Source organism: Pelodiscus sinensis, chromosome 27 (assembly GCF_049634645.1).
Source record: "Pelodiscus sinensis isolate JC-2024 chromosome 27, ASM4963464v1, whole genome shotgun sequence".
Lineage (NCBI taxonomy): Eukaryota > Metazoa > Chordata > Testudines > Trionychidae > Pelodiscus > Pelodiscus sinensis.
In genome coordinates this window covers 6,498,651-6,617,952 of record NC_134737.1, presented here as the reverse complement: position 1 = coordinate 6,617,952, position 119,302 = coordinate 6,498,651, and the positions used below count along the sequence as shown (strand labels likewise).

Below are 119,302 nucleotides of genomic sequence, written 5' to 3'. Positions count from 1 at the left end.
AGAGGGGGGTTGGGAGCCTGGACTCCTGGGTTCCCTTCCTGACCCTTGTAGAGGGGGGTTGGGAGCCTGGACTCCTGGGTTCCCTTCCTGACCCTTGTAGAGGGGGGTTGGGAGCCTGGACTCCTGGGTTCCCTTCCTGACCCTTGTAGAGGGGGTTTGGGAGCCTGGACTCCTGGGTTCCCTTCCTGACCCTTGTAGAGGGGGTTTGGGAGCCTGGACTCCTGGGTTCTCTTCCTGGCCCTTGTAGAGGGGGGTTGGAAGCCTGGAATTCCGGGTTCTCTTCTTATTTCTAGGAAATGGGGGTTGGGAGCCTGGATTCCTGAGTCCTAACCTAGACCCAACAGGGGAGAGAATTGTGGTGATTGGCCCAAGCCAGACCCTTGAGTTGCTGGGAAGAGCATAAGGGATGGTGGTAAAAGAGGGAGACCTGGGTGGCAAGTCTCTTAATTCTAGTCTGCATTTGGAGAGTGGGATGTAGTCTGGTGATCAGTGCAGTAGGACTGGGAGTTGGGATTCCTGGGTTCAAGTTTGGCTCTGCCACTGATAGAAAAATACTTACGTTTAAATTTTTAAGCCCCAAAGGTTGAGGTGATGTTTTGAAGTTGAGAATTTTATTGTGGGGTCAGTTAGTGGTTGGTATGTCATGTGGGCCCTGTGCAGAACAAAGATTGACAGTAAACAGGGGTCATGACTACACAGTTACATCCCAGAAAACAGTCATACAATCATAGGCGTGCATAGCACATTTCGTTAGGGTGTGCACCCAGGGAATTTTATTTTTTATTGGCGAACATTTATTGAATACTCAATCATAAAGGACATGCTGCGAGTGAACGCGGGCTTTCTACATTCAGTGCTTATTGCATAATACGCAATCCATACTTTAAAACTAAAAGAGCTTATCCTGCAATTAAATTAAAACGCAAAGCCACTTTTTTTTGAGATATTAGGGTGTGCCTGGGCACACCTGGCACACCCCCTGCACACGCGTATGCATACAATCATAGAATCATAGAATACTAGGACTGGAAGGGACCTCGAGAGGTCATCAAGTCCAATCCCCTGCCCTCATGGCAGGACCAAATACTGTCTAGACTATCCCGATAGACATTTATCTAACCTCCTCTTAAATATCTCCACAGATGGAGATTCCACAACCTCCCTGGGCAATTTATTCCAGTGTTTGACTACCCTGACCGTTAGGAACTTTTTCCTAATGTCCAACCTAAACCTCCCTTGCTGCAGTTTAAGCCCATTTCTTCTTGTTCTGTCCCCAGAGGCCAAGATTAACAAGTTTTCTCCCTCCTCCTTATGACACCCTTTTAGATATCTGAAAACTGCTATCATGTCCCCCCTCAATCTTCTCTTTTCTAAACTAAACAAACCCAATTCCTTCAGCCTTCCCTCATAGGTCATGTTCTCTAGACCTTTAATCATTCTTGTTGCTCTTCTCAGGACCCTCTCCAATTTCTCCACATCTTTCTTGAAATGCGGTGCCTGGAACTGAACACAATACTCCAACTGAGGCCTAACCAGCACAGAGTAGAGCGGAAGAATGACTTCTTGTGTCTTGCTCACAATACACCTGTTAATGCATCCCAGAATCATGTTTTCTTTCTTTGCAACAGCATCACACTGCAGACTCATATTCAGCTTGTGGTCCACTATGACCCCTAGATCCCTTTCTGCCGTATTCCTTCCCAGACAGTCACTTCCCATTCTGTATGTGTGAAACTGATTGTTCCTTCCTAAGTGGAGCACTTTGCATTTGTCTTTATTAAACTTCATCCTATTTACCTCAGACCATTTCTCCAATTTGTCCAGGTCATTTTGAATTATGACCCTATCCTCCAGATTAGTCGCAACCCCTCCCAGCTTGGTATCATCTACAAACTTAATGAGAGCACTTTCTATACCAATATCTAAATCGTTGATAAAGATATTGATCCCAAAACAGACCCCTGCGGAACCCTACTTGTTATGCCTTATCATAGCATATCATACATTATCCCTACATAGCATTTTTCTCTTGCATAGATCAGTGCACTTTTCAAACCTGAATGAATGAAGTCTCAGCCGTGTTAGTCTGTAACTTTAAAAATGAGTAGCCTGTGGTGCCTTAGGGTACGTCTACACTACCACCCAGTTTCGAACTAGGGTGGTAATGTAGACAACTGGAGTTGCAAATGAAGCCCGGGATTTGAATTTCCCGGGCTTCATTTGCATCTTGCCAGGCGCCGCCATTTTTAAATGTCCTCTAGTGCGGACTCCGTGCCGTGCGGCTACACATGGCACGGACTAGGTAGTTCGGACTAGGCTTCCTATTCCGAACTACCGTTACTCCTCGTGAAACGGTAGGAAGCCTAGTCCGAACTACCTAGTCCGTGCCGCGTGTAGCCGCGCAGCACGGAGTCTGCACTAGCGGACATTTAAAAATGGCAGCGCCCGGCAAGATGCAAATGAAGCCTGGGAAATTCAAATCCCGGGCTTCATTTGCAACTCCGGTTGCCTACATTACCACCCTAGCTTGAACTAGGGTGGTAGTATAGACATACCCTTAGAGACTAACAAAAATATATAGTATCATGAGTTTTTGTGGGCAAAACCCAGTTCTTCAGATGACCTTGAGCAGAGAAAAAAAAAGGGGGTGGGGAACCCTCACAATTTATGTCCACTGGAGACCAGAAAGCTGTACTGGTAGAATGGCTCTTGCAATAATTGTGGATGGAAGATTTGCCACAGTATACCAATAAGAAGATACATGTTCTCATTCCGAATCCTGTTTATGGCAAATTCACTCTTCCCTCCTGATAAAAATGCATCAAATTCAATAATTCCTGCTGCTGAAAACTCATTGCTCACTGCTCTGTAGGATTCTGTCTCAGAATGAAACCCGCTTCTCTGATTCAGATAATTGTTGTTTTTTAAACTCATCGGTGGAACTTTTGACTAGTTTTTCCTTCCTGCCTTTCCTTTCCTCCTAGGAAATGATCTGTTGCAAGTTACTAACCAGAATTGATTACGTGATCCCAGGCTTGGTGCCTTAGAGACAGATTCTGAACCAACTGCTTCTGTAGCACAATTGGTGGGCAGAAGGGGCTATGGAGGGGAGAGGAGAGCAGGGATTTTAACACAGGAACTGCATCTGTTCTGCCACCTCCTCCCCAACCGAGTCAGATAGTGACCTCATCTCTTAAAGAAAGCAAGGTTGTGGCGCACCAGACGCATTCTGGTGGAGACCTCATAAGAGTTAAGTTTTGTGTTATTTAATCCTTTTCTACTCATGGACTTACAAGCTAGTTTTGCATTGAGACTTATTTTTCTTTTAGTGTGTGGGATGGTTGTTTTGGAAGGGCATCTTAAATTGGATGCTCTTGAAAGTCAGATTGGCATTGAGAGCTAGAATTAAGCACCGTGCTGTCAGATATCAGCTTTTCTCAGAGCACCCCGCTGGTGAAGGTCAATCTTAATAAAGGTACCCATGCACAGCTCTGCCAATGCACCTCTATCCCAATTTTAGCACCTACTATTATTCCAACTGAAGTTCCTGCACACAGCTCTGCTGATGCACCCATGGTCTGAGTAGAGAACAATGGGATTTCTGATCCGGCCACAAAACATACACAGAATCTTCTTCTTAAATCCTTGTACTCCGAATGAAGCTTAAGTCATCTACAAGTCTCCTCCGCTTCACTCTGTCTTGAGACAAAACTTCTAGCTGACTCCAGGAGTACCCTAGTTGCTGTCCTTCAGTCTCAGTAGATCTTCTCTACATTGTCCGAGGTGCTCCTTTTTGAGTTTTCCTTGCGGGTTCCATGTGAAAGCTTGATGGACTATGCTGGATGATGGTTTTCTGAGAGTGTGGCCTAGCCATTCCCACTTTCCTCTCTTGATTTGAACTTCAAGTTCTTGTCCTGCTCTGTTTCAAAGCTCCTCAAATGCCCTCCCTATAATCTTTTTTTGTGGGGTGTGACAGGGTGCAATCACAGAAGACCTGCTGGATGTTCCCCGGTACGTTGATCATGCCACTGATACTTGCCTTGTTGCTCTCAGGAGCTCCCCATCACTCTGTTCTGCTGGGCCAGATTCCCTGGTCTCTCCCAGACAAGGCACAGAGTTGGGGTAACCGCCCTCCTAAAGAGCCATGCAGACATTGAACCATTTCAGTTCTGGGAGGATGCAGTTCTAGGGCACAGCACCCAAGAAACCAATCCTCAAAAGGGATCAAAACTGCAAATAAATCCCTTTCTCTGAGTAGAAATTTTACACAAAGAAAGCTCATGAAGATGTTCACCCTCTTTATCAATGAAAGAGAGATATGCACACTGCTTGCTCCCCACCCCTGGTTCCTCCACCCCAGTAACAATGAACTACACTGGGCCTGATAGTAAACAAAAGTGTTTTTATTAAGTACAAATAGTAGGATTTACGTGGTTACAAGTGAAAACAGATAGATAAAAGTAAGTTATTAAGTTAAAATGAAAAGAAAATGCATGGCTAGTTCTAATTCACTGAAAAACTTATTGTAAGCAGATTCTTACCCTAAAGAATAGGTCTCGTTCTAGACATAATCTTCAGGTCAAAGATGATCTTTTGCTCTGACCTGGGTCGCCAGCTCCAAAGATCTGATGGCTTTCGCTTGCTTAAATAGTCTTCTCCCTGGTCAGGAATCTTTTATTCTACATTCCCCCTTCCATGGGAAGGTACCTGGGTCAAAAAATGGAATCCCAGTACCAGGTGGTATGTTCAGATGTCTTACTAGTCCAATCACCAAGGCTGTTTACAAGTTGTTAAGTTGATCACCCAGTTGTTAAGACTGGGGGAAGTAATGCTCTCATTAGCACATTTAAAACTATACACAGTCTCATGGTTTATATTTCTAACTTCACATATAAGAATGATACTATATATACCAAAATAGGATATACAGATCCAGCAGATTGTAACATTAAAACTGATAGGTTACATGAGGTATTTTGTCCAAAGCATCTCCAAGTTATGCATATTTATATTCATGAGCCAAGCTTCCTAAAGCAAAGGGGGTGGACTGTCATGGGGATGGGGGGCGGTGGGGTTCTAAGCTGTGGTGAGCTGGCAGTTGCTGTAGGTCCTAGAGCCACCTAACTTTACTATCTATTTTTTATATAGTGCTCATCCTCATGGAGTCTGAGATGATGGCAAAGGAGACTTTGAAGGTCAGATCTTTTCCTGGTATAAATCCACATAGCTCCATTGATCACAATGAAATGATGAAGGAACTTTTCTGATCTCTAAACTTGTCCTCCCCTGTCCTTAGTCAGCTCCTATTTTCTTGTTTGTTCTTTCAAACGCATGGGAAATGGTGATCTGTCCCCTCTTTTTAAAATAGCAATGACATTGAATAAAAGCCTATACCAATATCCCTGAGCTGTGGGTTAGCCCAGCCCTGGAATCAGATCTACTTTTGCAGTTGGGACCTACCCTACCATTTTAGGAAAATGCCCTTCCTTCACTGCATGAAAAATGAAGACTGCCCAGTTTAAACTTTGTACATGTACTCCAACTTTACAAAGACCCGCAGAGGATTTATATTTGCATTATTAAATAATAGAAGAGTGGGTTTCTACTGTCATTTTGAAAATCAGTTGCATGGCGCATGCAAACAATTTAATCTGTCATCATGGTGGTTAATATAAATGTTAATATAAACCTCTGTTGTCGGAGAATGCACCTGCCTTGTTTTGCTCTGTTCCCAAGGTTTGGAAAGCATGCTGCTGCCAAGATAGGTGTGTGTGGCATGTACTGTGTGTAAATTTCTTTCTCCAGCAGTGCCTGAATAACCAAATGAACAGGGAATTCAGCAACTGATCCTAGAGGTAGCAAAGATAGCTGGTGGCATTTAAAATCCTGCTTTGAATGGTATTGAGGAAAATACAGCATTGCTGATGCTACTGAAAGGGGAATTTTGTCCCTACTTCTTAGACACAGCCCAGAGCCAAAACCAATACCTCTGCAGCCATACACTGGAGCCAAACTTCATGCATGAGCCACAGGTGGCTACTGAAATCCAAGGTAGTTTTGCCTTTGAATACAATGGAATCAGAGTTCTATCTATGTGGGAAAGTATTATTCCCATTTTTATCAATGGGGGAATAGAAACACAGAGAAACTGAGGCTCAGATCCTCAAAAGTACTTAGATTCTTAATTTCTGTTGATCAAGGGAAGTAAGGAGCTTCAGTACCTTTGAGGAGCTGGGTGTAAGTGACATAGAAGGTCTGTGATGCAGCAGGGGATGGAATCTAGGTTTCTCGTGTAAGCGACCGACCACTTCCTCCCTTGTCCTTTCAGCCAGCCATATCAAAACTCCCGCACTAAACTAGGTAGTAGAGGATCCAGATCCGCTTTCCAGCTGACTCTGCAATGCAAAGCTGAGTTCTATTTTATACTTCTTTCCATAGCTCTGGTCTACTCTAGGGCTTTATTTCAAAATAACCCCCTCTTACGTCGAATTAATAAGCGGAGCATCCACACAACCAAGCCTGTTATTTCGAAATCTGTACTCCTGCTGTTCTTGGGGAATAATGCTAATTTTGAAATAGTTATTTCAAAATAACGGTAGTGTGGATGCTCTGGTGCCGCTATTTTGAAATAACGACTCCCCAGAGTAATTCGAAGTAATTACTCCCCAGTGCTTCCTGGGGTTCTAAGTCGAGGTAGCGCATCCACATTAACGGTGCCTGTCTCAGACTCATTTCAAGGCTCCCCCATAGAGAGGACACGCTATTTCAATTTTGTTATTTTGGGAATTATTAAAACAATTTTAGCTATTTTGAAATAGTTTCCTAGTGTAGACATGCCCACAGGGAACTGTCTGAAAATTGCTTCCTTCACCGTCATGTTGTAAAATGAATCAGTGTTTAATGGAACAATGAAAAGAAAATATCAAACCATCTGGATTTAGTTCAGCTAAAATGACATCATACCAGACTTTCTAACCTTCTTTAACTCAGCAGTGCAGCCGTTTGAAAATACTTCACTCCTCAGGGAGTGCAAGACGAATTCTCAGCAGGTGTAAATCAGCAGAACTCCAGTGGATTTGATTTACAGTAGATGAGTATCTGGCCCTGGCTCATTGGAAAAATAGGCACAAGATTATTGAACGATTATTAGGAGGAAGCTGCAGCTCCCATTGACTTCAGCTGTGCTGTGGGTGTTCACTTCCCACCAGTGGCATTGCACTCAACATCACAATGAATAGAAGTGCAAGATCAAACCAATTAATCTCACAACCCCTTCACCTTGCTATGTGGGAGGTTAAGTATGAACCCCATTGTACAGCTGGGGAAAGTGAGGCACAGACAGGTCAAGTCATCCCAAAATCACATCATAAATCTATTCTAGAATTGGGAATAGAACCCAGGACTCCTGACTCGTGGTTTGATGTCTTGGCCGCAAGATCATCCTACTTCTTTTGTTCAAAAGAGCCTGGCTTTTAGACCTCTCCCCCCCCCCCCCCCCCCCCCCCGCCACCTGCCCCTTTCGCTATGTCATTTGTACAGGTTTTGAAATCCATGTGGTCCGACACAAACAACACACACGGAAGTGTGACCTTGTTTATTAATGGCCCAGCCAGCTGCATGCTCAGGAAGTGGAAGCATGAAGGAAAAGCCCCTGAGATGAGAAAACAAAAATAGATAAGGACCAAAAAGGTTGCACTGACATGCAGAGATCACATAGGCAGGAGAATGAAAGGGCAGGAATTGGGTTTCCAATTGCTGGACAGCAGGTACAAAAGGCAGCAAAATGCTTTGAAAAGGAAACAATTTACAGTCTGGCCACTGGTGGATCTCAGAAGTTTACGTATGTGCGTTTTACAGCAGCCGCATTCTTTTTATCAGAGAGGTCACTGTGTTAGTCTGTTTCAGCAAAAACAAGGAGGAGTCCTGTAGCACGTTAAAGACTAACATTTATTAGGGCATCAGCTTTCATGGGCTGGATCCCACTTAGTCACGTGCATTTTTATCAGAACTAAAGTGTGACTGAAGAACTGCATTGTGCAGAGCATAGTAATGGCGCATGGAGCCATTTGCTAGTAATTAGATTAGAAGACCCATTGTGCTACATACTGTACAAACAAACAGCAAGGAAGTCCAGGCTCTGAGAGCTAACAGACTAAATAAACAAGATGGACAAAGGGCAGGTAGCAGAAAGGAAGTGTAATTATCCGCATTTCACAAATGGGGAACTGAGGCTCAAAGGTACCTAATTCCCAGGCCACTGAGGTGTGTAATTCCCAGGTCTTCAAAGATCTGGGAACAGAATGATTAAGTGAGTTGACCAGGGTCACACAGAAAATCTGTAGCAGAGCGAGGATTTGACTCTACTTCTCCTGCATCCTCACTCAGTCACAACGCCCTCCTAAAGCTCCAAGTCACTAGACTGACTATAGCCCATGCTAATATGGCAGAATTCTGGTCTGTCAATGGTTGTGTATGGAATGAGGGTGCTAGGGCTCAGTTTAGTTCTGTGGTGTCCGACACACTAGCTGCTAGCCACATGTGGCTATTTGGCCAGTTGAGTGTGGCTAGCTGGCTCACAGAATTATTTACATTTTCAGAATAATGTGGCTAGCTTGCTCTAGCGGTAGCCGCTAGAGTGGCTACTGCTTCAGCACTGGTTGGACACCACAGGTCTAGTTTTTCCTGGGTCAGGTATCCATATTATAAAGAAACCCCACCAGAGTTAGCACTAACTGGCAGTCATGGGCTGAATGGGCCACAGAGCCTGAATTTCCTCTAGCAGGGTCACTCCAGAGCAGGGTCAATTCATGAAGAATAAGAGGATGCACACCCTACTCTGCACAAGCCTTGAGTACTGTGTTCCATCAGCTCTCAAAGCAAAGGGGGCACCCAGCAACTTTTCCATGCCGAGGGGTAGATCAGGATGCGACTGCCTAGCTCTAGAGCATTCAGCTTTGACCCACATGCTGCGCAGGGCGTGCTGGATACCGTTAAGCCTCACCCACACAAGTTTCCAGTGCTCTCCCTTGCATCTGTGCAGAGCAGAGCCGGAAAGGCCCTCACTTCCTGTGTTCCCTGATGCCAGAGGGGGTTCTTGTGTCAACAGCTGCTGACTTGGCAGCAGAGTGGCCCCTGTGGTGTAGAAACTGAAGACATACCTAACATTTTTTCGCCTCAATCTGGATACAGTCCAAGAGTTCATTTAAACTCATAAAACAGGTTGGAAACGAAGTGTTATCAGAAGACAACTCATGGGCTGGTCAGGGGTGGGGGGTGGGAGGGTGGGTATGTAGGGTGGGGCCGATGTTAATGAGCTTGGAAACACCAGTGGCATTCAATCCCTCTTTTCTCCTCTCTGGATGGGGCTGCTGCCTCCCCCAAAGCCCCAAAGGGGCAGTGCTGGATTAATCTTTTGTGATGCCCTGGGTCAGCACAAAAGCTGAATTTAATGAGTGCCCCGAGAACTGTCATACTAAGAATGAAGAACTCACAAGCTTTGGAAAGATATAAACTCTCAGAGGGTGGAGATGGATAGCAGGAGAGAGGTGGCTTGATCAGTACCTGTTCAATTCACTCCCTCTGGGATACCTGGCATTGGCCACTGTTGGCAGACAGGGTACCGGGCTGGATGGACCTTTGTTCTGACCCAGTATGGCCGTTCTTATGTTCTCTCCTGCTTCAGGGTATAAGCCCATTACTGGCATCAGGTCCAATGTTCCTTCTCATTTTTTCCACCCATGAGCAGGATACATTTTGTTGTGTGCACTGAGGCATTGCAGATGTGCACCACCAGTAGAAAAACATGCTGTAGGTGCTATGCTTATGAGCTGGGTGTCACCTGAATTTTTCCTGGATGTCCACCCAAGCACTCAGATTATAGGGAACACTAGTCAGGACCCTTGGGTGCACCCTGCAAGTTATCCCACAGCTGTCTCCTAAGTTTCACGGATCTTCCTCTGAAGCTGCTGGTGCTGACCACTGTCAGAGACAGGAGGCTGGATTGCATGGACTGGTCTGGTGTGGTTTTTGGTGCCTATTTTGCTCTCCTTCCCATGTCCAATCCACAAAAAAGCCAGGTATGAAAATAACCTGCCCTACCCTTTGCATCATGAGCCAAATGGGTGGCTAGCATCCAGTGAGCCACAGTTCCAATCTGGTTACCACACACTCATCCTCTTGCTTGTGGAGCAGCCAAGGACTGGATTGCATAGCAAGCCAGAGCTGGTTTGTTAGGTACCAGGTTAGCGTGTGACCAGATTCCTTGGCATGCTTGTATTCATAGTGCAGGTTTGGAACACAGTGTCCAAGAGATGTTTGAGAGCATCCCTTGGGCTATGACAAAATGCAACCGAGTGGGAGTGAAAAAAAGCACAATGGAAATTGTGTGAACAGTTGCCAGTTTCATATCTGGTGGCTTGGATGTTGAATCTCATGTCCCATCACTCCAGGCATGGCCAGCCGATAGGGAAATCCATCATTGCTGAAGAACGCTTACTCCCTCCCGCTTTAACCGCCCCTGGATGCGGTCATTTTCCTTCCTGCTGAGAACTGCACATAGCTTCCTCTGGAGCCTGTCATCACCGCTCTTAAATCAGTCATAGGGGTCTCTGTTGAATGACGCAGGGCACTCCCTTCCCCTCCATGCAGAGCTCATTATCTCTGTAGCCCCTGCTGTCCCGGGAAGCCATGAGACTGGAAACTGGACCCATGCTGCCAGCATGGCAGCTTGGTGCAGGCGGAGCATTTGCCTGGCCATGCAATTGAAAAAATGTCCCTGGGACAGTATTTCCAATGGCCATTAGCAGGATTTCTGCTCCATAGGAGGCCCTTTGGCTAACACCCTGGTACTGGCTCCCTGCATCTCACTGCAAGCACGGCAGGAAAAAGCCTACAGTGCACGGCAGCATGGCTACTTTGGGAAAAAGGTTAAGAAGCCAATTAACCTGCTTGTTTGCACTTAGAGGGCAGGCCAAGATGGGCCAGTACCAGGTGACTAGTGGAAAGGTAATGTGATGCTGATTTTTAAAAAAAAAGGCTCCAGACACAATATTGAGAAGTGCAAGCTGAGAAGCCCAGTACCAGACACATTGATTGGAGCTATAGTAAAGAACAGGACCATCAGCCACATAGGTCAGTGTTTTTCAACCTTTTTTCATAAAATACCCCTTTAAAGAAAATTATAAGTACCCACAGTTTTCATTTTTCTACCATTGCAACACATTTGTTTAAACAACTTAATTGTAGCCGGGCAGGTGATGAAATTTTTGGGTATAAAAAGTACAAAAATAATAAAGCACTGAAAAACTTAAAAGAAAAATTCAGTTTTCTCCAAATTTCAGTTGTTGACGTATCCCCCCCAGACTTCTCTCAAGTACCCCTGAAGGTACTTGTACCACTGGTTGAGAAACACGGACATAGGTGAACAAGATTTGTTGGAGAAGAGTCAACAGCGCTCTGCAAATGGAAATCATACCTCACCAATCTATTAGAATTCATTGAGGGGGTCAACAGGTGTGTAGACATGGGTGATCTAATGGATTTAGTGTGACTTGGACTTTGAGGAAGCCTTTGGTGAGGCTCTTAAGCAAATAAGGAGCCATAGGATAAGCGGGTGTGAAAGAGGGGGTACCCTCCCATAGGCCCAGAAGGAGTTAATGTGGGTCTGAGGGGCCAATGAGGGGCCTTTCTGTACCAAGAGAGCCAGGCCTAAATGAACAAGAAGCCCAGATGAGCAGGAGTAGGCTGGATTATAAAGCTAAGACGTCTGCCACAGAAAGGGGCTGACTGGGCAGACTTTGCCGTCTGGTTCTGGGAGCGCAGAGAAGGGGAGGAGAAAACGAGCCATAGGGTTCTAATTCTAGAAGGGTGTGGTAGGAAAAGGAAGCCTGAGAGGGCTAGGTAGGAAGATGCAGGAAAGGGGAGGACTGTGCAGTCCTAGGTTGCTTTTGATGGGAAGTCTGGGCTGGAACCCCTCTGTAGAAAGCGGATGTGATCTGGGTTGCCTAGCAACCGCTAGGAAGTGGCCCAGGAGCGCTGGAGACGATAGCTGGTCTGGAGAGAGAATGTTACCCTATGGAGTGGTCCCTCGGGCTGGGCGGGAGGCATGCTGTGTCTGGTAACCGATAGCCAATTAGCAGTCTGTGGCTCTGGGCCTCTGGCAGGCAGAGCAGACAGCAGTCCCTAGGCCTAGCCTCTGGGCTGGGCAGGCGGCAGGCAGTCAGGAGCTCTGGCCCTGAGGGCAGAGAGCAGGCTCTTGTCTAAAGCAAGGCTCTTGTGTGGGCCCGCACTCTCTTGGCTAGGGCAAGCCACAAACAAAGCTCTGGCCTAGCGGTCAACAGCCTGCCACCCCAAGGATGGGGTTTGTAACAGAGAGCCCCAGGCCCCCCCATTCCACCCGTTCCAGCCCAGAGCCCTGACAGAGGTGGACGGTTCCCCCTCTAGGTCAGTGGGTATCCCACCGAAATACATGGACTTGTGCTCTGGCTGCAACACTGCACTCCAGTCTGGTATCCCTGAGCTACTCCCTGGGTGTAGGACTCTGTTTTCCCATCTCCTCAGAGTACGCGGGCTGACGGCAGTCTGGCTAATTCCTCTCTGCGGGCAGCGCAGCTTCGGCTCCAGAGCTCTGCCACAGGCTGGAAACATAGACCTTGTTGGGTGGTAACAGCCCAAGCGAACTGCAAGGCTGGCCTTTTGTACTTCCTACCATGCCCCGCTGCACTGGACTTGGGGGCGCTGATTTGCAGATGCCAAAAAGACACTTGGTCTGGAGAGAAAATTTTACCTCAGGTGCACCCTTGGGCTCAGGCTACAACCCAGAAGGAGAGGACTATTTAGTGACCTGGCCAGAGGGCTGAGTCATGAAGAGGGAGACGCCCTCCCCCCCCCAGCCATGAAGAAAGAAGAATTCACAGCTTGAGTAGCTGACTGAAGAGGGTGCTGGGCCGGGTGAAAGCTGATCCCCAGAGGAACCTGGGGTGAGTTTTTGAATGCCTCCACAGAGGGAAGGTCCTTTGGTTGGTCAGTGGCTGATTCGGAAACAAAGGGGAGCAATAAATACTCTATTTTCACAGGGGAGAGAGGGAAATAGCAGGGTCCCCTAAATAATTGTGCTGTGACCTGTAGTGTTCAAAATACCGATACATGATCAGAAAAGGGGAAAACAGTTTGCAGGTGGTACAAAATTATTCAAGCTCGTTAAGCCCAAAGCTGACTGCGAATAGTTACAAGGGGCTCTTACCAAACTGGGTGACTGGGCAATAAAATGGCAGATGAAATTCACTGTTGATAAATGCAAAGTAATGCGCATTGAAAAACATCATCCCAACTCTATATAATAGCTAATTGAGATCCCCCCTCATTTTTTAACACTCAAGAAAGATTTTGGAATCATTGCTGATAGTTCTCTGAAAACATTTCTATGACTCTGTGGCCCTGCATAATGGACTGACCAGAGGACCAGGACTCTCCTATGGCTGGAGTAGGTCAAAAGACAGCTGGGGAAACTGAGGCAAAACTTGCCATAGCACCACAGCCATCCAGGAGGGGCCATGTTAGGGTGGCAAGTTTACCACAGGACCCAGGCTGTGGACCAAGAGGAATGTCAAAAACCAAAACTGAGGGTCACTGGCAGAGCTGTGTATGTGGCAGTGACACAGGAGCACTGGAGATGACAGCTGGTCTAGAGAGACAATATTATCCCACGTAGTGGTCCTTTCCGTAGAACAGCCAGGATGGAGCATGTCAGAATTGAGGATCACTAGCAGAGCTGTGGGGGGAACCTGAGTGCTGGGTTTTTATACTGTGTATTAATTATGTAGATTGCTTAAGATTTCCCAGTTATTCCTAGGAGGATTAACAGGCCTGCTGAATATAATGCAAAGCAGTAAATATAATAGGCAAGCTAGCCCACTCGGCTACAGATTGAGAGGCATTGGCTAAGCTGGGAGTGGGCAAATATCAGTCCATGGGCCATATCCGGTACACCAGAGTTAGCCTCACATTTCTGTATTTACTTGCACCTTTGCAGGTGTGGGGGTTTGCCGCACCTGTTGGCCCCGGATCGCCGTTCTCAGACCTTGGGAGCTGCGATCGCCCATACTTGCAGAGGCGCAGATACAAATAGTGGCAGTAACCCAGGACTCACTAACCCTTGTGAACAGCCTCCGATTTATTGCCCACCCCTGGGCTAAGCTGAGAGGGGAAGTTCCCACAGTATTTTCATGAAAAAAAATGGTTTCACAAGCTCTACAATCGTAACAGAAAAAAAGGCAACAGAAGGCAAAAAAGGAGCCAAGAATGTAAAAAGGCTGGAGGAAATGCTTCTGTAACTACTCAATTCCTGCCTGCTTCTCTCACTCAGTGCTTGACCATCATGAACAATCCAGTCACCCAAGGGCCAAGGCTCAAAATAAGCCCAGCCCTTTCAAACAGAAGCTGGTAACAGAACTTTCTTTAGGAAATGCAGATGTGGAATTTGGTCTTTCCTTAGCTGCGCTGCAATCAGCCCCATATGCTCTGGTGTGAGCCAGGTGCTGGTTGGCTGCTATTGGCTTGTGGGGGATAGACAGCCATAGACATGCCCATGCTCATTTCCGTAACTATTGTCAGAGGACTGAGAGCTCCACGGACATGGGGTGAAGGTCAGGGAAGGAAGGAGAGAGAGGAAACAATAGGGAGAGGGAAACGTCTCATACCTAAGAGGATCATAGCGGTTCATGATGTAGTGAAAATTGAGTCCAAGCTACAGGGTTCCAATCCAGAGCAGTAGTTGTCCGAAGTTGGTGCGTCCTTGGATCAGGAGTTCTCTGGTGTAGGCCCATTTCTCGACTGGATGATAGTCTCTTGTTCTGCAGAAACAGAACACTGTATCACAGCAGGGCATGTACGAGAATGAAGCCATGCTATTTGGCTAGGTTTTTATACTGTGCTCAGTGCTATTACAAAAAATTGCATAGCCATGTCAGACTACGTTTGGTCTTCACAGAGAAGGCCAATGCATCATCCTTACACTGCACTTTATGCACTACTATAGAGCTTAAATACCTTTTAAATGGGAGGCATTTTAGGAAGCATCTAGGCTACGTCTACATTGCGCTCTCTTAAGCAATAACATATGCCTACTTAACGAGCCGCCATTTTTGTGCAAGGGGCTTTTGCACAAGAGCCATTCTGCTGCTTATTTTCAGGCAGAACGGCTCTTGCGCAAGAGGGGGGTTTTGTGCAAGAAGGAGCAATGTAGACTGCTCCTTCTTGCGCAAAAACCCCTTGCGCAAAATGGCAGCTCATTAAGTATGGGAAAGACTGACTGTGATGAAGAGAAAAGCTGTTCTGGAGGGACAGGTGAATAGCCGTCAGGGTGATGTATAACCCCGAAACAACCTAGAGGGATTAGTGAGACATGACAGCCAATAAAGGCAGTAGAAGGCAGAGGAATAGGTGCAGGGGGAACCCCAACTGAGGGAGGAAAGCCCAAGCTTACCATAAGAAGCGGCTCAGTTAGGAGGCGAGGCAGCGGGTGCAGGCTTGTACCACCAGAGATCTCTAACTAACGCCCAGTCCCAGCTTTGGTTCTGGGCTGAAGGAGCAGCGCAAACCTGAGGTGCATTGGCAGAACGGAGTCACACACGTTCACCCAGTACCTCCCCCAACCAAGCCGGCCTGCGCGAGCTATTCGCCCTTCCCTTCCCCTCACAGTGAAATGTGCCTGGTTCATTCGCATTTAAAGACATAACCCTGTGTCAAGGCAGAGAAAAGTGAAGGGGGTGTGGAGGCAGGAGACTACCAAATGAAAAGAGTGCCTGGCTTGCTTCCAGCAGGGCCTTTTTGTTTTTGCTCTAATTGCTAGTAACAACAGTGGCAAAATATCTCTCTCCAGGCCAATGTATTTGCTTGTAGGGTTGCCAGGTGTCCAGTTTTGAACCAGTCCAGTGTGTGAGCTTTCTGTTTGGGAAACAAATAGAGAAAATAGAAAGGAGAAAATATAAATGTCTGGTATGTTCTAAATAAGATGTCATGTAGATTGGGATGTAATGTCAGGTGTGTCCGGTATTTTTGTTGAAACCATCTGGCAACCCTATTTGCTTGTACAACTCTGTGACCTTAGTTAGGGTGATGCTAGGGATGTAAAATACAGTTTAAAATATTTACCACTTAAATGATACGTTTAACCAGTTAACCGTGCGTCATGGCGTGCTGTGGGTGGAAGGCCTGGCCAGACGGGGCCTGCTGCACCACACCACTGGTGAGGGTCTGCTCTGGCTCAGCTGGGTGCCAGGTGAACAGTTACCGGTAAGCATCACCCGGTAAGATGATGGAGGCCTGCAGCAGTGACATGGCTAATGCCACGACAAGGAGCAGAAACTTTCAGAGACAAGACCCTGGCTGGTGCCTGTCAGAAGAAGCTGCCTCCCATTTGTATGGGGGGAAAGGAGGAGTGAATGGGGGGATGCTACACGCCTGTTAATGTTGTTGCAATAGGAAAGTGTGCAGGAACACCACAACCTCCACAGAAAAGCCGGTAGTAAAATGACCGAACCTCGGCAGGATTCATGACATTATAGTAAGCGGACTGATATTACATGGAGGTCAGATGACTTGAGCAAATCCCTGCCCAGCCTTATATACTGCAGTCTGTCAGGCCACAGATGCAACTAACTTGGGGCACTTAAAAATGAGTTAACATGACTAAAACAATCTATACGTATCACTCCAACTTTACTTCACTGCATCCTCTTACAGGACAGAGCATTTACTCCTGATGTGTGCTAGTGAGAGAGATGAACTGGGACTAGGACTCCTCCATTTGCACTTCACCATGTAATCTTAGGTGAGTCAGTAAGGCCCCGATCCTGCACAGCACTTGAGCACCTGCTCAAAGAATAGGAGAGTTTCTACTGGCCTCACCAGAGATTCAGCCAAGTGCTTTGTTGATCTGCAGTCTTAAATCTCTGTATCTATAGTGTCCCATCTGTACCCTGGGAAATAACACTACTTGCTAACTTTGAAAGGGGCTCTTTGTAACTCCTCTGGAGATAGTTAGCTATCACCAGCCCAGGTAATATATTATTCTTATCTGTGTACACATGTGCAAAGCTCTTGGCATTAGTACTCGTATTGATATCTTAAAGAATCCTCTGTAAATTCTAGAACTTAACACTCCTATGTTTAATGGTTGCCTAGCTCCCAAGCCATCATTAAAGAGAGACAGGAGGATAAAGAGATAGAGCAGGATGTTGTAAAGTTGCATTCCAGATACAACATTGTCAATCCATAACTAACTCTTAAGGGTAAGAGTTGTCACAGGCAGGCCTCTGCACATCTTTCTGCTTCCCTGTCAAATGGCATGACACTTACCTGTCTCACTGCAGGTGGGTGGGTGCTTGCGAGACTCAAGAGGACTTGATTTAATGCCTATTGATGTCAGTGCAAATCTCTCCACTGCCTTTTGCAAACATGGGGTTGAGCAAACTAACTACTATTTGTGGAAGGGACATGAGCGGGACAGATTGCATTTGTCAAGGCTACCGAGCATGATTTGGACTTGTGTTGAGAGATGGAAAAGAGGATCAGGATGGAGCAGGGAAGAAGAACTGGCAGGAACTAACAAAGTTCCCTGATCCCACAATGGTTGTAAGCCCTGAGGGCTGTTCCCCCCTCCCCCCCCCCCATATCTCAGTGCAGGAGTGTAGCCTGTTTAGAGCCAACAAAATTAAGACGAAACATGCTTCATCAAGTGCCACGTCTTATTAGAAGTCTGGCTAGGAGCTGCTCTTTTATTTACATTAACCTGATTAACATTCCGTGTAGCACACAATTATCTGACTGTTTCATGCCCACTGCAAACAGGGCCAAATCCCAGGGAGAGCCAAGGTGCTTTCTGACTTCAGAAAAGGAATAGAAGGGGAGGAGTCCACACAAAGCCATACAGGCAGGGCAGAAACAAAAGACTAAACTTAGCAAACACCCCAGCCAGTAAAGACTTAACGGAAGCTCAACATTTTCTCCATTCCTTTCTAAACAAATCAGTGGGGACATTTTGGATCTGGTCCCCTACAGAGGAACATGTTGCCCTGGGCATGAGGCAGAGAATTCTGAGAGTGATAATTATGGTTTCTACACTTAAGCTTCCCCTTTGAAACATGAAAACTGCTGTGCCGTTAAATGGTGTGTCTGAACCAGTAAGGGAGATGGTCTGCTTCCATCTCCACGGTCTTGCTTATGTACGACTGCAGACATTCTTGCAGCTGCATTGGCACCAACCTCTAGTGTAAATAGGCAAAAGTGCAATAAGCTGCAATGCACTGATTACAGCTTACCCTCTGCTTGAAACCATGTCAACCCATGCCACTGCAAATGGCAACCTGGTCCAGAATTTAGTGTGTTAATGGAGATGGTTCCCCACAGAAAGTTGTTCCCAACACCATCTAAACTATGAGATCACCATTTGGATTAGACATCCACGTGGACTGTCTCTGTGTCCATCTCTACTGCTGTAGGATGAGTGTTGATGGGAATCACTGCTACTACAGACCCATTGCTGAGGGGTTCTAGCTGGTTCAAGTACCAATGGTTCAACTCTCTATTTTAGATACATCCTTATACTTCAAGGGATAAGGAGGTTTCATGGAAAAAGCTGTACCATTGTATGTTTCTTTTTAAAAACAAACAAACATGCAGGTAGCTTGTGAAAGTTGAATTTGGGGTGGTAGACTCCCTGCTTGAGAGTTGGCAATGCAAATACGACAGCCTTCTTCTGAAGCCAGCTAAGGGATAGCACGGAAGAGAGAGATGCTTGATTAAAGGCTTGAGTTACCTAGCTCAGCGGGAGTGGGAAGTGTTAAACTGAAGGGGGATCTTCTGTCATGGAAGTAGCAAATCCTGCTCAATACTTACGCAGACCCCTACAAAGTTTATGGGAGGAAACGGACTCTGTCACAGGCTTGGCATAGAAAGGAGGGCACCAGGGAGGGGAAATGAGGGTTTTTTCCTGTTTTGGCAAAATTTGTTGTTTTGATGGAAAATTTTGACTCTCTATTGAAGAGCCAGGTGTAGAAGAGACGAATCCCTTCCCTGCAATAATATATTCATGTAAGAATATTAAATAAAGGAAATAATCTGCAATCCCATTTTATTAGCTTCAAATCAAGTTTTTAGTTTGCTCAGAAATTTAATATAATTTTAGTACATCTGTTGTCAAAAAACCCCCATGTGCATAGAAGCACACATTATTTAGGAAAGTACAAGAATCAGTTTATTCAGTGATTTCCAAGGTATTTCATTGTAGCACACCTTATTCCAATATATTCTTCACCAAGAATAGAGAGAGCACTTACCATTCCAATGTACACATCTGTGGAACAGTGCAGCAGAAAGGACTTAACTTGTTTCCAGCATTGTGTAAGTAGTGCATGCAATAGGGCTTGTCTGTACTTACCCAGAGATCGACACTCCAGAGAGAGATTGATCTCCTGGGTTTTGACTTAGTGGGTCTAGTAAGGACCTACTAAACTGACTGCTGATGGTATCCCCCATTGCCCCCTGCACTCCATCATGTTGCAAGGAGTAAAGGAAGTCGATGGGAGAGTTTCTCCTGTTGACCTCCCGCAGTGGGGATGCCGCAGTAAGTCATGGTAAGATACATCGACTCCAACTACTCTATTCACGTAGCTGGAGTTAGATATCTTAGTTCAACTTTCTCCCTCAGTGTAGACCTGGCCTTAGTGGCTTTCCCCCTATTTTCACTTGGGAACAGTATCTGGATCACAGACCCCTTCTTGGCAACTGTTTGATTAACAATGAAAACTTAAGTGAAAGGAAACATTTTTTCAATAGCCTAACGAGAGATGCTTAATCCTAGTCAACTACAGCACTTTTCAGGAAAGCCTTTCTCTGGTACAAGTCCCGGGGTAGTAACAATGATGGGCATACAAGTGTAAAACATGCAGGGTTAGACAACACAGTGTTAAAAATGCCAATGGCCTGTCTATACTAAGGCTGCCATCATTGCCATGGAAAGAGTGGGAGATTTCCTGAAAAGTGCTAGTGTAGACACAGCTTCAGTGTGTTAGGGTCCTTTCCTGTGTGGTGCAGAGTGTTCTCAGATCCCCCTACCCTGGAAGGGAACTGGAGTCATTCTGCACCGTACAGAGACAAAACGAGCAATGGAAAACTAAAGATAAAAAGAGAAGAACACGTTTCCTAGGTATCAGCTTATTCGGTGATGAGGGAAAATGGATGAATACACAATTCTGAGTTGCTGCAATTCATACGTCTGGCTCCACAATCACATAGAGTCTCCGAAGCTTACAAAAGAGAGACAGAATTATTTAAAGGCAACAACAACGAGGGAAAGAAATCACTGGCAGGATTTAGTACCTCCTCTGGTGCACTACCAGTTGGAACTATGTCATTAGATCTTGCGAATTTATTACTGCAAATTCTGACTAAGATTTTCAAATGTTTAGTGACTAGGAGAGCTCTTACATGGGACTTCAGGATGTGCTGAGCACCCACCTTCAGAAAAACAAGCCCCAGGGAAGTGTTTCAGCATAAGTGTTTTCTGAAATGTTCATAGGCAGGAAGTGGATGGAGAAGGCTCAAGAGAGGGCACATGCTCTATGGCCTTATCAGTATGTTGCTAGCATCCCTTGAGGCGCATATATCCATCCATTACACAAATAAAATGCATCACAGTCCAGGACAAATGGAAGCAATGGATGGCATGTGAGCAAAAGGGAAGGTCTGCTTAGAAATGGCAAAAGCAAGCTTGCTGCAATATCAGGGGCATTATACAGCAGGCTCCACAGACATACTGCTGGGGAGTACACAGTTAGCATTTAATTAGGGTGATCATACTTCCCAAAGGGCAATAAGGACAATATACAGGGCTGGCCCAAACTGCTGGCCTGGGCTTCCCCTGCACAGGGCTGGTATCGCTCCCCTGCTCCTCCCCTCCCCGCAGGGCTGGCATTATCGCTCACCCCCTGGGGTGCGCGCCCCACTTTTTTTGGCAAAAGTAGGCATTTGTTGCATTGCTCTTGCCAACTGATGATCAATTGGCAAGAGCAAAATAGGACAAATGTCCACTTTTGCTAAAACAGCTAGGACGGTGCTTAAAAAGGGACTGTCCCGGCCAAAATGGGACCTATGATCACCCTACATTGAATATCATATTTAAAGCTGCACAGCACCAAGATTTTTAAGCTTCTGGGGCTTGATCTTGCAAAGTTCTCAGTGTCTTCAGCTTCTATTAAACTCAGCTCAGCCCCTTGCAGACTGGTGCTTTAGTGTTTTGGGAATATCTATAACGACCCATTTGGATGAAATTCGCCCCTATGTAGAGGGTCAGGACAAGGCACAGGCATCACTTAAATCCTAATTAAATTCTTATTTAGTGGGACTTAAGCCCTCCAGATAGGACTTTGGTGGTGCCTAGGCCTTGCATTGGCTTTTTCCACAGAGATGAATTATATTATAGTACAGTAATGGGGTGGGGTTATGAAAGGAGATGGCTATTTCTAGAAAATAAATCTCTTTTCTGGCTATTTCCACCAGTTTTTCCCATGTCGTGCTTGTTCCATCTCCTGAACATTGCCTCCACCAAGGTCCGTCCCACAATGTCTTCCCTTAATATTAGCATGAATAGAATGGCTGCAGGTGAAACCAAGGAGATGAAGTGGTGTAGAGATCAGAGGGTTTTTTTCCACTGCTCCAATTCTCTTCTGATATTTCAAGCTTCCCTTTACTTTTTGGCAGGCTTTATATCTGCCAAGAGCAGCTTCATTGCTTTCCATCTCTAGGCAAATCGCTGTTCTCAATAACCTAGTTCCAGAACAGGGCCATGTTGATAAGTAGCTGCTTTGTGCACCCCACGTCGCTGCTATCCCATGATTCACCTCGAGAGCTGCTCCTCTCCCCGTTTCTTTTGTCTTAGAGCTCGTGGGATTCTGCATGAGGCTTTGGGAGCTTGCTGATATCAGAGTTCTGAATCAGCTGGTAGAGAAATTCCACTTGTTTCTCATAACCCTCAACTGAGATCCTTTCATTCAACCCATGGACTCTGTTAAAGGGAGAAGAAGATTTTTTCATTACAATAGGCATGAGCCACATAGGGTTGCCAGATGATTTAACCAAAAATACTGAATGCCCCCCCACCAAAAAAAACCAAACACTGGGGAAAAAATTCTGTTGAGAAAAAAAAAAGGGGGGAGACCAAAGTTGTTGAGGGGAAAAAAAACAACAGCGTGGCCCCTTTAAGAAACGCTTTTGAGGCTTTTTGGCCCTAACAGGGTGCCGGCAGCTGCCCGCCATCTTGCCGCCCTGCACCAGGCCAGGAGGCTCCCCTGCGGAACCCGGTAAGCACCCGGGATTTTTGCCTCCTGGCCGGGAAAAAAAAATCAGAAAATACCAAACATTTTAGGTGTTCGGTATTTTCTGATTTTTTTTACCGGACAGGAAGCGAAAATACCAGGCTGTCCGGTTCAGTACGGGACACCTGGCAACCCTAGAGCCACCTGCATGGGAACTGAAAACCCAGCCCAGAGTCCAGGCTGCTGATTCCCAAGTTCTCTTTATAAAGGTTCAGGCATGACAGGACGTAAGTAGGAAACAGCATGAGACACACAAAAATCTGCAGAAGAATGCACTAAGCAACAGGGCCATCTTTAAAATATATGGGGCCCTATGCAACTGAGCCCCCACATCTCCCCAAGGCTTTTGCCGGGGACCTGGGGCTTCCCTCCTCCCCCCACATGTGGCTTCTGCCAGGGGCTTAGGGCCTCCCCCCATGCAGCTTTTGTCAGGGCTCGAGGCTTCCCTGGGGCCTGCATAGCAGCAGATGCTGAGGGCTCCTGTCTGTCCCCAGTCTGCTAGGAGGGAGCCCTCTGTTAATGGCTGGCTGCTGGCCAAGAGGAGCAAGGGTGGAGGGGGCAGGGAGAAGATCTGCCACCAGGAGAGAACATCCTGGGGGAGGGGTCAGAGAAGAACCAGGCAGCGGAGATGACAGAGTTGTCCTTAGGCATACAAGCACATATGGTTGCATAGGGGCACCCAAAAATTAAGTGCCCCTAATTTTCAGGTGCCCTACACAGCCGTGTATTTCATGTATGCTAAGCATAATCTGTTCCTGAGGCCAACATGCCTGGTTTACTGATTCTAAGGCCAGAGCACAGTGGGTAAGGCCATGGGGTGGATAGACAGGGCAGAAAAGTGGAAGTGTGACAGTACCCCAGGTCCCACTCCCTGCACTGACATACCACAGCCCTTCGAGTCTGAATGCAGAACAGCTACTTGAGTAATTTGTGACTATTTCAGTTCCGTTCATATGGAAGATAAAATTGATGTGCTAGCAAGTGAACCAGCTCCTAGCATGGTTACCCATATCTTCACCTAATTCCCAGCTTTAAAGGGTTAATGAAGTGGGAATACCAGGTGTGTGCTGGCATGTGGCCATGCATACTGAACACAGGCTTCCTACTAGAACCCATGTCTGCAGGAAATGTGTGGCCTCGGTGAGTCTGAAGCGCCTATACTGCCACACCACAGTCTACAAAGCTGGGTTTCATTCTCTAGGCCAGTGCATACTAATTTTCTTTGACTATCGTCCCCACCCTAGAACATTCCCCGCCCTAGAATAGAATAGAATACCTGGGTACATCATCCGGTTTAAAGACTACTGGGTTAAATCGATAAATGGCATTTGTGAGATTAGTGAAGTGCCGGCTGTCTGTGTTGCCAATACAAATACCTGGAAAACAAACCCACAGGTCAGGTTGTCTCAACACAAATGCAGCCAATCAGCTGCCAAGGAAAAAGGCTTTGTGAATGCTGCATTTCAACAGGATCTCAAAGCATGTTGAAAACTTAAAACTCCCTTTGAAAACAAATTATTGTTCCCATGTTAGCATAGGAAGTAAAGAATGCTGGAACTCTTTAGCAACGAGAGAAGCCGAGCATCATGACACAGTAGCTTCAATGGGAATTGTGGTGCCTGGCATCTGTCAGGATCATGTTTTTATTCTGTATGTCAGTTTCAAGCTTAGGTCCCTATCCCATAAGCTGTGCAGCACCAGTGTGGAACAGCTGGCATAATAAGGGCTTTAGATGGCAAGGTACCGCACAGAAGAAGAAAGATGGGTTTGCCAGTCATAGAATCATCGGGTCAGAAGAGACCTCACGAGGTGATCTAGTCCAACTCCTTGCAGGACTAATCCCAATTACATCATCCCAGCCACGGCTTTGTCAAGCTGAGACTTAAAAACCTCTAAGGATGAAGATTCCACCACCTCCCTAGATAACTCATTCCTGCACTTCACCGCCCCCCTTCTCCCAGTGAAATATTTTTTTCTAATATTCAACCTAGACCTGCACAGAGACTCAATTCAGGGTTCATTATTTCTGCCAAACTCCTGTTTGCTTTTTTTTTATTGCCATCATAACTCTCCCCCATAAACACACACAGTTTAGAGCAGAGAGAGAGAACCTAGTAGAAGAGGGAACAACAGATGTTCCCAGTCACTGACAGCTGGTGGAGGAACACACAGAAATGATAACAAAGAAGGGGGCGAGACAGGAATGTGGAAGTATAAGAGGAAACAATAATCATTATGTGTTTGCGTTACCTGGAGCTACGCTGCCAACATCAGGGAAAACATCCAGCAGGGTTCTTCGGAAAATCTGGACTCCAAAGGCACGATCATCCCATGGGCTGATAGGGAGCGGGTCAAAGGCTTCCTGTATGTCTATCTTCACTCTGTCATCAGCAATAGTGTTTTTGACTATCTCTAGCACCTATGGATATACCCAGAGGAATAAGTAAGTAAAGGGAATGAGAGTTTTCTTTGTGGATGACTGTGTAGGTGTCAGCTTCAAGGCTTGCCTTGTAAATGAACAGCCAGCTATGGCTCCAAAAGAAGATAATCACTCAGGCTGGGAAGCATGTAATGGCCTCATGGTGGAAGTCTGTTTTCCTCTCACACACCTACTCTTCGCATTGAAGGTCAAATTACTTTCAAGGCAATTACTTATGTGTCACTGCTTCAAAGGGCCTTCTTAGCCCCGTACCAAGGGCTATCACCCAGCTTGATCAGTCAAGTGAATGAAATTCCAGCATGATCTTTGTCCAGAGAGAGGGGACTGACTGATTTACAGATAATAGGCTATGTCTATGGGATAAGAGAGAAGGTCCTTGTATGGACTGATAACTGGTTTTAAGACAGGATAGGAATAAATGGTAAGTTTTCAGAGTGGAGAGAGAAAATTAGTGGGGTCTCCCAAGGGTCTGTCCTGGGACCCATCCTATTCAACTTATTTATAAGTGATCTAGAGAAAGGGGTAAAGAGTGAGGTGGCAAAATTTGCAGATGATACTAAACTGCTCAAGATAGTTAAGACCAAAGCAGACTGTGAACAGCTTCAAAAAGATCTCACCAAACTAAGTGACTGGGCAACAAAATGGCAAATGAAATTTAATGTTGATAAATGTAAAGTAACGCACATTGGAAAAAATAATTCCAATTATACATACAATATAACGGGGACTAATTTGTCTACAACTACTCAAAAGTGATCTTGGAGACATTGTGAACAGTTCTCTGAAAACATCCACTCAGTGTGCAGCAGCAGTCAAACAAGCAAATAGAATGTTAGGAATCATTAACAAAGGGATAGAGAATAAGACAGAAAATATCTTATTGTCTCTACATAAAACCATGGTACGCCCACATCTTGAATTCTGCATACAGATGTGGTCTCCTCATCTCAAAAAAGATGTCTTGGCATTGGAAAAGGTTCAGAAAAGGGCAACAAAAATGATGAGGGGTTTGGAATGGGTCCCATATGAAGAGAAATTAAAAAGACTGACTTTTCATCTTAGAAAAGAGGAGGCTAAGGAGCGATATATTACAGGTCTATAAAATCATGACAGTTATGGAGAAAGTGAATAAGGAAAAGTTATTTACTTGTTCCCGTAACATAAGAACTAGGGGTCACCAAATGAAATTAATAGGCAGCAGGTTTAAAACAAACAAAAGGAAGTTTTTCTTCACTCGGCACACAGTCAACCCATAGAACTCCTTGCCAGAGGATGTGGTGAAGGCTAGGACTTTAACAGGGTTCAAAAAAGAGCTAGACAGATTCATGGTGGTTAGGGTCCATCAATGGCTATAAGAACATAACATAAGAACATAAGAATGGCCATTCTGGGTCAGACCAAAGGTCCATCCAGCCCAGTACCCTGTCTGCCGACAGTGGCCAATGCCAGGTGTCCCAGAAGGAGTAAATTGAACAGGTAAGGATCAAGCCATCTCTCTCCTGCCATCCATCTCCACCCTCTGACAAACAGAGGCTGGGGTCACCATGCCTTACTCATACTGGCTAATAGCCATTAATGGATTTAACCTCCGTGAATTTATCTAGTTCTCTTTTAAACCCTGTTATAGTCCTCAGGCAAGGAGTTCCACAGATTGACTATGCGCTGTGTGAAGAAGAACTTCCTTTTATTTGTTTTAAACCTGCTGCCCATTAGTTTCATTTGGTGGCCTCTAGTTCTTATATTGTGGGAAAGAACTATTAGCCAGGATGGGTAGGAATGGTATCCCTAGCCTCTGCTGTCTGGAAATGGGTCACAGGGGAGGGATCACGTGAGGATTACCTGTTGTGATCCCTCTCTTTGGGGCATCTGGTATTGGCCACTGTCGATACTGGGCTAGGTGGATCATTGGTCTGACCCAGTATGGCCGTTATTATGTCTCTTTTTTATGGGATCAAGTGTCAAAACTGCTCAAGTGTGAGAGATCAGGCCACTTTCTAATGGGCATGGCTGCAGCTGACAAAAAATAAGCCTTAATACTACTATGTAAGCTTGAATGGTCCATGTCAAGGTTCCCAAACAATGAATTACCATGTGCCCGCGGCAGTATGCAAGCTTGATGTTTCATCAATTCACTTTACAATTTTTAAGGGGCGGTATGTGAACTAATGAAGTTGGGAGCCACTGGCCTATGTGTTACTCTGAAGCAAGAGTGACTCCTAAAAGGCTACTTAATTTTATTTCATTGTCATATTGCTCCCCGCATCCCTGTTCCCTGAGCCCCCTCTAGGGGAGTGCAACATGACAGTACCTGTAAGAAATTTAAGTTATGTTCACCCCTGCTTCTATGGGAGCCTTAAGTGGAGCATATTACAACAGCTCACTGCGGAGGTGGCAGAAGCATGGATGATCTTAGAGGCATGGCAAGATCTACAAGAGAGAGGAAAGCCTGACATCTCCAGACCAGTCAACAACTGCCTATTTCAAAGTTCTAGGAAAGTTAAGTAAATGACATGTCAGTGATCAGTGTCATGATAAAACAAAACAGGTGAACAAAAATGGAACATGCAGACCGTACCTCTTCAACCGTTTGTGATGGGTGGATCCGAAAATTCACAGTCGCTTTTGCAGAAGGCGGGATGACATTGGACTAAGGGGGAAAAAAAGTCTCAAACATACAGAGAAAGCCAGAAGCAGGTTCAAAGGACTATCCCAGAACTGCCACTCGAATATGATATCATCTTAAGAAGCACTGCTATCAAAAAGTTTAATGTGCTGCTCATGCAGTTCCAGAGCTCATAGAATAAGGCCCTATTGAAATAAATTCCCCAAGCCTTAAACCAATTGATCACCATAAACTTCAATCATTTGCAACACAAGTAGTTCTATAAGGAATAGGCACTTTTCATTTAGAATTTTTTCTCTATGGGAGAAAGAGGTTGGATTTTTTTTAAAGTAATAACTTCAATGTATCAGACGTCACTCTTCCGAAAAATCCTCCACTGTAGCTGAGTCCATTTTCCCAAAGTACACAAGGCATGTGTGACAGGGCACCTGCCCTGCACTGGGCCTTTAAGCCCAAGCCTCAGGCCTCGAGCCTTAGGGTGGCTGGAAGAACCCAGCTGAAATGGTTAAGCTAATGAGCCCCAGCTGTCAGAGATCTGGGAAGCCCGGGTGGCTAGGCAAGCCCAGCTGCCAGCTATAAAGGGAGAAGCCCAGTTTGCTGGGGGGAAAAGACAGTGTAGGGCTGACTGCAGAGGCAGCAGGAGCTCCTGGGAGGGAGACAGCTGCAGGAGATGGACTGGAGAGGGAAGCTCTCCCTCAGCAGTTGCTGGGGACCCCAGGAGAGGCCTGGAGGAAGGCAGAGGTGAGTTGGTGGCACCTGGAGACTACCTGCTGAGGGGATGCTGGCCTGGAGATTGCAGCCAGCTGGGCAAAGCCAGGTAGGAAGTGGCCCAGGGCAGGAGCGGGAGCCGCCCCTCCTGGCCCGAGAGCCTCGGTGTGTTTTGGCTATCTAGTCCCACTGAGGGAGTGACCCTATACCCGGTTGCTCACAGGGCCCTGGGCTGGGACCTGGTGGAGTAGAGTGGGCCCGGGTCCCCCTACCTGGGGTGTGCCCTGCTACAACAATAATCCGTTTCATGGACTCGGCCTTGTTTAAAGGGCCAGTATGAACTGCTGTGTGGCCGATGATGAGCAACCCATACAGACTGTAACTTGCCCTGAGAGGGACCATGTGAAGACAGTCAAGGGGGCACTGAGGCTACTGGGGGGCGTGCGCCCCTGACAGCATGGCACATATATGTCATTTAACAGCATAAGTACAGATACATCATTCCAGTTTTCTACACAATATGTTTTACGCTTTGTTAAGTATGCAAGTTACACAGGCCAGGTCTATACTAAAGGAGAATCACACCCACAGTCTTTGAACACAAACAGTGAGAAAGCAAAGCAAACAACATGTTATTTCTCTTCTCACCACTCAGGGTCACTGTTTACCTATGATAGCTTGTTTTCTAGACAAGTGACCATTTTCACAGTAAAGCTCTTCTTGGAGGACAATGGTATGCAAACTATAATTGCTCTGACTGGTGGTCCCACGGCTCCAGTTCCCAACCATTCTGGGTAATTGCACTTATCTATTGGGTTAAGACCTTGGCTGTACCAGTCAGAACCTGCTGCCCCACACTCTGCTGTTTTTACTTTAATCCAGTGTGGATTTAAGGCTACTGTAAACACCATTCTTGTGATCATGGGACAAAGGCCCCCATGTGTAGTAGGAAGTTGTCCTGTAGCTGACAATTGTTGGACCAAAGTTTCAATCATGCTTTTGTGTAACAGGGTTGAAGACGTTTTTAACTTGTCTACATTAGCTGTTCAATCATTCTCCACACCGGTTTAGAAGGAACTGAATAACAAATATTGTCATCAATTAAGTCATTTTCTACTGTACACTCTAAGGTTTGAGCTGGGCTACACTTTCAGTTGGAGTGAGGTTGGCAGAGCACGAAGGCCCAGAGTAGAGACCGAGTTTAAAATTAATAGTAAGAGGAGACTGGAGAGTCATTCATATTGGTACATCTAGCAGTTATATAGGAACCACCATTCTCAATAATACAGGACCACTGTAGAATCATAGAGCTGGAAGAGACCTCAGAAGGTCATCAAGTCCAGCCCCCTGCTCAAGGCAGGACCAATCCCAACTAAACCATCCCAGCCACCGCTTTGTAAAGCCAGGACTTAAAAACCTCTAGGGATGGAGATTCCACAACCTCCCTAGGTAACCCATTCCAGTGCTTCACCACTCTCCTAGTGAAATAGTTTTACCTAATATCCAACCTAGACCTCTCCCACTGTAACTTGAGACTGTTGCTCCTTGTTCTGCCATCTGTCACTCTCTCCATCCTCTGTTTGGAACCTCCCTTCAGGAAGTTGAAGTCTGCTATCAAATCCCCCCTCACTCTTCTCTTCTGCAGACTAAATAAGCCCAAATCTCTCAGCCTCTCCTCGTAGGTCATGTGCTCCAGTCCCCGAATCATTTTGGTTGCCCTCCACTGCACCCTCTCCAATGCATCCAATTCTTTTCTATAGTGTAAACTTCAATCATTTACGACACCGGTAGTTACATAGGAATAGGCATTTGTCATTTAGAAATGTTTCTTTCTGCGAGAAAGGGCTTGGAAGGCTCTTCTCACGCTACCCGTAGGAAAAATCAAATGCACACATGACGCTACCTTGATTCCTGCATTAAACATGGTGATAGCTGTGGTGGTCCGAATCAAGGCATTGGTGGAGGGCTTCTGCTCAAAAATTCTGCATGAATATAAGTTTTTGAAAGGAGTTGTGTATTTATAAAAGATATAAATACAACAAAAGCGAGAATTACGTTGATTAGAGACTGACCTATGCATTAGCAGAGGAGTTACAGTATGTTTCATGTATTGATTAAAGCAAGGTAAGTGTGTTAGTTTCATAAACTGAGACATAGGATGGCTGATTTCCAGGGAAGAGCAACCTTACTGGCAAGAAAACAAAAGGACTAAAGCTTCTAAATCAGGGATTTCAAACTCCATTTACCAGAGGGCCAATGCCAGTTCTCAAGTCCTCTTAGTGGGCTAGCCAGCACCCCTCTCTGGCAGCTCCCAGCCCTGGCTACTACCCTGCGCTCTGCACTCTGTGTGTCCCATAGTCCTGCCTGCCACCCCAGGGTGATTTAACCTCTCCCCAGATACTTCCGGTGCCACCACTGGGAGCAAAGCGGGGCTAGAGCAGCTTCTGACTGCTAGTGCTGTGCATCCCTGTAACCTGAGGGAGGTGAGTGCCAGTAGGCCCTGTGATAGCTGCCCCACCTGTCCTATGGATGAGATGGTCCCCCATACTCAGGTTAGTCCATGGGGCTTTGGGCGAGCGGTGGGCGGGCCCTCTCACACTCATTGTGGCGGCGGGAGCCGCGGGGAAGCAGAGCTACACTCTGCCATCTCCCAAGCCAGCATGTGCTGGGGCTGAGGCACTCCACTTTTTGCTGCCATAGTGAAGCAGAGCGAGTGGGCAGGCCCAGTAGATGGCAGCAGAACAGAGACTGCCATGGTGAATGCAGGGGTGGGGAGAACCTGCTTCTACTCTGTGCCAAGTCCCTCAGTAATCCCTGAGACGCTATCCCTCAAGGGACGGGGCCTGAGAGAATGGGTGCAACGAGGGAGAAGAGGGCGGAGCAGAGGTGGAAAGAGGTGCGGGGGGAGCAGGGTCTGGATCTGTGGGAAGGGTAAGGACACCCTTCCCTGGGCCGCAGGCTGTGTGGGCCTGATTGCAGGCTATGAATTTGGAACCCCTGTTCTAACTGGACATTGGTTCCCGTATTTCATGGGGCCAGAGGCTGAGAGTGTTGAAGAAGGGATGTGTTCCCTTACCTACTGATGACAGGCGAGAACAGCCACAGGTTGCTCATGACGAGATTGAGAGGAAAACTGAACTAAGAGGCAAGAGAAAACAAAGATGCACCAATTATCAAAATTTAAGTTTAATGATGACACTGCCCAGGGGCAGAACACGGGTTAAGGGTTCACTTCTATGTATAAAAGGGATGCTGCAGTAGGAGAACTATGCACTGAAGCTTTGAATTCTCCTTTCTAAGATAAGCCATTTTAATAGAGATTAGGAAACCCCTTCAGTAATTCACAGGTTTGGGACTACTTTTAATTCATTAATATTAATTACGTGAAACTTGAGAATGAAGCTACAGTTGAATCCTTACCTCTGAAGCCAAGTACTCAAGAGTCATGATTTCTGGCCCCTGACCAAAGAGATTGGGCATGGGATTCTGCTCCAGCCTACAACAAGCAAACGAGCATTTGAAAACAAAACCTTATTCCCCACGTTTGCAGAAAACCACAGGTTGTGTTTTGGTTCATGGACTTGGCCAAGTGCTTTGAGATGCACCCACATCTCTCAGAGCTCACAAATCAAGGAGAAGTTGGAGAACAACTTCATTATGGAATTCAGAGCATTTCTGTCTCATCCGAAGAGAGTCTTTTGGAGGTGGATAAAGAGATAGCCAAGGCTGGCTCTCAATGGGAATGGAGGGACTATGCGGGAAATGTGTACATCTATAAAAACAATGGGCCAAAGATATCAAATCTCTTTTTATTTCAGGCACTTCTATAAACTAACACCCTTGCCCCCATCAGTCTATTGTGTATCCACTGGGATAGGGACACTGAAAAGCCTACAGGGTTTAACATTTTGATACTACACCATATTGATTTGCCTGCACAGCTATCACCTATAGCAAATACAGTCAAAAAAGATTTGTGGAAATTCTGGCAACAGACAAGGAAGGGAACAAAAATAGCTTCATTTCATTTTTGCAGATCCCCATATTCTGGGGTTACTGACTGACACTGGGGCCTCTGGAATAAGTCAGAGTAGCTCTGCTGATGTTCTAATTTGTGCCTGGCTTTTTAGGATCCCTAGGGACCACACCAGGAACTTGAATAGCTGGAGTGCAGAGGTGCTCCAGCAAAGCCCTCTGCCAGCAGTTGCATATCTGCACATTTGAGCCATAAGTTTCAGTTTTTAAACATTCACAGCGAAGTACAGAATCATTGTGTACATTTCCACAAATATGTACAGTGCTGATGTAAAGTCTGTTAAGGAGACTTTGCACGACACTCTAAGTCTGTTACACAGCCAGGTTAGCTCTCACCTGGACAATGCTGCTGCAAGAATACCGATACTCATCTCCTTAGGAGGGGCAGAGGAATGACCTGGCGCGCTTTCCACACTGAAGTTTGCTGTAATTGAACCCTTCTCTGTGATCGCTATTCTGATGAACAAGAAATAATGTTGTCAAGCTGATTCCAAATATTGCATGATGAGAGCGTTCAAGCTCTATAGATTATAGACCAGTGATTCTTAAACATTTTAAGACCAAGGAACACCAAACGATAATTTTTTTTATGGGAAACACCAGGTATTTTTTGTTGGGGGGAAGGCCAGGGGAAGGGGGAAGTTATTGAGAGAAAAGGGGTCAGGGGAAAGTTATTAAGTTATGCTGCCAACCTCAACTGCAAATAATGAATTTTATCTTTAAAAAAATCTATAGGCAGCTATTAGAGACAGCCTAGAAGACAGATATGTAAAAAAATGGGCCTCTCGACCCTCAACCCAGTGACTATGCTGCAAACTAGCCAAATTTGCCTACTCAAGTGAACAAGGAGGCATCACAACTATGTGGTTTAGTCACTAGTGGGATGAAAACATAAGGGTGGGCTTCCCAAACAAGCGAGGGTGCCCAATCTCTGCAATGCTGAGGGAGTCATAGAAAATCTGACAGGAACCTGAGAGCCACACACAAATGTATACAAGTGTACAATATACTTAATTTTACGCACACAGCAGTAACATTTGCTTCTATTTATATTTTCGCTGAGATGAGCAGAAATTGCAATCAAATCATCAGCAATACAACCCTATACTGTAGATTCTTGGCTGTGTCTTTACCAAGGAAGAAAAGGTAGCTGCAGGATCAGAAGGCCTTTATGTTGAATTACAGATACCTCTGCATTAGTCCAAACTAGGAGAATCTCTTATACTTACCTATAAAGCCAGGGATTGGACTCATTGTGTTAAATTCTCTACTTTATTCACTTACAGTGGTACTGGCTTCTTTATTCCCTTCAAGAACCCATCCAGGATAACGCTTCCCTCATCTAGCAGGAAAACAAGCTTCACTCCTCTAGTTTCCAGCAGAGCTGCAATCTTCATTGCTCCCTTACGACCAGAAACCTAGGAGACTCCCAATCAGAGGAATTGCCATGCCAAAGTACACAAGCAATCCATCTAGCACAGTATCCGGACTCTGATGGTAGTCAGTTACATGAGGAAGGTGCAAGAAACCCTAGAGTGGGCAATGATGAAATAATCTGTCCCTAGGGAGAAGTTTCTTTCTAACCCCAGTCAATTAGTGGTTGCTTATACTGTGAAGCAAGACAGTTTACGATCCAGTTTAATATAAGTGAAAAATGGTCTCATTATTCATGAGAAGCCTCAGTGCTACCTCACAGCAATGAGCTCTACAGCTTAATTAGGCATTTTATTAAATGGTATTTAATATTATCATCTCTTGTCTTTGAATTTCACAGAATGATACTCTTGTCTTTATGAGAATGGGTAATTCTGCTGCCTGATCATTCTCTATTTCTTATCCCTATGTCATTCTGTTAGATAACACTGTTCACCGGGAACAGTCAAATACATCTTAACCTGGATTTTCACATTACACCCATATATTGTATTTTTAATGTCTGACAGCCATAGGAAAGCAATACCAATGAACAGAATGGATTTACCCTTTTCCTTTCTGCTGAGCAAAACCCTGATGCCCATGTCACTGAGAGCTCAACCTGTCAATATATACCTATGACTGCAATGCTCAGGAGTGATTTGTCAGTGCAACAGTGAGAAAATCATTAGAGGTTATAATAGTAAATAATGTTTAGAAAGTTGACTGAGCCAAGTACAAGGACAACATAGGTAACTGTCAATCCAGGAATCAAGTTGCTGTTATAGGAGGAAATGAGAGACCAGATGAAAGAAATACCTCTTCATCATGCCCAATGCCGATATAGAAAGACCTGCGAGGTCTGTAGTCTCTTCTCAGCAGAAATTCTAGAGCTTGCAGAATACCCTGTGTAACAGAAGCAACACACTAGTCACTGTGTCCTTTTACTCTCTAAGGTTACTAAGAAAAGCACATCCAACTGACTGCAAAGTGAGCATGATTAGGGTCTCTGTCTGATGAAACTCTTCGCTGAGCCTTTAAATTATATCTAAATTGCATACAGTATGCCTCTCACTAGTTGTAGCAAAGCTATTACTTTAATGAGGATTAGCTTTCTATACAAAAGCAGAGAGAGGAAAGTCAGAACAGTGGTGATGAATTTTGTAATCCATTAACACAGGGCTACTCAATTTTGGAAGCCCCGGGGGCCACAATGATACTCATAGTACATGCCGAGGGCCACAACTTAAGTGTGGTTGCATATACATGCAAATATATATGCAAATAGCTTATTTCACACTGACAGGCATGAATACAAAGATTAAGGCAAGACTACACAACACACAGGCCACATTTAAGTCAGTGTTGCTGATATTAATAAAATGCATTATTTACTCAATTTCCACCCATATGACAGCACTTGTAATGAGCAATGACAGTCCAGGAATTTATCTAGTAAAACTCATCTCAACAGAAGACCATTATATTGACAACTTTTTGGCTTTGACTCCCACCTGCGGGCCATGTTTTGAACACCGCGTAAAGCCAAATCGCACTGTGGGCCACATGCAGCCCACATGCCACGTGTTGAGTAGCCCTGCATTAATACTTGGGTTTTTTCCAGTCTCATCTATTTTTTTCTTCTTAAACCATGGTGTCTAATCAGCAGTGGTCAGTTTATATTTCTGCTGTCTTACCAGCATGCTTTGCTGCCTCATAAGCTGTAACTGTTAATTTTAATTTAGTTATTTCTGGGGGTTATTACCACCACTATTAGCTAATTAGTTCCAAACCAGAAGTTCTCAAATCACAAAACTATAGGACTGTCAATGATTTACCCAACAGACACTGAACAATAACATCCCTTAAAGCTTTTCATCTCTCTGAAATGAGATGACCGAGAAGACATACTATTGCAGAATTTTTGTTGTCTACTGTCCCTCGTCCATAGATAAAACCATCAAGTTCTTGAGCAGAGAAAGGAGGGACATGCCACCCCTCTTGAGAAGCTGGGACTACATCCATGTGTGCAAGTAGCATGTAGGGCATGAGCTGAGGGTCAGAACCCTGGACAGTGAAGAGATGGCTGTATTCCCCAATGATCTCATGCTGAATGAACTTGGTAGAAAACACATCAGGAAAGACTGTTTAAAAATAAGAGAGAAACATACAAAGGAGAAAAATTAGCAAAAGTTTTTTTTCTATTCCACCACCAAAATTCTTGGGAATGTGACACAAACCCATTAGAATTTTACCATTGACTTTGATGGAAGCATGGTCTCTAGTGAGTTTGAACACACGTGGCAACACAACTACAAAGCTTTATATGTTGCAGGCAGCAGTTGTGCAAGTTTCCCTCAAACAGCTTTACCAAACTGTCTCAATCTGCAGCGGAAATCCTCACTAGAGCCTTGTCTCCCTTGGCAAAAACAGGGCCTAATATTCACCACCACTGCAGCTGTGTTGGATGATGGTTCTTACAGACAGGGCTCAGGCAGGGTTTTTTACCAGATGGTTGTCTAACCCTCTTCAGACCAGGACCATGATGTGGTGGTAATAAGACACCTGTGCTACAGTTTCTACCCACAGTGGAGATGTACCAGCCTGTGTGGTAATACAATCCTCTTTTGAGAAAAAGCAAGACAAAGAGTTCTATACCAAACAAATTATATTCAGAATCAAAACCTTGTACTCATTTTGGTGCCAACTGCCAGCCCTTCTATTAATAAACATGTAGGAATGTAAATTCTGTACCTTTTTTAATATAATTCCCAAATTCTGCCAGGGCTGTTGTATTTTGCTCCTCTGGAGAGAAGGATACCGTTTTAATTTTGATGGCACCTTAAATGAAAATATGAAGCAGAGGATTTTTGTCAATAGTCTTAATTAGTCAGTCCTTTTAACAGTAATTTGAATAGGCGGGAAATTAAGATCCAAAATATTTTGTGGTCTTCAAAGATCCCAAGACACAAGAGAAGAGGTGGTATCCTCAAAGACTTGATCACATTTTAACCTCATTAAGTACATTTGGGCTATACTATGAGTGCCTGCGCTGTTTCATATAGAATGTTCTTCTGAATTGTTGTCTTGTGCACTGTTAAAAACTCAACTGTTCTCTGCTCTGGAAGCAGCTGCATTTCACTGGATTGTGAAGATTAACTCCTTGTCAACATAACATTTTAGGATGACATGCAAATATATTACTAGATTGGAATATAAATATAATTGAGCCAGCTTTTTCAATAAGATTCCTAATGAAAAACATTTCTTTGGACACTCAAGGCCCACTGAAGCACCTCACAGGATCTTGCTGAATGGAAAATGTAAACTGCATCTTTAGATTTATATGGGAACATTGATTTTAACTGGAACATCCTTTATCCCACACAGTGCTGCTCCATGATAGCTCATGATGCCCCACCATGGGCCTGCTCCTATCTACTTCATCAAGGGTCTCTCTAAAGAGGATTTTTTTTGTTTCTAATTAAAAAACATTTCCACCTGCTAAGTAGAAATTCCACTAATTGAACACAGAACTTTTCCTCCGCTTTAATAGTTGTAACTATTGTTTGATGCCTGCCTCTAGTTTTCTACTAGCCACCAATCCTAACGTAATCCATATGCCCCCAACATTTCCTGCAAGAGTCTGTGTCTGAAAGCAAAATACTTTTGCTATATGACAGGGTATCTGCAAGGCACGGGCACAAGATCTGAGCCAGTATAGAGAGAGGGCCTTAATTTCTTTAGTGTGGCAAAAGGCCATCTGAAGTTGTGCAATTGCAAAATGCAAACAAACAGTGTTTTGTATTTCAGAGGAATGAGATATTGGAGAAGATTGTCAGTGGGAGGAAACAAAGGCTGTAAGTGTGTGAAATGCTGGTTCAAGTTAAGACAAGAATATTTGCTGTGGGAAAGCATAATAATTCATTTATTGCCTGGTTTCAGCTTTGAAGTACATTCACCTGGCAGATTCTAAAACACGTATACAACTTTGTGGGCAAGTTTTTCCCTGCTGTCCATTGCAAATATGGTGAAGTCTTAAAGATTCAACTACTTATCATCCCTTTTCTATTATTATGTTTATGAACAAGTAATGAGAAATGGGCCAAGCAACAATAATAGCACCTTGCATTTACAAATAATCTTTGATCCCAAAGTAGTTTATAAAGCAAAACAGTTATACCCCTCAGACACCCAGGTCCCTTGGTTGTGGAATCCCTCAATATCCTCTCTTCCTATTGCATTAATATCTGCATTGGGCCACTCAGCAAGATTGCGATAGCTCATAAAGTCAGGTGTCACCAAGACACAGATGGTAGATGTCAGTGTCCTCCCCTATCTCCAAGACACATCTCCAGGTTTTGCTTGGGATATTGGTTGGGGTCAGAGTATACGTCTGCAAATGTAAATTTACCAGGAATTTTGAGACATATCTGTCAGGACATGCAGTGTTAAAGAGTTCTAACTGGTAACAAGCAGTGCATTACACAGAGGACATATTAAAACATTATTATTCTTTCATTTCTTAGCAGAAGAAATAAATCCTGGGGATTTATTAAGAAGTTATTTTCAATCTTTTTCTGCTGTGGTTTTAATTCCTTCCAGACCACCTACACCATGCACTTTATGTTATGGAAGCAGGGGGGGAAAGGGAAGTAATATACAAATTGCCTTCTGAGGATAAAAAAGGTTGCCAGTTTCAGTGTGGTGTAAAGTGCCTCAGCTGCTAGAGGACAGTCAGGATCAAAGTGCATCAGCAGAGGGGTATCAAAGCTTGAGGATGGGTTAGCTGCTTCCTTGGAAATTTGCCAGTGTCCGAGAAGAGGTGCTGGGAAGGGCAAAGTCAATGTCTAAGGGTAGGCCTACACAGCAACATTATTTCAAAATAACTAGTGTTATTTTGAAATAACTTAGGCTGTGTCTAGACTACATGGCTCCATCGATGGAGCCATGTAGATGAGGGTTGTAGGCAAAGGGAAATGAAGCCGTGACTTAAATAATCGCGGCTTCATTTAAATTTACATGGCTGCCGCGCTGAGTCGACAAACAGCTGATCAGCTGTTTGCCGGCTCAGCACGCTAGTTTGGATGCTCCCGCGCCGACCTGAAAGCCCTTTATCGACATCCCCGTTATGCCTCGTAGGATGAGGTTTACCGGGGATGTCAATAAAAGGCTTTCATTTCGACAGGGGAGCATCCAGACTAGCGCGCTGAGCCGACAAACAGCTGATCAGCTGTTTGTCGGCTCAGCGCGGCAGCCATGTGAACTTAAATGAAGCTGCGATTATTTAAATCGCTGCTTCATTTCCCTTTGCCAAAAAAACAAATCTACATGGCTCCGTCGATGGAGCCATGTAGTTTAGACGTACCCCTAGTCTGCTATTACATAGCAGGCAGTTATTTCGAAATAGTGTCAAAATGCCATCAAGCTAGAGGGTTTCTTACCCCGACTCCTGTAACCCTCATTTTACAAGGAGTAGGGACAGTCAGAGGAAGAGTGCTCTATTTCAAAATAAGTGCTGTTAGGATGCTCCCAGTTTCGAAATAAGCTACGCAATGGACGTAGCTCAATTTGCATAGCTTATTTCGAGTTAAGCCCTGCTGTGTAGACGCACCCTAAGCAAGCCATAAGGGGTGAACAGATACATAAAAGCCAAGTGGCACAGTGGGAAACAGATACTCATCTGGGGCAAGGGGCAGTATGAGCTACGGGAGAGCTAATGTTCAAGCAATTACTGTCTGTGTCTGAGGGCATGTGGTACATATAGGAGGGTGGTGTCCACGGAGGAAATTCTGTTTAGGACACCACATTATAGAGGTCAATGGCCTGGACTGCTTTAGTAGCTGATGAGGAAGCGTCAGTACTTAAGCCAGGGATTTCGAGGGGCACAGTGTCTTCAGGGCAGGCTCAATCCCTGGGGAATCCAGCCGGAGGATGAGTCCTGGTTAGAAAGGGGGTTTCAAAAATGGGGTTTTAGCCCCAAGGGAAATGGCAGCAGGAGGGGACAGGGGCTGGGAGGAGGATCATGATGGAGTTTTAGTGGTCAGAAGGGGCAACTGTTAGGGAATGTAATTTTAGGGATCCAAGGGGGTATCTGCAAAGATGGAATGCTGGTCCCAGGACTGGAAAGAGGCAGGCATTGATGATGGGCAGTCACCAGAGGGATCAAATGGATGGGATTAAGGGAAGGAGTATTTGAGATGGGAGTAGAGTCTCCAGGATTTGTCAAGCAATGGAGGTGATTCTGGGATGGGAGTTTAGCCTAGTGCAGGTACAGATGGGTGGTGGTGGTGTTTAGTCTAGTCTGGGAGCATGAGTTCTCAGGAGTATTAGTTTGGGTAATCTCTGTTGTTGTGATTGGGGGGGCTCTAATCTGGGGGGTGAAGTGTAGTTTGGTGGGAGAATAAATCTGGGAGTGGGGGGTGCTAGTCTGGGGCAGTTCCCCTCAGAAATCAGAAGGGTTAGGTTGAGGGTGTCCCCGTGGGGGCAGAGTTTAGTTAGGAGTGGGAGGTTTGGCTGGAGGTATCCTGAAGGATGGGTGTCAGTAGGGGGGTGGTTGGGGGCTACATGTGGGTGGGAGTTTGGCTGGGAATACCCCCAGGGGTGGCAGGTTTGGCTAAGGGTACCTGAAGGTGTGAGGGTTAGTTGGGGGCTGGGGGGTTTGGCTAGGGGTACCTGAAGGTGTGAGGGTGAGTTGGGAGTTAAACAGTGATGAGGGCTAGTGGGGGCCCAGGGAATCCAGGGGACAGGGCCTGGTGCAGGACCCAGATGGGTTTAGCTGGGTCGCAGGGGGTTCTCCGGGGAGGAGGGTTTGGTTCTGTCAGGTTTAGCTGGGACACAGGGAGCTCCAGGAGGGTTTGGGGGACTCCCTGGGGGGGGGGGGGGGTGTTGGGGGCACAGAGGGTTCCCCGAGGGAGGAGGTTTTGGGGGCATGGGGGAGGTCTCTGGGGGGGACTAGTGGGGGCACGGAGGGAGGGAGGGGGGGTTGGAGGCACGGAGAGTTCCCCAAGGGAGGGGGGAAGGGGCTACGGGGGGTGTCTCTGGGGGGGCTAGTGGGGGCACGGGGGGGCTCCCCGAGGGGGGGGGTTGGGGTAGCGGGACTCCCGGGGGGAGGGGGTTGGGGTAGCGGGACTCCCGGGGGAAGGGGGGCTCCCCGAGGGGGGGGAGGGGGGCTCCCCGAGGGGGGGGGTTGGGGTAGCGGGACTCCCGGGGGGAGGGGGGCTCCCCGAGGGGGGAGGGGGGCTCCCCGAGGGGGGGGGTTGGGGCAGCGGGACTCCCGGGGGGAGGGGGCTCCCCGAGGGGGGGGTTGGGGCAGCGGGACTCCCGGGGGGAGGGGGCTCCCCGAGGGGGGGTCGCGGCCCCTTCACCTTTCAGCGCCTCCTTGAGCTCGTGCCTGTCGCGGGCGCTGAGCTCGAAGCGCAGCGCGGGGCGCCGCCCCAGGATCCGCGGGCCCGGCGCGGGGCGCAGGACGTAGGCCCGCAGCAGCACCAGGGCCAGCAGGGCCAGCGCCCCCCCGCCCAGCCCCAGGCAGGCGCCCCAGGCCGCCCGTCGCCCGGCCATGCCGCTCCGATCGCCCCGCCCTCTGCCCCCGCCCGCCAATCACCAGCCCCTAGCTCACAAACGCTGGCCAATAGGAGGCTTTCTTCCGCCTTCACTGCAAGGCCTGTTGGGAGTTGGAGTCCTCCCTGGCCTTGACAGCTGTGTCCGGAAGTTTGACAGCTGGAGCTGCTGCGCCTGTTCCCAGCCCTGGGCAGAGTGTGGGGCCCACTCCTGGGGCTGCTGAACCCAGGGCTCCCTTGGCAGGGGGCCTGGAACAATTTGTATAGTGGGAGGAGGGGCTGAGAGCCACTGAACCAAACTACAAGTTGCTGTCATTAGCAGCAGGAGGGCAAGATCTGTTTTCTACAACACAGCTTTTAGTGACAAGGCTACGTCAGCAAAGTCAGGCTGGGTGAATGCTGTTTGTCAGCACTTTTTCTGACAAAATAATTCCCGCTGACAAGGTAGCATTCATACTTTCAAGTGCCACTACAAAACTTTGTCATTTATGGGGTTTTTAAAAGCATTCATGAATGACAAAAGTTTTGTTGATCAAGTGAGTGTGTAGACATATGTAACTCAGTTCACGCAGGTAAGTGCAATTGCAGTGTACCTCTTGGGGCCAGCAGACCAGAAAATCCAGCTATGGCATTAGCACTACTTCTAAAATGAGACAAAGCTTGAGAAAGAGACACCCTTTGCTGATAACTAACCATGTGATTTATACAGGACAGTGGTGCAGCATGGATTCCATAATAGCAACAAATTCTGCAAAGGTATAGAAGTATACTGAGACTCTAGGATAGCACTGGAGGCATGCCTAAAGCTTTTATCCCCAAAGTAGCAAGTAGAATTGGCACAAGGGTTCTTGGAAAGTGTACTCCCAAATTAGTAGATAAAGCATATAATCAGTCATATATTGTTTATTATAAAAAAAAAAGAACCAAACCAATATTAAATTAAATAAATTACACAAACATTTTGAGCTGGTTATGCATCATGCAGGTATCAAATAAGGCTTCAAAGTCATTACATATTAATATCACTAGACTTTCAGAGACATAACAGGTCATTGGAAGTTTAGAATTTTCCACCCCCAACGGACTCTCTGAGTTTCTTTAGTTCCCTTGTAAGACACCCTGGAAATGAAGCTTTCTGAGCTGGCCACATAGAACCATTGGAAGAGAAATGCAAGTCATGCCAACTTATCATTCTGTTTTGCTCAGATCGGTGAATGTTGCCTTCCAAACTAACATTCTAGAAGCCATAGGCTTGTCAAGGCTCTGCATCTAAAACATGAGTGCTACTCAGTAGCAAAATGGTGACAGGAGTTTTGCCTTAAAAAATACCATCTGTCAACTGCTGAGGGAATCATTTGTCACCAGAATTGGCACAAAAGAAGCCAAGTATCCCTCTGAGTCTTCAAGGTGGCATGGTATGTAATGGTTGCCACTACTTTCATGGCACCATTCTTGACATCCCATCAGTCTTGCTGCTAGGAACTGCAAAGGTAACAATACATCTTTTGCACAGGGATTTGCCACTCGGAGGTTCCTTCTGCTTGAACTGATACATTTTGGCTATCAGGCCTATAGGACTGTGAGCTGAATCTGTAACAGATTCACTCTGATTCCTGAATTGCTGCTAGGGATATCACCAATTCAGAGTGAGGTTACGGCAGAGCTAGATATATTCATTCATTAGAATGACAAAGACCCTTGTTCCATTGCACCAAGCTGTTTGTTTATTCAAAACAGCAAGAAGGAGGAATGTTCAGGCAGCAGAGAAGTAGATGGAGAGGAATTAATTACAGTGCATTAGTTTCAAAGATAATTTGAAAGAATTAATGTCCTGATCTTAGCTTGTAGGACATGACTGTTCCACCAAAATTATGTGTCTCACTAAGCTCAAAAGGAGAAGTGTGATTTTAGTGTGTTCTTCTCCCAGCTCAAGAAAACGTTCTTCTATTTATTTAATAACTTTCTCCTGGGCCATGTAATCAGAGACTGAGGCAGAGCAGCAGTGACTTAATTAATGAGGTGTCACACAAAACTCGGGCAGTTCTGATGGAATGGAATGTTTGCCTAGTCTTGATGAGTCATGCAGCTCTATTTTCATTGCAATTGGGGCATCATTTATCTCGGAGCCACCGTACAACTCTATTGTCTTTCCCCGATAATGTTATCTCAAAGACCCTTTTATCAGGGTGGCTTAAGAGTGTTTTATAAATTAAACAGATTCAAAACCATGTATTAAAACACAAGTGTTATTAACATCTTAAGTGATTAGATCAGAAATAACTTTTTAAAATCAAGTTTCCTTTCCATTATTAAGACCATTATTTATTTTTTCATTCTGGAAAAACAGACTGGTCAGTTTCATATTTGTTTCTACTCAGATTTGTTTGTTGGCCTTTATGTTTTATCCCACTGCTGGAAACACGGCAGGGGAAAATTTAAACTCCAGACAAACAACTGTTTTCATCAGAACTTTAAAAAGATCATGCAATGAATTCTGCTAATTTTAATTTTTGTAAAATTGTTTTTTACAAAACCTAATAAGTGTCCATTTAATCCTCAACATGCTATATATTTTTTCAGCATTTACATATACTTTTAATGCATTTCCTGTAATCATAGGCTTCAGAGAATCAATATGGGGCTGAAAAGGCAGAACTATAATAGAAAACTAAAATAGCAAGTTATTAGCATCACTCACACTTTTATATATAAAAGTATTATGTTTTGTATTTTTTTTAAAGATATCATCTGTCTGTCTATGGGTTATCGAGTAAGGCTTTTTTGCCCAAGAGGTAGGTTGTCTTGATAGCATCAGTTTGTGGTGATTTTTATTCAAATTCATCTAGTGCATGAGGGACCAGACACCATAGCAAACACAGCAGAGGAAGTTTCTCTTCTCTTTTAGGTGATTTCCTAAAATCTCTTCAGTTTGAAGCTCCAAGCTTGGAGAATTTAGTGCTGGGTATCACAAGAGCTTATTGTATCACAAGAGCATACAAAATGTGCTCAGATTTTAATTACACTGCTCCTGAATTACAGCATCATCAAAAGCCACTGCACTTATCTGAAGGATCTCTCTCTGCCTGTCTCTGAATTTGTGAGGGGTGGGCAAACCAGCTAGGAAAAACTATAGCTGAGTCTAAACCAAACTTTTTAGTGATGTCCAGGTCCTGAGAATAGGAAGAGGAAACATCAAAAATACCACAGGAATAGCTACTCTCATGATATCTCTTAACTAAAGGCCTAGCGATGAAGGCCTACATAAAGTACAAGGCAAGATTCTCCTTTATTTCAATGGCCTTGAATCAGACCCTAATTCTGTCAGTGCTTTGAATACAATTTAAGTACCCAAACTATTCAGAAGGCCAGTGTATGCATATAACTCCTGTTAGAGCAAGTAGGAGCCGTTGGTCCTGTTAACTAACGGAGCCTAACTTCCCAAAATAATCTGTGCATGTAATACAGAATGCAGCATTACTTCCATGCAGTGGGATCAAGGATGTTAGGCTCACAGAAAATGCAGCACCAGTCAGTTAATGGTACCTGATAGTAGAGAAGACAGCACAGGAGGGCCTGTAGGGTGATAGAGACTACAGAGGTGGTTCTGGGTGGCAACCCCAAGCAATTCAGAGGCTTATCTTCAGTGTGCGGGATTCCTAAAAAGTCAGTGCACATTTTAAAATATTATCACCATGCAAATGTGTGTCACTTCATCTTGAGAGGATTATTTCTGGTTGTGAATCAAAGCCAGGAAACGCTCGTCGCATTTCCATATATTTCACCTCATTGTAAAAAGAAAGCAAAATAAAGGCGGTGTCTGTGTTATGCAGTCCATACGGGTGGGTATGCGAGTAGCTTCTGGAGGAGGAGAGATGGAGATAGGGTTGACAGTGATGACTAATATGAATAATCTTTCTGCTGTGAGGCACTTGCCATTAAAGTTGCTGCTCTTCTGCAGCTAGTTGAACAGTATTTCCTGAGGTCCTGGTTCCTGTTGTGTTATGCGACCTGCTCCAAGAGTCCATTGCTCTGAATTGCACACACACGGGAGGAGGAGAGAGGCTGTCGGGAAGAAAAGTGGCCCGTTGCCTCGCAAACTCATTGCTACACCGGGCTGGAAGCACGGAAAGGCTGTATTGTGCACAGTCCAAAGGGGGGACACTTCTTCATAAAGGAATATGTCTGTTCCGGAGGCTGTGCTTGCACTTGGACATTCCCCCGTGTGCTCACAGAGCCGTCTGGGCCTCCGAATGGAACATGGTTCCGAACATCTCCTAAATGGACAAGAGCGTTTGATTAGGGTGGTACTAGTGACGTACATGTGCTGGTGTCCAACCATATGGTCACTGCACTTGTTCTCCCCGCCCCTTCTTTGCACCTTCTTTATTTCCTCTTGAATTTTATACTGCAAGAGGGAAGATTATTGGCTTTGGGGTGGCTTGGTTCAGAGGGTTCCCTTTGCATTGTTCACTAATAGGCTGAAAGGGGGCTGGAAATCCTTTTCGAATGACTGGCTTTCTCGGGCTAGACCCACAATAGCAGCAAGCAGGCAGGGGTCTAGACTAGCTGCCAGCAACTGGCGCCCTAGGCGAACCATGCAATCGGCGTCCTCACCTCCAAACCCCTCAATGATATTGCGCCACCATTTGGCGCCCCATTTAACTTGGCGCCTTAGGCGACTGCCTAGTTCGCTTATATGGATGGGCCGCCCATGCAAACAGGGTATTCCCATAAAACAAAGTCAGTGGAGGTATTCTGAGCTATGCCAGCTGCAGACTTGCACTGAAACCTAGTGATAAGCCTCATGCTCCAGACTCTCCAAACTCTGGGGCCCGCCAGGATTTGAACATTGTACTGCAGGCCCGTCTCCAGTAGAAACCCAGGAGTTTCTGTACTGGAATCGCCCAGTAGCCCATTTCATTAGGTATCCTGTGACACTGGCCAGGTAGGGTTGCCAGGTGTCCGGTATTGAACCAGACAGTCCGGTATTTTCCCCTCCTGCTTGGTAAAAAAATTCAGAAAATACCGGACACCTAAAATGTTTGGCATTTTCTGATTTTTTTTCCCAGACAGGAGGCGAAAATTCCAGGTGCTTACTGGGTTCCGCAGGGCAGTTTTCCGGCCTGACACAGGGCAAGAAGATGGCGGATGGCTGCCAGCAGCCTGGTAGGACCCAAAAGCCTCAAAAGCGTTTCTTAAAGGGGCCACGCTGTTTTTTATTTATTTTTTTTATTTTTTTGCTTAACTCTTGGGGTCCTTTTTTTTTTTCCCTGGTATGTTAGAAACCATCTGGCAATCTTATGGCCAGGGCCTGATGATTCAGATGAAGACAAATACCATCCACCTCCACAGTGTGTCATACTGCACCATGCCGGGGGAGGTTTTCTTTCTGTCCCCACTCCTCCAAATGTCTTCGTGGAAGCATGAGGACTGATTGCCCACCTGCCTCCATGCTTAGGAGACAAAATGCAGCAGACACAGTAGCAAAAGATAAATGCGTTTCTCTTCAGAGGAAGGCCAGTCTTATAGTTAAGGCATGAGGCGGGCAGCTGTTGATACAGGCTCAGTTCCTGCTGCTGCCACAGACTGACCTCCCTGTGCGGCCTTAGGCCACTCGTTCTATGCCTTAGCCTCCTGTCTGCACACTGCAGAACGCCACTCCCTGGCTCCCACCTTTGGTCTGTCTCATCTATCGTGGTTCTAAGCTCCCGGGGCAGGGACGACTTATGCGTAGGTACGGTTCCCAGCACAATGGGGCGTCCGTCTTAGTTGGGTGCTACCACAATACAAAGGGATTCCTGGTTCTACCCACCTCCTCTAGGTTCTTGAATTCGGTACTGCTTTCGTCCACAGATTCATCGTACATGGAGAGCTCTGTCTGACTTGGTTTCTGCATGGAAAGAAGTCATAATCAATGATTAGCTGGCATAGGACTGAACGGGATAAAAATGTAGCTAACCCGAGAACAGCCTATGAAGTTGCCCTATATAGCTTGGAAACACAAATTACTATTGGACTTGGTCCTGGACTCAAACTCAAACCCAATAAAACAGATACAGGGAATGTTTGGGCAAGTGCATTGGTCCTGATTTGCATTTACATTACTACACCACATTAAGTTTACTTTCACAGCCACTTTGTGAGCCCTTGAGGCTGTGAAAGCAGTATAAAAGGCATTAATGTAAATGAGAATCACACCTATTGCCCAGGGCCATCCTTACCCATACACATAATATGGCACCTGAAAGTTTGGGGCACCGCTGGGTCTTAATGTCCACCCTGCCTCCTCTTCCTATCCCTGTTCTGTGGTTTTGCTACCTCCAGAGAGGATCAAGTGGATTTAAAAGTGACAGCCTGCCAGAGCTATTAGCAGAACAACGTAACTGTGAAAGAGCCATTCGAGTGGCAGTGAAGCCATTTAACAGGCATTTGCCAACCCCAGGTAGATACTATCAGTTTCAATGTACTGTGTGAGTGGACAGGACCTCAGTTTAAAATTTATTTAAATATATTTAATTAGTGCATTGCTGAAGATCATAAAATCATGTCTTTAAAAATCACCATGCCCCTGGCTGCCATGGGACATAGGGTTAGGGACATAGGGGGACCAGTTTAATAGCACTGTATGACCCTACAAGACTCCTCCAACATTTAGATTCAACAAACCCAACTCAGAAAACGTCAGTTGTTTCCGTGTCTTACATCACAGTGGTAGCCAGGTGGTTTCACCTTCAGCAAATCTCTTAAAAAGCAAATAATTGCTGTGTGGCAGTGATAAGGTCTTTCCAGTGTCAGCCTAAGATTGGGACTGCAGAACTTTTTATCAAGTGTCGCAATGCAAATAAGTTGGCTGGGAGCAGCACCGGGCTGTGAGCGTCGAGATACAGTGTAGGCAAGGGAGAGGTCAGACCACAGTTCAGGGAAGAGTGAACGGCCAGACTGGTGATCAGAAATGGTCACGTAAAGCTGGCCAAGACACTCTGTCAGTCTGCGTTCATATGCAAGGGTTCATCACGGTCGCAGGGGTGAAAGTCAGGCACTGTGCACGGTGTGCTGCTCCAGTAAGAGCTGGCTGGGGCACTCTGCTGCAAGAGGGGCGGCCACGCTCCCCGCTGGGCTCCTGGGTCTTTTCTGCAGGCTGCCGCACTAAGCAGAAGGCAGGTGGAAAGGGGCTGGCTGGAGACGGACCCACACCAGTTCCCCAGGGTGATCTTTAGGGAGCGCAAGAGGGTTATGCCCCCCGATTCCTATCAATGCTGGTTGTTGCTCGCTGTTCTCCTTCCATCACTATCTGGGAGTGAGAGGAAAGCACCCAGTCTCCCTGCATTCCTTTCCTTCCTGGCTGGTGAGGGCAGGGGGCAGAGGAATGAGTGACCCATGCTGTGTGCTTCCCTCTGGCTCCCTGGCAGTCCTGGGAAGGGGAACAGCAAGCAATTGACCTTCATATGCAAATCTGACACTGTTTCCCTGGTCTTGAACAAACACATTCACTGGATGTCGCATTATAAAGCCAGCCTGCCCTGCATTTAACACCTCATTGACATCAAAACCTGAGTATGGGACCCTCTCAGCCCACTCAGTTAATCTCATTAGCACCAGCACTACAATTGACAGCTACTTGTTTCCTCCTCCCTTTTTTTTTCTGTTACAAATTCTGGGTTCCTGTCATTTCCACTCCAGCTCATCTGAAAAAGAGGGTTGTGCCCACGAAAGTTCATGATACTTTATATATTTTTGTGAGTCTCTAAGGTGCCACAGGACTGCTCATTGGTTTTAACTGCTACAATGTCAATGAATGATCAGAAAGGGAGTGTGTGGTGATGGGCAGGGAGGGGAACAAGACATCCCAGGATAATCATTATCATCATTCTTCTTCCAGGCTCACACTGACTGAGCCTACAGTCCGTCTGCTGCGTTTACAAATGCTGCCTCACCCCCCCCCCCCCCCCACCAGCATGCCCGTAGCACTAGAAATACACTGGGAGAAGGGGCCCAAAGGGCAGACGTGTTTCTAAAGAGGAACGTCCCTCAGCAGCGTATTTCCCCTGGCTGAGCTGCTGTTGGCACACACGCACAGTGGCAAGGCAGGATGTTTTCACATGTTATCATGAGTTTTCACTGTTTCCATTCGAGTTACTATGCAATAACCGGCTGGTATCTTGCTAAATAACCTAGGTCACCCCTGTATTTACAGCTCGTGCCACATTGCTGTACGTCACTTTCCTTGCCCCTCCTGCTGGCAATGACTGGAGCTATTCCTGGGGAGGTGGATGTGTTCTGCCTCTAGTTACTAGGGGCTGAGCTTTGCTATTGTTTGCGTTTAAGCACAGGGCCGGCCTTAGGGCTGGGCAAGCCAGGCCCATGCTTAGGGCACCATAGGTAGAGGGTGAGGGGAAACTGGGCATGGGTGTGGCTGGGTAAAGCATGTGGAGGATACTGAGCAGGACATGCTGGAAGCGTGGGGCTGGTGTTGGGGGCAGAGGTGGGAGGAAAGTGAAGGGGTTGGGGTGAAGGGGGCACTGTGCAGAGGTTGAGGCAAAGGGGGAACAATGCAGGGTTAGTGGCAAAGGGAGCACAGGGTAGGGGAGCCCACGGGTGCCAGGGGAAACGGGGAGTGTTATGCCCTCAGGAGACAAGGGCACCAAAACACAGGTTTGCCCAGGATGCCATTTTCCCTCAGGCCAGCCCTGTTTAAGCATCCCCATTGACAGTCAGTTATGAGCAAAACCCTGCTCCTGGTTGCCTTGTGCAATGCTTTTGACTTCAACAGGGCTGGGCAGTGGCTCCCTGCCTGGGAGTCTGGTGTATATCTTGGGTCTCTAATGAAATAACTGAAGTAGGCTCTTATCCTCTCACGGGCCGTGCATGTGTGTCGCAGGGGCCAGCACGCAGCCCCGCGGTTCTGCACCATGCCGGGAAGCCCACGCTGTACCTTTTCTAAACCAGGCGAGCGGAAGTCTCCTCTGGCATTTGCCAGCGCAAAGAGAACAGCATCATGGATGGTCAAGAAGATGTGACTTTGGTCCAGCCCCCCTTCTTCGAAGACGCCGCCCGTGCTAATGTCGTGGTACACCTGGGCTGCAGAAGGGAAAAACGATGCTGTGAGTGAAGAGAAAGCTTCTGGAGGAGGAGTGGATGGGAAGCCAAAGATCTCTCTCCTGCCATCCATCTCCACCCTCTGACAAACAGAGGCTAGGGACACCATTCCTTACCCATTCTGGCTAATAGCCATTAATGGACTTAACCTCCATACATTTATCTAGTTCTCTTTTAAATCCTGTTATAGTCCTAGCCTTCACAACTTCCTCAGGCAAGGAGTTCCACAGATTGACTATGCACGGTGTAAAGAAGAACTCCTGCTGCCCATTAATTTCATTTGGTGGCCCCCTAGTTCTTATATTATGGGAACAAGTAAATAACTTTTCCTTATTCACTTTCTCCACACCACTCATGATTTTATAGATCTTTATCATATCTGCCCTTAGTCTCCTCTTTTCCAAGCTGAAAGTCCTAGTCTCTTTAATCTCTCCTCATATGGGACCCGTTCCAAACTCCTAATAATTTTAGTTGCCCTTCTTTAACCTTTTTTAATGCCAGTATATCTTTTTTGAGATGAGGCAACCACATCTGTACGCAGTATTCAAGATATGGGCATACCATGGATGTAAGGGCAATAAGATATTCTCCATCTTATTCTCTACCCCTTTTTTAATGATTCCTAACATTCTGTTTGCTTTTTTGACTGCTATTGCACACTGCATGGACGTCCTCAGAGAACTATCCACGATGACTCCAAGATCTCTTTCCTCATTGTAGCTAAGTTTGCTCCCATCATATTATATGTATAGTTGGTTTTTTTTTCCAGTGTGCATTACTTTACATTTATCCGCATTAAATTTCATTTGCCATTTTGTTGCCCAGTCACTTAGTTTGGTGAGATCTTTTTGAAGCTGTTCACAGTCTGCTTTGGTCTTAACTACCTTGAGCAGTTTAGTATCATCTGCAAACTTTGCCACCTCACTGTTTACCACATTTTGCCTTTGTGTAATGAACTAGCTCAGTAAATCTTTTCTTCTTGCTACAGGCTTGCTTTATTCTCTGAGCTATTAAATCCCGCTTCCTAAAATAATCAGCACTGAGTGGCATGTGACAGAAACCTTATTGCATAGGAGATTTCCTGGTAGCATTGGGGAATATACTGCCAGGAACAATCCTGAATTAGTCATAGGAAAGCACTAGCCCATTGTAAAAGTCTTTCTTTGATTATCTGTGATTTCCTCCTTCTCCTTTCCAATGATTTAATATTAAATATATCTATGAATTTACATCTATATCTCGCCACCACACCCGTATCCGAGAAATAAGGGAACGAGCACAAAGAAATGTGCTATGCTTGGATGCTTACCATGCACGTTGGCCAGGAAAACTTTAATCCCAATCTTCTGATAGCTGGAACACACCTGGATGGGGGAGGAAATGGAGAGAGAGAATAATAATAAATAATTCTATTTAGTGATGTCCTGTGCTTATAAAAGGCTTTTCATCCAAGGATCTGCACCAATTTTCCTCACAAGCTGGAAGTGAGGAAGACAGGGGAAGTGACGGAGGGGTAACTGGATGTCCTTCGGGATGTGTGGTCCTGATCGGCATCCCACTGGATTCAATCTCACTGATGCACATGTGTAAACCCTCAGCGGAATACAATAGGGACCATCACTCGAGGACGAAGTATCCTTCTCCCCATTGCACGGAAGGGAAACAGAAGGGACTTGTCGAAGGAGTCACGCTCTGAATTCAGGGTGTGGCAGAGAACTAACCTTCCCCAAAGCTTTTGTGCCCATCAGATCCACAAAGCACACGCCGCTCATGTCCAGGATAATGGTGTGGAAGCTGACGTAGGGGGGTGCAGTGGTCATGGGGTCGACGTTTGCCGCTGGGATGACACTGCCGTTGCTGCCCCGGTGGCTCGTGATGCTGCCCAGCTCACTTGAGGTATTGACCTGCCCGGCGCTGTTGGCAGGTGGGTGGAATGTGACGTAGGAGATGCTGTTGCCGTTGGCGGTGGTTTGGTTATTGTTGGTGTCCGTCGGAGAGGTGATTTCAAAATCTTTCTGCAGCTCTTGCACGGACAAGGTCTGCAGCCAAACAAAGACAACAAGGTGAGGGGGTGGGGTGGTTATAAGCGTTCGCGACTCACCTAGCGATTCCTGTGTCCACCCCAAATCTTCTGATTGAGCTACCACCTGTATGGGAGAAAGGCATCCCTCCCTCTGTCAGGCCAGTGTCATCCCTGCCACGTCTCTATATGAGGGGGAGCTTCCTTCTGTCTGCGCCCAAGGGATCAGCCAGTTTGTCAAACATCATCAGCGACTCAAACCACAAGCGGCACTCCGGCCACCAAGCCATGGCCACCTGGCCCTTTCACTACCCTTGGCTGGGCGTTCAGGGTCCCTAGCAGGCAACAGGACATTCCACAGCCTCCTGGACCGTGAAATGAGCAGCCAAGGGGAGGGATGGAGAAGCCCTTAGGATCCACTCAGTAGGAGAACAATGTGGAGGCACAGCAAGAGCTGATGCCGCCTCTGCTTCCTGGATCCTCTCTGTTGTCTTCCCTGGTACTATTTACTGTGTTCAAACTAGGGATGTAATAGTGTAGTTGATAATTGATTATCCGATAAGCAAAAGCTTATAGGTTAATGCTATAGACTATACGCACTGCCTTCCCCCCTCTCTGGGACAGGGGCTGCTGCCACGCTGTGCTGCTGCTTCTGTATCAGAGGCAGCAACACAGGGCATCAGGCAGTCGGTCCATGAGGGGAGCTGGTTTTTAAACTGGCTTCCCTCATGGACCAGCTCCTGCCTGGCACCCCACGTGGAGTGGCAAGGGGTCCTTGGGAGCGGGGCCGGAGTGCACTGGCTGTCAGCCCCACCCCGGGGACTATAGAATAGTTGACTAACCGATAAGCATTCATAAGGTTATGTGACTAATTGATTAATCGATATTTAACATCCCTAGTTCAAACACGGGAGGCCACTCTGACAACTTGCCCCCCAAAATTCCTTAAGGCTACACCAAATTTGCACATATCTATTCACAGACATTTTAATAATCCAGATGGAACCCATGGCGGCCATATTTGCCCCTTTCCATTGCTGACGTCAGTTTGCATTCGCTAAGCCATGCCATGAAAAGGAGACCAGAATACTAACGTGAGATCTTTCCCTGCTGTCACAGGCCATGGGCTTGGAGGCTGGTCTTTTCTGCCCTAGACTCTCTGGCCAAACTGAGCAGCCTCCTGCTCCTACTCAACCCAATGGGACACTGACACCCAGTTTGGTGTGTAAGTCACTGTAGCATGAGTCGTGGGTCAGAGCAGGAGGAAGAGTCCCGGTGAGGTTGGAAACATGGACATACGCGGGGCTATACCACAATCAAAGGAACCCAGTTTGAGTCACCTTGCTGTTCCTGAAGAACAATTTTTGCAGCTTCGGAGTTTTTTGTGATGCTGCCGCCTTCTCCTGGTGTTTCACGTATTTTTTCCTGGCTAAGTACACTTTGCCGGGGTCGACTCCAGTCTAGGGAGAAAGAGAGGCAGTGAGTTGGGTTTGTTGATGTAGCACATCTCTCAGTGACCTGAGCTCAAGAGCCTTGTACCCATATATGAAAAACAGAAAGAGAAACTGACCATGACTTGTGCTGGCACAAGGTCCAACACCCACCTGCTGTAGGGAACTTATTCCCATTTCCTTAAATGGGAAACTTTGACAACTCAACGGATGGAGACTTCCCTTCTCTAGAGCACAGAATATGGAGGCAGCCAAACTAGAGGGGCTAAAATGGAATCAATTGTGCCCCCAGCTTGCGCACACCCCATTTCAGGGGTAGTCTCGGCCTCGCTGTGTTCACACTGCTAGCATGAGCCAGCTCAAATCCCACTAATGTGAGACTGTCCACCTGGGCTGGAAGGCTTGCTGCCAGCTGCAGTGCAGACACACTCTGAGGGGCTAAAGTCCCCAGCTCTCAGAGCAACCTGCCCAGGAGCACAGGTTGCCAAAGGAGAGACAAGTTTGGAACAGGCACCGGGAAGTCAGTCGGTGTACAAATGGCTGGAGTGCTAGAGGCCACTGCAGCACCTCTGTCTGGCTAGGATTTCTTACCTTTGCTATAACCTTCTCTCTGAATATCTCTGAGTTGGCAAAGTACAGCGGGGAGCAATAGGTCACAATTTTAATTCCGTCGAGTTCAGAGACCTGCAACAGACGTCAGAGTTCAGACTATGCATGACAAGCCTTGGCATAGGGTTGTTAGGTTGGGGCTTTTGCAACAAGAGTATAGGGTGGGATAAATGGATCTCACAAAGAAATCTCAGGTAACCTTCAATGTGTGCTTATTTGTAGGGAACAGAACTAGAGCGGGGCCAAACATTTTGGCTAGAACTTTTTTGGAGCGATAAATCCAGATGCGGCGACATTGAAATGTTTTGCAAATTCATGCCAGTTTCACCAAATTATTTTTGCCGGAAAAAACAAACAAACAAACAAAAAAACCTACCAACAAAACGTTAAATCAAAAAAATCAGGAAAACATTAAACCACTTCATGTTGACATTTTTTATACAAAAACTTTTGGATTTTTTTTAAACTCCAAATTAATTTTTGTTGTAAAATTGCTTTTAGTTTTTATTAAAAATCAAAAATATTTAAGAACAGAGAAAAGGAAAAGGAAACGTTTTGCTCTATCCCAAACAATTTTTTCTGGGAATTGGCAATGAACTGAAAAATCAGGTATTTGCACAGCTTTAGACACAAGTACCAGCTCCCTCTGTTTTTCCATGGAATAATAACGTAACCAGTGAACTAGCCCTTCAGGTGAGACAGATGGGTGGAAAACCTGGGGGTCTTCTGCTTAAAATGAGACAGACAGGGAGTAAATGAGCACAAAAGCCTCCACCAGAAAGAGCAGATCTAATGTGGTGGCTCTTAAAGTAAAAAACAACCCGACTGAGCTGAATCTGGAGAGATAGTAACACAGCCTACATACAGCCTCTTTGGATCACTTATTGGCCTGGTCATGCAGGAATGAGAAACAGAGGGGCTTGCGTTTTTGCTTAGGGGATTTTAGCTTCCACTCTTACCTTATTGTAGTCTTTGGGGTTCTTGTAAATGTCGGTGGAAGTTAACTGACCCAGAGCGGAGCCATTACGACTAGGGAGGAAAGACAACAGATAGATTATATTTAAGACAGGGAAGAAAAATGCTGCTTCTCTTGCTGTCATGCAAGTGTGCCGCATACGAGGGTTCTTGTTTATTTATATTCTAGTAACACCTGGAGGCTCTCACAAGACTGGGTGCCTGATTGGGTTGGGTACTGGCAAGAGCAAGGTTCATTCACAAGGCTGCCCTGCTTTGTGGTTGAAATTCACTCTTGTGCCGAGGTCCAGCTGGAGGGCTATGCACCAGTGAAGGCCTATGCCGAGGGGCATAAGTAGCGTGTAGGTTTTGTGGCAGGCTCTGCACAAAGGTGGATTTCACCCTAATGAGCAGGGGATTCTTTAGGGAAGGTCATAGAATAGAATAATCATAGAATAATAGGACTGGAAGGGACCTCGAGAGGTCATCGAGTCCAGCCCCCCGCCCTCAAGGCAGGATCAAGCTCCGTCTACACCATCCCTGACAGATGTCTATCTAACCTGTTCTTAAATATCTCCAGAGAGGGAGATTCCACCACCTCCACACCAGGTCACATGGAGCTGGTGTTTTTCTGAGCAGGGTAAATAGTTACAGAGTTACACCCACTTTGGAACAGGCACCTGGGCTACTATGCATAGCAGGGAAACTGACAGACTTCACCAGGCCACGTGCATGGCTCGGGGCCCCCGGACGGGGCAGAGGGTTAGGCAGAAGGAGCGGGGCTAGGAGCTAGTCTTCAGCGCCGCCCAAGGCCCCAGAGTCGATTTAAAAAGCCTGGGACTCTGGCAGCTTTTAAATTGCCAGCCCCTGGGGCAGCTTCTCCTCGCCCCCGTCAGCGGCCCCGGTGCACAGGAATGGAAACCAGGCACTAATTAACAACCGACATTCCTATTGACACATTCCAAGGGGAGGGTCTGGTGCCTGCGTTTTCCCAGGGGCTCCTGTCAGATCTTCCTTTGAAAATCTAGCCCGAAAGCCATTGATCCAAGAGCCCACAGGTTGTTTTGTGACTGGAAAGTTCTCTGCATGGGCACAGCGCTCAGATTCTACTTACAACTGTGTGTGGAACACCACCACCAGCACAGAAAATCCCACTCCGACGGCGAGTCCAAATGGCAGGCCCAAGAAGAAAGCCGACAGGAAACTCACCAGCCAGACCAACTGTGGAAAGACAAGAATAGCAGGTCATTTTTCTGTGGCACAGAGAAGGGTTCCCTGTAAGCTGTGTGCTTTTGCTGTCATTCAGGAGTGATTCAAATGCCACCCAGCTGATTAGCAGAGCACTCACTGCCAGGTTTTCTGTTTCTACTGGTGGTGCACATTTGCACATGCCTTTGTGCACATACAATTTTATTCTGCACATGGATGGAAAAGATTAGAGGTGGACACTCTGATGAAACATTTGCAAGGTCAGCTGGACTGGAACTCAAATCCCTATTGGTTGGGGATTAAAAAACTCGATCTAAATTTTACCACTTAAGCCCGTTTCTAGTGGTAAGTAGCTGTCCGGAGCACAAAAACAAAAAGAAAATGTTTTCACGTACGGTGTCTGCTCTTGGGACACTGAGGCATGTTTGCCATAAACTGAAGTTCCTCAGCATGGGCGGTAGGTGAACACCCATCTGCAGAAGGCAAGCTCCATCCTCGTCCCATCCCTTCTGCCCGAGGCCCCGCCACTGCAGCCAAGCTCTGCCCACCCCAGCTCGATCCTTCCTGGTCATATGGAGGGCTGGCACTGCCATGCTGCACCGCGGCCCCATTCCTTCCAGGTGGGTGGAGAATCTGAGCTGCTGTGCCATGGCTCCAGCCTTCCCCGGCGGCAGCCCCAGCCTGTGGTGGTCGGGCATGTAGGAAGTTTTGGGAAGTCTGTGTCTTCCCTGGCCTTCATTACCAGCCACTCATGTTCCTCAGCTTTAGAAAGGTGTCTGTACATTAGTATAGTACTTCGTAAACCCCTCAGTAACCAGACTAGTACCTTTTTCACTAGTCAAGACAGGACGTTTGCTGTTTTCTAATGTATTTCCAATCTAGTCGCATCTTTCTGAATGCCCCTGCTGCTGATCAGCTGGCAGTCTTGTAGCAGAGATGTGTTTCTACTTGAAAAGATTTTTTAACAGCTGGTAGATACGTAACTGATATGGAAGCAGTGCCCTCTGAGAAACATTACACAGTTGTCGTCTCGCCCACAACGGGAGTAACGGGCCTGATTCTGATTTCATTCACACCAGGGTAACACCATTACATTCAAATCCCAGATATAAGGTGGTATGAGACAGAGGAGAGAGCAGCAGAACCAAATCATTTTATCAATGACTTCTCCTCCTCATAAGTCCTTTCTAAACTATGTGATACCTGAACAGTGATCCATGCAGCCAGTTCTCAGGTGAAGCACAACAGCTATTTGATATCACATAGCAAAGCTGTGACAACAGTTTAGAACAGGAAGTGGAGAAGGTCACTGTATCCAATAGAAATTCCAGGGAAGATTGCACCAGCATGCAATTAAACTAACTGAAAATTGGCCAGAATACCAGGATCAAGCCCTCTTGTGTTCCAAAACAGCAGAGGGCAATCTTTCTTGACATTTTGATCCAAAAGACAGTACAGCTTGGACCTACATCAGTAAGATGGATCTGAACTCAAAAACTGGACCCAAGCCCCTAGAACTTTATGGAAATTCAAAGATAGATCCAAACTTCGGGTCTATTTGGATCAGGGTGAAAATAGGTGTTTTTAAAATCAGGTTAGTTGATATGACTCAAGTTTGTCTGGACTAGGAAACCTGGCTTGGTTTAGATTGAGTTTAATGAACAAGTTGGCTAAACCTAACCTAATTTCAAATGCTTTTGGTAATCAAGACTAATCTTTAAGCTCTCCTGTATGCCACAACAAAACCAATTGGCACCGTTTTAACAGCGTTAAACTATGTCTAAACTAGCTGTTAACATGGCCTTTCAAGTCAGGTTGTTTTAAGGGTGCTATAGTGCAGGTGCAATTATATCAGTATAAAAAAAGTGGTTATACTGGTATAGTTTGTTTCAGTTCAAGTATTTAAAAAAGCTATATTGATATAAGGCACCTTTATCTGACACAGAGATGGCGATAACATGGTTTGCCAGGGTTAGCCCCTGGCGGGTCGCCGCCACTATATTTACTTCCGCCTCCGCAGGTACCGGTGATCGCAGTCCCTGTTGGCCGGGGGTCGCTGTTCCCGGCCAATGGGAGTGGCATGGACTGGGACACTGCTTCCATGTCTCATTGGCTGGGAATGGCGATCTGCAGCCAACAGGAGCTGTGATCGCCAGTACCTGGATGCGGGCAGGTAAATATAGTGGTGGGGAGCTAACCCTGGTGGACCAGATCCGGTCTACGGGCTGGTATTTGCCCACCCTTGATCCAACAGAACTGCACCCACTACGTTTTTTACTGGGATAACTATGAATATGCCTATGCTACAGCAGCATAGATGCAGCAGGATAATACAGACTGTTACTATTCGGGGGAAAGAGTTTTTCTATCACTGTAGTAATTCCAGCCAAGAGCCTGTAGCTAAATTGACAATGGAATTCTACAGCTGCATCTACTCTGGAGTTAGCTTGACAGAACTACACTGCCAAGATGTAATGTTTTTCACAGACTAGGTCAAACTAACTTTTAGACACAGACCAGGTCTTATCTATAGTTACCTGGAGATCAATGTTCTGTAGATCAATCTTCCAGGGTTTGATTTGACAGGTCTAATAAGGACCTGCCTAATCAAATGCTGTTTGTGCACATGTCAGCCCTGATACTCCATGGGGTTGCAAAGAGTAAGGGAAGTTGACAGAAGAGTTTTTCCTGTGAATCTCTCATAGTGGGGCTGATTTAAGGTACGTCGACTCCAGCTACGCTAATCTTGCTCTTCTGGTAGCTGGAGTTGCCTATCTTAAGTCGAATTTCTCCCCAGTGTAGACCTAGCCTAAGTATGCAAAATCAAATCTCAATCTTAGCCCAGAGGTATTCTGGCAAAACTTTGTAGCTGAGTGTTCTCTGGTGTGTTGTTGAGCAGGAACATTCATGTCATGGATTGAACTAGTCACACCTCTATAAGGGTATGTCTACGCTAGCTCGTTAGTTTGAGTTAGGTAGGCAAATGAGGGCAACCGGAGTTGCAAATGAAGCCCGGGATATAAATATCCTGGGCTTCATTTGCATGTTTCTGGGCGCTGCCATTTTTAAATCCCCCTTAGTCCAAACTCCGTGCCCGCGGCTACATTCCACGAGGAGTAATGGTTGTTCAAATTAGGATCTGTAATTTGAACTACCTACTCCGTGCCACGTGTAGCCGCGGGCATGGAGTTCGGACTAAGGGGGATTTAAAAATGGCGGTGCCTGGGAACATGCAAATGAAGCCCAGGATATTTAAACCCTGGGCTTCATTTGCAACTCCGGTTGCTCTCATTTGCCTACCTAGCTCGAACTAACAAGCTAGTGTAGACATACCCTAAGAGACCCTGCCTGGAATCCTAACCCCTCTCCTCTTCCATACCTGTTTGAATAGTATTTTAGGTTAGCTGTCAATGACTCAATCTGTCCTTTTCCATTCCTTTCCATTTTCTCAGATAAAGCAGCTTCCTTGGGATTTGGTAGGCTATTTTGGCCCAGTTTGCACAGATACCACCCACCGACATAAGTCAAACAAAGTCTTTAAATGTCAGACATTTCCAAATTCCCTTCTGTCTCCGATTGGGTTTATTTGACAGCCAGTGCCTGGAGTCCTTATCTTTAATGATGTCCTCTCCTTGCCCTGGAGGGCGATTGACTGAGTTTTTAAGTCAAGACTTGGAGATATTGAGTAGGGCCGGTTTGACTTGTTCTTGACAAACAGGCTCTTAAAGTTGATTGGCAATTAAATACAGTAGAATATAGTTCAGTTCTCTGCATTACATGCATGAAGTGTGACAGTGCTCAACTAATTCTACAATGCACCTTGCTTGTGATCATCAAGCTAAACACTGAGTTGGAGGCATTATTGTGCTTATAGGGTGAAACTTACCCTTCTGTATGGGGCCAGTGCGCTGCTTATGTCCTATTTAAGCCCTGTTTTCAGGGCTGAAGTGGTGCCTATGTCTTGAGCTGCCCCACTATGTAGGAGTGAGATTTACCCTTATTGAAAAATGTAATCAGAGTTTGCCTTCTCTCCCCAGGGACTCTTGTGGCGGGATACTCACACAGTCCAGCTTGCTTTTCTTCCACAGGTAGAAGGGATCAGCCAGCTGCTTGAGGGAATTTTTCAGGTTCACTGCGATCAGGGCTCCCAGCACAGACTACCAAGGAGAGGGTATCACATTAGACTCCCAAGACAGGAAATGTGAAAGTCTTATTGCGCAAGGGACAGTTGCAAATATGGCCTGCTCCCAGGCCTGGCTGCCAAGGGGGGCAAGGATGAGGGATGAGCAACTGGAGAAGCTCACAAAGATCATGCTTGAATCTGGATCCAAAATAATGTGTTTTATCCCCTTTGCCAGCCAGAGAATCAGTGTGGACATGGCTCCTTCGCACTAGGAATCCATGCGCTGGAATTGGCTTAGTTTATGTGTGCTTTATGCAGAGGACACGGATCAAGGGGTGGCTGATATGCTAGGCAGGGGAAGGCATTGCCTTCCCAAACTGCCAAGCATGGTCCCGCCCACATTCCACCCCTAGAATGCCTGCTGTAGGCGTCCTGGGGGCGGAGCATTGCTGTCCCCAGCGCCTGCCTTCCCCAGTGCTCTGGGGCGGGGAAGGCTGGGGCCGGGCACACTACTTCCTTCCCCGTAGTGCAGGGGGAGGGAGCGGGCGGGGGGGGGGGGGGGCGGGTGGAGCTGGGGCAATGCACCGCCCCCACATCTCTGTAGTGCTGGGGGGGCAGGGTTGGGGGTGGGGCTGGCGAGGCTTGCTTCCCCCAGCTCTGCCTTCACCCACCGCCCATGCACAGATCAACTTTTTGTTCTGTGTTTGTACAGCACTTAGCACAGGGGAATCCCAGTTCATGATTAGGGCTGGTAGGTGCTGCTGTTGTACGAATAATTACAGTATAAATAATCAACACCAAGTAAGTGTCATTATTAATAGAGATAGGCCTGAACCGAAGTGCTGGTTCTGAACATACTCAATGGTGGAGAAGTTTGGCTTCTAAATAGAATGGACCAACCCAACCCCCTGAATCTCCACGCCCACCAGATATTTGGGGACCTTGGGACCAAATTTCACAGCCTATATTTAGTTAATAAACAATCACTTAATTACAAGAATAACTAATTTATTCATAGGGCGCTTCCCACCAGGAAGTAAGCAACTAAAGTAAAAATGATGGGAAGAAAAAGGCAGCCTGGTCTAATACTTCCCTGAGCTCCGTGATTGATTTGTAATGAAAGAGGTGTCGGGGCTCAAGCAATTGTTTTACACTGATGCAGCAAGCCCAGCGGCGCCGGGGTGATGATCTGCCCTGGCTAGAGATGCTGAGTCTCTACCCTCGAAAGTCCTGGCACAACCCCCTCTCTTTGCTCTCTCTGGCTTTCAAGTTGTAATACAGCCAAGTTCTGAACTCCATGTTTGCGCCAAGCCTGCCACATTTCATGGGTTTTTGTGCTGGGACCAGGAATGAGCTCAGATTCTCTTGACTCTTGGGCCAGATTCATTCTGTGCTCCTGGTTTTGAGAAAACCCCAGATCTGGTGAGTTTCATGGCATGGAGGAGGGTGAGTGTTGCTTATTAGAGCTCCATGCAGCTTCATCTGACAACTCTTCGATTTACCAACAGCAAGGAAGGCTGACCTGGTTTGGCTGGACATAGTAGACACGGGAAAGGGAACAGGACACAGAAGAGTTAGCTATACCCCACGGTGTCCCTACTTGTGCCCCCACACCCTCCGTGACCCTGGTGGTTGCACAGGGTTTTACCTTTGGAAGGGGGTCGAGGTAGACTCCCAAAGCCAGCATGGTTATCATAACCACCAGCGCCACAAAGAAACTTGCCATCTGAGGAGACAAAATGAATGCTTACGGAGGTTCCGTGACTTTATAAACCTTTTGTTTTTCCTTAAACCAAAGACCAGTAAGGTGGGGCAACTATGGATCTAATGGCCGGAACAGCGGGCTGGGGGTCAGAGTGCTGGAGTTCTGTCTGACTGATTTGCAGTGAGGAGTAGGGGTGTGACACCTAATTGCTCTGCCCCATAGGTCACGAGAGCTCTGTGCTTCGGCCCAAGACTTGTTCCTGTGACACGCACCCATCCAAAGTCACTGCTTTTGGCGCCAGATGCAAAGAAAACAGCTAGGCTGTGTCTGCACTACAAGGTTTTTGCGCAAAAACCGGCGGAGCGTCCGCATCTGAAGTGCATTTTTGTGCAAGAAAAAATACAGTAAATCAAAAGAACAGAGGGCTTTTGGCGGTAGACTTATTCCTCTCCTTCTTGTTCTACAGCTCAATAGGAGGAATAACTCCTTTTTGTGCTACAGCTCTTGCGCAAAAAGGCAGGTGTGGATGCTCCACAGGGGTTTCTTGTGCAGAAAAAGCCTATCAGAAAAAGCACAGGTGCTCTGATGGCCATTCTGTGAATGGCCATCAGTGCTTTCTTGCACAAGAGCGTCCATGCAGTGTGGACGCTGTCTTGCGCAAAAGCGCATTGCTTTTGCGATGTGCTTTTGAGGTGTGGACGTGCTTTTGCGCAAGAAGGTTTTGCGGAAGATCTCTTCTGCAAAAAGCTTCTTGTGCTAAAAGCCTGTAGTGTAGACACTATCTAAAAGCCTTAGTTAGTGAAGACGGGTCTGGCGTCGCATGACCGGTGCCCACCTGGAGATCTGAAGGATCAGGGAATTTTGGTGGGGAGACACAGTGGAAAGGCTAGTGTGAGACACAGCAGAGCCTGCTGGCAGGGAGAAGAATTGCTTTCAAATGGAATGCATTAAGTATTAGTGAAATCTGGATCAGCAGCGCTGGAGAACAAGCGCTTTCCTTCTGCCTGATCCGCTTGCAGGCCAAGGGAACTGGCTACACCGAACAATCTTCCAGATCATCAGGTGTTCACTCCATAGGATGGACAGCAAAAGTGCCAGCAAAAATGTTCCCCAACCAGGAGGAACCCCCGCTATGAGAGAGGTGGAAGGTCAGTCTCATGGTGCCTTAATCCTTGGCCCTCTCTTGAGTCTGTCAGCAGAACAGATAATCAGGAGGGTGGTTTTGGTGCTGTAGACCCTTGCTCACTGGAAGATGTGTTAGGATCTACCAAACTCATCCCATACAGAGGCCGCTGGAGACATCCATCAGATGGTACCAACTTCATCAGTTAGAGACCCAGTCTGGATTCCAGCTGGAAATCTAGGGAGTAACAGCTCTATGATCATCATGTGTCACGTGGAGTAGCTAGCCCTTCAGGCAAATAGCAGTCAGGTTCAACTTCTGCGCTCAGGGACAACGGTGTCAATCTGGAGTGACTTCACTAAAATCAGCGGAGTTACTTTGGATTGGCAGCAGTAGAGTCTGAATCTCTGGCTCTGAATTTTAGCAGAGAATGGATCCACTGGGCACAGTCCCCTTTGCGGCCGTCTATATGCCAATCTCGGAGGGATGGTCATAGTTGTGAAAATTGGTGCCAGGAAAAAGAAAGTAATCACCTGAGATTTTCCTCCAGCCCCGTCCACAGCTAGGGTGACGGACAGAGCACAGCAAATCACGTGGATTTTGAAAAAGGATCCGAAGAAGTTACTGCAACCCAGGGCAAGCATTTCCTGCGGGGAGAGGAGGAAGGCGTGTGTCAGAGGAGGAAGGAAACAGCGGTCTTGTGCCAGGCCAGCTCTCCATTTCCTCCAGTAGCAATTAAAGCGAGGTCAGAGAAATAGGTCACTGGGATTCCCCTGCCCTGCTTGAGTGAGCGGCACTGACTCTGCAAAGCCTCCACCCTGCACCGATTTGTCATTCCTGCCCCTTCTCCCCACCAATCATCCTCACCCAGAGGAATTTTCCTGCTCATCCCAGAAGCATCCCTGGATTCCCTGAGTTATTCCCATGATGACACATCAACTCCAGCTGGGTCCTGGGAATATGAGACCAGCTGGATGTTTCTTTAAAAGCTATGCCTTCAGGAAGTTTTAACAGTTTTGCAGATCCTTGCTCTGCAAATCTCAGAAACAAAACAACACACACAGCCATTAGCTTTTGTTTAAAGAGACATTACACAGGAATATACGCACCAGATCTTTCCGTTTCACATATTAAAGAGTGAGCATCATTGCCTACTATAATAGATCGTTTATAAGCAATCTTATTAATACTCTCAAAAACTGGATGGGTGCTAGAGCTTTTTTATAGATAGATGTACTTTGTCTGACTATTGAAAAAAGGTAGCCAAATAGCGAAGTATCTATCTATCCTCCATTTCCCAGGGGTGTAACTGGTGTGTTTCCCTAACTACACCCACCCATTGTTTTTGAAGCACCCCTTTATGGTTGGGCTATTTTTCTTTTTCCAAAGGAGGCTACAACACCAAATGGGAGACTTATCATTTGTTTCTTCTTGTTTGACCATTTCTGCCAGGGAACTCCAGGACAATTACCAAAGGTTCATTTGGTAACAGAGAGCCAACCGCAACATTTGGCTACAGCTTACATCCCAGTACTTTTTATATATATGGAGATATCTCATAGAGCTGGAAGGGACCTTGAGAGGGCATCAAGGGCAGTCCACTGCCCTCATGGCAGGAGGGACTATCATCCCTGACAGATTTGCCCCAGATGCCTAAATAGCCCCCTCAAAGCTTGAGCTCATAACCTTGGATTTAGCAGGCCAATGCTTAAACCACTAAGCTATCCCTCCCTCGTGGCTGGTCATGTGCACTGTATGTGCATAAAATCTCCTCTTTTGCCACAGTTTCTCCATCATTTATCCTTATTCAATTGATTTGTAATTTTTAGCCTGATGGGGTTGAAATACCGTTGAGACAGTACCATAAAGAAATTTTCTTTTATTGGGCCACAGACTGAGGTTGCTGGCCATGTTCCCTCTATTTCTTTTCCATCCATGTGTGGAATACATTTTGTTATGTGCACTGAGGCACGTGCAGATGTGCACCATTGGGTGAAACACATGTTGCAGTCTGTGGGTGCTCTGCTAAACAGCTGGGTGGCACCCAAATCTCTCCTGGGTGGCCGCCCAAGCACTCAGCTTACAGGGAACATTGGTTGCTGGTCCTCTTTTCCAGATCAAACCCTATTCCACTAGGACAATTTGTCCTTTTTCCCAGCTGTTTCACCACTTCTTGCTGATTCAGTCCTCCACTGAGGCGGATAGTTGGACCCACGTTCCAGAGATCCTTATTTTCACAGAGGCATTTTCAAAAGGAGGGAAAATGAGGAATAAAAAATGTTTGGAATCCCAATGCCCTAAAGCTTCACAAGCTGCCTTGTGCATGAGTCAGGCAGGCAGAATGTTCCCTTCCTTCATATGCTGCCAGAACACATGGCCAGAACAGAGTGCCCTGTGCTCATCAGGGGTGTGCCTTCTCTAGCACGTGCAACTGTTTCCTTTCATGGGTCATGGGCAGAGCAGGCAGGGAGCAGTGATATTAAAGTACCTGGGGAAGGAGACCCTTTTGTTGCAGTCAGTGGGATGGAAAGCGAGAGAGAGGTGGGAATGTCATGGAGAGAAAGCAAAACAACTACTAACCAGCACACTTAGCCATGGCCTCATGAGCTACAACAAAAATCATTATATGAGTCGGAGCACAGGAGAGAAAGACACACATTTCCAAGAAGGAGAATGCATTTTAAGAGGCTCCAGCTTACTCCATCAGCACCTGCTTTCACATTCATTATACCCAACCCAACTGCATCTTGACTATCTTCTTTTAAATAAACGTTACCTGGTTGGGGTCCACATCATAGCCGTGTTTGGTTCCCAGCGTCCGTCCCATGGCTAGGTTGATCACGTAGCCCACAATGGCAAGGGAGAAAGCAGTGCCAATCATATCTTTCCACTTACTCACCAGGGGGAGAGTGGGGTCTGGAAAGCTGCAGCCAAAGAATAGAGGAGAAAGCGGACAGGACACAGGTGTTTAGAGATGGAGCCTGTAGACCAGGATTTGGCTTTATATACACTGGATTCATTTCACCCACTACTCTAATGCAGTCATCTCTGGGAGGAACACAGCAGCCGTTTAGCAGTGCACAGAAGAAATGCATAGCTGTTTAGGAAGAGAAGTGACAAATGACCTATCTAAATGAAACTGCAGAGGAAATTTAGCTCTGCGGATGCCAAGGGGGATTTAGCCTGGAGGCTGGGACTTTTGCAGAAAGTGCCAAAGGATATTAAATGACCCCAAGTAATCACATTGTCTGTTCTATCTTTAATCTGAGAGACACCCACTTCTGAGCAACACAGCCCCCACTAGAGCCAGGCAGGGTATGTCTACACAGCAGTGTTATTTCAGAATAGCTGATGTTATTCCAAAATAACAGTCCGCATCTACACAGCAAGCCATTATTTTGACATAATGTCAAAATAATGTCGAGCTGGAGGACTTCTTACTCCAACTCCTGTAACCCTCATTTCGCAAGGAGTAAGGGAAGTTGGAGGAAGTGTGCTCTACCTCGGACTTCTTGCTGTGGAGACAGTGCCAAAAGACAAAATAAGCTCTTTCGACTTAAGCCATGCAATGGACGTAGCTCAAGTTCCATAGTTTATTTCGGCTTTAGCCCTGCTGTGTAGACGTATCCTCAGAGTCATTGGCTCACAACTAACAGAGAGACGAGCGCCAGCAACTGCATCACCAACACCAAAGATTTAGAGCTGGTTAAACATTTTCCCACGGAATAGTCAGAAAATCAAACTGTTCCACAGGCATAAGACAATGCCGATGAAATGTCATTTTGAAAAAGAAGATCGAAACGATTCATTTCAATAGGGCTGAAACAATGTTTTTTACTTTCATATTTTGAAACCACAGTTTCATTTTGACTTTTATTGTCCATGCTATAGTGTAACATAAATGATAAGATAATAGACAATGCTGTTGTAGCTGTGTTGACCCCAAGGTATTAGAGACCAGGTGGATGAGGTGATATTATTTCTGGGGCCAACTTCTTTTGGTTAGCCTCTGAGGTTACACCAAGCCCTTCTTCAGGATTGAAGGAAAAAAGAAGAGCTGTGTGTGACTCGAAAACTTGTGTCTCTCAACCACAGAAGTTGACCCAAGAAAAGATGGTGCCTCACCCACCCTGTCTCTCTACCATAATCTAACATAATATAAAAGTCAAAACTGAAACAACATTTGGATGGAACCTAAATCTACTACATATTTGAGACAGTTTGTCTTTCTGTGCATCTGGCTGGCTGCACGTCTGTGTCTGTCTGTTCAATAACTCCTTGTAAGTGGTAAGAGCTAGGACCACCAAATTCAGCATACAGCTTCCTCTTATCATACATTAAAGCAAGGTCAGGGCTTGGTTGGGCCAGGAAAACGGGAACTGCCTGGAATGGGATTGCTTCTCATAAAACCATACAGAGAAGAGACAGGATCACCAGGCAGGTGAAAGGGGGTGGCTGGGGATGTGCCCCTCCCATATGGGACAGCTCCAGCCCTCAGCCTCTGACCCCCCCAGGTGTCCTTCAGAGAGGGACTGAAGCCCCCCCCCATTTGTATGGGAACATTGCTGGCTGTTCCCCTTCCTCAGGGGAAAGTGCGCAGTTTGCTGCATCCCTCACTCTGACTGGGCAGTGCTGGGGGCAGGCGAACTTGGACCTGTCTCGGCTGGAGGGACATGCACCTCTCCCCCAGCTGTGCCCACTGGAGATACAGTGGCCATAGAGAGGCGCTTCTCACTTGGCCCCAAACTGCTGCGACGAGAAAGAGCTGGAGTTGTCCTCTCTCCCCGGGGCAGCCTGCCCACTGAATCCCAGTAAATCTTCCAGTGGACTGGAGAGGGAGTATTTTGCTTTCTGGGAAATGTTTTTTTCTGATTCAGGCCAACAGCACGTTTGGAAATTGCACTCTTGAGTGTCACACACCTCTCCACAGAATCCTAGTGCCAAAGTGATCCCCAGGGTTCAGAACTCAAGGTGCTTTGCCCATGCTGAATAACATCCTACACGATCCCAGCTCTCGCTGTGTTTATTATTTTGGTTCTGTGTGTCCCTCGTAATTATAGGATTGCGCTGGACAGTATTGAATGCTGTACCCAATTACAGCTTGGTAATTACACGCTGCCCTTTATAATCCACTAATGTATTGACTCAGGTAGAGAGAGAAGGCTTAGGAGACATTTTCCACTGCAGCCTGCCCTAGATTCTGTTCTATTTTGGTTCTTATACCACACCCCTCCCGCTGGTAGCCCTGCCGGGCGATTGCTGCAGCCTGGGGTTAGTCCTTATCCTAGGATATTGTAAGATGATTTATAAATGGTCAGGCAAATTAGCACCTTCTTGGGAGCCCAATCACAAAAGACAGTTGCTCCCTGCTCTAGTTATTGTTACGTGTTAATACAAGTGATAGAGGGGGAGACAGACTTTCCAGGCCCCTGTGCCAGGTGTGTGGGGGGGGGTGGCATTGCACTTCTACAAGGGCTGGGGCTAGCCTCCCCCCTGCCCCACCAGCCCTTCAGCACCAACCTGGAGCTTGCTGTGGGGAGTTCCGGTGATGATTTAAAAGGCCCAGGGCTCCAGCCGCCATCGCTTCTGCTGCACTAGTGGTAGTGGCAGCTGAGAGCCTCAGGACCTTTTGAATCGCCAGGTCCTGGGGAAGTTGCCCCTCCTCCTTCCCCAATGGCAGGCTTGAATACATGGAACTTGTACAGGTGGAACCTCTCTAGTCCGGCACTCTCTGGTCTGGCAACATCTGTGGTCCGGCATGATTTTAATTAACTGGGTGTTCACTCATCAGCGGTGCGGCAAAGTTTCCCGCAGTCCCATAAAGTTTGTTTACAGCCCCCAGTCCTGGCTCTCAGTGTTCTGTGCGGTGATTTAGCTCTAATTGACCCCTACATGTCTTCTCAGAGCCCAGCACGCAGTGGAGGGGTGGGTAATGCTTCTAGACAATGTTGACCTCCCGTGGTCTGGCAAATCCTCAGGTTAGGCATTGGTCAGATCCCAAGGGTGCTGGACTAGAGAAGTTCAACCTAGACAAAGACCAGAGGCAGGGCTAGCTGCAGGGCTGGAAGGGAGAGGGGGGCTTTGCAGTGTGGGAGTTAGTCTTGCTGGTCGGGGTGCAGAGATGGAGGGCAGGGCCTTTGGCCCTCTGAGCTCCCTCTCCTCAAGATAGGTTTTACTGACTGCGTCTGGTTTCTGTGCTGACAAGTCTACTCTACACTGTGTCCCTGTCAATTAATAAACCTTCTGTTGTACCTGTTGGCTGAGAGTCACGTCTGGCTGTGGATGGGGGTACAGAGCCCGGTGGCTCCCCACACCTCAGCTACACTGGTGGCAGTGGTGGGATAGATGGAAGCAGGAGCTGATAGGGGACCATCACTGGTCCAGAGTGAATCAGCGCTTGGAAATGGAATCAGCCCTGCACCTGGACTTACCCCATCTTAATCTTCCCAACAATTGGCATGTTGTATTTCTCCGGCATGTTCAAGCCTCCAGAGATCGCAGTGGCTACTATGACCTGCAATCACAGAGAGTAAAGAAGCTGTAAGTGGACGCTGCACTGTGAGATCCTTCAGCAGCATTGTACTTTCCTTGCTGCGTGGGAAGTGGCTAATGCCTACTACAGCTGAGCATGAGACCCTTAAAGCCACGTTCAGCCCTGGATCAAGTGGGAGAAGCATCCATCTGCTTCAGTGGGAGTTCTGTCATTTATGCCATGGATGAGTTTACCCCATAGACATGCAAGGAGTGGACTCACAGTTCAGTATACAAGGACAAAACAAAGGCTTGGGGGGGTTGCCTCTTCTCAAGGATGTAAAATACTTTGGGTGTCCTTCCACGGCAGGATATCCCAGGCCTTGAAGGGTATTACTGGAGCCACACAAGACAAGATTGATCCGTCATGTTATCCCCATTTTACAGATGGAGAACCGAGGCAGAGCTGAGAAGTAGTAGCAGGCTGGGGACAGCGTGAGAAATAAACCCAAGGTTCCTGACTCCTAGTGCCCTGTCCTAAAAACTCAGTAACACTCATCCCCCATGCAAGCTTGTGGCCATTCTACACACGCTCCGAGGAGAGGTCTAAGCCCTAGAGAGAGATCACAGCAGAAATATATCTGGCAAAACCTCTACAGAGGAAGCCTGACAGAATTGCTAGGCCCCTGGGCAAGGTGGGTGGCTCAGTGCTCCTGGAAGGGGCGAGGCCTTAGGTAGAAGAGGCAGGGCTGAGCCTAATACCCCGCACCTGCCAGCCCTTCAGTGTAGCCTGGAGTACGCTGCCCCAGGCTCTGACGGCAATTTAAAAGACCTGGGGCTCTGAATGCTGCTGATGAAGCAGCAGCAGCTGGAGCCTGAGGTTCTTTTGAATCACCAGGCCTCAGAGTAACTGCTCCCTTCCCCCCACCTGTCAGCAGGCCTACCTCTGAACTTAGCCAGCTGCAGCTCTGTGACAGGCTGGGGAGAGGTCTGGTTTGTCACGGTGAGGTCAGCCACACAACTGGATGACTGAATCTAGCGCACGCACACGCCTGGGATTTGGGAGTCCCTGAGCCAAATGTTTTGGCTCAGGCCCAACCCTTGTTCTGCCACGAAATTCAAGTGGGATCAGCTGCTTCTACCTGAGGCGTTGGAGTGGCTGCATTTCTGAAACTGAAGTTGAACGCGGAGGCCCTGATTTCCCATTGCCCTGGATTAGGAACTCGGGCAAAGTGAATGCAGGATGGGTGTAAAACACAACCAGCTCAGAGCTATAGAGCTCTCCATCCACTGTGTCCTGATGTAAACCACCGCGTGAAGCAGGCACTGGGTCCAACTTCCACCTGAATGGAAACCCAACACTCTAATTCAGTGTTTCTTAAACTTTTTAAGACTGAGGAACACCAAACAATATTTTTTTTTAATGAGGAACACCAAGGATTTTTTGTTGAGGGGGGAAAAAAAAAAAAAGATCGGTGGGAAAGTTATTGCGAAAAAAAGGTTGCCTGTCCCTTTCAAGGTGGCCATTTTGAATTCTGTTGTTCTTCACGGCACACCTCCGACTGCCTCATGGTAGTGCCGTGGAACACAGTTTAAGAAACACTGAGCTAATTAGAATGACGCTGCCAGGTGCCTCCTGCTGCTGCCCCATGCAGAATGGGTCTAGCGTCATGCCTTGCCATGTGCCAATGCAAGCATGTCCTGCAATCTAGGCCCTTTCTTGGCCTGTCCTGGAGATGCACCTTCCCACAAAGGCTGGGAGGAAATGAGGGAAAAGCCTCTCTTAAGGAAAGGTTGTTTTTCTTTAATGGACACAGGATGACAGAGCTTGAGTGTTACTTACTATGACAATCTCCATAGGGATGGGTACCCGGATCTTCTTCATGTACTTCATGTTGAGCTCTTTCACGATAATCAGCAGCACCGCGCTGATCAGGGAGAAGACCAAGGAGGCCACGTTGGTCTTGGGGAGATTTTTGCAAATATCGATAAATGTCTGGCGGGGGGAGAGAAGAGGGATCAGTTAGCAAAATGTGGAGAGGGGCTCCTTGGAATTCCAGGGGGCAAAGCAGAACCCCACCCCCACCCACTCTGGACATCTCTGAGCCCCAGGTGCTGGGGAAGGAGGGCTGCCACACCTTCTGGCTTGAAGTGGTTCCTCAGATACATGGTTTTTAATCTAGTTCAATGGCTCCCACCCGGCTGGATATCCCAGCTCCCGCCCCCTCCCCCCGCCCTTATAAATTGTTCCAGCTCCCCTGGAACAGTCACTGGGAGATGAAACAAGCACCAGAAATCCCAGGAGAGTCTGCTTGTGTGTGATGTCCAGCCCAATTCCAGTTAAACTTAAACTTCCATTAAGCAGGCAAACATCTGGGGGCCACAGACCCACTGTAATCAATGGAAAGGATGATGGATCAGCCCTGCTGAAGGCTCTCCTAGTTCCTCGCCGGGTGTAAAGGACCACGTCTCCCTGGACATCAGTGCACCTATCCCGTTCAAAGCCACTGGGGACCTGGCCCTATATATTCAATAACATTTGTTGCCCTCCCATATGCCCCTAATTACACCTTTGATTACTGAAACTCAAAAGCATTTGAAAAAACTCAAATTTATTTTCCCTCATTAGTGCCGATTCCATCTTTTTTGTGTTATTTCACTTGGCTAGGACAGCAAACAGAGACGCTCCAGGGCCTGACGCCCCTCTCAGACCTATCTTACGTCACTGCACTGTGTTGCCTGTGATGGAGTCACTTATGAATTATCTCAGGCAGAGGAGGTTAAAACGTGGCTCAGTCCTGTAGGGGGTCTCTTTTTTTTCTAGTCCTCAGTTCTCATCCACTACCCCAGCACTGCAGCACCTGGCTTGCAAAGGATGCTGGAAATGTTTAAATCCACTCATCAGAATGCTAACAATCATGGCGGTGTTCCAACAGGTCGCAGGTTTGGCTTTTCCTGCTCTGTTCCCAGAGACACTCTGACATGCCCAACTCTCTGCTGACTCTGTGATTCCAGACTTAAATATAGGGCTAGGTTCAGTCCAACAGCATCGCTTGCAGCGAACTGAACCTTGGCTCTCAGGAACTGCCAGATAGACCAGGCAAGGAGACCATCAAATTCAATGCCCCATCTCTGCCAGTGTCCAGGACCAGACTCGTCAGAGGATATTGCAAAAAGCTGCAATGATGGGATAAACTGCACCGAGGGCCATTTTCCCCGGCTCTGAACAGAGGCTGGCTCTTGCCCTGGAATAGGAGAGCTAATATTCCTTCCAAAACTCCCTCCAGGCCCATCTGTGGTAATAACCTGATCTGACTGTAGCTTTATTAATTACAGCAGCAGCACAAGGCATGCTGGGTACAAGCTGAGAGCGTTGGGAATGGAGCAGACAGCCATGTGTTTGCACTCCGTCCTCTGCTTCTTCAGGGTAGGGTTAATTAATTAGCGTTCCCATGGGTTTGTCGACGCAGTGTCTGCAGTGTGCAGGCCCCTGGACCGAGGCGTGGCTGCCCTTCCCCAGCGCACTCACATAGACGATGGCCAAGGGCCCCGTGTAGGCAGGAATGGCCAGGCCGAAGACATATTTGAGCACCGAGATGAGGATCTGGAGGCCGGCTGCAGTCATGAAGCCCCGGATGAAGGATTCCGAGAGGTAGATGGCCACGAAGCCAAATTGCACGAATCCCAGACAGATCTGAGGATGGACAGACACACGCGTCACAGTGAACACATACTGGGAGCAGCCCACGCCCCATGCCAGAGATCATGCATGGAGAGATGCTGCACCCATCAGGCTGGTCCCTGCAGTGCTGGGCAGCGACTTGGCACTGGGCACTAAGTAACTAACCTAGGGAGAGTCACGCTGGGGTGTGTGAATTCTCTGGTGGCAAAGGGCCAATTCAGAGGCTGTGGGAGCATAGCTGGGATGTCGCTCATGTTGACTGGCGGGTGCTCTAGCCAATGACTAGTTCTGCATATCAGAGCTTTGCACCGTCTTGGCGACCACACCCACCCTCCAGGACCTGCACCATAAGCCAGATGCTCTCTCTGAACACAGGCTGTGGAAATTCAGACTCTGTCTTTTCAGGGCCACTGACTAATCCACTAGCTCACACCATGCCTCCTCCGAGCATTGCCACATGCATAATTTTCTACCTCCCCATGCACAGCAGCTTTGGAGTGAAAACACACTGCAATTGCTAGGAGCTGCTGACCATGGAAGAAGAACGGAGACCTCGGCTAGTCTCCTTCTTGTTCAGAAACATTTATATAGGTTGGGTCCAGCTACCAGATTCCTATTGTAGTTTAGGATTCGCTATAGTATCTGAGGTCCAGTGTTTCTGAAGTGGGAGCCAGGACCGTAGGACCCTTTCAAACCCTTTGTTTCTAGGTATCGCCTATGTCAGGGATGGGCAATAATTTTTGATGGGGAAGGCCACTCCAAGATATTGGAAAGTGGTCAAAGGCCGCACTTTTCTATGGAAGGGATGTGGGGTCTGGGATGGGTGCCAAAGGGAGCTTGGAGTAGGGGACTGTGGTGCGGGAGAGGGCGTGGGATCTGAGAAGGAGTTTGGGTGAAGGAGGGGGCAGAGAATGGGGGTGCAGGGTCCGGAAGGGGGGATGGGTGCAGGAGAATGTTCTGGCCTGGGGGAGAAGTGTCAGAGGGAACGCAGGGTTTGCACTGTCCCCACCCCCATCGCAATCTTTCACCTCCCATTGACCGCTTTCTGGCCAATAGGAGCTGAGACATTATGCTGGGAGCCAGGGCAGTGAGTGAAACCTCCCCCTGCTGCGTGTGGTGCAGAGAGAACATAAGAACGGCCGTACTGCGTCAGACCAAAGGTCCATCTAGCCCAGCATCCTGTCTGCCGACAGTGGCCAGCACCAGGTGCCCCAGAGAGGGTGGACCGAAGACAATGATCAAGTGATTTGTCTCCTGCCAACCTTCTCCAGCCTCTGAGAAACAGAGGCCAGGGACACCAATTCTATCCCCTGGCTAATAGCCTTTTATGGACCTAACCTCCAGGAAATTATCTAGCTTCTCTTTAAACTCTGTTATAGTCCTAGCCTTCACAGCCTCCTATGGCAAGGAGTTCCACAGGTTGACTTCACGCTGTGGGAAGAAAGGGAGCAGCCAGCTGTTTTGAGTGACATGGAACTGCTCTGTGCTGCAGGGGCAGGCCATGGGCTGGATTAAAAGGCTTGAGGGGCTGGATCTGTATTTCACCCACCCCTGGCCTATTTGCTGCTGGCACTGTGTGTCATTCCTTTGCGCGAGGGGGTACATATGACACAATCCTACTGCGGCTGGCCTGGCTAACCAGTCACTATCCAATTCCCCCCAAGGGACAGGTAGCGTCCACAGCAGCCTGAGAGCCGCACTGCTGGGCATACTTGTATGATGGCTGTCAGACATGCTAATGTGGCGGAGATCTCCAGGCGGGCTTCCTCCATGGCTGTGGTGTTGACGCTGGTCTCGTTGGTGGTGTGGTTGAGGTACTCGAAATCGGATTCAGGAGCCAGTTCATGGCAGACGTTCCCCACGATAATGCTGATGACAGCAAAGGTGCCTGCGGCCCAGAACAATAACGCCGGTGACTTTACATGGGTGCCAAGCCTCCCTCCCTGAATAGTACTGAAACGGACTGGGCACAGGGAATGCCCCACCACTGCAGTGCCGCCAGTTCTGCAGCAGAACAGGGCAGTGGTTTATCAGTGCATGGCACCATGGGTGGTGGGTGAACCTAGGGTGGGGGCAGGTACCCCCCCAGCTCTGCCTTTTCCACCCGAGGCTTCGCCTCTATAGGAGCCAAGGCCCCACTACAGGGGCAAGTCTCCATCTCCTCTTGCCCCCCTGCAAGCCACCCCCCCACTGCAGGTCTCCAGTCCTCCCCCCACTATCCCCATGTGAACCTCCCCAGCCCCGGAACACAGGGAGGCGGCATGGCATGCAGTCCCAGCCTCAGCATGGCTGAAGCCTGAGGGCAGCCTGGGAGCCACTCTGAAGTGTGTGTGTGGGCGGGGGGGGGGGGGGAAGAGGTGCAGAGTGTGGGTGAGGCCACAGCTGACAGTTTGGGAAGGCAATGCCCCCCCCGTCTCTTATACCAGCTACCCATGCATGGCACAATGCACCAGAGAGCAGCCTAGGCAAGACGGTGCCATGCCAGGAGATGTGGGACAGCTGAATGTAACCGGAATGCAATGCACAGTCAAATCTCAGTGCTCAAAAGGAGAACTTACCTGGGACCATCTGGTGGATGCCACCGAGGATGAAGTATGGTATCAAAGGGAAGAAGGAGGAGTAGAGCCCGTTGACAGGAGGCAGACTGGCCAGCAGTGCAAAGGCCATCCCTGAAAAATGCAAGTTAAATTGACTTTGGTTCTTCCCTCTCAGTAGCAGCTGCAGTCCCTGGGATTTCCCCTACTGGAACAGCCCAGTGACTAGTTCAACAGCCTGTCTGTGGCAATAGACAAGATGCTCAGGGGACGGTGCAAGAAAGCCCATAATGGACATCTGTGGATTGTGAAGTGGGCTGCATACCAAGGGAGCAGGATCTGTGAGCTTCCACCAGGATGCAGGACGCGTCTAGTAACTCATCCTATTAGCGAAAGTTTAAAATCTGCACAAAGCTGCTGGGGTTTTGTTAACTCTTAGGATGGGGGGAGTGACAGGCTGGTAGGGCAAAGCCAGGGTGGTCCAGCAGGGTCACCCAGGATGAGCCAGAGAATTTATGTTCTGTTACCAACAAAGCCACATCCCAGGAAGGGAACAATGGACTTGGAGCAAGGCAGGAATCCTAGAATCCTAGAATACTAGGACTGGAAGGGACCTCGAGAGGTCATCGAGTCCAGTCCCCTGCCCCCATGGCAGGAATGTTCTCTCCTCCCAGCTGCTCATGGGAGGAAGTTACCTGCTACCTCCCAGTGGGGAACGGAAACCTTGTCTCACCTTGTGGCACTTGAATGGTCCCTGCACTGATTCCACCCAGGACATCGGGCAAAATGTAGTCTTTAATTTTATATTTGGGGAGCCAAGCAAGTATTGGGAACAGACTGTAGATGATGCGTTTGAATCGGGATGACGAACATCTGGAGAGGAAATAAACACAAGTAAGGAAGAGGGGTCCAGATGAGAAGCATCTCCCCTCGCTCGGAGGTTCCCTCTGCAGAGGAGAATGGTCCTGATTCTCATTGCCTCTTGCCTGGGGCAGCCGTTTACACTAGTGCGGAGCAGGTATGAAGGCAAAGGAGGCGTGAAGCATCACCAGTCTGGTGTGGCAGCGTTCTGCAGGCACGTCATGCTGGCACGGGTGTTGATGTGAGGCGAAATACAAAGATGAATCAGGCCTTTTATTCTTAGCTGCTCCGTTGGGACACAGGTCTGGATGGGTCAGAGCCATTTATCCAGGCCCTGCCCAAACTTTGGAGCAAATGCAACCTGGGTCAAAATTGTTCCTGGTTTTGTTTCATCATTTAAACTACCCGTTCTTCTTCACAGCAGTACACCTGGAAACTGGAAGCATTATCCACATCAGCCCCTCGCCAAACTTTGGAGGTTCAGATAACGTGGAATTGGATCTGACCCATGTTACAATTGTGCTTCTGACCTTTTAAAATCAAAACCCAACCAGTGAGGTTTAGTATAATCCAAACTACCTCTGCATGGGCAGTTGGTGAACCCAGGGCTGGGGGAGACAACTCCCCAGCCCCGCCCCTTGTATTCAAAGCCCCCCCCCCCCCGATGGAATCCACGTTCCCCAACTGCAGGGGAGAAGTCTCCAGCTATCCGCTTCCTCCGCAAGCCACCCCCCCCCCGCTGCAGGGGTAGGTCACTAGCCCCCCGTGTGAGTCTCCCTGGCCCCAGAGCACAGAGAGAGTGGGCATCTCCAGTGTGCCCAGCCTCAGTGTGGCTGAAGCCCAGAAGCCACGCTGAAGCAGGGGGCTGAGTGTGGGTGGGGCCACGCTTGGCAGTGTGGGAAGGCAATGCCTTCCCCTGCCTCTTATACCCGCCGCTCAAGGAGCTCTGGTTTGCTCCAGCTCTCATCCTGGGTTACTAGGCGCCTTGAATCAACACATTTTAATACTCAGCAGAAACCAAATGAATGTGCAGCTTTGCTGATCACTCAGCAGACATAACACAACGGACAAGTATTGGAAACAGACTATAGAAACCACATAAACTAAATCTTCACGAATAAACCATTGAGGCAAACATAGGGTCTTGTTAAATACCCGAGGTGGACAGACATCTTCCAGAAGCTGCCCCCGGTTACTAAGGGTATCCTAATTTGAACTACCTACTCCGTGCCACGTGTAGCTGTGGGCACAGAGTTCGGACTAAGGGGATTTAAAAATGGCGGTGCCCGGGAAGATGCAAATGAAGCCCGGGATATTTAAATCCTGGGCTTCATTTGCAACTCTGGTTGCCCTCATTTGCCTACCTAGCTCGAACTAACGAGCTAGTGTAGACATACCCTAACATAGGCTGAACATCACACATATTGGAAAAGTGATCTGTTTAGAGACCCTAAATGGATGGTTGGACGGGGATTCTAATTTAGAAAGAGCCGATGCAGTTTCCAAAGTGGTTATGTTGATTTAGACACATATCTACTATTGAAATTAAAATAAGCCCTGACCTCTAAATCCCCTACCCTGGGATCTCAGTTAGTGTCTTTCTTTAATGGTTAGAACATCAGATTTGGATACTGGGTTGCTCTTCATTCTATTCCCCTCTCTGCCACTGACACATTAGAAAGCATTAAACATGTCACTGAATCTCAGCTTGCAATCATCTAACAATACATGCACAGGCTTCATAGAATCATAGAACCATAGAGCTGGAAGAGACCTCAGAAGGTCATCAAGTCCAGCCCCCTGCTCTAGGCAGCATTTTAAATCCTCGGCTAATGTCTGAAAAGTCCATAGAGATGCTTGGGTGAAAGATGCTTTCTATGCAAATGCAAAGCAAAAGCATGTTCACAAGTAGAGCCAGGCTCAGTTCTGGTGAGGTGACACACTGCAGACCACATGTAAACCATACACTCCATTTACTTTTCCATTACAGTGCAAACCCAATCAAACACATTCATTACTCATTTCTGATTGTCCCGGATTTGTTAATCTCCAGCGGCTGTGATTGCATTTTCTGCTGGGGGAAGTGCTGTTCTGTGCTTTGGTGAACTGCAATACAGAACAGTTATTCCTTGGGCTTACTCAAAACCTCTCTCCACTTAAAAGCTGTTTATGCGCCTGGACGCCACCCAAATCTTAAGTCAATATGGGCATAGCCTCTGAGGCATCAGTGTGTCAAGTTTAACCCAGGATCTCTAGCCTATGGCTTTGCCTATCCGCAGCTTAGACAGCCCCTTGAACTGCTGCCCCGCTGGAAATCTTTCCCCTCCAAATAGCTGTGCTGGGCTAGCTATCTCCAGGAGCCTGACTCTCAGTTATTCCATTCCTGGGCTGGGGGCAGGGCCAGGACTCTATATAGGTTCAAAGAGTGTTAAAGTGGCTTGAAACCAGCTTTGCACTCTGTATTCCAGTGTTTCTCAACCTTTTTTTATAAAGTACCCCTTTAAAAAAAAAGTTATAAGTACCCCTAGTACCTACAGTTTTCAGACACACAATTTTTTTTTCTACCATTGCAACACATTTGTTTAAACAACTTAATCGTAGCTGGGCAGGTGATGAAATTTTTGGGTGTATAAAGTACAAAAATAATACAGTGCTGTAAAACTTAAAACACCAAATTTCAGTGGTGTTGAGGTACCCCCCCCCCCCCAGACTTCTCTCAAGTACCCCTAAGGGCACTTGTACCACTGTCCGAGAAACACTGCTGTATTCTAAGGCACTCGCTGTAATTTAAAGCAGTTTTAAGACTGGCCTATGCTAGAGCCTGGGAAGCAAGGACTAGCCATAATGCAGTGCACTGCAACCTTGTCCCTGGGAGCTGGTAACAGGGCAGATGCAGAGCCTTTGCACAAGGGATGGGCCAGCTGCAGAGCCTCCTTATGCCTGGAGGTATTTTCAAGATGCCATTTCTGATTATTTCAAGATCCCTGTATGCTACCAGAGCTGCAGGACGGAGCCTTAGTGTGTGTCTGAATCAAACCCGCAAAGAGGTGGGAGGCGGTTGCTTACTGCCTTCATGCCATGGAAAAATCTCAACTAATTGTGAAATTGACTAGATTATGAACGCGTTGTCCTTGCTTCCCCCATGCTGCAATGCCGGGGTTGCAAAACACACCACAGGAGACTCTTATTTGCTTAAATAAAGTTTCCCCCGGAATATTTTTTTTATGGAAATTTATCGATCTCCGGGGAGTCGCCTCCTCCTCCTCTCTCCGCCCCCCTAAACACCGCACCACTGAGGCAAATCTGACCTGGCCACATGCTCCCCAAGAGACTTAGGATCATTCCACATTACCTGAAAAGGTTCTTCACTTTTTCCCCAAGTGGGTAACTTCTCTTTTTCTTCTCAAACTCTTCATCGAAGAGGTCAACTGAGTACGCAGAACGCTCGATGGAGTAGCGAGGTCTGGCGTGGTTCATCGCTGGGTCCGGCAGATCGTTCCAAGAGAAGACAAAGGAAAGAAAATAAATCACAGTGAACGGCGCTGGCCACCCAATGAAGTGAGAGGAGAAGAGTGATTGAATCTAGCTTCCTTCACCCAGGCATTTAAGGTTTCCACTGGAGTATTCTGCCTCCTAAATGTCTTTCTTCCCCTTCACATGAAGGCTTCTGGAGCAAGGGATTGTCTGTTTCCCAACTGGGCCACCACCTCTTGGACACAGTGGATTTTTGTCACCGGTTTTATAGTGAAACTCATTAGCGACGCATTGTGGTCTAAAGGAATGAGCACAGGACCAGGTGTCAGGAAGTACAGTTCTAATCTTGGCTCTGCCAATGACTTACTGTTTGGGCTCGGGAAAGTCACCTGCCGTTTCACCTTGCTTAAATGGGGTTAGCGATACGTCATAGCTGGAGGATTAATTGGCATGTCTGTGAAGCGCTGCACAGCGGGGAATATTTGCATTGTGGGCAGCTTTCATCCAAGAGGTTCTAATTACAGCGCCTCATTAATTAATCTACAAACATAACACCCTCCGTGTTTCATATTTGCATTTAGAGGGACTACTCTGTTCTGCTCAAAGCTGTGGGTTAATACATGATTCCAGAAGATGAGTACAGTTTTCTTCCACACAGAAAATGTAACAGGTGCTGACCTATTTGCATGATAATAATGCCGAAAAGTCCTGTTGGACCAGTCCTATGCAATATCCAGGTGTCATCAGAGGAAGATAATAAACTCCCCGTGTCTCACTTCAGTATAAACAAAGCCATCAGAGGAGAAGGGAGAACCTTTACGAGTGGATGAGTCTGAGGGTGGGGAGGGGGAAATCCATACATTTGAAAGAAGGATGTGGATAATTATTTTTGTCTGGCATTTGTTTAAGTATGTCATTGCCCAACACCTCAAGTCAAACGTGGGAAAGAAGCTAGAGGTTCAGGTGATAGTGGTAAAGAAATGAAATGCACGTTGCTGAAAGGTCTGAGTTGGGGAGACCTTTGGCTTACATAGATTTGTGCCTGGACCACTCTTTCAAAAGACTGGGCACAATGGGGTCAGGTTTTGATTGCGCAAAACCTTTCCAGTAGATAGTTTGGCTTTATTCAGCCAAAACTAAAGTAGGTTGTTATCCAGATCCCATTTAATCAGATCTTGAAATTTTAGAGGAAACCAAAAAGAGCAGGGGTAGGGAATATAAGGCTTGGGGGCTGGATGTGGGCCCTGGCTTGCTTGGATTAGGCCCTTGAGGCTCCCCCTGAAGCATTGGGTAGCCGGTGCTGGTGCTCCAACCCTCCCGCACCATCTCCCCACAGGGCTGGAGCACATAAAATCTACTAGCCAGCCCCGCCTCCCCAGCCTCTGGTGTGGGAGGGGAATGTGGGGAGCATCTTTCTCCTTCTCAGTCAGGGGCCACCTCAGAGAAGGTTTGGTTTTTTTCTTTTTTTGCTTCTCACTACTGTGCGGCCCCTGACTGATTTTTCTGTGGGTCATTGGTTCCCGATCCAAGAGGATCCTGGTGTTGACCCGTCTGTCAGTGACAGGTAAATCTAAATGCACTTCAAAATGGCATCTTCCAGGCTGTCAGGGGTAGAGCGGCAGGAAGGCAAAGCGTCTGAAAATGGAGTCACGGGGGCAGTAAGGAACTGCTGCAGTAGCTAGTTCAGTCAATATCCCTGGGTAGGCAAGGCCTAAATGACATTGAGCCCTTCCTCTGAGCAGGGGCGGATGAAAGTTTTGCGGGGCCCAGGGCCTATTGAAGCTCAGGGCCCGGCGCAGCACAATTGCACGCATATGTCACAGCCACAGCTGACAGGTAATAGCACATGCACCGGGTCTATTGAAGCGCAGGGCCTGGGGCAGCTGCCCCGCTCTCCCTGCCCTATATCCGCCGCTGCCTCTGAGAAAGTCTGAGGGAAGGAGGTGATCCGAGGGGGGGAATGAAGGTTTCCAGAGGAAACGCTCAGTCCTGTCTGCATCGAGGAGATTGCCAGCACTGCACTCTGAGGTGCGTCTGATGCTTGGTTAGACAGACCTCCTCTAGCTTTCAGTAAACTACCAGTGCAGACGTGGCAGCGTGCGCTGTGCAAATATGCTGGAGAACCTGGGCACAGACTCACATTGCTCTGACTCCCATGCCGCCACATCGATGCGGCGAATGTGAGCCGTGCCAGTGCAGATACAGCAAGCACTGGTATGTCTACTGAGCAGTCACGCCTTGACTTGCCGTGTAGACTTATCCGGGGGCCGGAGAGAGGTGCAGTTAATATTACATCTTTGGGGCCCTGCTGTAGTCCCACTGAAGTGCGTGGGTGTATCTGGCCATGTGTACTTTCTCTGTATTTTCTGCATTGTAGTCCATTCCGGGTTCAGAAGAGAACTAGTTTATCTCAGGTGACTGCTAACCTGGGACTGCTTGCGTGAATGAAGGCGGTAGGACTAGGCCTGGTGTCCAGCATGTCCAGGAGAAAAATCCGTCTGTGCATGTCTTGAAACCTAGTGGGAACCGACAGAATTGCCAAGGCGACGGGGGGCTGGCTCTGCATTCCCGGTAGGGGTGAAGCCTCAGTGGGAAGGGGCGGGGCAAGTGGCAGCCAGCCTTCAGAGCTGCCCGGAGTAGCTCCCCACTGTGTTCCAGCAGCAATTTAAAGGGCCCAAGGTTCTGGCTACTGCTGTAATACCAGTGTCTGGGAGCTCCGGGCCCTTTTGTAATGCCAGACCCTGGAGATGCCCCTTTTGCCTCTCCCTCTTTTGGGCAAGCCTGCTTGAGGCAGATAAAAACAATGTAATTTTCATGTCACAGATCTGGATAGACATTGCTCCTAAAATATCTCAATACAAGATACACAGGACAAAAACTAGTCAGGAAAAGGGATCATTATGGCTCGCAATGTGCTTTAGAGGATGTATATGAGGATTGCTTCATGCACCACTGAAATGCAGGGCAGAAGATGGCACCTGTTCAGCAGTGCACAGCAACACTACACGCCAGTTTGGGACAGGAAGTGGAGGATACTATATCCAACAGGCATGATTTTAGGGAAGCAGAATGTTACTTACTGCCATTAGACTGTGGACAGCACAACCAGCCACGCCCGATCTCTTCTGAACAACGCCAAGGGATATCTAGTGACTAGGATCTCGTCTACACTAGAAAGGGTTTGCTGGGACAGCTATGTCAGTATGACTATACTGGCAAATCTTCCTAGTGTCGACACAGTCTCAACCAGCGAAAGAACTCTTCTGCTTATACCAGTTCTGCAAGTGAAATAAGCCCTCCTGGCGGAAGGACTTTTTTGCTAGGATAGCTGCATCTACGCCAGAACGTTTTGCTGGTACCTGAGGCTCTGTCTGCACTACCGGGTTACTTCGAAATAAGTTATGTCAAAATAATAATTCCAAAAATAACTGTTTTGAAATAGTGCATCCACACTACAGGGAAGCCTCAAAATTAGTCCGAGGCAGGCTCCCTTAATGTGGACACACTACCTTGACTTAGAGCCCCAGGAAGCTCTGGGGAGCAGTTATTTTGCAATAGCAGCAGCAAAGTGCTCTCACTGATCCTATTTCGAAATAGATGTTATTCCTCGTAGAATGAGGGGCTATTATTTTGAAATAACAGGCCCATTATATTGACATAATTTCAAAATGATGGACTTGCTGTGTGAATGCTCACCTTATTATTCCCAAATAACGGGAGTTATTTTGAAATAACTCTGTCGTGTAGATGTGCCCAAAATGTCCTAATAGAAATCAGGTCCCACCTGCCGTTCCTTGCGTAGAATGGGCCCATGAAAGACCAGGAGTGGACTATGGTCTTCTATCATCAGAAGATGGAATCCCATCTATATAGCTCCATTCCAGGGCACTGGACTCAGGGGAAAGATTAGCTTCCCTGGAGTGCGTGTCTACACAGATGAGACTCCAACACGTGGAGACATACCTAAGACAGCTTTGATCTAGCCAGCCTGGGCAATGTAGGAAGCCCTCCCAGCTTAGGCTAGGAAGTTTACATATGTGGTGAAGCATCCAGCCCGTGTTATCCATCATGCATGGGGATTAAGGCATTCCGGTTATCTACAAATTCTGGTTATCAGAGGGTCCCATCAACTTAGGAAAAACTAATGGCAATAATAGTAAAACTCAAGTTTTAAATACAGGCAGTTCCTGACTTATGAACGGGTTATGTTCCAAACACCTGGTCATAACTCGATTTGGTCGTAAGTCGGAAATACCCTTAAACACACTGCCCGCGCTGTTCGAAAAACTTGACGTACATGATTCTCAACTCGAAAATATTATAATACGGTTAATGGGAAGCTGGTCGTAAGTATGGATGGTCGTAAGTCAATGTGTTCCTAAGTCGGGGAGTGGCTGTATTGGTAGTTTTGTAGTGTGTGGCAGTTGGTCTCACATTTCTATTTTGAGTTAAAGATGATTAGTACTTTCTAAATAAAAAATTGTTAAGCCAGTCATGGTAAACCAAGCCAGACCTGTGCGCCTGAAGATGTGACAGTATTGTGGCTGGGGGCAATGCCGGTTAACAAAGTTTTCTGGTTAACAGAGTGCTGGATAACAAAGATTTCACTGTATTTAGGTTTCCTAACCTAAACTGGGAGGGCTTCCCTGCTAGTGGTACCCAAAGTAGCTAAATTACAGCTAGCTCACTGTGGGTACGTCTACACAGCAGTGTTATTTCAGAATAACATCTGTTATTCCAAAATAAATATGTGAGCATCTACACAACTAGCCCGTTAGTTCAAAATAATTTCAAAATAACAGGCAGCTTATTTTGGCATTTGTAAACCTCATTCCATGAGGAATAATGCCTCTTCTGAAATAGCTATTTTGGAATAACAGTAGCATGGACACTCCATTGCTGCTATTTTGAAATAGCTCCTCCCCCAGGCCATTCAGAGTAATTACTCCCCAGTGCTTCCTGGGTCTCTAAATCGAGGTAGCGCATCCACATTGTGGGAAACTGCCTGGGACTAATTTCCAGGCTTCGCTGTAGTGTAGACATGCTATTTGAAATAAGCTATTTCGGAGTATTTCATCCAGAATAGCTTATTCCAAAAACATCGTGCAGTGTAGCTGTAGCCTGTGTGGCCCCACGGGTCCAAAATCCAAGCCCTACAGAATTGGTCGGCAGCTGACCAAGGTACCACTGACCACTAGCAGCTGTAACTAGCATGTGCTCTGCTGCCCATGGCTTGCTGTGGACACAGCGCATGGGCAATCCTGCCTCCAAGAGTCTGACTGGCTGCCGCCCCCGGGCTTCTCAAGGGCATTCCAGGTGGTGTCCTGGCAGCACTGTGGAAATTGGATTCTGATGCTTGGTATCTGCCCTGGCTGGGAACCTGACTCTGGAACTCCTTCGCCTCAGGTTCGACCCTGCTCTAACCCTTGGCCTTGTTGAGATCCTGACACTCAGGTATGTTTCCCTGTGCTGCAATCACACCTCTGATTGCAGTGGAGATATATGGCTTTAGAGGTCTCCAAGTCCATCCCGGAGAACATGATGAGATCTTAGCCCAAGGTCATGGGGGGCTGCAGGCTACAGCTTTGTACCAGGCAGTCTGCTGGCCCAGCCTCCTGAGCTGTGCTATTCCTCCAGGCTTTCTCCAGAGACAAAGGTTGCCGCTCATTAGAACAGAGCTGGAGGTGCAGATGGGACTAGCCCAGCGGTTTTCAAACGAGGGGTCACGACCCAGGACTGGGCTGTGGAATGTCAGGCACTGGGTCCTGTTGCTGCAGGGGGATCAGGTGAGCGGTGGGGGTGCTAAGGCAGATCCCTGCCTGTCGTGGCACTGCAGACTGCACTGTGGCTAGCAGCAGACCTAGCTCCTAAGTGAGAGGGGAGAGCAGCCAGGGCACCATGCACTGCCCCTGCCCTGAGCACTCCCATTGACCGGGAACCTGCTGCTGGCTGCTTCTGGGGGCAGCATGGTCTGCGGTGCCAGGAAAGGCAGGAAGCTGCCTTAGCCCCCCTGCTGCACCGCTGACTGGGAGCCGCTTGAGATAAGCCCTTCCTGCCCCAGCCCTGATGCCCCCAAAGCCAGACCCCCCTCCTACAGCCCAAAGCTCCCATCCTTAGCCCCACCCCGGAGCCCACACTCCAGTCAAATGATGTTGGGTCGGGGGCATCAACGATTTTCTTCCACTGGGTCATGAGAAAATTAGTTTGAGAACGGCTGGACTAGACATTCTCAGTCAGCAGCTTCCAGGCATCCCTGCGTTCTTTGAAACAGTTCACCCCGGGGAAGGAGGGTAATTGAGTGCAGCTGGGGTTTTTTTTGCAATGGTTCTACTTTTCTGGACACTCCTGGCCCTGCCCATAGTGACTGTGGTGGATAAAACTAGGAGCCTAACAGGGTGCCAGGAATGAGTGTTGACCATGGCTTGCCCCCACCTCTACTGGCTCCCAAAGCATTTTCCATTTGGATCGAGAGGGATGTTAATGGAGACCAGTAGCTGGCACCATAGCAATTAGGCAACTTCCTTGTACAAATGAGCCTTTGACGTAATTCGCAATGAAGCCTGAAAATACCATCCCACGTGTGTTCCACACCAGAGGATTCAGCCAGAAAGGTGCCCAGCACCCTCACCTCCTATAGCCTCCTCCTCCCAGGGTTGGCAAGATTAGTCCTTAAACTTACCAGGTGAAATCCTGGCTCTGTTGGAACCAGGATTTCACCCATAAGCGTATGCCCAGAGGAATGATGTCAAAGGTAGCCACTTCTGGGGTGGAGTCGGGAAGATTTTAACAATGCGCAGCAACATAATCCAGAAGACTGGGGCAGGAAGTGAAAGATCAGGCAGGCAGCTGAAGTGGCTAAGGGAATATAGGTCAGCAGTATGATGGTGCTCATGGAAATTTGGCCAGGAAACCCAGGTTAACAACTCTTGTGCAGTGACACGTGCCACAAAAACTCTAATGGTCACATGGAGACAGACCTGGATTTCACCCATCCTCCAAAAGGCAGCACCTCCAAGAGCTCTGGGCTCTTGAATACCAGGCTGGGGCGTGGGTCAGTGCTGACTCAGAGTGCCACTTACTGACTGACCAAGACCGTTTCTCCCAGACAAGAGGTGGGTCTCTGTGCACACTGACCCTGCTAGACTTACATGCAAGGCCAGGAGGCAGCCGTGGCCTAACCATGCAAGGGGACCTTCCCTTCCTGCTTTGTTGGTCACCGGGTTCAGAACGCTCCCGCCATCACCTCCTTGCTTGTTTTTTCCATGATGAAGACTGGCTCCTTAGGTTCAGGCTCGCCCTGAACACAGGTCCCAATGTGACATGCATTTCAGGGCTCGCCCGGGAAGCTCCTTCCCTCCAGACTCTTTCTAGAGTCTTTGATCCGCACAGTCTTGGCTTTGCTCCAGCTTCCCAGGGCCACAAGCCCTGTTCCTCCAGATTCACATGAGATTCCCAGTCGCTCCCCGCCGGACTTAGTCCAGATTGCCCGTTCACCTAGCCCCTGCCCTCCAGATTTCCAGTTTTCCCCTCTCTCCCCCTCAGGGCATGGCTAGGTGGGGGACACATAGGGCAGCTGCCCGGTGATTTAAGAGGGCCTGGGACTCGATGACACCACCGCTACTACCATGGCGTCAGCAGCAGCTGGAGCCTCAGGCCCTTCAAATAGCTGTCAGAGCCCTGAGAGGCACAGTGCTGAGGACTGGCGGGGGGAGGCTAGCCCCCAGACCTGTCCCTTATGCCTTAAGCCCTCCCCCTTCTAGAGTTGAGCCCCCTCCTCCACCTTGCCCGCTGCCCAGTTAAGTCAATCGCCATCCCTGCTCCCCCACCAGGTTCACTCCAAATTCTCAGTCCCCTGCACCTTGCTCTGGATGCATAGCTCTTCCTGGCTTCACCCCAGGTTCTGTAAGTCACCCCCATCTACGCTCACTCCAGATTCTCAGTCCTCCCGAGGTTCCTTCTAAAACCCAAACCAAGTCTCAACAAAACATCATCAAACTCCAGTAGTCCTGGCCTAACTTCCAGGTGTATGCCGGGCCCGCTAGCTTTATTTCTCAATCCCTCGCTCTCTGAGCAGTGTGCCCGCTGTGCCAGCAGAGCGACCAGATCTGCTCACTGTACCGAGCGGTTTTGTGAAGTCCTGCCGCAGAGCAAAAGGGCTGGCAAACATGGGGGGGAAAAAAACCCAACACGGAAAGTGTGAAGGGGAGGGAAATCAGCTCGTGACTGAATTCCATCTTGAACAAACAGGCTGATGATGTCAGCATTTCAGAGAGAGTCAAGTTCTTGAGTTGGCTTATCAGCGGCCTTGCCCTAGATCAAACAGCAGGCTCAGGCTTTGAGATGTCAGGACTAAAAGCAGGAATCACCTGATTGTGCAGTGAACAAAAGGGTACACCAGCTGGCGTGGTGGGGAAGGAATACCACAGAGTATCTGGTTTAACACTGTGACTATGGGCAGTGGGTAATATAGGCAAGGCCTTCCCAAAATTGCCTACACCAGTGTTTCTTAAACTGAGACGGTCAGTATGCCGCGGAGAACAGCAGGCGACCTTTTTTTTTTCTCAGTAACTTTCCCCCGACCCTTTTTTCCCCCGACATTTTTTTATTTTTTGCTTAACAAAAAATCCTTGGTGTTCCTTGGTCTTAAAAAGTTTAAGAAACACTGGCCTGCACTCTCCGCTGGCTGCCCGGGAGGACTGGGGCTGTGGCGTGGCAGCCCGGCTCTCCAGCTGGCTAGGAAAAATCGGGCGGTATGCCACTGCCCCAGGTGCTCTGACTACCTTGGAAGGGGGGGGTCATGCCTTCTTGATGGGATAGGGGACACTAAGAGGGCACGGGGCAGTAACCAGTGGGGTGGGGGCTGGACATATGGCTCCACAGGTAGGTCGAGGGAGGGGCAGGGCCTTGGACGGAAGGGGCATGCCTTCTCCACTACCCATGACTAAGGCAAAATGCTGACCGGAGACAATGTATGTTACCCACAGGAATAGGGCCACAAAGGCAGTAAAATGCTGTGCTGCCAACCCACAGTGTTGTTCACGAGAGGCCAGGTGCTCAAAAGAACTTAGGTTCCGTTTAGATTCCCAGGAAGCGCCGCACAGTGGAAACGCCCTGAAGTCCAGGTTCTTCCGAAAAGCCAGGCTCACCAGGGTGTTAGTGGCATTACAGGCTGTTGCGTGCAGTGGGAAATATGGCCTTGATTACAAGCGAGGGGCACATGGTAATCTGGGACTAGACTGAGACTGAAAAAGTAAAGGGACTCTCTGAACTCTTGGACCGCAACATGGAATTCAGAGCACACTAAGAACTGAGGCAGAACTGTTTCCCAGCATGGATATGGAGCTAGCGAAATACATTGCCTCCTAATGTATCAGCTAAGTTGCAGTTTTGCATGGAGCTCTGTGAGTTCCTGATTGGTTAATGCATGTCCTGCCAGTTTCAAACCACTCCAGGTGTGCCAAGCTCAGGTTTTTCTCCTAGCACCAGCCTTGCTGCCCCGAGTGCCAAACCCTTATCGCTTCTCCCTGCACTGTTGATAGCTCTGTCTGGGGAGAGAAAGTCACATTGAAGTTTCTGCTCGGGGTTGATAGGTTTCGACAACACAAAACAACCGTTTGGTGCTGACAGAGCTGGAGCTAGGGGGAAATTTCAGATCCAGAGAGAGTGAGTCAAAACTAGTGAGACGTGGCGGAAAACTGACTTTTGCTGAGAGCGGTTGAATTGTACCTTGATTAACGTAGGGTCAAATTCACTCCTGGAGTAAGTGAAAGGTCTTCAGTGGAGCTCCACAAGGGAGGAATTTGGCCCATTATACAGGTTGAACATCTATAGTCGGGCACCCTGGGGACCTGTCACCTGACAGGTGCAGACCTGGAGAATTTGCCGAACCACAGGAGGTCAATATTGTCTGTAGCATGACCAGCACTTCCACTGCTTCCTGGGCTCTTAGAAGATGTTTAGGGGCAAGTTAGAGCTAAATAACAGCACAGAACACTGGAAGCCAGGACTGAGGGCTATGAATAAACTTTATGGGACCGCAAGAAACTTGGCAATACCCATGGTAAGTGGATGTCCAGCTAACCAAAAACATTCCAGACCACGGATATTGCTGGACCAGAGAGGGCCAGACTAGAGAGGTTCATCCTGTATGTAGGAAGGAAATGCAAATCATTTACATATGACGTTTTACACATGATGGGTCTCACTCTTCTCCCTGGTGGGTTTTCTCCACGATTCCTTAGTGTCTCACTAAATTCAGGGTCAGGTCCCTCCGAACCTTAGCTTAAGCTTCATTCATGGTCCATTTTAATCAATTTCAAGTCATAGGATTTTTAAATGTTGGAAGTGTTGTGATTTCAGCTGTTTGGGTCTGTCATTTTGTGGTGTTGTAACCACAGGAGTCCCTGACTCAGACAGGAGTGGGGGCAGGGGCACCGTGTGGGGAGGTCACGAAGTGTCATGTGCCCCCCAAACAGGGATGGGGGGCAAGGGGCCAGCAGCTGGAGTCACCATTCAGAGACAATTTGGGGTAACTGCCCTGAGCCCCATTTCGCAGGCCGGGATATCTTGGAGCACTAGCAGGGGGCCCAGTGGTGGGAAACTAGGAGCCAAAAGTGCAGAGCAGCCGAGTCAGTTACTCCACTTGTTTCCAACACTAGTGAATGTGTGTGAGTGTGTGTCTGGGGGGGAAGTGCAGCAACCCCTGCTGCTGGCTCCAGACAACCCTACTAATCCTCCAGCCATGTCACGTAGGGGAAGGAGCTTGGGGAAAGGAGCAGAGCAGAGCTAGGAAGTGGCAGGGAGTGGGTGGAGCAAAGGCAGGGTCTTGTGAAGAAAGAACAGAGCAGGACTGGGGAGGAGGTGGACAAGGGTGGGGGCATAGGGTTAGGGGTGGAGTGGGGGGTTGCACCTTCCTAGGGACAGCTCTCCTCCAGGCTAGGGGTGGCGTGGGGAGGAGTCATGTGTGGGGGGCTGTTGTGTGGCTAGTGCCCCCCTTGTGTCCTTTTCCAGTAGTGGCCTCTGAGTTGGGAGGAAGGGTCTCAAGGTTATTGGAGAAGCTATCCTTACTTCTGCCCCACTGCTGGCGATGGCACTGCCTTCAGAGCTGGGCAGCTGGAGAGCGGCAGCTGCTGGTCGGAGCCCAGCTCTGAAGGCAGAGCTACCGCCAGCAGGAGCACAGTGTATTTTTATGACACTCCCAAAGTGGCAAAATCTCTTGCCCAAATTAAACACCATCTCACCCCTCCTAATACCGCCCTCTGAGGTGCATGGCATGCACACAGACCTCTTTCTGAAAGGTTGCAACATAACATTGCTTTATCTTTTAGAATCCAGAAATCTAACCCACAAACAACTAAATAAAGAGAGACAAGCAGGCTGTTCCTTAAAGGCTAAGAGAGGCACAACCCATTCACTTGGCTCTGTGCTGGCTTTTTGGCAGACTGGGCTGCGGAAATAGCCCCCGAATCACACCTCCCTGCAGAGTCCCTGGATCAGGAATTCCCTTACATGTGAATGGATAGCTTGCAATTTAAACACAGTTTTCAACATCTCACACTATGCATCTTTAATTTCCCCTTCACTTCAGCTAGCCTCTCCGCTGGTTAGCCAATCACACAGGATCCAGGAGGAAGAGAGGTCTGTTCAAAACCAATGCAAGTTGTTTCATAATGTCTCATAAATCACTCCCTGACAGGAATGCCGATCACACTTCCTCCACCTTCCTACTAATGTTGGTAGTCACTGTTTGTACTCTAGTACCATCTAGAGGACTCAGCCAGGAGGAGGGCCCCATGATGCTAGGGGCTGTACATACATATAGGTAAAAATGCCTGCCTTAAAAAACTTAGTCTTTTCCTATTTGTACTGAACTCATCTTTGCATCCCAGTATACCTAGCATGACCACTTCACCTGATCATCTTCTCCCAACCCCAGTGAGTTCACTTAAGAAATGTTCTAATTTCAAAATCCTCCAGTTTGTCCAGCTGCATCTCCAGTCCTGTTCAAATCCAGAGATTTCAGCGCTTAATAATGTTGCCCCTAATCTTTTCCATCCATGTACGGAATAAATTTTTATGTGCACCGAGGCAAGGGTGAATGTGCACCACCAACAGAAACACAAATCCTAACGGAGGGCGCTGTGTTAATCAGATAGGTGACATTTGACTCAATCCTGAGCAGCCAGACAAGCACACAGCTCACAAGGAAAACTGGTGCTCAGGCTTAGAAGTTATGCTGCTTTTATTACATTGGCATAGTCAAAGCAGAACCTCAACCCCCATCTCCACCTTCTCAAGTGCAGCCAGAGTATTACCAGTGTAAAAGTGGCATGTCTGCCATAGGAAATTATTTGGAAATAACAAAATCAAAATAGCGCGTCCACACTATGAGGGATCCTCGAAATGAGTCCGAGGCAGGCTCTGTTAATGTGGACACGCTACCAGGAAGCACTGGGGAGTAATTACTTTGAATTATTCTGGGGTCATTATTTCGAAATAGCAGCAGGGTGTCCACATTACCACTGTTTCGAAATAACTTTTGAAATTAGCGTTATTCCCTGAGGAAAGCAGGAGCACAAATTTCAAAATAAGGGGCCTGTTATTTTAAAATAGCAGGCATGGTGGTGTCGCTGCTCCACTTATTATTTCAAAATAAGGGGGGGTATTTCAAAAGAACTCCTTAGTGTAGACCAGGGCTATCCATATAGCTGATTTTGATCTGGTGATACAAAATCAATCATACCATTGTATGGTGCCTTACGCTGGTAAAACTGCGCCTATGCTAGGGCTCATACTGGACTAGCTGTTTCGATTAACAACAAAACAAAACAAAACACCTCCCCAGCTGACATAGTTATGCTGGGAAAACTTCTTACATATCGACCAGAACTGAGACATGAGTGGCCACATTTTAAAGTGCCCAGTGGGAGTGGCTGGGGGAATTCTAGGGTGACATGATGTCCTAGTATTAGGGGGTTTGTCTTACAGGCAACTGTTTCCTCCCCCCCCGCCACCTCCTGACACACCCCAACGTCTCCCATCCTGATTTTTCACCCTTGCTACCTGATCACCGGAGGGGCTGCGCATGTGGAAAATCTGAGTGTATAATGAGGAGTGAAGATAGAACTACTAAAAATAAAAAGCCTGATCCCCCAAGCAGAGGTTTGACCCCAAAAAGGAAGAGATGCTAGACCAGGGGTGGGAAAAAGGGCGTCTGCGGCCAGATCCTGCCCACCAAGCAGGTGGATCCAGCCCGTGGAGGCCCTGCTGTACCAATTAGGGCCTGGGGGAAGGGAGAAGTGCACAAAGTTTCCTCTGCCATGCCAGGAGCATGCAGCGCTTTGAAGCATCACGTGCTCCTGGCAGGGAGGGAGGAGGATTTGCATGCTCCCCCACCCCCAGGCTAATCAGGGTCTGTGGGTGGGGAAGCCCGAAGCATCCTGCCCCCGCCCCTTCCTTTTGAGGCCCTCCCCTTCCAGTGTGGCCCCAACAAAAAATTATTGCTCACCCCTGTGCTAGCCACTGCCTGGTGTCCCCTGGCAGGGCCTTAGGGGGATGCGGAGCGCAGGGCAACCCCACTCCCGAGTGCCCCAGGCATGGGGTCCAGGGCAACTCCCCTGCCACAGACCCTGCCCCCCACCCTGCCTCTGCCGCACCCTGCTCCACCCTTCTCCACGACTTGCCCCCGCTCTACCCTCTTGCCACCTCCTTGTCAGTGGCTGCAATCCGCCATGCCACTCTCCCAGCCTGCTCTGCCTCGCTTCTCCACGGCAGTGGGAAGTGGAGCACCCTAGGGCCAGGGCGCTCTGCTGTCTGCTGCTGCGGAGAATTGGAGAGCCACTGGCTGGGAGAGGGGGGCACGGCCGGGCATAGCGGAGCAGGCTGCTAGGCTGCTCTGGATGCTGTTGCCATGGTGAGTTTGTGTATGGAGGGGTAACCCTGGCTGCCACCCCATGCCAGACTCCATAATCCCCCCGGTCCCTCCCATCCATAGAAGAGTTGAGATGGCCTCCATGGGACACGCCAAAGTGTGGGGCGTGGAGCGGCCACCCTAAAACATCCGATGCACAGGACAGCTCTGTGCCTGGTTTCCTTTTCTGTGGAAGGTGCTCAGATGCTATGGCGGGGGGTAAAACCCCCCAACAGAACGGTCCTCAGGATTTATGGGGCTCTACGCACTGGTACCCTTATGCCCGATGGCAGCAGGGGGATAGAGATTTTTTAGAGATTTGATTTTATGATCTTCAGCAACACACTCATGAAATCGTTTAAAGCTCATTTTAAACTAAGGTCCTATCGACTCACACAGTCAATTCAGGAATTGACGGTCTATACCTGAGCTTGGTGAATGCCTGTTAAATGGCTTCATTGCCACTCGAAGGGCTCTTTCACAGGTTCAGCGTGCTGCTAATCGCTCTGGCAGGCTGTCATTTATAAGTTACCTAGGTCCTCTCTGGAAGAAGCAGAGCCACAGAGCCGGAAAAGAAAGAGGCGGGTGGGTGGACATTAAGACCCAGCGGTGCCCCAAATTTTCAGGCACCCTACGCAGCTGCGTATGGGTGAAGACGGCCCTGAACCCTAAGGTGATTAGCTAGAACAGGTTGCAGTGGCAGAGGTGGGGCAGCTATGGGCCGCATCTCCCCCTATCATAGTCTGTACTTTCTCACATTTTTACCCTCAGCCCCTACTGCCCAAAGTGAAGAGTCTGGTGGCCAACATCTGGCCCTGTTGCTGCACATCAGCTGGGGTTGGAAACAAAGGTTTCTTTGGGGCTGTTAAGACATGATTGCCACGGGCAGATGGTCCTTCAGCAGAAGGGAGAGAAACAAACCTGAGCAAGCTCTGGGCAGCTGCATTCTCACGGCTACCTCTGGGCTGGGGCCAATATTTGTTGTACCACTTCACAGGCGTTTCAGACCAAGCTAACAATGTGCTCGGTAACCATACTCAGAAGAGCTGCCGATATCTGCCAGTTACTGCAGGTGAAGCCAAAGCATTTGGTTGCCGGGGGGGGGGGGGGGGGGGGAGGGAAGAGGGAGGAGAGGAAGTTTATGAAAGAAAATGCTTTTGCTCCTGGGGTCAAATTCTGATCTCTAATGTAAATCCAGAGTAACTCCTGCAGCCGCTGGGGTGTAACTCCAGACTGTCTTATAAATGAGACCAGAATTTCGCTCAGTCTTTCTCTGGTTTGTTTAAATACCCCGCTTGCTCTTAGCTCTGCCCCAGTGTTTCTTATTCTAGCTGCACCTAGTCCCAGTTTAATTGTGGGGAGAACGGGTGGTGGTGGGGCATGTAACAAAGGAACAGATTTGGGGGTGCACGGAGGCTTGGAGCTAAGCAGGGGCAGACATCAGGGTAGTGAGTGGGGGGAGGGGACCCCCCCGCTCCTTGCATGGAATAGAAACGTAGCAGCTTTGCTGGCTCCAATGCAGCGCTGCTCCAGTGCCAAAGAACAATACCCGTATTGCGTCACAAGTGTTGAGGGCAGGTGCCAGGGTGAAAGCCCTGGAAGCTAACAGCCTCTGTCCAGGGCCGCCATGCAGACACACCCCGGTGCCCCACCTGCGCCTCAGTCCTGCCCCCGACGAGGCATCTCTGGGCCTTGCAGAGCAGCTGAGTCTCCAGGGCCTCTTTGCTGAGACGGCCAGCAAGGGGTAGGGTCACAGGCGGCGAGTGAAAGTCCAGCCAGGGAAGGCAACCTGTAGCCCCGCCCCTTTGCCCAAGGCTCCGCCCCTGGAGCCAAGCCCTACCCACCCCAGCTGGATCCTTCCTGGCCACCTGGAGGTCTGGAGCTTCAGTGCTGTAGCCTCAGCTCTGGCCCCAGTCCCAGCCCTCCTGAGCGGCCAGGGAGCTGAGCTGCCATGTTGCTGCCCCAACCTTTCCAGTGACCGGGGTGTGTGGGCAATTTTGAGAAGGCTGTATCTTCTCTGGCCTACATTACTGGCTGGCCAGATGTCCCAATTTTATCAGGACAGTCCTGATATTTGGAGCTAAATTGTATAGAGGTGCCTATTAACACCCCCCCCCACACACACACCCATTTCCTCTCCTGATTTTTCACACTTGCTACCTGGTCTCCCTAGCCAGGAGGCCAGCAGTAGAGCATTTGGTAGCTGGAGTGGGAAACCCATCTCATTGCCCCAGATCCCCTAGAAGGCCAACGCCAGCCCGGATTCTAAAGGGCCAGCCCAGCTCACTACCCAGAGCACTCAGAGCTGATCTGGAGCAAAGTCAGTAGCCCTCTGGCAGGCTACAGGGTTTAAATATGATCAGAATCCCCCACAGCCCCTCTTTTCTCTAGTGCCCTCAGACTGGTGGCTGCTGGAGTCTCCAAAATTCCCCTAGGTTAGGAGCACCTCTGAGGAACAAATCCTGAGGCTGCTGGAGCCAATGGGAGTTTTACCCCTGAATTCAATAGCATCAGCGTTCGGGCCATGGAAAGTTTTCTGTCCCCGGTACCTGTTCCGTCACTGCTAGTTCTGGGCACAGCATCTCCATAGCTCTGCCAGAAAGGACCAAGAACTGACTTAAAAGGAACAGAAGGGAAGGTGAATCATCTGCCCCTCTCCCCAATAACCCCCTCTGGTTATGTGTCCATGAGCACCGGGACCAGTATTACCCTTTGAAGAGCTCAGGAATTAGGAAGTTTGCAGACTGCAGCATTCCTGCAGCACCTGAGAATGCCCTTATCCCAAGCTGGCTGCTTTGAGCTCTCTCATGCGCACACCGGCCCGCCCTCCCCCAGGGAATCTGATATGAGAGAAGGAAAAACGCCTTGTGGGTCATCTAGTCCAATGGGAAGGGCAGAGGAGAGCATGTCTCCCTAGCCCGCGTTTGAACCTAGGCAAAACCCATTGTTGCCCCACCCTTCCTCCCATAAACACCGGGAAGTGAAAGTGCTTTCGGCTGACCAGCACATAATAATGTAAGCAAGAAATCTGTCAGGGACCGTGCCAGGGGAGGACATGCCCATGCACAAGTCGGATGCGGATGGATTTTAGTGGCACACAGAGGCAGAATCCCCACAACGGAGTCCCATTGAGCATCGTACACAGAATCGGAAGCCGAATTAGGGCCCCTGCAGTCAGGGGGGCTGAAACAATTTGTAGAGTGGGGTGGGGGCGGGGAGGGCTGAGAGCCATGGACCCAAACTGCAAATCCTGTATAGAATAGAAAGCACATCTCGCCAGAGGATGCAGTTCCAGCATCTGTGCCTAGGGGTGGGAAACCTTTTTAGGTTGGGGGGCCGCTGACCCACAAAAAAATCAGGCAGGGCCTGCACACAAGTGAGAGGCAAAACAAACAAACAAAACCAAAAAACAAAACCTCAAATCCTCTCGGACGTGGCCCCCAACTGAGAAAGACACTTCCCACGTTGCCCTCACTCACCAGAGCCTAGGAGGACCTAGTCTATTTAGTCTATGGGGCTACAGCCCCATAGAGAGTGGCAGGGGTGGGGGGAGGTTCAGCCTCCCCAGTACTAGTGGGGGGGAGCCCCAAGCCTCGGGGGCTGGGTCCACCCAAACCAGGGTCTGCCTCTGACCCCCAGGCCTTAGTTTCTCACCCCTGAGCTATGCACTCAGGGCTGGACTCTTGCTCTATCAAACATGCCTAAGTCTAGATTTAAAACCCCCACACAACGGAACACACATACACCCCCCACTTCCATTTGGATGCTGCCCCTCCATCTAAGGAAGCACCCTCTGATTTCTAGCCTATAATTTCTTCTCCTAAATTTCATCCCCTGCCTAAATAATTCCGCCCCTTCATGGCGTGTTAGGCTGGGCCAGACTTTGATATGGTCCCCCCCGCCCTGCCATGTCCCGGCTATATTCCTCAGCCACACTGTGCAAATGCCACGAATGGCAATCCCCAAGTCCGAGTCAGGTTGCTAACTCCTTGGGGCAAGGACTTGCCCGCAAAACCCCAGGGACCAAAAGAGGAGCTGCACCAACTCGAGGACCGGACTGGACCAGACCCATCGGCTCTCTAATTAGGAGTAACCCTCCATGCTCAGGCAACTTGCCTCTGAACTCAGTGGGAGTTTGTCTGAGCAAGGACTGCAGGGTTTGAGCCCACAACAATTAAGTCCCATATTTGGCTCTTGTGTCCTCTCTTCGTAACGCAAACTCCCTTGATCTTTGCTGTTGCTAATTCCTCAGCATAGCTGCTGCTGTAAATCCCCTTAGAGGAAGCGGGGGGGGGGGGGGGGGGGAGAAAAATCATTCAACAACCAGGTCTCCAAATATTGAAATTCACACCCTGTGGCTGTGCAACCACAGTGCGACTCCCCCACGCCCACCCAGACAAAGAGCACCATTGTTGGGAGCAGGGGCTTACCTTCCCCTTGGCTGGAGAGAAGAAAGGGCTAATTCTGCTAGGGGAGCTGCAGAGGTGCCAAGAAAGCCGAGGCAGAGAGTTGCTCCTCAGGTAGAGGTGTGCAGAAGGCAGAGGACTGTGCTCAAATATAAACCAGTGAGTCATTTATAAATCACCTCAGTCAAGGGGACTGAGGGCTGTGCTTGGCGTCTGATTGGCTTGTCGGGCTTGTTGCGAAGTGATTGCAAGCAAGTACACCCAGGCTAAGCCCAGGAGATAGTCAGGGAGATAAGGAGAGATCTGAAGAGGGACAGGTTTTGTTTTTTGGGTTGGTTTTTTTTTTGGTCCCCCCTCCCCTTTCAAAATGAGGCTGTTTGATCCCATTGTACAATACACCGGAGCCCTCGGGGACAATAGAACAGATTGAGTGTCACCCAGGGTCCCCCCAGCGTTGGGGCTCCCATTGTGGGAGAAGATGCTTTTGTCGACCTGGGCTACGGTTTCCTGGTGCCCTGGCCAGTGTCTCCAGCCTGTCTTTGTGTTCTGGCCGACTCTCAGCATCAGACGAGGACAATGGAGTGCATTGTGCCAGGTCTCGGACTCTCAGAGGCTGGGCTTTGAACTGAGGATTGGCAGGGGAAAGCGGTTGCTTTCTTATTTCCATGTTCAAAGGGATGAGAGGGGCGGGAAGGACCGAGGGAGCCATGACTGTCTGGTAGGCGGCGAGGACTGAGCTTCCCCACGCCGGAGAAGAGACGGGGGCACAGCCGGGTGAATAAGAATCACAGCCGCAGGGAGGCTAGAGTGAGAGCGTATCTGTCCAGGGCCGTCGGTTCGTATTGCTTCCGGGCATGATCACCATGGAGGGTCAGGAGGGAATGTTCCCCTCACTGCCTCACTGCGCAGAGCTGCACGTGGCGTGGGAATGGGGAGTTTCACAACTTACTCCCGAGACTGATGGAGAGTGGACATCAAGCTGGAAGGACAATTGGTTGCTTCCGTATGGTCCAGATGTTGGGTTCCATCTTGCAAGGAGCTGAGAACCCTTGTTGCTTTGACAATGAGCAGCATCTCAGAGAATCCAGCCCTTAAGATTTAAAATCATTTATTTATTTATTTATTATTGAAGTGCCTAGGCCTTTAATCATGGACCAGGAGGAGCAGTGTTCCCTGTACGATATGCACCTGTGCAGCTGCTCAGCAGAGATTCAAATGCTGCCCAGCTGATTAGCAGACTGGTTTAGTTTCTATGGGTGGTGCACATCTGCACATGTCTTGGTGCACGCAACAAAATTTATTCCACACAGGCTGGAATAGATTAGAGGGAACGTTGCACAGGACCCCGCTGTGCTCGTTGCTGTAGAAACACAGACCATAGGGGCATCCGGGCTCCAGCGGCATAAGACAAGAGACAATAAATGGGCACAGACAGATGGGGTAGCACCAGGAAGCAATGGTCAGCATGATAGGCAGTGGTCTCTGCGTGCTGGCAGCTGAGCTATTGTCAAGTTTGACAAGCCAGAAGAGAGAGACCAGCGTGTTTTGGTGTGAAAGACTCCTGCTGTGACAGGGGCTTGTTCACAGAGTTCACAGTCTTCCGGGGGTAGCCAAGTGTCTTCGTACTATGGTAACACCTAGGAACCCCCAGGCCAAGCTCAGGGTCCCATTGTGTGAGGCACAGTATCAGATCTGCCCCCAGCAGCAAGCAGAGCGGAGATTGTGGCTGGCCCCAGGCCAGTTCGGCTCCAGGGATACCAGCCTGTCCAGGCAAAGGGAGCATCAGGTGACTTAGTGGGACATCTCAGTGTCTCTGAGGCTAAAGGAATTGATACACTTGTTCCAGTGGAGTCGGGGAGACATGCACCCCCACTCCTGCTAGCAAATGGAGATTGTCCCAGGCTGAGGGAAGGGAGGGGCAAGCGTGATTGCTGCCACAGAAGTAATGTCATGGAGGCTCCGGCATTTGGGCACCAAAAGGAGAGAAATGACCTCCTCCCCACTACCACCGTCCCCTGGATTATTTATGCAAAATGGGCATCTGAGGCACGGCTGGTGGCCAGGGGTATCACAGGGGAGCGTGTGTTGGAGGGGTAAAAGAGAGACATAAGAAGGCCCCTTTACCTTTTGTGAAGGAAAAACTGGGACAGTTCACAGCAATGTTCCCTCTATTTTTTTCCCCACTGATGCGCGGAATACATTTTGTTACATGCACCGAAGCATGTGCAGATGTGCACCACCAGTAGCCACACTGGCTGCCAGGTGTGGGCACTCTGCTGATTAGCTGGGTGGCATTTGAATCTCTCCTGGGTGGCCCCCCAAGTGCTCAGCTTACAGGGAACACTGTTCCACAGTACAGGGCAGCGTGGGAGGATGTTTAAATCTAGATGCAGGGCTGGATTAACGACTTAGTAAGGTCTTAGGCACTCTCATAATCGTACGTCTTTAAATTAGATTATATATAAATATATAAGGGAGAAATGCCCTATTACCTATACACCTAATATTGAATTGCACGTTATACCGGTATGTTGTTTGTAAATTAATGATAACAAATTATTAAGTTTGATTTAGCAGTTTTCTTTTCTTATTTTCAAGTAATTATGGGTTTTTTTGTAGGCCCAAAACTTTTCCCTAGGCCCTAGGCACTGTGCCTATTGTGCCTAATGGGTAATCCGGCCCTGTAAAGACAGGATGTTTTTCTAAAAGCTTTGCTCCCGGAATTAGGGGGGGAAGTTCTGGGTCACAGTGGTCCTTTCTGGCCCTGGAATCTCTGAAGACAGAGCCAGTATGGCAGCTTCGTGAGGCAGGCACTGTCTTCATCGATTCCAGGACAGGGCATTTAGAAAACCATGCATGTGACAGGTGGATGAACCAGACTGATGGGCCGGGGAGGGTGAGAGGCTGAGGTAACCAAATTGACAGTGTTAAGCAGGAAAGTAGACACTCTGGCTGGCTGGCTGCCTCACCAGTGCCCAAGCTCTGTAGGCCTCATGGCAGAGGAAGGTTTCGAGGCGGAGATTCAACCTTACAAGTGTTCTTAAAACCCACTCTCAAGATGAGAGCTTGAGGGGCTGTTTAAGAAATGGCTCTGGCACCCGGTCCTCTGCATGCATGACTCATTGAGCATGAATGCTCCGTACCAGGGGATGAGGAGTTGCCAGGTGTCCAGTATTTTGCTCAACAACTTTGGTCCTCTTTTTTTTTTTTTGCTCAACCAGTTTTTTTCAGTATTTCTTGTGAAAGTATCTGGCAACCCTACAGGGGATCTGGTGGGGAAAAGGGGAGGGGCCCAGCATAGCTGTTCTGACGTGCTCTGCCCACTTTTGAGCTCAATAGCGTGCGTGACTCATGTTTCCCCGGGTGCGTGCATAGGACTAGTGGAGACAAACGGAGAATGAGAGGGAAGAGAGGGAGGCAAAGGGGGCAAGGTGGATGGCAGGGAGGGGATAGAGAGAACTGGGATGGGGTTACAGAGTGCACTGGGAGAGATGGGGAAGGGTAGAAAGGGATCTGACATTTTATGCCTAGTTCCCAGGCATTACCTGGCCCCGAGATTCCCTGGGGAAAGAACTCTGACACTTTGTTTATTCCGAATCAAGGGCCCCATTAAACATCATTAATTCAGGAAGCTAATCACAGCATGCAAAGTGAGTGCAAGAAACGTCCTGCCAGCCCAGCCGATAAGTGGGAGCCGGGGGTTGATTCATTGCCTTCTGACAGAGGCAATAATTGCCCAATTGTTCTCTTGTAAATATTAATTGCCAGTATCACTTTCTTTTAAAAGGGCAGCTTGATATTAATGCACGAAAGGAGACCTCAGAAACAGGAACCCCGTGAGGACAAGGGGCAAGACCTCTTCAGCTTCAGTGGCCCAATGTGGCTCTAGCACGGCTCCCTTCAGCAGCAGAGATGGTGAGTTGCCTCCTGAAATTCATTACAGGTTGAATCTCCGTGGTCCGGGGCATTCTGGTCCTGCAACTGGGCCACGGATGTTGCAGGACCAGAGAGCCCCAGCCCCAGAGGTTGCCAGTGGCCCAGGGGCTGGGAGCTCCGCCAGCCGGCAGGTGAGCCCCGCTGGTGGGAGACAGGGAGCTCCACAGCGCACATGACCCACGTGGCCAGGAGGCGTGGCCAGGAGGGGAGCACCGGGAGAGCTCGAGGCCTGACCTCCCCTAATCTGGCAAACTCCCTCCTTTGGGACTGCTTAGGTCCCGAGGGTGCTGGATCAGGGAGGTCCAACCTGTATTTGTATCATTTGCATGACTGTGGCACCTAATGATCCCCACCCTGCCAGGGCCCCATTGTGCTACGCTCTGCCCAGACACAGCGAGAGGTGCCTTGGAGAGCTCACCGTCTCGGCAGACAGAGCGGGAAGAGAACGGGAGGTGACTTGCCCAAGGTCGGTGGCCGAGTCGGAAATAGAGCCCAGGAGCTCTGGCTCCCAAGCCCGCATTCTAATTATAATCCCAAGCGTTTTGTAAGCCTGTCAGCCACCTCATACACAGCTAGGTCTACACCACAACTAGCGGCATGACTGCAACACATGGAGACCTACCCGGGAGAGCTCTGATCTAGCAGGGGAGCCACCTATGGTAGCAGGGGCTAGCCAGTCGGGTTTATACCCAAGCAGGTCTGCATAGCCCATGCTGCTGTCCATCCTGCCATGGCTTCATTACTGTTGTCAGGGGAGCAGCTCTATTGGCAGTAGCTCAGGTACGTCTACACGCTGTGCAGCATCGGCACACCGGCAATTGGCAAAACTGGATGTATTAGTGATTGAGTTGGGGTTGGTCCTTCTTTGGGCAGGGGGCTGGACTGGATGGCCTCCTGAGGTCTCTTCCAGCCCTAGGATTCTAGGATTGCCAATCTTCTAGAATTGTCTTGGAGTCTTCAGGAATTAAAGATGAATCTTTAATGAAAGATTATGTCCATTGCTGAAACCTCCAAGAATATATCCCAAGCAGGCTGCCCTAGGGTGCTCTCTCTGCTCTGTAACGCGCCTGCGATCCCCCCAGTAGGGAATGGAGTGCCTGGGTTTCCCTTGAGTGCACAAAGAAGTGTGTGTGGCAGAGCAGAGATTAGGACAGGCGTCATGCATGGGACCAACCCAGGCACCGAGCTCAGGCAGGCGTTCCTAGGCTTTGTTTAGCCATGGCAAAAAAAAATCCAACCGGTTTGCAATGTCCGTATAAGTGAAACTCAATAGCCAGTGTCGGCTCCTTGCAGAACGGAGAGCCCAGAGGCAGTCAAAGGCCCTACCAGCGCCGTGGCGAGGGAAGCAGAATCAAGACCAGCCGCGAAACCCTCTGGCCTGTGCGCTGTTTGTCTCGGGCCGTGGTGCTGTGGGAGACGGAATTGGCACCAGGCAGGCCTGGCAGTAGAGGCCAGACCCAGAAGTAGAGGCCAGACCCAGATCTGGCAGACAGAGGAGGAGTTTCAACGATTAATTATATTCAGATCTCAAATCTGAGCAGTGTCAGTGACCCAGCGGCAACGTGCTGATCCAACCAAGGACCCCTCTAGCCGGGTATCCTGTCTCCAGCAATGACCAGTCCAATGTTCCTTGCAGGAAGATGTAAGGAACCTTGTAGCAGGTAAGTATGGAATAACCTGCCCCAAGGGGAAGTATTTCAGTGGCACCAACAGTCCTATGCTACCTGTGTAACTTAGTAGAGACCCACCCGCTCAGGAGTCACGTATGCACAAAGCCACGATCCCTTTGGCCTTGTTCTGGGTGCAGAACAGACGGGACGAGGACAGCACACAGGATACAAGGATGCAAAGGTCTGTAACTCCTACCCGATGGCCAGTCCTGATGCTAGCTGCTTTGCAGGATTCCCACTTCAAGGCGGAGGTTGGGGAAGATCTCAGATGTGCTCTGTCGATGGAACGGCTGCATTCGCTTCCTCCGAGATCTTCCCTGCAGGGAGGGTAACAGAGCAGCCTTTCTAAATGTCTGCAGGTGGCTGGGTTTTGTGGCTTGAGGGTGGTGGGGTCAAGAACAAAACCCAGGTTATAGAGCACATCAGGATACAGCTGCAAAATAGACCCTCTAAAGTCAGGACAATCTTGTGGCCCACTGAGATGAAAGCAGCCACTCTTGCGGCCCATTTGCTAGCCTCAGTTGCCCCTCGTTGCCTTGCACTGAAATCCTGATGAGTGTGATTGTGTCAGATGCTCAGACGCCTAAGGATCAGTCCTGAGCCCTATAGGGCTATTGAAGATCTTCTGCTATTTCTTGCAGGAGTAGGGGCCATCTTGCCCACCTCTGGCTCAAGTCCCCTCCCTTTGCCCCAACAGGACATTGCACTCATCTTCACTTCCTGTCTTAAACTGCTGTGCTGTGACACAACTGCCATGTTCCCCCCATCAGTGCTGCCTGGGAGGAAGCGAGACAGTGTGTGTGTGTGTGTGGTACACGTGGGAATGTGAGAGGCACAGCGAGCTGTCAGGGTGCAGGGAGCATTGCAAGATGTCAGTGCACACTGGAAAGATGGGAAAGAGGAAACTGGGCTGCTCTGGCTTGAACCTCATGATCTGTACATGCCGTGCCGAGCTTTATTGCCTGCCGTGATAACAATCCCAAGCATGGGGCGGTGTGGGTTTGTTTACACGTGATTAATATTAGTGGATGGATTGCACTCTTGGCGGTAATAATTCAGCACTAATTTATTGCTATGGACCATGGGAAACCTGCCCTGGAGTGCTTGTCTATAGCTTACAGGAGGGAGGGGGACCAGCTGCTTTGGGGTGCTGAGGACGGGAGCCCATGGGATGCCTGGTGGGGATATTTGCATGGAGTTGCTGAACCTGGCAGGTGCCTGTCACTCTCAAGACCCTCATCACTTTCCCTTTCTGCAGCTTCAGTTTTGCTTCGGGGGGTTTCATTTTGGCTTGTTGTGCAGAGATGAGTCCTCTGGGCAAAACGAGCATCTGGATTCCAAACATGCCAAAGCTCCTGTGTGTTGAGAATTGGCTGTGGGTCAGCTCCTTACAAAGCAAAATTCAGTCCATGCCTGAAGGGGGTTGTTGACACCCCAAATAACTGGGGGGCAAGGCTCAGATAAAAGGTTGTAATAAATCACCTTAGTATAAAGAGAAAGGGGCAAACTGACTTCCATATCTGGTTTCTGAAATGTACATGGGGAGGGGGCTGATTCTGGGGATTATGTCATAGAATCATAGAACACTAGGCTGGAAGGGACCCCCAGGGGTCATCAAGTCCAGTCCCCTGCCCCCACGGCAGGACCAAGCACCATCTAGACCATCTCTGATAGATGTCTATCTTACCTGCTCTGAAATATCTTCAGAGATGGAGATTCCACAACCTCCATAGGCAATTTATTCCAGTGTTTAACCACCCTGACAATTAGGAAGTTTTTCCTGATGTCCAACCTAAACCTCCCTTGCTGAAGTTTAAGCCCATTGCTTCTTGTTCTATCCTCAGAGGTTAAGGACAATAATTTTTCTCCCTCCTCCTTGTAACACCCTTTTAGGTACTTGAAAACTGCTGTCCTGTCCCCTCTCAGTTTTCTCTTTTCTAAACTAAACAAGCCCAGTTCTTTCAGTCTTCCCTGATAGCTCATGTTCTCTAGACCTTTCATCATTCTTGTTGCTCTTCTCTGGACCCTCTCCAATTTCTCCTCATCTTTCTTGACATGCAGTTCTCAGAACTGGACACAATACTCCAACTGAGGCCTAATCAGCGTGGAGTATAGCGGAAGAATGACTTCTCGTGTCTTGCATTGACAACACTCCATTTGTCAATGGAACTCTCCTGACTGACTAGGATCCAAACATGCCTTGCCTCCAAGCACAAACAAATCACATTTGTCCCCCCACGTAACTGCATTTGTGGCTGACGCCTGTGGACAAAATGTGGATGTTGCTTGTTCTAGCATGGAGAAGAGTTAAGCAGCGAGCACTATATTCTCCTTCCTCCCACAAGCTTCTTGCAGGGCAGACCATGTGGCCACACTCTGCTTCCTGTAAAACTACTGGCCTGTCCATGACTTGATTACAGGAGGCCTCCCATGAGTTGGGCTGAAGGTTCCAGCTCTCCACAGAAGACCCATTGTTTCAGGGAAACTCCTTCGGTATCCTTTCATTTCGTTTCACCCTTCCTGATCCTCTAGCCATTTTCCTGCTTTGACCATCTTTCTTTGAAAAACAATAGCCACATACCCCTGTCCCCCATGTCCCATCCCTCCCCTCGGGCCCTATCCTGCACTTGTGCATTGTCACATCCACCAGCGCAAAATGGAAGGTGTTATGCTACCATTTTGATCTGGTAGCTTTAACGGGTATTGGCCTCTCACTTAGCACCCGGGTAAATGATAGCACAAAGATGGAAGGGAGTGGAAAATGAGTCCCCTTCTCTCTTCTGGAGCAGACAAAGAACCCTGAATCTTTAAGCTTAAGGAGTCCTAGAGAAACTTGTCTTCACTGCAGTGCCATAGAGTCTGATCTCGAAAGCTGGCGCCGGGGTCTGGAGCATTACCCATGTAGGAAGAAAAGTTCCGGAAGGAGACAGCTGGATGATGTAGAACATCAGCATGAAGGATGATTCACAAGAGCGGCTCCCGGCAGGGCAGTGTCAGGGCCGGCTTTAGGAAGTGCGGGGCCCAATTCGAACTGTTTCGACGGGGCCCCAGCAACCAGAATTTTTTGCTGAGCAAAAAAAACCAACCACCACACACAAAAAAAGAGTCACAGCCCCTTTAAATCCTCCAGGGCCAATGCCCCCTCCTGCAGCATGCCCAGCACGCCACAGAGCTGTGGGAGGGGAGCAGCCAGCGCACTTCCGGAACCCCTGGAAGTGGCACGAAGCTGCAGGACTTCCATCCACCCCACAGGAAGCTGGCACTACACTGAAGGAAGGTAGTGGGGCTTCTTGGGGGTGGAGGGAAAATGAGGCGTGGAGGGGCCCGAACACCTCGCGATCGACCGGTTGGTGGCCACGGATGTAGGGCAAGAGGCCCTCTTAGGCATGAGGCCCGATTCGGGGGAATCGGTGGAATCGGCCTAAAGCCGTCCCTGGGCAGTGTTGTGCCGCGCAAACAGGATCTGTGATGCAAATTATTCAGTGGTTGTGTTTTAGCGCATGGTGGTGAGTTGGGAACTGAGACCTCCCCAGTTTATCCTATTGGTACCACGAGACATGCCATAGAAAGGAACGACGTTTAAGCCCTCATGAGCGAGGCTGGATTCACACAGGTGCGAGGTTCTCAGCTCCTTAGCAGGGCCCTGAGGCATCAGGCGTCACCAAGGATCCCCCTTTGAGCATGAGCCTTGCTCTCGGGGAAAGTATGTTTATTAAATCAAGCGCTGACCTCTTTGGAGCTTTTGGGCAGGGCCTGCCACTCTCTGCACACCCCGGCGAAATTTCCCACACCTCTCCTTCAGACACACCCTATAATTACTGCTGCTCCACCCTGGTCTTTGAAAGGACAGCTCCCCCAAATAAAACCCTAAAAATACAGCAGTCAGACAGCTCTGAACTCACCGTCTACATGTGCCTCGAAAGACGACATTTTGCAATGTAAAGTAATTTCATTCACTATTGTCCCACTGTCCTAGATAGACATCTCCCTCATGGAATATAGAGCTTAGGTTCTTCATTCACTTCAGCTGGGCAATCGGTGGGCACACGGGCCATTATGCTCCACGAGGATCGGTCCATACAGGGAGGCAGGTGCACGCACCTCCAGGGTCTTATACAACTATTAGCAAACTTGCACTAGCATTCTGCAGTTGAGGATTCCTGGGGTTTTTCCCTTGGGTCTGGGAGCAGAGTGTGGACTTGTGGTTAGAGAAACTATCGCCAAGCAGAGTTTGATCCTTGTGGGGGAATGTCTGCAGGATGAGGAAGTGGGATATCTGTCTCTAAAATCATTCGTCTCTAAGGCTGTGTCTACACGAATGTGTCTCGGCAAAACTTATGTCATTCGGGGGTGTGAATATTCCACCCCCCTGAACAACATAAATAATACCAGCCCTACAAATCTGTGGATATCTACTTTTGATCTGTGGATGCGGCTATCTACAGCTCCTTTTTGCAGATATGGAGGTGGATACAAATTTTGAATCTAGAACCCTGCTAATCTGCAGATACTGGCTTATATCCGTGGATGTGGATCTCTGCAGTTCATTTTTGTGGCTTCAGATACAACATTTATATCTGCGCAGGATTCTAAACATAAGTGTTCGTGTGCACAGTGCTGTGTCAGCAGGAAAGCTTCTCCCAGCAGTATAGCTTATGCTGCTTATGCAGCCTATAGGTCTATACAATCATGACTGGTGTGGAGAAAATCAGTAAGAAAAGGTTATTTACTTGTTCCCATAACATAAGAAGTAGGGACCACCAAATGAAAGTAATAGGTAGCAGATATAAAACAAACAAAAGGAAATACTTCTTCATGCAATGCACAGTTAATCTGCGGAACTCCTTGCCAGAGGATGTTGTGAAGACCAGGACTTTAACAGGTTTAAAAAAAGAGCTAGATAAATTTATGGAGGTTAGGTCCATCAATGGCTATTAGCCAGGACAGGCATGGATAGTGTCCCTAGTCTCTGTTTGTCAGAAGCTGGAAACGGGTGACAGGAGAAGGATTACTCGATGGTTGCCTATTCTGTTCATTCCCTCTGGGGGCACCTAGCATTGGCCACAGTGAGAAGACAGGATATAAGGCTAGGTGGAGGGCCTTTAGTCTGAGCCAGTATGGCATTTCTTATGTTCTTAAGCCGCTCATGGAGGTGGGCTTTTTATACCAATGAGGGAGCTCCTGTCCATTGGCAGTGACAGTCTTCACCAAACACGCTGCAGTGGCAGAGTTTGATTAAAAATAATGCAGCACCTGAGATACTGACAGATTTATTTGGGCATGAGCTTTTGTGGATAAAAACCACTTCATTGGACGTGTTGCATTTGACGAAGTGTTTTTTTTTACCTCCAAAAGCTTTTGCCCAAATAAGTCTGTTAGGGTATGTCTACACTACCACCCTAGTTCGAACTAGGGGGGTAATGTAGGCATACCGCACTTGCAAATGAAGCCTGGGATTTGAATTTCCCGGGCTTCATTTGCATAAGCCGGCCGGCGCCATTTTTAAATGCCGGCTTGTTCGAACCCCGTGCCGCGCGGCTACACGCGGCACGGGCTAGATAGTTCGAACTAGCAAGCCATTCCGAACTATCTGTACGCCTCGTGGAATGTACTGCATGGACACTCTTGCACAAGAAAGTTTTGATGGCCATTCACAGAATGGCCATCAGAACACCTGTCCTTTTTCTGATAGGCTCTTTTTGCAGAAGAAATCCCTGTGGAGCATCCACACACACCTTTTTGCACAAGAACTTTTGCGCAAAAAGGAGTTATTCCTCATAGAAAGAGGTCTGCCTACACCACAAAAAGCCCTCTGTTCTGCCATTTTATTGAACATTTTCTTGCGCAAAACTGTGCTTGAGGGGTGGACTCTTCGTAGGTTTTTGCGCAAAAACCCTGTAGTGTAGACATAGCCCAAGAGGATCTCAGCAGCTTGCTATGCTCTGTCTAATCCTGTCAGTGAGTCTGAGCAATGTTCCCTCTAATCTTTTCCATCCATTCGCAGATTTTTTCCACCCATATGTGGAATAAATTTTATGCACACCAAGGCATGTGCAGATGTGAACCACACATAAAAACAAAACCTAGCTGTGGGCGCTCTGCTGATCAGCGGGGCACTATTGGACTCTCGCCCGAGTGGCCGCACAAGCGCACAGATTACAGGTAACGCTGACTTCAAGAGCCATTACACAGCCTGAGATAGCTGAAAAGGGCGCAGGAGAAAGAAAGAGAAGAGAGTTTAGAAGAAGGAAAGAGGAACTTGCAGCCTGGGTAAAGTGGTAACTTGAGTGTGATTCAGCAGCACTGCACGATCAGGCTTTTTGTGTTCTACTTTGCTTGGCGGAGATCATTACAGATGGTCAAAGGCCAGAGCTTCCCATCACACCAGATGTATCCTGCAGTAACTGAGAATAGAATCTAGCTCACTATCACTCAGCTATGCAGAACTGAGAGCCTGGGTCTCTTCTCACTTACCCCGGTTTTACACAGGCTATGACTCCCCTGGAGAGAATGGCATTACTTCTCACTGACACCCTTGTAAATGTGACCAGAATCACGCAGTGGGTGGATGACATTTACCTGAGAAAGAGTTGGCAGCAACATGAGTGCAGAGCTCAGGAAAACCCACTGGACAAGCACAGTATATTGGCTAGGTGTCATCTGGCCCTAGTGTCATGCCAGGACATGCAAATTGTGAACTCCTGCGCCCCATCTGCCATGCTAAAGAAAATATTAACGAGTTAAGGGCAGGCCTACACATAGTTTTGGTACCAGCCAAGAAGAACCACTTTCATTCAATTGGTGCAGCCCCCTCCTTTAGTGTGGACACAGTTACACTGATATGAAGCTGTCCATTAAGTTACACCTGCATGAATGCTTTTACATGGGTGTAAATGCAAGGACACCAGGCGATATACTTATAAGCTGGGTAGATCAGCCCTTAAAAGGCCGGTTGGCACTTAACATTCTGCATTTGAAAGGAGATAGATACATCCCCATGGCTAACAGCATCTGGTCATAGGATTGGAATGTTAGAATAAGACCCATGGGGGCTGGATTGGTCGGTGAATTGGTTAAAGGGGTACAATTAAGTAGCTTATCTCATGGTTCTGCATCTGATCCCATTGCTCTCCCCGCCACATATACATGCATATGAGTTGTGTAATGTATATATCTGCGTGCATATCAAAGCAAGCCCAGATAACCTGCATTCAAAAATTTTAAAAAGCTGGCTGCGGAGCTCACTGGACCAGGAATGTTGATTTCCAATGAGTCTTGGAACACACAGGAAGTTCTGGAAGACTGGAAGAAAGCTAAGGGTGGGCCAGTTTTTAAAAAGATAAGTGGGATGACCCGGGAAGTCAGCCTGGCATTCATCCCAGGCAAGTGGCTGATAATGGAACTCGATTAAGGAAAAATTAATTAAAGGAGGGTAAAGGAATTAATGCAAATCAACATAGCTTTGTGGAAAATACATCCTAGCAAACAAATTTGATACCTTTTTTTGGCTTGTAAAGATAATTGTGTTGACATAATTTGCTTAACATTTGTAAGGCGTTTGACTAGATATACATGAATTTTTCATTACAATAATTAGAACAATATAACGATAACACAGCACAGATTGAATGGATTAAAAACTGGCTAACTGACAGATCTCCAAATGCAACTGTCAGCAGGCAGGTAGTTTCCAATGTGATCTTGCAGGGACTGGTTCTTGGTCCTTACACTATTTAACATTTTAATCAGTGACCTGGAAGAAAATACAGAATCATCACTGCACAAGTTTACAGATGACCCCAAAACGGGGACGTGGTAAATAATGAAGAGCACAGGTCAGGTCACTGATGCTGAGCCGTCTGGATTGGTTGGTAAGTTGGGTGCAAGAGGCGTTTTACTACAGATGAATGGAAATAGCAGAGAATGCAGGCCCTACGTACAGGCTGCGGGACTCTATTGTAGGACTAGCTGAACATGAGCTCCCAGTATTATGCTTGTGTCCAAACGAGCTAACGTGATCTCTCGAGTAAGAGTAGAGCAGTTATTTTACCTCTATTTGGCACTGATGCAAGGGCCGCTTGAATCCTGTGGCCAGTTCTGGTGCCCACAATGCAAGAAGGATATTGACACATTGGAGAGGGTTCCAAAAAGCGCTAAGAGAATGTTAGACGATTAGATAACACGCCCCATAGTAGCAGACTTAAAGGCATAGGCGCTGGAACGAAGGGTGCGGGGGTGGTGGTGGTTTGTGTGCTGCAGCACACTCTGGCTTGCAATGATTTCCATCATATACAGGATTTATTGTTCAGTGTAGTGGCTCTCAGCACCCACACTGTAAAATTGTTCCAGTCTCCCTGCATCAAGGGCTCAATCTATTTAGTTTACCGATGAGAAGTTTACAGGAGTGACTTGATTACAGTTTGTGTCTGTACGGGGAAGAAATAGCTGAGAATGGGATGTGTAATCAAGCAGCGAAAGGTCGCACTCGATCCAGTGGCTGGAAGAAGGAGCTAGTCAAATTCAGACTGGGAACAAGGTGTAAATATGTAATGGTGAGAGTAACTAGCGATTGGAACGGTTTACCCAAGCTTATGGCAAACTGTCCTTCCTTGGCAATTTTTAAGTCAGAATTGGGTATTTTCCTAACAGCTCTGTACTAGGAATTATTGTGGGGAGGTTCTAGAGCCTGGGTTATGCAGGAGCTCAGTGACCCCAACAATCCCATCTGGCCTTGGACTCCGGGAATCTATTTCACACACTACTGAAATGTAGCCATGTGGGGTACTAACTCCCAGGACGGGTGCCTGTTTGTATTCAGTCGGTAACATATGGTCACAGGATTGGTGGATTTATAACATTTGAGTTGTATAGTTTATTTTAAAGTATTCTCTCCAGGACAGGGGTGGGCAGGATATGGCTGAATCTGGCCTGCCAAGTCACTAGTTCCAGCCCAGGGGCCATCCGATACTGGGCTGCCCCTCTAGAACCCTCAGGCACAAAGCAGCTAGCCCCTTTAAGCGGCTGGCTGCTCCCTGTGGCTCTCTGCTCCCGGCACTGAGAGGAAGGGAGAGGCTTCATGGACACTGGCCAATGGGAGCTGAGAGATTTTGTTGGAGGTGGGGGCAACATGCAAAGCCTCCTACCTCCTCCCCCCCCCGCCCCCGTGCCCTGAGCAGAGAGCCATAGGGAGCACCCGGACATTTTGAGCAGCCTGGGGCTGCAGCAGGCAGAGAGCCTGCCTTGGGGTTCTGCAGGGTGGCTGGTTGGAAGCCGCCTGCCTCCAACACCCCTGCCCCTCTCTTCCCCAAGTTGCCATCCAAACCCTCTCTCTCCTACTCTCCCAGGTCACAACTCCCTCACAGACCCTGCACCTCCTCCCACATCCCTACCCCAGGCCAGAATTCTCTTCTGCACCCATCCCCCTCTTGGACCCTGTACCCGAAGCCCCTGTCCCAGATCACAACCTCTTCCTTCACCCGAACTCCCTGTCAGGCCCCACACCCTCTCCTGTACCCCAGTCCCCTATCCCAAGTTGCTATCTGCACCCATCCTCCATCCCAGACCCTGTACCCTGTCCATAGAAAAGTGCGTTCCTTGACCACTTTCCAATATCTTGGAGTGGCCCCCCTCCCATAAAAAATTATTGCTCTGGGAAGTGACTATACCTGGTGGGGGTGGGGTTGGGACCTTAGTCCTGATATTGAAGTATGAACTAGAGGCCACTTCTCCCATTCACCGTGAGTGGTAGCAGAGTTTGTGAAGTGAGTTTCCCTGGTTTATTTTAGTCCCAGGCTATTTAATGATATCATTATATAGCACGGGAGATATTAGGTGATGTCACTTTTACAAGCCATTGCTAGCTACCTTGTCTGCTGGGTGTAGATTAAAATGCACTTGAGATAAGATAAGGGTTATTTCAATGAAAATAGACCTGATACTGCAGAGGGCAGGAAATCTCCTGATACTGAGCTGTGGAGCAGGTAGTTTCATAAATCTTTTGCTCACACATGGCTATCATATTACAGGATAAAACCTTCCTTACATGTGGCCCAGTACCAAAAAGACAGGCCCAAGAAAGAATGCAAGAGAGTGTTCAAATCTAATAATAATCAGGGAAATTCTGACGTGCCTTCTGGGGCAAAGCTGCCTGGGTGATTTTCGCCCCTGTTCTCCCCCATGCCAAAGACCAAAGGAATTTGAGTGTGCAACATGTCCCCAGCTGTGACTGATCCAAGCTGTGTTAGTTATGGCCACATTTAGGCTATGTGTACACTGCAGCATTATTTTGGGATACTGGAGGCATCCTGAAATAGCTATCCCGTGTCTTAACAGCAAGATCGTTATTTCGAAATACAGTGGGCTTGCTACTCTGACGTCCCTGTAAACCTCATTGCACGAGGAGTAAGGGGCATTTCAGAATAGCAGGTTATTTCAAAATAAGTGCTATGTGGACAGCGCCAAATTACAAAATAAGCTACTCCAAAATTGACTCAAAATGAGCTACGCAATTTACTTTGCTCAGATTGGGTAGCTTATTACGAGCTATGGGTGCAGGGTAGATGCGCCTCTTGGGAGCTAAGGAAGGATAGCTGCTCATGCTTTTAGCGCTGGAGGACTCTGTTCAGCCCCTGTTGTGTTGGTGAAGATAGCAACCATCACATATGCCCAAGGGTGAATTTCACCTTATCATAGAATCATAGAATCACAGAGCTGGAAGAGACCTCAGGAGGTCATCAAGTCCAGCCCCCTGCCCAAGGCAGGACCAATCCCAAGTAAACCAACCCAGCTAGGGCTTTGTCAAGCAGAAGCTAGTACTGTCTCTGTTCTGCCTGGCAATATTGCTTCTCAGCACTTGTCCGCACAGCAAGGCAATGCACGCCAGTGGGGTACTAATGTACCTGTCGGATGATGCTAAAAAGAACTAGGTATCCATTGGGGCCTACACAGAACAGCTAGAGCACCACGCATCAGAGCACATTACAAATCACATGCCTCTTGTGCCTCTTGTCCAGTGCTGTGCGGACAAGCCCTCAGAGTGCCTGGCTATGCCTATGCTGCATTAAAATCCGCTAGCTGTCCATGCCAGCTGACTTGGGCTCTTTGGGCTCTGGCTAAGAGGCCATGTAATGGCTCTGAGTGTGGATATTTAGTACTCTGGCTGGAGACTAGGGATGTAAAATCCCATTTAAAAAAGTTAACCTGTTAAACATTAAGTTTAACCAGTTAACTGGGATCCCACCCACCAGGCTGCTGGTTAATTGTTTACCTAGTAAGCTTTACCTAGTAAAGTGATGTTTATCAGGTGACTAATTAACCCTTTACATCCCTAGTGTAGATTGGCCAATAAGACCCCTGTGAGGTGGGAGGGTCCCAGAGACAGAGGTGTATGTTCAGCCGGAGCCAGAATGTCTACAAACAGCAACCCCGTGAGCCAGCACCTCCCTCTCCCCTCAGCAACTTCCATCTGCTGATGACCCGGCTGACCAATTTCTCTCCTTCCAGCGCCTCCTTCCCCCTGCAGATCAGCTGTTCAGCGACATGCAGGAGTTGAGGCAGGAGGAGGAGGAGCAAGGGTGGGCGCTCAAGGGAGGGGCCAGAAGGGGTGTGGGCATAATGGAAGGGGTGGAATGGGGGCAAGGACTGGGGAAAAGTGGGGGGTGGAGCAAGCACTTCACAAAGAGGGTGCCTATGGCCCTACCCATTGAATCCTAGCACACTAGAACTGTAAGGGACCTTGAGAGGTCAAATCCAGTCCCCTGCCCCCACGGCAGGACCAAGCACCATCTAGATCATCCCTGACAGGTGTCTGTCCAACCTGCTCTTAAATATCTCCAGGGATGGAGATTCTGCAACCTCCCTAGGTAATTTATTCCAGTGTTTAACCACCCCGACAGGAAGTTTTTCCTAATGGCCAGCCTAAACCTCCTTTGCTGCAGTTTAAGCCCATTGCTTCTTGTCCTATCATCAAAGGCCATGGAGAACAATTCCCCCCCCCCCCCCCCCACCCCGCCCGTGACACCCTTTTAGATACCTGAAAACTACTATCATATCCTCTCTCAGTTTTCTCCTTTCCAAACTAAACAAGCCCAATTCCTTCAGCCTTGCTTCATAGCTCATGTTCTCTAGACCTTGAATCCTTCTTGTTGCTCTTCTCTGGACCTTCTCCAATTTCTCCACATTTTTCTTGACATGTGGTGCCCAGAATTGGACACAAGTCTCCAACTGAGGCCTAATCAGTGCAGAGTAGAGCAGAGGACTGACTTCTCGTGTCTTGCCCACCACACTTCTCATAATGCATCCCAGAATCATGTTTGCTTTTCTTGCAAGAGCATCACCCTGTTGACTCATATTTAGCTTGCAATCCACTATGACCCCTAAATCCCTTTCTGCAGGGCTCCTTCCTAGACAATCTCTTCCCATTCTGTATGTGCGACACAGATCGTTCCTTGGAGCACTTTGTGTTTGGAAGGAAGGGCGAATTGAGTCCTCCTTTGCCGCAGTTAGCCTGCGTTTGGGGGACAACCCCCCGCCACGATTCACCCCTACAGTAACACTGAGGCTTTGCAAAGGGGGGCAGACTGGAGAAGGGGAGGTGCCGCTCCCCCACCCCAGGCAGGGCCATGCACTGGCATGGCCAGGGCTGTGAGCAGGAGCAGAGGCACTGCCCCGATGCATCGTGGGCAGAAGACTCCGTTGAGTCAGCCCCTGGTTCCGAGAGGACAGGCCGGCAGCACATTTCAGAGCGCACTGGGCTGGGTCCCTGAGCAGTGTGAAGGGCGCCTGGGGCTAGCACTGCCTGCTGACTTCAGCACTTCCTTTACTGGCTTGCAGAGGGGCAGTGCAAAGTGCCATGTCAGCTGTGCCCAGCTTTTTGCTCCCTCCTTGGCTGTAGAGAGATCAAGCCCCGTCGAGGAAGTGCACCCCTGCCCGCTTGCCCTCCTTTCTCCTCCCCTCCGCTTGGAGAGCAGAGTCGGGCCCATTGTTTTCACACAGGCCTCACCCGTAAACACTGGCTGGTTTTTTTTAAACCCACCTAGAAGCCATCCCTGTGTGAGAAGAAAACCAGAAGCCTCTGAAATGCCCAGAGCTGAGACCTTGGTGCTCACTCCCCTCCCCCGTGTTGGGGTGAGCCTCTCTTGGCTCCACCATTTCATACAGACACGATCAGCAATCCGGGACTAGGGCTGTCCTTCCATTCAATCTCAGAGGGGCAGCCGTGTTAGTCTGTGTCTGCAACAAACAAGGAGCATGGTGGGGAACCTGGGGTTTGGGGGCTGAACCCAGCCCCTGGCTTGTCTGGATCCTGCTCTGGTAGCTTGGGGTCCCCCCCAAGCATTGGGGAACTGATGCTGGTGCTCCAGCCCCTCGCCCTTCCCACAACTCTTCCCCCCCCCCCGCAGGGCTGGAGCACCAGCACCAGCACCAGCACCGGCTCCTCACTGTTGGGGGAAGAGCCCTGAGCCTTCAGGCCCGAGTCAGGCAAACCAGAGCCATATCCGACCCACAGGGTCTGCCTCGTGCGGGAGAAAGCGGCTCCATGCCACTCCCCTTCCCTCTGGCTGGTGCAGTAAAGTTCTAGCTGGAGGCTTTTCCCCCACAAAATCTACTAGCCTGGGACCCACTAGGCTCTTGTGTGCGAGGGGAAAGTCGGGGAGTGTCTTTCTGCTTCTCAGTTTGGGGCCACATCAGTGAGGTGTTCTGTTGGGGTTTTTTGTTTCTTATTCGCAGCCCCTGACTGATTTTTCTGTGGGTCAGTGGCCCCGGACCCAAAAGAGGTTCCCCGCCCCTGCCTTAGAGACTAACACATTCATTAGGGCATCAGCTTTTGTGGGTAAAACCCACTTCATCAGATGAATCGGAGTGGAGTTCACAGAGGCAGGGGTATATCTATATATATAAGGACAAAAAAGGTGCCACAGGACTCCTTGTTGTTTCTTTCATTACAAGTGTGTATCACTCCTAGGACAATGAAACCCAGTCCCCTCACTGGGGCCTCTCGGTGATATAGTAATAATTATACCATTAAAGGCATTCCTGAGGCTTCCCACAAAATCACGACCCTCTTGGGAGCCTCGATGGATTTCCGGGTGCAGGGAAAGGGAAGACATGGGTAGGAATGGTGTCCCTAGTCTCTGTTTCCCTGGAAATGGGTGACAGGGGAGGGATCACGTGAGTATTTCCTGTTGTGTTCCCTCCCTCTGGGGTATCTGGCATTGGCCACTGTTGGTAGACAGGATACTGGACTGGATGGACCATTGGTCTGACCCAGTCTGGCCGTTCTCATGTTCTTACGACATGTCTCTGAAGTATTTTCTCTTCAGACTTCATCCCTCTGCTTATTCAGAATCAACAACCTGCCATGCCTGGGTAATGTCCAGGACATGGGCTGCAATCCATTTGTTTTCCATCAATCTTCCAGGCGGTGACATCCTTCCCCTGAAGCTATGGACCAGCTGGGCCTAAAAAGGCAGGGTACATTGTTGTCATGTCATCTGAGTGCCCAGATGGAAAATAATGTAACAGCCATTGTGGTGAACAGTGAAGAGGGAACATAAACAGTTACTGCAAATAGGAGGACAATAAAGTCGTGGGCCCGTGTATAGAGTTGGCTGGTACTCTCAATTGTATTTCAGTGAAGGGTTGATTCTGTGCGTCTCCAGACAGGATGTTGGAGTGGAATGACCCAAGCTCCCATTAATGTCCTGGGCAACCAACTCTAGTGATGATACCAGAGCAGTGGCTGAGTAAAGAATGGGAACCCAAACAATAACACCAACAATGCTGGCTGCCACCCGATAGATAGTGAAGTAGCAGCACCTGCTTGGAGATGGAGATTAGCAGTAGGACCTTCTCTGAAACTCATCCTCCTCCCACTCAGCCACTTGTCTGCAAAATCAAACACTCCTCATGCAAGACCTCAT

At 48.3% G+C, this 119,302-nt stretch overlaps 2 protein-coding genes across 3 annotated transcripts; both read right to left on the bottom strand.

Annotated features, from left to right (window-relative positions):
• Positions 1 to 19,103: 19,103 nt before the first annotated feature.
• Positions 19,104 to 41,174, bottom strand: PM20D1 (peptidase M20 domain containing 1). 2 transcript variants are annotated; one of them, XM_075909845.1, is made up of 13 exons: positions 40,957 to 41,174; positions 36,344 to 36,430; positions 35,501 to 35,733; positions 34,409 to 34,495; positions 33,461 to 33,594; positions 32,513 to 32,632; positions 31,562 to 31,637; positions 31,218 to 31,279; positions 30,045 to 30,123; positions 27,386 to 27,457; positions 24,621 to 24,789; positions 23,647 to 23,746; positions 19,104 to 22,060 (listed from the first exon to the last, which is right to left on the bottom strand). In XM_075909845.1, exons 1-13 carry the CDS (start codon positions 41,147 to 41,149, stop codon positions 21,931 to 21,933), a joined length of 1,542 nt encoding a protein of 513 aa, XP_075765960.1. In that variant the 5' UTR covers positions 41,150 to 41,174; the 3' UTR covers positions 19,104 to 21,930. The 2 variants fall into 2 exon arrangements, with proteins under 2 accessions (XP_075765960.1, XP_075765961.1); XM_075909846.1 differs by lacking the exon at positions 36,344 to 36,430.
• Positions 41,175 to 42,036: 862 nt separating this feature from the next.
• Positions 42,037 to 98,904, bottom strand: SLC26A9 (solute carrier family 26 member 9). The gene is made up of 21 exons (XM_006137217.4): positions 98,800 to 98,904; positions 80,339 to 80,465; positions 76,859 to 76,998; positions 76,150 to 76,260; positions 75,304 to 75,479; positions 73,439 to 73,603; positions 71,753 to 71,905; positions 69,870 to 69,952; positions 66,215 to 66,362; positions 63,972 to 64,085; positions 62,259 to 62,336; positions 60,549 to 60,644; positions 56,393 to 56,499; positions 55,284 to 55,353; positions 54,307 to 54,399; positions 53,605 to 53,724; positions 51,966 to 52,283; positions 51,554 to 51,608; positions 50,081 to 50,226; positions 46,961 to 47,038; positions 42,037 to 45,422 (listed from the first exon to the last, which is right to left on the bottom strand). The coding sequence occupies exons 2-21, from the start codon at positions 80,461 to 80,463 to the stop codon at positions 45,375 to 45,377; spliced, it is 2,424 nt and encodes an 807-aa protein (XP_006137279.2). The 5' UTR covers positions 80,464 to 80,465; positions 98,800 to 98,904; the 3' UTR covers positions 42,037 to 45,374.
• Positions 98,905 to 119,302: the final 20,398 nt, after the last annotated feature.

Coding starts and splice junctions, on each gene's coding strand:
- PM20D1 (XM_075909845.1), bottom strand. CDS start 41,149: ATGGCCGGGCGACGGGCGGCCTGGGGCGCCTGCCTGGGGCTGGGCGGG. Junction 36,431..40,956: donor GCTCAAGGAGGCGCTGAAAG/GTGAAGGGGCCG, acceptor TTTTCATTTAAG/GTGCCATCAAAATTAAAACG. Junction 24,790..27,385: donor CATCACAAACGGTTGAAGAG/GTACGGTCTGCA, acceptor GTATATCCATAG/GTGCTAGAGATAGTCAAAAA.
- SLC26A9 (XM_006137217.4), bottom strand. CDS start 80,463: ATGAACCACGCCAGACCTCGCTACTCCATCGAGCGTTCTGCGTACTCA. Junction 76,999..80,338: donor AAAGTGAAGAACCTTTTCAG/GTAATGTGGAAT, acceptor TTTCCTCTCCAG/ATGTTCGTCATCCCGATTCA. Junction 66,363..69,869: donor GTTGGGAAGATTAAGATGGG/GTAAGTCCAGGT, acceptor CTTTGGCTGCAG/CTTTCCAGACCCCACTCTCC.